At 36.7% G+C, this 131,812-nt stretch overlaps 4 protein-coding genes across 9 annotated transcripts in view; 2 read left to right on the forward strand and 2 right to left on the reverse strand.

Annotated features, from left to right (window-relative positions):
- Positions 1-34,962: 34,962 nt before the first annotated feature.
- On the reverse strand, positions 34,963-66,245 carry LOC140140089 (protein YIPF3-like). Of its 6 annotated transcripts, XM_072161908.1 has the most exons (11): positions 66,166-66,245; positions 53,632-53,817; positions 52,469-52,575; positions 49,659-49,797; positions 48,752-48,883; positions 47,479-47,601; positions 45,971-46,094; positions 43,825-43,881; positions 41,610-41,758; positions 40,363-40,528; positions 34,963-37,596 (listed from the first exon to the last, which is right to left on the reverse strand). In XM_072161908.1, exons 1-11 carry the CDS (start codon positions 66,202-66,204, stop codon positions 37,586-37,588), a joined length of 1,233 nt encoding a protein of 410 aa, XP_072018009.1. In that variant the 5' UTR covers positions 66,205-66,245; the 3' UTR covers positions 34,963-37,585. The 6 variants fall into 6 exon arrangements, with proteins under 6 accessions (XP_072018009.1, XP_072018010.1, XP_072018011.1 ...); XM_072161909.1 differs by lacking the exon at positions 43,825-43,881; XM_072161910.1 differs by lacking the exon at positions 41,610-41,758.
- Positions 66,246-66,600: 355 nt separating this feature from the next.
- Positions 66,601-94,902, forward strand: LOC140140090 (E3 ubiquitin-protein ligase rfwd3.S-like). Its single transcript, XM_072161914.1, has 13 exons — positions 66,601-66,638; positions 72,895-73,727; positions 74,371-74,490; positions 78,881-78,969; positions 82,354-82,638; positions 83,319-83,436; positions 85,598-85,699; positions 86,397-86,557; positions 87,527-87,733; positions 89,042-89,133; positions 89,977-90,068; positions 90,995-91,171; positions 92,016-94,902. The coding sequence occupies exons 2-13, from the start codon at positions 72,918-72,920 to the stop codon at positions 92,172-92,174; spliced, it is 2,412 nt and encodes an 803-aa protein (XP_072018015.1). The 5' UTR covers positions 66,601-66,638; positions 72,895-72,917; the 3' UTR covers positions 92,175-94,902.
- Positions 94,903-98,680: 3,778 nt separating this feature from the next.
- On the reverse strand, positions 98,681-106,825 carry LOC140139599 (proline rich transmembrane protein 1B-like). The gene is made up of 3 exons (XM_072161303.1): positions 106,802-106,825; positions 99,451-99,600; positions 98,681-98,824 (listed from the first exon to the last, which is right to left on the reverse strand). The coding sequence occupies exons 1-3, from the start codon at positions 106,823-106,825 to the stop codon at positions 98,681-98,683; spliced, it is 318 nt and encodes a 105-aa protein (XP_072017404.1).
- A 13,739-nt stretch (positions 106,826-120,564) lies between these two features.
- LOC140140098 (proline rich transmembrane protein 1B-like) overlaps positions 120,565-131,812 on the forward strand; it is a 25,472-nt gene continuing 14,224 nt past the window's right edge. The window contains exons 1-4 of the mRNA XM_072161926.1: positions 120,565-120,675; positions 122,858-122,928; positions 124,998-125,069; positions 127,487-127,630. Of these exons, the coding sequence (XP_072018027.1) occupies positions 120,660-120,675; positions 122,858-122,928; positions 124,998-125,069; positions 127,487-127,630 (303 nt within the window). The 5' untranslated portion in view covers positions 120,565-120,659. The remainder of the gene's footprint in view (positions 120,676-122,857; positions 122,929-124,997; positions 125,070-127,486; positions 127,631-131,812) is intronic.

The raw sequence follows: 131,812 nt of genomic DNA on the forward strand, positions 1-131,812 counted from the left end.
ACGCATCATTTCAGTATGTTATCAGTGGCGGCGCTACGGGGGTGGACACCCCCCCCCCAGTTGAGACAAATATGGGATGTCAGCTGATACCAAATCTGCATTTTGATGGGGTAAAGTGGGTGGATGAGGCTGTCAATCAGGTTACCCACCTATAATAAATAACTTGTGAATAAATAGACAAATAAGTAGATTAATATGTCATGGGAGAAAACATAGCATCATAAAGAACACAAAAATATCAGGTTCATGATCATAACCCAAGAATAATATATTTCCTTCTTTATATTTACTTATATATCATCAAACCCATGCCCGTACGCAGGGGGAGAGGTGCGGCAGCACGCCTATAAATACCCACAAAGGTCCACTGTTTGCTATTTTATCTGATAACATGATGCAGTCATGTCTACAGTAGAATTCATCTCGACCTTTGCAGGACTTAAACCCCATTAAAAGCTATTAAACCAAGATAACACTCATTGAAGCAGCTCAACTGATTAAATCAGATCTTCTCTGGTTGTGCACAAGTGTCTGTTTTACATGTGTGACATCGCAATAAAGCTGGTATTATAGCTTCAGTTGGGTAACCGATTATAAAGGAAACGAAAGGAAACAATGGTATGTGTACCTTTGTTCACGAAATGAGACAATGACCTACTTTTTGTTAACCAGCATTCTTCAAAATGAGCAACATAATGATTGTTGACTTAACACGGTTTGGAAATAATTTCTTCATATTTTTGGTGTTATCTGTCGTTTACATATCCTTCCTAAAACACAAAAGTGCGACCCTCTCCAAACATCTCAATTAGCTAAAAATTTAGGACATGTTACAAAACTATATTTTCTAAACCTATTTAGAATAGTTTAAATGTAGCTTGTACCGTTTTTTTGTGGCATCCTTCAGAACGGAGCGGTCCGTTATCAATATAGCTCAATATTTTCGGTTAAATCTCCATTCAATTAACACGGGGAGTTGGCTAGCTATGAGCTAGCTATGCTTTGCCCTCACTCATATTCTACGAAAGTGCGACCCCTTCTGAACATCTAACCTAGCTGTAATTTTAGGTCATGTTAGAGAAATATATTTGCTAGAAGTTTGGAGAATAGTTAAAATATTGGCCGGTTATTTTTCACACAGTGATGTTAACTAGGCAATGCCCATATACCTATAACATACACTGTTTGTAGAGGTCACGCGTCAATGGTGAGAGCACTGTGTATTGTGTATAGGAAAACGGACAGTAACTGGAGTATGAAAAGATCCAAAAATGGGAGAAAATTGACAAATAATCGACTTTTCTGTTATAGGCGATCGAAAAGTTACGAAGGGCAATATTTAAAGGTTTAGGATACCTTGTACAAAAAGGTCTTCGCACTTTTCATTCGAAAAGGACCACTTTTTGAAGTCCTGCCCCCCCGCTAAATTCTGCAACATACCTGTTTGCGAGCAAGTGCCAGTACTTGCATCGATAGCATTGGCAGCACCATTGCCAGACGCAGTGTTACTCTGGGTCGCAGTGGCTCCAGTCAAGTCAATAGCTGCATTTTTGGATATAAAAAGACGTGGTGACAATGTCAATGCGGGTATTCTTGAAGAAACATCAATGATTGGGCAAACAACAATCAATCTTAGCTAATCTTCAATAAAGGAAAACATTTTAAGTTTAAAAATAAAAAAGTAGTCTATATACTCTCAAAAGGGTGAATATTGCCTAAAGAAAATGTAATTTCTTTCATTTTAGAGTGTTTTTCACTCAAAAACGGGTTGTCCTTCGTTCAACTCATTGAAAGAGTGGAAATTCACTCTTTTACATTTAGACAGAGTGGCTAAAAATGACATAGACAGTTCTGGCTTTAAGCCCTCGATTTGCAGACTTGTTTCAATGAACCATTTACAGCGATACCCAATTCTAATTTTTTTTTTATCACAATACACAGGTAAGATAGGACATCAAATTTTGACATGGGTTTAGAACTTTTTTATTGAAGCAAATTAACAAAAACTTGATAAATATGACCTGAAGGCTCTGACTCGCTCTACAAAAAAAAAAAAAAAAAAAAACCTTTGCAACTTACTCTGAGCGCTGACTACTCCCAAGTACGTAGCAACTATGAGCAGGAAAAGCTTCATGATTAAGTTTGTCACTTTCTGAAAGAGACCCATAGTACAAATATTAATAACAGGCCAATAATAATAATAATAATAATAATAATAATAATAATAATAATAAAAATAATAATAATAATAATAATAATAATAATAATAGTAATAATAATAGTAATAATAATAATAATAATAATAATGATAATAATAATAATAATAATAATAATAATAATAATAATAATAATAATAATAATAATAATAATAATAATAATAATAATAATAATAATAATAATAATAATGATAATAATAATAAAACTAATACAGTCATGGACAAAAGTTTGGAATATATTTCAGCCAGAAATAGAATAAAACATCCGAGACATCCGAGTATAATCGACTAATTTGGGTCCCTTTTTATGCACTTGCTTCTTGCTTGTACTAATGTTGATTTGAGCAAAATGATCACATAGTGTCCCAACATTGAAAAATGAGGGGTGGGGAAAGAGAGAGTGTAAGCTGAATGTGCATTTTCAAATACGCACAAAAATAGCTAAACATTATTCATCAAACACATGTTTATAATTTTAAAACAACAAAACTGTGTTACACATTTTCAATATAATGCTATGAGAATTTTTGATAATTTTTAGACATTTCAAGTGCAAAGTGTGCATACGCAAAGCTTACCTCCAAAGAGTCTGTTGTTGTCTGAATCTGTCTGTTTTCAGCTGACAAGCAAAAAGTCGATCAGTGTCGTATCAGATCCTATACAATCTATGATACCGTGCACAAAAATACATTGTATATAATAAAAAAATCTTCGCTCTCCGATGTAACATGAACATAAAAAACATTATTAGCCAATGGCAAACAGGTAGTGTTTCTGGCGTGATGTGGTCTACGCCTTTTGATTGCCTTCTGCGTTCTGCCTAAACTTGATCGATATCGGTACGCTTTTGGATTTTTGATAGTATGCATGAAATGTGGCCTTTTTTAAATTTTACTGTAATACAGTTTGTATTATGTTGCAGATAATAATATTTTAAAATCGAACCAAATGCAGTGATCAGGAATGGAGAAATATTTAGAATGAAACATAATACCAAAAAAAGACAGCTATGTAATCCGATATATACCATAATATTGGGCTCAGAATTAAGTAACTTAATTTTAATTAATTATTTTCTTAACACGATGTATGTATGTATTAATTTTCTTTTGTGTGTGTCTCAAATTCAATATGCTGATTATGTTCACAGATGTCAATTTTAGCAAGTGGTTCCCAATTTCAATGCCTTTTTGTTCTGTTTAAATTGAAACAAGAAGTTGAAACTGTTGAAAAGAAGAACAAACTAAGACTTTTTCAGTTTTGAATGTATTTTGTTTTGTCCTTTCGATTTTGCTGTTTAAAACTAGAAACTTTGAATAAGACACATGGAAGACAAAAAAAAGGCGACAAAATAGACAACTATATGCATGACAAACAGCTGCTTCAAAGCCTTCCACCAAAATCCAGTTTGTAGTTCAGTCGCTTAATGCCGGTGACGAGCGATTGTGTTTTTTTTTCTCGCGAGGTGAATAGTCTTTGTTTTACCAACAACTCGTTGTCAGTATGCAAAGTTACAAAAAGGTGTTAATTTGAACATTGTTCTGGGACACAGTACTCGTTTTATTAGCGTTTATATAGTACATCAAGAAATCGCCACATATTTTAGATATAACGATGTGTTTTGTATAAAATTGTTCCAAATACCAATAGGACCTCATCTAACAATACTACTATCTACTCATCTGAAATCAAATTTGACAGGTTTGTTTGCGGTAAATATGGTGCATTATTTGTGTAGATTACAGAAAAATGAACCATAAAGACACACCTATGATACTCATAAGACACCTCTACGCCCACACCACTCCACCCACCCCAAACAGACAGCCCCCCACCCACGTGCAATCCCCTCCAAACGTGGACGCTGTTGAGGACCATGCAAACGTGGTAGTCTGAATCCGTACTCAATCGACATACCGAGGACGTTTTCCGCCATTTTGTTTGTGTATTTTTAAATGGAATTTAACATAGTAACTGCGGACGTTATTTCTTATACCGATAGAGGTCGTATTTCGTAAATACATTATACATGCATTTGCGATCGTTTGCAGGCATCCAGAAACCAAGGACGGTCCCCCATTGCAGGGTGGTCCGCGGTTTGCATGTGAAGTGCGAGTGTGTCCTCGTTTGCTGGCAAAAACAAACGCACCACACACACACACCCCACCACTCTACACCAGGGGTTAAAAGGTAACGCTACATCAGTTAAAGTCATTATAACATTTTCAAACAAAATAGATTAGCATTTCTTTGCCATAAAATGTTAGCTTTTACTGTCAGATATATCCCTTTTATTTTTGAGCCGAACAACTACGGCAAAGCAAAGAAAATTGAAATTTACTACCAGCGCACATGTCGCCAATACGTACCACTCCTTCGGTCATGTTGTGGTACGACCCTTTGTTGTGTATCACCGTCCCGCACGCCGTGTATGTACTGTGTGTTATGAACATCGTGTATGCGTTCGACTAATAATTCCATCGTAATAATAAAGCGCCGGATCCGGCGTTTTATTCAAAATCTCGGATTTTGACAAAACTACAGCACCCAGAGTCTTGATTTTTTTTTGTTTTTTTTGTTTGATAATGTACAAGTGAATTGTGTAAAAAAGGAATTTTAAAAATTCAGTGAGGGCGTCTTCCTCAGCAAATGTTATAATATGGCTTTAAGAGATATATGTCATTAAAATAGTAGCTACATTTTAATAGGCATAATTTTATTCAGAGGTGAAAAGTTAACGTTGTTGTGAAAATCTTGATATTGGAATACGGGCCTGCACTCAGAGGTGAAAAGTTAACGTTGTTGTAAAAATCTTGATATTGGAATACGGGCCTGCACTCAGAGGTGAAAAGTTAACGTTGTTGTAGAAATTTTGATATTGGAATACAGGCCTGCACTCAGAGGTGAAATGTTAATGTTGTTGTGAAAATGTTGATATTGGAATACGGGCCTGCACGCAGAGATGTAAAGTTAACGTTGTTGTAAAAATCTTGATATTGGAATACGGGCCTGCACTCAGAGGTGAATAGTTAACGTTGTTGTAGAAATCTTGATATTGGAATACGGGCCTGCACTCAGAGGTGAAAAGTTAACGTTGTTGTAAAAATCTTGATATTGGAATACGGGCCTGCACTCAGAGGTGAAAAGTTAACGTTGTTGTAGAAATTTTGATATTGGAATACAGGCCTGCACTCAGAGGTGAAATGTTAATGTTGTTGTGAAAATGTTGATATTGGAATACGGGCCTGCACGCAGAGATGTAAAGTTAACGTTGTTGTAGAATTCTTGATATTAGAATACGGGCCTGCACTCAGAGGTGAAAAGTTAACGTTGTTGTAAAAATCTTGATATTGGAATAAGGGCCTGCACTCAGAGGTGAATAGTTAACGTTGTTGTAAAAATCTTGATATTGGAATACGGGCCTGCACGCAGAGATGTAAAATTAACGTTGTTGTAGAAATCTTGATATTGGAATACGGGCCTGCACTCAGAGGTGAATAGTTAACGTTGTTGTAAAAATCTTGATATTGGAATACGGGCCTGCACGCAGAGAAGTAAAATTAACGTTGTTGTAAAAATCTTGATATTGGAATTTTTCGGTAATTTTCCTATGGGATTTTCTAAATTTTGCAATCGATTGGAATGCCCCCTACCCATGTATGATTGTATCTCAAGAATACTGTTAATATAAATTACTGAGTTATTCTTTTTTGAACAGCATATGTTAGGCGGAGTTTTTCGTAATCGTGACTCAAAATTTCAATAAAATACAATATGCGGTGTTTGCAATAAAATTATAAAAACCGTAATGCACCATATTTACCGCAAACAAACCTGTTGAATTTGATATCAGATGAGTAGATAGTAGTATTGTTAGATGATGTCCTATTGGTATTTGGAACAATTTTATACAAAGAGCATCGTTATATCTAAAATATGTGGCGATTTCTTGATGTACTATATACCCGCTAATAAAACGAGTACTGTGCCCCAGGACAATGTTCAAATTAACACCTTTTTGTAACTTTGCATACTGACAACGAGTTGTTGGTAAAACAAAGACTATTCACCTCGCGAGAAAAAAAAACAATCGCTCGTCACCGGCATTAAGCGACTGAACTACAAACTGGATTTTGATGGAAGACTTTGAAGCAGCTGTTTGTCATGCATATAGTTGTCTTTTTTGTCGCCTTTTTTGTCTTCAATGTGTCTTATTCGAAGTTTCTAGTTTTAAACAGCAAAATGGAAAGGACGAAACAAAATACATTCAAAACTGAAAAAGTCTTAGTTTATTCTTCTTTTCAACAGTTTCTACTTCTTATTTCAATTTAACCATAACAAAAAGGCATTGGAATTGGGAACCACTTGCTAAAATTGACATCTGTGAACATAATCAGCATATTGAATTTGAGACACACACAAAAGAAAATTAATACATACATACATTGTGTTAAGAAAATAACATGTTACTCATTGTTAATTCTGAGCCCAATATTATGGTGTACGGATTACATATGGCTGTCTCTTTTTGGTACTATGATATGTAAATATTCCTCCATTCCTGATCACTGTATATGGTTCGATTTTAAAATATTATTATCTACAACAAAATACAATCTGAATTACAATAAAATACAAGTAGATAAGGCTACATTTCATGCATACAATCAAAAACGCAGCCTCCCAAGGCAACCAAAAGGCGTAGAGCACATGACGCCAGAAAACACTACCTGGTTTGCCATTGGCTAATAGTGCTTTTTATGTTCTTGTGTACAACAGAGAGCGAAGATATTTTTGTTTTTGTTTTTAGCAATTGGTTATTAATAGTGTTTTTATGTTCTTGTTTACAACGGAGAGCGAAGATTTTTTTTTATTATAAACAATGAATTTTTGTGCGCGGTATTATATATCGTTATAGGAGCTGATACGACACTGATCGAATTTTTGCTTGCCAGATGAAAACAGACAGCTTCAGATTTTGGTTAATTTGTTTACACTTGTGCTAGTGTCATTGAATAGTACTTTAAGTAAACGTTTTGTGAATTTTTCCTTAAAAGCTGATTTTAATTTTTTACAGAAAAACCTTTAAACATTTTTCAATTGGCATGGGTGGGGTGGGTGCATCACTAGCTGCTGCTTTATCTCTCTGTTGGTGTGAGTGTGTGTGGGTGTGTGTGTGGGGGGGGGGGGGCTGGGGGGGGGTGTATACGCAGTTGACCAGTTTGTGTTTTTGTCAGTTTACCAGTTTGTAAACAATATTTAAAACAACAGGTGTTATATGTAGGCCTAGTTGTACATTTGTGCATTCTATTTTTGTTTTATCTGTTCCAAAATCTGTATTTTTATGACGATGCTATGATGAGCTTACAGAATGCGCTCAACGCCCCCAAATCCTGTTACGCCTAAGCTATTGAGCAAAACAAGTTAGAACAAGCCATTCCGATTACCAGAAACTTGTGGAAAGATATTGCTATAATAATTATTAGGACACCGTTCGTTATATTAATTAAAAGGTTATTATATTCACCGAAAAGAAACGAAACGAAATCAAATTCATGCTTTTAAAAGTTGTCATCAGTAATCTCGTTTCCAAAAGTGATAATCAACGAAACGAAGTTCTCAGGGCTATTATAAATGATTTATGAAATTTATTTTGATTGTAAATTATGCATATTGTCACAGCGCATCTTTCGATGAATTTCAAGGTTGTCACTCACTCCCATCAGGTGCAATGAGCCCGGATTGTTGATTAGGAAACAAAAGTTTTCACGGCTATTTCTGAATGAATTATGAATTTATTTTGATTGCAAATTATGCAGACAGTCTCGGCGGATATTTTGATACCAATTACAAAGTTGTTATTCACTCCCAGCAGGTGCAGTGAGCCTGTTTCGTTGATTATCACTTTTTGCCAAAAGTGATAATCAACGAAACGAAGTTCTCACGGCTATTTCTGAATGAATTTTGACATTTATGTTTACTGTACATTATGCAAATAGTGACAACGCCTATCTTAATATCAATATCAAAGTTGTCATTCACTCCCAGCAGATGCAGTGAGCCCGTTTTGCTAAAAGTGATAATCAACGATTATTCCACATTAAGGTAGCAGCCATTTTGCATTATGTGGTTGCTGTCTATACTGCTGTTTAGCATGCTGATCATTAACCTGACGGTACTGAGTTAAAGCTTAACAATAGCCTTCTCCTTATAGACTGGTTCTATTTTAATTTTAAAAATATGTGCTTATTTAAGCATCAAGCGGCAAGTTCGCGTAAAAGCTGGCAACCAAATTACTTTGGTTAATTCGGGCATGCTGAATTCAAATATTTTGTCTGCTAAGCTGTATTTGACCTCCACGACCCTAATACAGACCCCTCAAACCCCTACATGATCATGATCAGGGGCCAAAAATTAAACATGCTCCAAATTCACTAAACAACATGTCAAATTATTTGTCTGGGCCTAAGGATCACAAATATGTAACATATTTCGAGGGCTTGAGCCAGAACCACCTATGTCCATTTGTGTTCTCAATTACATGTTACTTATTTCAGTAACAAATGGACGGTTAATTCCGCCCTCCATAAGAAAAATAATGTAAGTGACTTTGGGGTATATGCATATGGGGGTTAACTCATGAACTGTTTAAGTGACCATGCATATACCCCAAAGTCACTTACATTTATTATGGAGGGCATAATCAACCGTCCATTTGTTGCCGAAATGAGTAACATGTAATTGAGAAAACAAATGGACATAGGTGGTTCTGGCTCTAAGCCCTCGATTTGTGCGTAGGACATAATTATATTTACCAAGTTATGAGGCTCAACAGGTCCAAGGTCGATGTGCATGTTGTACAGGGTGAAATATTAAAGTTGCTCCGATTTTCGTTAAAATGGAGGCAAACAGTTATTCAAGTTCAAGGGGTTCAGGAAAAGAATAGTTTCTACTATTTGCGATGTGAAGTTCAGAAGATAAATGATAAATAAGTACAAAATGCTATAGAATCCTATGGACTCCTACATATATTTTAAATTCTTTCTGTGTAACATACTAACCAGACATCGCAGATAGTGCACATTATTCTTTTTCTGAAACCTCTAAGCTAGGCGAACAATTTGCCTTGACTTTTACGAAAATTTGAGCAACTTTGACTTTTGACCCATATACAACATGCAAATAGGCCGAAGGTCCGTTCATATACTACCACCGCATTTGCGACGCGTTGCTTTGCGATGCCGATATATCGATTACTGTTTGCCGCAACTCGTCGCATTTCCAAGTTAAAATGTATTTAACTTTATTGCGATATCACAGTGCAGTAGTTTGCCGGTATGATGCAGTGCGGCAACACACCGCATCGCAAAGCAACGCATCGCAAATGCGGTGGGAGTATGAACGGCCCTTCAGACATTTTGTGCCCCATAATGTCTTAACATTTCTGGGGTCCGTGGAGCCAGACGAATAATTTGATAGACGAAAAGACATTTTAGTTTGACAAAACAAAGTGAATTTTTTACTCACTACAATATTTCGTCCTTCACATCGGAGGACTTCATCAGGTATGACTGATATGGTCATCTGATCCACTTCCCCGGGAGATGGGTTTCAGGTGATGTTTAGACTCATTCCCAGCTGCTCATATACGTGGCTAAGGAAATATGTGCCCTCCTCTCTGTTTAAGGTCTTGCTCCCCTTCTTCTAATCTCCATGGCTTCTCGAACTTCTCTCGACTTCTTCTTGTGCTCCCGCCCAAGGATCTTTGAATCATCCCAATTAATTCCGGGAATTAATTACGTGGTTTCCCCGGGCAACATGATCAGAAATTGCTGATTTGGTCTATTCTTTTTCTGATAACTTGCGTTCAGAGCGAGTGTACTTTTTGTTCGTGACCTTATTGAATGCAGCTTTGTGTTCTGCCATTCTATATAGTTCCAAACATGCGAGATGTTTCACCGACATAAGTCTGATCACAGTTTTAGCATCCAATTTCATAGATGCAATTGCCTGTTTCTTTCTTTCTCTCGTTTGTCCTTTGGGTGATGCGCCTGAGTGTTTGGTGAGGTTTCATGGCTGTATCTACCTTATGTTTTTTGAAAATTCTGTGAATACGCTCCGACACGCCATTAACATATGGGATAACCACCATGCCTTTGCTTTTCTCATCAGTGGTCTTACTTTTCTTAGAGATTGGATTTTCAGCGTTTTGGATTTTGATTTGCATTTGATCTTTTACTTTGTCCATGGTCCATATTGTAGTGAGTAAAAATTCACTTGGTTTTGTCAAAATAAAATGTCTTTTCGTCTATTTAATCAACAAACCTGATGAACTTATTCAACGGGATAATTTGATGTTTGAAAGACAAGTGTTATTGGAATAAAATTACCCCCCCCCCTATATATACGATCATATGGAGTCATGGGGGTGGGGGCTTTTGAGGGTCAAGGTCTCAAAATACTGCTTGGCAGACAACAGATTCGAGTTCAGCATACCCAAATTAACAAAAATAAGCTGGTTGCCAACTTTTACTCAAACTTGCCGCTATATAGAACGCGATTTTTCCAAAATCTATATCAATATGTGTAACTGTGACTAGTGAATTGTGGTTTAATTCTTAATTTTCAGTTTCTTATAGTCCTGTAAAAAGCATTTGCAAAGCTAAATTTTGGAGAAACCCCCGTTGAATTTGGATAACCAGTTCAAAAGATATGAGCAGTTAAAGAGTTTCCAAAACAATAGGAAGCAAATGAAAATACTTTCTTGGTTTGGCTATATCTCAAAATCAAAATTTCAGACTTCCGACCGACTTTGCTTGATCACTTCGCAATTGTTCACACCATGATATGTTCGCCTCACTGGCTTAGCTTGTAGCCTAAGCCGATTTATATCTTATGTGACGTGATATATCGAAAGGAGACATTTTTTGGGCAGGATCGTAAATGGAGGAAAAGATCTGCCCGGGTGATTTTTTCACAATTTGGGTTTGTTGCAAATTTGTAATGTTAATAATAATATGTTTGAAATATTGTCTAATGGTTTCAAACCGAAATACAGCTGGAATTTTGTATTTTTCAGACATTTTTCAAGATCATTCCTACTCTCAATGTTGTCAATAATATCTTTAAAGGCCGATATCTAAGTTTTCAATTTTATAATACCACAACTTACGAACTCAATATCTTCGCTTAGGAATGGCCTATTTCATTGGGGAAACGGCGTTGTGGAGCAAAATATCTCTATATTAAAGATATGCAAAACACTCAAAATTGACAACCTGCCCAAAAGTGTCTCCTTTTGATATACCACGTCACATATACCATTATTTTGTGCGGATCGAGTGACCATGTAATAGAATCAGGGTGACTCAATAAATGGAGTCAGAGGTTACTCTATATTCTAATAATAGTTCTAACTGGCATTCTATACTCTAAAATGACTCTATTGGTAGTCATCTGACTCCCTTGAAGAGTCATAATTTGTTGACTCCGCTGAAAAGTCACCTTTGATGACTCTTGTTATGGTCACTAAAATGACCAGGCCAAAATCACCTGCTTCCGAGTTCACGCAACAGCAAACACACAAACACGCTGTTTATTATTATAACAATTTATTTATTAGTGCAATATGGCTGTCAATCAAATAACAATGCAATATCATACAAGAATTTTAAAACTACTATAAAGGATTTCTCTAGCTATGTTTACTTAACCAAACCTGGAGATCTTGACTGTGACTTTCTGCAGGAGATTCCGCAGGAGATTCTCAGTTCTTGATCCAATCCAAGATCCGGCAAAATTATGTCCAAGATCCTGTCTATCCAAGGTAAACCCCTGGTTTACCACAATCTCAGTCCAAAGTCCTGATGACTATGTTTCACTTTTCCTAGCTGCTATAGGCCTATACTAGTGCTTTCCAAATGGTCAGCGTTCGAAATAAGCCCTATCGCAGTGCAGATTGCGATACCACATTTCACTGACTTTATGTGTTGATTGTCTGAAACTGCACTTCAAATTGCTATGTGCGCGTCAGATGAAATTGCACCACAACTCTTTTGCACCCCAAGTTAAAAAAAAATAATTCGAAGACTGTTGACCGTAAACTCCTCTCTCGGGAGATCTCTTGTTGAGTAAGCGTTCTGCTCCACTTGACAGTCAGATATATAACACATTATAATGTTAGTCCAGCAAGGCAGCAAAATACCTCAGTTCGATGATGGAGGTATTTCAGTCGACTGCTTCTTTGAGTCGACAGCCCAATCGAGCACTATTGGCTCTACTACCGCCTTTTGCGTATTTTATTGTCTCCAACACACAAGAACCGCGAACCGAAGTTTGACGACTTCAATTATGGCAACTTTTGTACCACTAGTAGCTTACATAAATTTCACAGAGTTCCCTCTTAGAGCTTAAATCTCCTTCGCCTAATCAAATTATTATATTATTACTCTCCAGGCCTTATATCTAATTTTTACCATTCTAGAATAATCTTAAGGGAAGGGGTATGAACGTTTGGACAGTATTTATTGTGGGACATTAGAGCACATGAGACATATCGAATTGCATTCTGAATACGAAGAATGTCCTTCTGATATCAAATAATTTTGATTTTTTGAAATTCGCAATGTAATACACATTTTATGGCAAATGATTAAAAATTGATATTTTTGATATTTAACAGTACTCGAAGTAAACTTTATAAATCTGATGATTTATAATTAAAGTGTATGTAGGTGGGATGAAAAGCCGACGATCAATTGAAAATGTTGACCTTTCGTATTGAAGATATGGATTTTTTAAAAAAAAAAAAAAAAAAAAAAAGGTCTTTTGGGAAAAAAATCCATATCTTCAATATGAAAGGTCAACATTTTCAATTGATCGTCGGCTTTTCCTCCTAGCTGCATACACTTTAAGAATATATCATTAGATCTATAAAATTTACTTCGAGGACTGTTATACATATCAAAATGTGAAAAATATCAAATTTTAATAATTTGTCATAAAATTTGTATTATATCGTGATTTTCAAAAATGAAAATTATTTGATATCAGAAAGACATTCTTCGTATTCAGAATGCAATTCGATATGTCTGATGTGCTCCCATGTCCCACAAAAAATACTGTCGAAACGCTCAAAACGCTCATTCCAGATCCCTTATCTATTCATGGCATATTACAGCATTTAATCATCCCCATATATGGCACATTACATCATTTCTAGAAAAACAGTGCATAAAATCACCACAAGCCAATCAGATTCATTACTCCGATTGATGTGGAGCTATGTAGCTAGTTGTAGATGACAGACAAAAATAAACAAACGGTCATGGCATTACTCCTGTGAGCACCTTTTTGTCTTTATACAACAAATAATTCAAGCCAGCGCGTGCAGGATTTACCAGGATTTCTTGTAATATCATCCCAATAGTTCACGGCATTTGACACAGGAGCACGTAGTCCCAACTGAATTTCACCAATATGAGATTTTATATTATGTGCAATCAAATTATGACCAAGGACAGAAACTGTAATCGTTGTAAAATTACGCATCTTTCCCCAAAACGGTTGAGGAACATCAAAGGACAGTGCTTCTCGAAAAATAACCTCATCCATGGCGCTGTGATTTTTCTCTGCTGCTGTTTTACGCTTCAAAAGGATTGGTCTTTCGTCGACTACAGTCTCAAGAACAACGGTAACTGATATATCTGGAAAAAAATAAGGATACCGTCATGAAACAAAGCATTTGTAATGACCATCTCTTTAAGAAATAAAGGGTAATGCATGATCCTTTACACGAAAATAATGTGTCCGAGGCAGTAAAAACGTAAATAATTATTTAAACGTTTTTACTGCCGAGGACACATTATTTGCGTGTAAAGGATAATGCTGCACCCTTTATTTCTATTCTATTACCACAAAATAGTGTGAGTTAAAGAGAAAATATCAAATTTTTTGCCCAAATATTTCAAGTTGTTTACCTCAAGGTGGAGCGCATACGCGTAGCCAAAGCGTATGCACATTCCAATAACACAACCTAACATTCCATTCTCCCTATAAACAGGTATGCACATACAATAACACACCCCTGACATTCCATTCTCCCCTACATAAGCAGGTGTGCTGTGCGCTCTGCTGTGCGCTGTGATGATAGAAGAACATAAAGTTCGTTGCCCTTGACACTTTATCGTTAATTAATGGTCTGTCACGTGACGCGTTTCAACAAATCACAGTGCGCGATTTTGAATAACGGGTCGTGGGGGTAATAGAATACACAATAAAATGTATTGTCATTCAATGTTTTCGCCATAAGTAATTTTTTTTATAACAAAAACGAAATATTAAATCTACCGTAAAAACTCGATAGTTAGCATAATGAGCTTACTATCGAGTGCTTTTAAAACATGCAAACATGATGAGCCCCATCCACGAAAGTGTAAAGGGTTTTGAACAAATCATCGATACACATTAGTTATATGCGAGCAAGTAAACCTGCAAGTATGTGTCTCAACCCCATTATTAGCTTAGTTAGTAAAGCACCGGACTATATGATACAATTATTTCATGTTTTCAAAAGCGCTCGATAGTAAGCACATATGCTTACTATCGAGTTTTTACGGTATGTCAGTGTATGTGTTAAGATTGATTTTGACTAAATTGTTCAACTTTATTTTTTCTAAAAACACTAACTTAATATTTTGGGCATTTGTACTGTTTTTCTGACGATCATCGCTAAATAAAGTTATCAGACATGTCAGACGTGGATAGTAACGCGCTTACATATTTTTAATTAAAGGTCCATTCAGTGATTTGCTCATCCGGACGATCGTAATTTTTTTAAATTCAGATGTCTTTGCTCAGCTTCTCTACTTTTTGGTTCCTTCTTTCCATTCCGTTAGCAAAAACCCACGGGCAGTGTTAGGGTTAAATGGAAAATCATTTATTTAAAGATATAATGTGTGATTTGCTCCACAGCGCCGCGGGACACAGCGATGCCCTCAAGTTTTCTAGAATGTTTACTTTTTGCATGATTGTAATGCCGAGGGGTGTATTAAAACACAGTGACCACTTGACAGAATAACCCTGAAGTTCATTAATAACAGTAAAATTTAAGTTTTTATATTAAATCCGGAGATACCCGGTTTTATTCATAATACATCGATCGAGTGATGGTTTATAAACACATCGCGTGCGTTTGTATCATCGAATCATTAAATCAGTGACGTATCGCTATCCGTCTTACGTCTTGTTTGTACATTCCAGCTGCGTGAAACTCCGCCAATAATCATGATAATAAAACGACCGAACAGCTGATACACGCATTATAGGCGCTGGAATGAAACTTCCAATTTCTTCGTTTTGTTACCTCATTTGTTTGGCTCGAAATTAAAAGGAAAACGTGATCAGGAAAAACTAACATAATAAATAGGAATCTAATCTTTATCATTTATATTTTTTATCTATTCATTATGGCTTTCAATCAATATTGTTTGAAACAAGCTAGATATGTATTAGATCTGCGATAATTACGGAATTGTATCATATCAAACAAGCACGTTAACTATCTTTCTTTTCATGTGTTCAGTATGAGTTTAAGATGCTTTTGTACATTTAGCCCATGGTGATACGATAAAAATTGTACGGCGCGTGCGATTATCTTGACTCTACAGACTATTTTGCAAATGATACCTTTCGTAAACAAACTAGATGACGCATGCATCGCGCGACGCTGCGTAGATTGATCGACCAATGAGCAGTGGCGGCACCAGAGATTTTTTTCCGGGGGAGGGGGCATGGGGGACAAAGTGAATTTCAGAGAGGGGGAAAGTCGGCAAATTTTGCGCAAAATTGCCGCAAAAAGTGGAAATTTGCGTAATTTGGGTTTTTTTCCTCAAAAGTGGGGGACTGGGGGGGCAAGAAAAATTATTGGGGGATGTCCCCCCGTGTCGCCACTGCCAATGAGCTGCTGATCTGATAATGTCGTGATTCAATTAGCCAATTGGAACCAGAATTCATATTCACACCATTGAACTGCGTCAAATTGGGCAGTCCGAAAGGTCTTTTCAAATAGGTAAATGTACTGCACTCGCCTCATTATCTTTTTAAAGCTTAAGTATGGCCGGGTAGTGTGGGTCCAATATTGTCCAATATAAAAATGTTAAGTGTTTGCACAAACTTACTTGCATGATTTACACCGGTAGGAATACCACGCACTTTACCAATGGTAACGATCAACTTCTTTTTATTAGGTCTGAAGCAAACTGAAGTATACACTTTAGGAACCTGTATAAAACCAGATAAAAGACGTAAAACTGTTATGCATCATGCAGGCCCTATAGTCCAGGATATTACCGGGGTTTAATGTTCATCCCCCAGGACTCTACCAAACCAACCTTTTTAGCTTCCTTTTACGGGCCTATATAACACATTCAAGATGTTAACCAAAAAAATCCCGGCACTCCGGCCATATTCAAGGTCAAAGGTCGACACAGTGGTCAAAATAATTTAAAGCACACCAAGTTCTTCCTCTCATTTCAAGGATTCAGAAAAGTATAGTTTGACCTACCTGCGAGATATCGTTCCCGAGTTACAAGCAAAAAGGTCAAATCTTGGGGTGGTCAGTTTTTTGGCCACAAAAACATTGCATGACTGACAAATACGTTGAGAATACAACAGAAATATCTACTGAACGTCAATTTCAAGAGATTAAAAGGTAAATTGTTTTACAGAATTATGAAATACAAAATAGTGGTCGGGGCTGGGGATGTAACTTTACTACATGTACTAGAGCATTTCTCTTACCTTTGGTGTTGCTTCTAACAACCGAGTAACATGATCTAGTTGCTTTCCGTAGCGAGAAAGAGGTACCACCACTTCTCCGGCTTTGTATTTGTTACCCTTATTGCAACGTGAAATGACTTTAAAGTGTAAGAATTGATCTGTAAGATTAGATTGATACTTAAAACGATGATCTTCTCCGGTGAAATTAGTTGTTTTATCGCCGATTTCTGGCATCCATGATGTAAACTCTTTTTGGCAAAAGTGTTTTTGTCCGTGGCTACCAAGCCAAACGCAAACACGCGTTTCAACTTTATGTGGGAATGACGGATTCGATGGCAGACATACAGAGTGCACGGCTATGTGGACGCTATTTTTGGTGTATCTGCAAGAGAATTCTATGTTATGACGACGTTGGCAATTCAATGGAATAAGTTTCTTATTTGTTACGCCCAGATTGCTGTACACTATTGGACCAGAACGTCTACGTGCTATTTGCTGGTCTAACAAGAGTCTTTGCTTGATATCCAACGCAGCAACTTCACTCTTATGTCTCAGTGAGGTTGACTTGTACGACAGTGATTGGGATCGTGGTGACTTTAGGATATTCCCTATTAAAGGGTGACTTTCAGATTCAAATTTGAACGTTACAGTTCTACTTCTACGTCTTGTTAACCCACAGTTAAAAGCATTGCTGCGATGTCTTGCAAATTCACGAGGGCTTTCCTCTGTCTTATGGAACCTAGATTCGTCAATGCTCCAAGTGGCAGGTTTCTGCAACACCGGGAATCCATATGGTGATGTGCTATACGGTACATGTTTGAGAGTCATTCCAGAAGACAATCCTGGATCATAAACGGTATCGCTATCTGCATTCACCTTTAAATTAAATATGGTTAACATAGTTCTATTACGGGAATGAGATTGTCCATTAAGATTACACAGGAATTGATTGGACCGAGAATCGCGCGTATGTGTAGATTGCGTTTGGTTTGACCCAATCTTCCGAACCAGTTTCTTGCTTACTAGTCTTTTTGTTAACATTGACGAATGCCTTCCCTGGTATGAAGGTGGAATCACAAACTTTGGCACATGTTCTTCCGATTTCGTATGAATGTTATCTCTGGAGAACATGATGGTCAAGTTCTTCCAAATTAATATTGATCGTAATGAGCTCTGTATTAGTTTCTTGCATGCAAGTACCACCACAACCACCGTGTTCGGTTACTAAGATCTTAATTGTGTTAAACTATCTCTCTTTATATAAGATTATAGATCTGGGTGAACTTTGAGGAAAACTGCATGTAACAGAACGGTCAACTGCAGATCCTTCGTATAACGCTTTTTCAATGGGAAATGAACTTTGCTGCTTGGATGATGTCACGATGAGGTTAGCATTTATTCCGTATTGAAAAGCGTGTACTGACGGATCTGCACTCGACCGGCCTCGTAAAGACAAAAGAAATAATAAGTCTTCCTACTTGACGTATATTCGATATATACCCCGCCTACTATATGTGTCTTCCTTATACAAGCATTATCAGTAGCCAATTATCGCGGCAAACACACACACACTTTGTTTCCGTTCAACTACGTAATAGCAGCTCTGGGATGCGGGTTTCGCAAAAAAAATCGTATGGATTCGGCAGTTTCTAAACATTGCCAAAAGGGCGCACAAATGTTGCCAGAATACATTTATAATTAGGTCGGGTTATAAAACGTTAAAAAAAACTCCGGACATACCTGCCTGTGCGGGGACTTGAACCCCAGACCTCTCGCCTGTCGGGCGAGCGCTTTAATCAGTGAGCTGCACAGACTGTCCATGAAACAGGTACTTAAGGATATGAGCAATCAGGGTAAACAGTACAAACAACACATTACGTACCTTGTACGAGATCAATTAATGATGCTTAAGCCAGTCTAATATAATCATACAAACAAGGGAAGAGGCTTACGCATCATATACTGGAACATGGGAACATTCAAACATTACAAACTAGCGCACGAGATCAAATTAATGATGCTTAATCGTTATTCTTAATAATTATACAAACATTCTGGGGGTTCATGTTCCCGCACACTGACAGGCAGGTATGTCCGGAGTTCTTACTCTGGTATGTACCGGTATGTCATGTTTCATACTGCAGTTACTGTCCGTTTTCCTATACACAATACACAGTGCTCTCACCATTGACGCGTGACCCCTACAAATGATGTATGTTGGGAGAATGGACACTTGCCTAGTTAACATCACTGTGTGAAAATAACCAGCCAATATTTTATTTATTCTCCAAAACTTCTAGCAAATATATTTCTCTAACATGACCTAAAATTACAGCTAGGTTAGATGTTCAGAAATGGTCGTACTTTTGTAAAATATGAGTGAGGGCAAGGCATAGCTAGCCAACTCCCCGTGTTATTTGAATGGAGATTTGACCGAAAATATTGGTATCGGACCGCTCACTTCTGAAGGATGCCACAAAAAAACCGGTAAAAGCTACATTTAAATTATTCTAAATAGGTTCTAGAAAATAAAGTTTTGTAACATGTCCTAAATTTTTAGCTAATTTAGGTGTTTGGAGAGGGTCGTACTTTTGTGTTTTAGGAAGGACATGTAAACGACAGATAACACCAAAAATATGAAGAAATTATTTCTAAACCGTGTTAAGTCAAAAATCATTATGTTGCTCATTTTCAAGAATGCTGGTTTACAAAAAGCACGACATTGTCTGATTTCGTGAACAAAGCCACACATAACATTGTTTCCTTTCGTTTCCTTTATAATCGGTTACCCAACTGAAGCTATGAATACCAGCTTTATTGCGATATCGCACATGAAAACAGTCACTTGTGCACAACCAGAGAAGATCCGATTTAATCAGTTGAGCTGTTTCAATGAGTGTTATCTTGGTTTAATAGCTTTTAATGGGGTTAAGTCCTGCAAAGGTCGAGATGAATTCTACTGTAGACATGACTGCATCATGTTCATTTGTAAATTCGCGATAACGGTATGTTCACACATGATCTGCAGTCACTCAATGTATATGTGGTATTTTTTATTTGGGGTCAAATCTCATTAAGGGGTCACTTCCGGTATAAAACGAAATATCTTTAAAATGCATCTTCTTTCACATATTATGTAGGACAGTGACGCCACGTGCATACATTCATTGTTATTACCCAGTGTCTATGGGGTGTACACAGATTTGGGGTCAAAGGTCATTAAGGGTTTACTTCCGGAATAAAACGAAATACCTTCAAAATTTTCTATTAGCTAAGAAAAACGTAGCACAGTAACGGTATGTTCACACATGGATTATGGTTACCCAGTTTATATGTGGTATTATTTTATTTGGAGTCAAAGGTCATTAAGGGGTCACTTCCGGTATAAAACGAAATACCTTTAAAATGCTTCTTCTTCCACAAATTACGTAGGACAGTGACGCCACTTGCACACATGCATTGTTATAACACAGTGTCTATATGATGTACACATATTTGGGGTCAAAGGCCAGTAAGGGGTCACTTCCAGTATAAAACGATATACCTTCAAAATGCCCCTTCTGCCACAAAAAGCATAGCAAAGTGATGCTACGTGGACACGTGCATTGACATTAGCCAATGTCTATGGAGTTTGTATATATTTTGGGGTCAAAGGTGATTAAGGGATCACAACACGGCTGTGTTCGTGGTCTTAAACCACAGCTAAGTCTAGTAATTACTTTAATTACCAGTTAAGAAACCCCTTTCAAATACTTGCATTTACAGCACACATGTGACACATTCCCAAAAACATGGAACAAGTCACACTTTTGACACTTGCAGTTTTTGGTCTAGATGGAGTAACAGCAATATTGCAAAGGTTAGCAACTTACTGGGGTTTCCATACGTGAGGGACAGGCCAGTACAGTATACGACCACTTCACTTTATTCAAGCAAGGGTCTAAATAAAACATGATGTGCAAGCTTTCTGGCAGGCAAAGAACCAGTGGCGGCGCTACGGGGTTGCCCCCCAATATTTTTCTTGCCACCCCCCCCTCACTGTTGAAGCAAACCCCTCAAAATCACGTAAATTTCTACGGTATGCAAAGAACTAGTCAACAACTGCTAACAACCATTTTTGGCAATGGCATGACGACATAGCCTACGTCATCTTATCTACCAAAGAAACACCAGCAAATAAACATTCAAATGTAACAAAAGAGCTTTTACGTAAAACAGGCTTCTTGTGAGCAACTAATTAACTTCTTTTATCTGTACTTGGAGCTGATGGGGGTGAGAAAGCATAAAATGTAATTGTTATCACACAAAAGAAACCACTGCATTGGTCAATTAATTAAGACATGATTTCTGTGACCTGCTTATATAATATAATAAAGAAATCTTTGATGCATTTCCGATATCCTTTCTATTATGGGCATTGTCAAAACTGCACATAAAGTTTTCTGTTGTCGTCACTGTCCAAATTGTAGGCAAGTGTCCTACTTGAAAAAAACCTTATAACTGCCGCACTAGCAAGGTTGACCATTCATCGGAGACAACCAACAACCAAGCATAGGACAACTGACAATGGCACTGGTGTCTTTTGGTAAAAATTAAACAAATTTATAATTGACTGTTGTCATGGTTGTGCTCTCTCTCTCTCTCTCTCTTGCTTTCATGCCCTGCGGGGCCCTTCTATATTGGAACTCCATTAGTAAAGAACTCAACTACGAGAGTCTCTGGCGTCGGGGCTGCCGGCCCTGCGGCCTTGATGTTAAGAGTCCAGGAAAGGACTCGCAGTCGCAACTCTCACGATTGAAACCTAGTCAGGTTTCATCATTCGGTATCAGGTCCTAGTCTGGACTTAATATCAAATTCTATTACCCCCACGACCCATTATTCAAAATCGCGCACTGTGATTTGTTGAAACGCGTCACGTGAGAGACCATTATTCTGCAATAATGGGTCAAGCGCCGTAACACATTCTAAACACAGCATTACGCTTGGTTACGCGTGCAATATTTCCGCGATACGCGCTGTCACTTACGCGCACGCGCTCCACCTTGAAGTAAACAACTTAAAATATTTGTGCCAAAAAATGATATTTTCTCTTTAAATCGCACTATTTTCTGGTAATAGAATAGAAATAAAGGGTGCCGCATTATCCTTTACGCAAATAATGTGTCCTCGGCAGTAAAACGTTTAAATAATGGGTTCGGCTGCGCCTCACCCATTATTTACGTTTTACTGCCTCGGACACATTATTTGCGTGTAAAGGATAATGAATTACCCTTTATAGTCAGGGAGTGAAGGCAGTTTAGGTAGAATTAATTCCTCAATCGACGATTTTTGTATCAATGGATGCAGAGTATATTGTAGTATTGTATAACAAAAATCGACTAAAATCTACCTTGGGCAAATTTTTTTATAACCCCTTGAAAGTTGCACTTATTCTAACTTTGGGCAAGTTTAATTCCGAAGACGTAAATCAAAATACAATTGCGAAGCGTGGTCGCACGCGGCTATCGCGACGGCATTACGCGCTGACACATGAGCGACAAATTTTGCGTATAGTGCGCATACACCGTTTACCGCGCTGACTCACATTTTATTTATTATCCTTCCGCTGACACACGGTTCGCAGCATTGATTGCATATATTTTGCCATTCATTGACGGCGGACTGTTTACGTTTGTTTTGCCAATAGATTAGCTTAGATTTGCGGATTATTAATTGGGAATTTCAGCATATAGCTTAAAAGATATTTCGAAGGTGTCGTATTTAGTATTAGTCTAAATAATATTATATTATGCACCTATACGCTGCCTGCTATAGCCCACTAGGTCTAATATTAAAAAAAAAAAAAAAAAAAAAACAACATGTCTCTCGTCCTCGGCTCTAGTCCGGGTCTTTAAAAACAAAAAAAGAAAGAGTTGCTTTTTTATTTCTTATAAATGATCGCAAAATTGGTGCAAATACAAATAAACTTAGGGCTGTTTCAGCGTATAGGCCTACAATAATTTATGTCTGAAAAAAAGACAAGGGCTTAGATATTTTGTTGTTCTGTCTGGGAGGGTAGGGCCCCTCTAATTAGGCTGATCACAAAACCTTCCATGATGTTTGGTTCTTTTAAGTGGATCGTAGGCCTATCAGGGTAGCTTGTAGTACGGTACCCCGGTAGCCCGTGTCCCGAGTGACCACTTTTCCCTCGTAAAGCATGAACTGCCAAGATGGTTAAAGTCTAGAAGAAGTAGAGTAGAAACTGGATTTGTCAATCATAAAAATCTAATCGTTTTTTACTTCAATCCTACTACAAATCTGTCCTTGTAGGCCTACAAATAAATCTATTAAAGCTATAGGTTAAACTAAGTTCCGTCAACTTTCGCTTAGAAATAATATTTGAGCATGCAAGGTTGTTTTAACCGCCATCGATTGTCAGTGACTCAATTTCATGGAGCGATAACATTTCAATCAAATCAATATGATAGGGCCTAATAGGCTACGTTCACGCAGGGGCGACGCTAGAAGGGGGGTATGGGGTGTGATACCCCCCTCCCAATACACAATTTTTGTCGGCAAAAATGGACTGTGCTGTCAAAACCATGCGATTGTCGGCAAATGTAGTCAAAGCTATGTGTTTGTCGGCAGAGTCATGCATGTGTATAATGTGTTACGAAATTGTGCTGTTGTTAACGTAGGCCTATTGTTAATGTTATCATGGTTATAGTAGTTACTAATTAAAAAAATGTCGGAAACAAATTGGACCGCTAACACCCCCCCCCCCCACACACACACACACACTAAAAAAATTGGGGCCCTGTGTTCACGTTTAATAACTCTTGCTTACATTTCATCCCGAAAACAAAATAACATTAAATTACCATAAGGACCTATTAAACTGATATCGGATAATATTGCCAACAATTATTTTAATCAACAGATCAACATTTAGGCCTATTGTATAATCATAGATTATGGTATAGGCCTAATTAGTATCAAACACACGCGATAGGCCTATCACATGTGTAGGCTATAAGCGTGTAGTGTGCCAGCAGGTAAATACGTAGGCCTATAGTCCTATACTATTTGGCCGTCAGTTATATTATACATTAGCAAAATAAAAACACGACAAATCTACTGCATTAGCAAATTGCATATAGGCTTATAGACTAACCGTAGGGCCTAGGCCTAGACCAAACTGTTAGCAGACTAAATGCTTGTTGGACCAAATGGTTTGTAGACCAAGTGGTTTGTAGACGAAATGGGTTATAATTTATTAGACCAATGGTTTTAGACTTATTAGGTATTAAACTAAACATGCTAAATGGTTATCGAACCAACTGGTTAAAAACGGAATAAAGGTGCACGGAAAGAATGCAAAAAGAGGGGATATGAGAGAAAGCCAATCCACGAGATACTTAGGTCTAGATAACTATTAATTTCCGTTGAAGGCTTCTTGTAATGTCTGATATAGGCCTACCGATCTAGTCTGGCCTCTACCATGTAGTTGTAGACCTATAATAACTTTTTCCTAACAAAGTCCTATACTTTTTGACATTCTTGTCGACCGTTCTGATAAGTTTGTATTTATTTAGGCCGTATTAGTGTTAATGGCTAAGAGCTTATTTATAGACCTATGTAAGGTCTAAATTGATTAGACGTTTACTATAATGACGTATAGGCATAGGGCTAGGCCTAATTACAATTAATTGGTGAATGACATCAATGTATTTTATACATAAAATGTATTACTTAAATATTTATTTTTTCGTATCCATTCAACAAATGGGGACATTTTGATTCAGGTATGACAAAAGGGTAAAAGTTGCAAAAACTTTAAACGTGATTATCTCAAAATGGCCATTTTTGTGATACGCCACTATGTCATCCGAGCGACAAATTATTGCACAAGGTGGCGATCAATTAGACACCGACTTCGTGTGTTGTGTGATGTGACGCTCTGGTTTACGCAGTATGCAACGCCAACACGCTCACTTGTTGCGCGAACGCAAATACAAAACAGTAAGCGTGGACGCGTTAACCATGTTTGCGTAAATGCGGCTTAATAGTCGGAAACGTTCGTGATTTGTGTATTTTTACTGTAAAATAGTGATTTTTAAATGCCTGTAGATATTTTTGCCCAGGGTGGATTTTGGCCGATTTTGGATATGTGATTGAATAATTGAAGCCACGTCTACCAGTACAAAAATTGTCGATTGAGGAATTAATTCCAGCAGACACCCTATCTAGGGCTCTCACTCCCTCACTATTATTTCTTAAATAGAGTCTAAGAAAGGACTCACAGTCTTCATTATCAATAAGGTTAAAATAGATTTTTTAACCGTACTACTAAACGGCTCTTTACAGAGCCACCAAGTTTCTATAAAAGAGGCAGTAAAACTTTTCGAACCGCAGAATGAATGGCACTTTTCAGAACCACCAGAATTTACAATAAAACCGATATGATTGGTATTATATTTTGCTTAGATATTCAGTTTTGAATATTGTAAACCAAAAAGTATGATGTTAGCTATATATAAAAACTTCTTTTTAGAAACCAAGATACCGGTACAGCTTCATTATAATAGGCTGCTAATATCAGTATATAATTATTAAGAATTTCTCAGCAGAAGAATCTCGAATTCAAGAGAGCAAGGTTTATTTACGTTTTTTGACCAGGTTATTCCTGGAACCAGGTGCCTGTGCTCTTCATTTGTTTTGTATATATTTTTTATAACACTTAAATCTTGACCTTGCCCTCATTTTGTTTGACTGGATCATGCTATAAAAATAAATATTTTGACCAGGATAATTGAAGCTTGTACTCTCTCATTGTGTCTATAGAATTGAGAGCCACTGAGACCGCACACAGTTGAATTCATACAATAACTTTTGATTTGAAAAGACCGCCATTTGACGATCATTTTATTCACAGCATATTGCAGTGCTAAAGTATTTCTGGTACATAATATTCCTAGCTATAGGCCTAATGAGCCCCATCTCTCTGCTCTGCATCATCAGCAAGGTCATGGAGGCTGTTGTACAGAACCAACTTCAGAAGTAGCTCCTCCTTATTAGAAACCAACTGATTTCAGATATATCTTGGATTTAGGCCACACCACAGCACAGCTGACATCCTCACCATTCTGACTCAAGGGTGGTCCAACTCCTTGGACAGAGGCAACCAAGTGCCCCTGATTGCCCTAGACATCAAAGGGGCATTCGACAAGGTCTGGCATAATGGCCTTTGCTCGACACTCATGGCAAAAGGAGTATCCGGCAAGCTGCTCTCCTGGATTAGGAGCTACCTGACAGATCGTTCCATCAAAGTTGTTCTATCTGGCCAGTCATCAAATACTTCCTCCATCAATGCATCTGTTCCCCAGGGGTCAATATTGGGCCCACTTTTATTCTCTGTCTTCATTGATGACCTGGGTGACGACGGGAATTCATAACAATTAGTGGGTGTTTTAGCGGGTTCGCCGTCGGACACGTTTAGAACTGTCAAGCTTTCGTCAGGAGTTGCTCTGACTTCTTCAGGACAAAGTACCTAAGAATGAGACATGTAGCCCGCCCCTTGCCTACTGATGGCTCTGAAAAGAGCCGTACACTGAAGACTGTCCCTTATCAACAGAGAACAAGCAGATCTCGCCTATCTGCTAATTTTAAAATTAGTTATGGCGTTTGCTATCTTTAGTAGATAATTAAATGACAATTTATTTCCTATCTTCAGTAGTTAGCTAAAAGACAAGACATTTGCTATTTTCAGTAGATAGCAAAATGGCAATATTTGCTATCAATTAGTAGATAGTGAAATGACAACTTATTTGCTATTTTTATTAGATAGCTAAATGACAATATTTGCTATCATTAGTAGATAGTGAAATGACAACTTATTTGCTGTCTTTAGTAGATAGCTAAATGACAATATTTGCTATCATTAGTAGATAGTGAAATGACAACTTATTTGCTATCTTTAGTAGATAGCTAAATGACAATATTTGCTATCATTAGTAGATAGTGAAATGACAACTTATTTGCTATCTTTAGTAGATAGCTAAATGACATTATTTGCTATCTTCAGTAGATAGCAAAATGACAATATTTGCTATCATTAGTAGATAGTGAAATGACAACTTATTTGCTATCTTCAGTATATAGCAAAATGACAATATTTGCTATCATTAGTAGATAGTGAAATTACAACTTATTTGCTATCTTTAGTAGATAGCTAAATGACAATATTTGCTATCATTAGTAGATAGTGAAATGACTACTTATTTGCTATCTTTAGTAGATAGCAAAATGGCAATATTTGCTATCATTAGTAGATAGTGAAATGACAAGTTATTTGCTATCTTCAGTAGATAGCAAAATGGCAATATTTGCTATCATTAGTAGATAGTGAAATGACAACTTATTTGCTATCTTTAGTAGATAGCTAAATGACAATATTTGCTATCATTAGTAGATAGTTATACCTAACTCATTTTGGTAAATCTTTTTATAATATTTTAATTTCTTCATAATTTTTTAATATTCTTCAGTTCAAAATTACACCCTTCTATTGTCTGACCCGTTAGCTCAGTCGGTAGAGGGTGCGCCTTGAATGGTGAATGGTACTTGTTCGAATCTTGATTTCTGCCCCCACTTTTTATGTGAAGAAGGGTCAAGAAATGTTTTTGGATTTTGTCCCCATTTTACGAACGAATATTGTGATTTTTTTTTAATTTAATTTTAATTTTCGTATTTTTTTAAAGATAAATAGGCACTGCGAACAAACGGCAACAAAAACCGCTGACAACATTTGCTCCACCTGCTACCTATCAATGCGTGATATATTCCACTACATTTAACAGTTAAATGACCTTTGAAAAATAGAACGGCCTCAATGTTTCAAATTGTGTAACTACATTATTTTATTCTTTTATGCATTATAAATGATCAGCTATTTTTTCTTTTCTTAAAAGGATCGAACTTAAGTTAGATCAGACCAGAGAAGATGTAAAGAAAGGAGATAGATCCAGCTATCCTCAAACAAAATATGTGTGTTGCCGCTCATTCAAAAGCAATCACGCTATATATTTAGGTTTAACAATAAAATACGACAAATCGGTTCGAACCCATGACGGGTGTGATACACAAATTGCTGCTTACTAGTTTTAGGGAAAGGTCAGTGTCTGTATACCATCAATACTATGCATACCATGCATGCAGATCCTAACATCCAGTTTATTTCAAATAAAATATGACCGAAGTTCCATGGCAAATAATAATTTTGCACTCTTGGTTACGCTTTCAACCTCTACGATTTATGATACAGACTATTTTCAATTATCAAAATATCTTTATTAGGTTTGCAGGAAATGACAGGAAAATACATTAAAACAATAAAATATAGATGATCAAAAATCATCCCGTTTCTAACAAAATCCTAAAACACTCTCCTAAATAATTATTATATGTTCCAAAATGGGCGGATTTTTTTGGAATCTTTACAAAACTACATTTCTTTCTTATAGTATCCACGTGTGGTATCCCTGCAGAGCAACATCAGGTACTTAACACACACGTGTCATACTTTCAAGGAATTATCTACAGAAACATTGGATATGGTTTCAATTCTGGAGTGAAAATTAATCAACCGTAGTCGGCAACACACATCACATCAAAGGCTACTTTCAAGTAGATGTGTAACTACTTGAGAATAAAGGACTATGAATAGGTGCGACAGGATAACCTACGGGATTATCTCAAGGATAATTCCGTTCTTCCTCCTTCTTTTTCAACTTTCCTGGATCAGACCAGAGAAGATGAGAAAAGAGGAGATCGCTCGAACATATAATCCGATTACCCACAGTTAACCTCCATTCACTTTTCTTTGTTTGGGGTACTTAAAATACCACTTGAAACTTCCTTTGTGGTAATCTGTTCATCCGACACACGCTCGACTGATTCGGTAGTTCTCTTAGTGGAGAAAATATTCCACACACGGAAGTACATCGTTCAATTCCCAATTTCGCAGTCAAATCACGCTTTTTTTCTTTAAAAAAAAATAATACTAACCAGGGTGACAACGATTTTAAAAAGAGTGAAAAAGCACATCATATATCGCAACTCCCATTAAAAAATCGAAAGTTTTGTTAAGTTATGGAAAGTCAAGCATAATTAATTTTCCAGTAAAATTAATATAAGGTCAAAGGAAAAGAAATTTAAATATTAACCATTTCAATATTTGCGGCAGTTTACGGAAACTTAAAACTAGTGTAATCAGTAATTCAAACTTGTGTCAGTTTCTCCATATACTCCCGTTTTGTGTCCAAACATGTCCAAAAATGCTATTTGGATCCAAAATGAGGGTCTTTTTCACAGGGATCTCGGGTCAAACTTAGCAGCCGGTCATGCCAAACAATACAGAAATCATATTTCGCGGTTAACTGACGTAACAAATTGATATCCGGGCATGCGCCGTTTAGAGCTAGACAGCCGTGACTCGCAAAGCCAGTTATCGTATTAGTTGATCAATCGGATTAGGTCATTGTTTCCATCAATAGGCGGATGCACACATTATTTATTTGATGTGGGCAGCGAGCGACCTCCTCTTTTATCATCTTCTCTGATCAGACCATTGATCATATAACTATCAGACCACGAAGTAGTTACGTAACTCCTTGATGGTATCGGAACCAAGCAGCAAGCACTGTTTGTATGGCGATCATTGCGATCACGCTATTTTGGTATGCCTTTTTTGTGTACTGATTGTTTCGATCGTGGTTCATTACTTAAGCGCGTGATCCCGTTGACATAGTAACATTACGTAACTTCGATACCGGGCTTCGATACTGAATAGTTGTTGAGTGCACATAATATGGAAAGCCATTGGGGTATTGTGTGTCTTCCAAAGCGCCTTATAACATGTTCTCATTGTGTTGTGGAATCCTAGCCAGTATTCAATGAAAGCTATAGAGGCCTTGCGTTTATCGATTGGCTCCAAACAAAGGATTTGAACCGGTTTCTTCCCGTAATCATGGCGCAGTGCAGTCCATTCAATCAAATGTTGTCATCAACCTATTTGATCGTAGTGCATTTTGTTATGTGTGTGAGACGAACTGTCGCGGTAGATGCCATCATGCTTTTGTTGAATGCATTTGAGTAGTCCGCCATATTTACGGGATGATACGTCATATGCACAGCCTCTATTCAGTTGGTCGTTGTATGATTTTGTTCGTTCACTCATTCAAATTTTATTTATATCATTTGAAGACTGAGCCTATTATGATACATCCTCCGTGGAACAGTTTCAAACAAATATAGCTAGGGATTATTGGGGCAGAGGTTATCTTTTGAATCCTCTTAGAGGGCTATCATTTTTTTTTTTTTTTTTTTCCCAAATTTACAAAAAGTCTGCGTCAATAAAATTGCGCACCCCTATTTTGGCAACAAAAATTGTATTGAAATCAGTCTTTTTGAATAAAATAACACACTTTCTGTGGTCATCGTGTGACTCCCTACATTTTGGTCATAAAACATTTTATGACCCTCTCCTATTATTCTTTCCAAGACTTTATGACCCCCGTATATTTGGGCCCCCCCCCCCCCTTTCGAATAAAATGATATACCTCTTATGACCACTGATGCATAGGCAAGGACACTCGCGCGAATTGAAAGATTTGTCGCACGCGACAGTTCGTCTCACACACATAACAAATGCCTATACAATCAAATAGGTTCATTACAACATTTGATTGAATGGATTGAGTTACTCTAAAATGAAACGATAAAAACAAAGAATCATGAAAAAAGACACATACAAGATAAAATAATAAAATTATATAAACAATGTTAAAGATAAAATCAAGAAAATAGAGAATAAAATTTCCACAAATCAGAAAAAAAAACATTGACAGACATCATAATCTGTCAGAAATTACTGCATGATATTCGAACCATCAATCTTCTCCACAAGTTCTCTTTATCCTCGCACTATAGTCTAATGCTCTGCTCACTGGGCCACAACGTATCAGGTGAATGATTAACGCATTATCATGAACAAGTTTGTTCGATCTTGTTCATAATTGTATGTGTCGATAGGTTTCACCCTTTTAACTACACGTACCCTTAATGATCAGTGCTAATAGTCGGCTTTTACAGGGATGGCGCTCTCTCGTTTCCATGAACTCCATAGCGCCATTAGGCGAACGTTTACGGTATTTGCTATCTTCAGTATATCGCTAAATGACAAGTTATTTGCTATCCTCAGTAAAGTTAAATGACATTATTAGGTAGATAGCTAAAATACAAGTTATTTGCTCTCTTCAGTGGATAGCTAAGACAAGATTTAGTTTTTAGTATATAGCTAAATGACATTATTTGCCATCTTTAGTTGATAGCTAAATGTCAAGTTATTGCTATCTTCAGTAGATAGCTAAATGACAAGTAATTTGCTATTTTTAGTAGATAGCTAAATTAGGGGTTCGTTCATATATTTTCATGACTAAATTAGGGGTTCATTCATAGGATTGAGGGCATGATCGCTGTTTATGCCCGAGGCGTGAGCCGAGGGCATAAATCAACGATCATGCCCGAAATCCTATGAATGAACCCCGTTCATACATACCCAACATTCTGAACATTTTTGTTAGCAATCCAAAACAAATGAAAATAATAAGGTTTACAAGTTTAAATAACATTTTCATACCGTTTTCCTTCAAAAATTGGGCGAAAATGAGTAGGCCTACTTGCAGGAAGCAGCTCGTGAGGTCAACGGCCGGGAGTCAACGCGTTCATCTCTTGCGCTCCGCGTGTGATGGGCGCGGTGACATGCGCGTGTACGCAACACTAGCAAATCGTGCATCGCGTTAATTGGGTTCCAACGCTGCGTGACGCAGCTTGTTTATGCCCTGCGTACTGGTCATAAACGGTATTTATGACCAGCAAATAAAGGGCGCAAATCCAATCAGAAACGTCGTTATATCGTGAGTATGTATGAACGGTTGTTTATGCCCGAGGGGCCGCTTGCGGCCCGAGGGCATAAACCGATTAGTCATGAAATATATGAATGAACCCCGTTCATACATACCAGAACATTTTGTGATTCTTATTTCATCAAAATAATAACAAAAAATAACAAGTAACATCATTAAAAACCATGAATTTCCCAGGGAATTTCCTAAGTTTTCCCTACCCCGCGATCGCACATCCGGGCCACCGGGCATAAACGCTGTTTATGCCCGGATCTCGACCAATCACGCGCGCCGTTATATAGCGTGTATGTATGAATGTCATTTAACCATCTACTGAAGATACCTAGTAGCTTGTTGTTGTTAACATAGTTCGTTTTATGCAAATCCAAGAAAAATGAAGATGTTAAACTCACATTTTTAGTGACGTTTCACCACTACACTAGTGGTTTCTTCAGACTGGCAACCCATCACATCTGACTGCTTCCTTTTATAGGCAACAGGAACCTCTATAGAGGGCGTGATGAGTTGGTCAAAGATGTTGTTGAGTGAGTAGGCCCCCTCGTCCTTGTTTAGAGTGTCTTTTCCTTTTCGGCGTATCCAGATGGCTTCTTTCAGCCACCTAGTGGTCTTGTCAGCTTCTCTGTCGATGACTTTTGAGTCCTCCCAATTGATGGAATGATTGGTAGAGACAACGTGATCAGTGATAGCTGACTTGTGAATGTCTGTGATAGATGACGTGCGGCTGGCTCTTGTGTAGGGCTTCGTTTCAAATTTCTCCACCTCTTTTTGGTGTTCTTTGAGGCGAACGCCGAATGGGCGACCGGTTTCTCCGATGTAGGTACCAGCACAATCTCCGCAGGGAATTTCATATATCGCCTCTGCTTTTTGTTGAGGGAGTAATTTGTCCTTAGGGTGAACAAGCATACTGCGGATGGTGCGGTGAGGTTTCATAGCGGTAGAAAAGCCATGCTTTTTGAAAACTCTTGATATTCGCTCGGTGAGCCCCTCTACATAGGGAACTACAACCATACCTTTAGACTTTTCACTGTCATCTTTATTCTTTGAGGTAGTCTTTGTTTTTGGAGTGGCTCTATTTTGTTTGACTTTTTTGATCGACCAATCTGGGTAACCACAGCCAAATAACGCTTCGCGTATATTGGTCTCCTCTTTCTGTCTGTCCGCTTCCTCGGTGACTAGCGATTCACTCCGGTCTAGTAAAGTTCTGACAACTCCTAACTTTTGATGGAGAGGGTGGTGGGAGGAGAACTGAAGGTACTGATCGGTGTGGGTTTTCTTCCTGTATATGCTAAGTTTCACTGACCCGTCTGATTTTCTTGTGATCAGGGTATCAAGGAATGGAATAGAACCGTCCTGCTCTTGTTCATAGGTAAATTTAATGCTGCCGGTGGGATCGATTGAATTTAAGTGATCAGTTAGATTGTCAACTTGTCCTCTGCGTATAATTTCTAACACGTCATCAACGTATCTCTTCCAGACGAGGGGGCCTACTCACTCAACAACATCTTTGACCAACTCATCACGCCCTCTATAGAGGTTCCTGTTGCCTATAAAAGGAAGCAGTCAGATGTGATGGGTTGCCAGTCTGAAGAAACCACTAGTGTAGTGGTGAAACGTCACTAAAAATGTGAGTTTAACATCTTCATTTTTCTTGGATTTGCATAAAACGAACTATGTTAACAGTGAAATCTAACAATCCAAATGAACTTGTTCAAAGACTAGTAGCTTGTTATTTAGCTATCTACTGATGGTAACAAATAACTAGTCATTCATACATACTCACGATATAACGAAGTTTCTGATTGGATTTTGGCCCTTTTTTGCTGGTCATAAATTCCGTTTATGACCAGTACGCAGGGCATCAACAAGCTGCGTCACGCAGCGTTGGAACCCAATTAACGTGATCAACGATTTGCTAGTGTTGCGCACACGCGCATGTCACCGCGCCCATCTCACGCGGAGCGCAAAAGATGAACGCGTTGACTCCCGGCCGTTGACCTTATGAGCCGAGCTGCTTCCTACAAGTAGGCCTACTCATTTTCTCCCAATTTTTGAAGGAAAACGGTATGGAAATGTTATTTAAACGTGTAAACCCTTATTATTTTCACTTGCATTGAATTGCAAACAATGTTCAGAATGCTGGGTATGTATGAACGGGGTTCATTCATAGGATTTTGGGCATGATCGTTGATTTATGCCCTCAATCCTATGAATGAACCCCTAATTATTTGCTATCTTCAGTAGATAGCTAAATGAAAGTTATTTGCTATCGTCAGTAGATGGTTAAATGACATTATTTGCTATCTTCATTAGATAGCTAAATGACAAGGTATTTGCTATCTTCAGTAGATAGCTAAATGTCAAGTTATGTGCTATCTTCAGTAGATAGTTAAATGACATTACTCGCTATTTTCAGTAGATAGCTAAATAACAAGTTATTTGCTATCATTAGTAGATTGCTAAATGACAAGTTATGTGCTATCATCAGTAGATAGCTAAATGGCAATATTTGCTATCTTCAGTATATCGCTAAATGACAAGTTATTTGCTATCTTCAGCAGATAGCTAAATGACAATATTTGCTATCTTCAGTAGATAGCTAAATGACAAATGATTTTTGTATTCTGTTTGTCATGACCACTTGATAATTGTTTTGCAATATTTTTACAAGTTTCTGACAGAAAAAAAATACTGATACAAACATTTATAAATGGTCTGATGAAGTGGATTAATATCCACTATTTATTTCCATTTTGTTCTCTATTTATTGACATTTCAATTAAAAGAATACCTTGTATATTACAGCCAAAAGAAAGTATTGATGGTGTATATGGCTATCTTCAAGAAAATAAAATATGGGAAAAGTAATTAAACTGTCGTTTAACCAAAGTATTATTGAAATAATTTACCTCAATATTTCGATGTGTACAACACACATCCTCATCAGGCGGGCTACAATGATGAACTGATGAGATTTGATCTGCTTGTTATTGATCTTCCTGACGGGGGTATGGTCCATATAATCATCCCTCTCATGTTGACGCCCGTATGCGAGTTTCTGACCAAATTCACCTCATACTTGACCATTTTACCCCCCAAGTGCAATTTTGTTCGCACTTTTATTCCATTTTTGCACAATACTTCAACAGTTTAGCTTGAATTTCGGGCATTTATACCATAAACTTATTTCTTTCGCCAAAAGGTGTTGAATTCACTATACTTCAAGAACCCCCCCGAATGTCAAAAGAAATCTTCCCTACTGGTTCAACACATCGGGATATCGAGGTAAATATCTTGATATACTTGATGTTGAATGACAGTTGGAATCCACTTTGCTTGTTATTTTTTGACCAACACGTTTAATCATACGCAGGAAAATAAATATGGTTATTAAAATATCTGGACATATTTACAAAAGAATCCAGATTGATAAACGTGATGATCCAATAGTAAAATATAGTCACTTAGTCATGAAATGATCCACTGTCCGTCAAATATTGCTCGGAGCGTTGGTGATTCTTGGCATTGTTCATCAGCATCTATAGAGTTTCTCACAAATAATTTTAAGAATCACCCCTCCCCTCCACACAAAAATAAATATAATGCTCCAGCTTAAAATTCAAATTTGGGTGATTGTCCGAAGGGTCATTAGTCCGAATATGGGTTTAAGTTAGGGATAAAAGGCCTTATTAGGGTTAAGGTTAAGGTTTGGCTTAGTAAAAGGTAGTTTTATTCATACGTGCGCGACGTCAAGCGTGTGCATTGGACTTTGTGCAAATAATACGCGCTGGACGGCTAGCAGTATGCTTAATTTGTAAAAGGAAATCTGAATAAAACTTTAGGGTTAGGGTTAAAGTTGGGATTAAAGTCAAGGTTGTTTAGGAGTAGAATTAGGCCTAGGGCCTAAGGTCATGTTTACGTTTAGGGTTAGGATTAGGCTAGGGCGAATGTTAGGTTAAGGTAAGGATTAGGGCTTATAACGACTCTTATTGGGTTTTCAGACTTACGACCCTTTGGACTACAGACCTGTAACCAATAATATAAGGCAGTTATTCAGGCATACAACATACAACTTAATCCATCTTTAGGGAACTACCCAAATATCCAAGAAACCCTAAAAACGAAACTAGCCAACCCACCAGAAACGTAATTGTGTGATATTGACTATTACCTTCTTCAGACTGATGTGTTTTTGGTTTTTTTACAAACAGTTATCAAGATTTTTTACCCATCCCAACAAAACTAGTTTAGTTTAAATTGAATGCTATTGACCTTTTGGGTTGTTCCCTTCCTCTTCCTACACAAATGATCTTTTTTTATAGATTCCTGATTCCATTTCTTCCAGGAAAAAAAGTTTTCCAAATCCATACCGACTTCACAAGCCTGTCCGCCCGTAATACAGGTGCGTGTTTTTCTTGTCGTCTATATAGAAATCATGTCTGAATGTATATTCCTTACACACAACCGTGGAATCACCATCTCCTTTTTATTTAAAGAAACTATGCCAAATATGAGTTATTCCAGTTTAAATCCATACACGCTCTATGGAAGGCAATACTTTTAATCTTCCACACAGGAGTATGAATTTCAAATGAAGTTACCTGAATGGGTGACTTCTTTCAAAATTTACACCCCCTGTGTGTAAGATTAACATCAGGTCTTTCATTGGGTATTTATGGATTTCAACTAAAGAAGCCCAATACTGGGAGCCAATGGGCTATTCCAGTTGAAATCCATACACCCTCTATGGAAGACATGACTTTAACCTTCCACACAGGGAGTGTGAATTTCAAATGAAGTTACCTTAATTGGTGACCCCATTTCAAGGTTACATCCCCGCTGTGAGAGATTAAGGATGTGTCTTCCATTTGGATATACGGATTTTTAACTAGAATAGCCATCGGGAATAGCCCAGAAACAAATCAATGTTTTGTACACTTTTGAACACAAACACTACAGGTTCTATTTATAAATACTTTGATTCAAATTTCATGTCCATACAACAAGAAATACTCTGCACTCATATCTAACATTTCCAGTGAAGCATGTTATTTGACTTCTTTTGGAAAGTGTGCTGAGGCTTGTGGATCAACGTCTAGGCGCTGTACCTGTGTAACACATACTTCCTCTGTATTATGACTTTACCTATATCTTTCACAACAGGAATGAGTATTTCAAATGGAAGTTACTCAACTGTCTAAATTCTATTTGAATCTCATACTCCCTCTGTGGAAGACTCTAGCTAAATCTTCCACAGGAGTAGTGTGGATTTCAACTGGAATACCCTGATACCTCTGCAGATCCAGCACAGTACCAGTATTTTCAGCACACACATTATCCTTTTATATACAGCTCATCTGAATATCTCCTGGACAATCTACTCATCTTGATTGGTTCCATTTCTTGCCCTTATTTTGTCACTTTTTTTTACTGTTGCAGTCCAGTAATAATAATTACAGACATATTTGTTTTCCAGATTTTAACCTGGGAAAGCATTATTGCAGTGTCTCCAAAAAGAGATTGTTGTAAACCACATTCTTCGCTGAACAAAAGCTTAGCACCAGCTCTAGGCCAGCATATTATATTTGTCACACAGTTTGTAGTAGAAGACGTCTTCCATTTCAGCTGATATCAGTTGAGAACTGTTAACAAAATGAAAACACATAAAAATGTTATTAAGGTTACGAAGGCAACTCAAAATTATATCTTGATTTCATGTTATAAAATCATTTTTGGCAAATGATTTGTTAATAATTAATTTATCAGATAGACAATTCTGGGCAATTCTATAATTTGTATTTAGATATTTAAAATATTTTCACTGCCACAGTAGGGTCATAAGACCTGACATAAGCATGTGGGTAGGATGTAGCCAGGACTTTTTCAGAGTAGCAAGGCAACTTTCAAAGGGGGCAAAATTTGACAAAAGTTTTCAAAAAAAAACCCAAGAAAGGCCTTAAAATATCAGGGCGGCCAACATCCCATAGGGAAGCTGCCCCTTGCCCCCTGGCTATGCAACTGATAGATGAAAGTTCATAGCCCTGCTTTTAGGAAATGCATATGAAGCCAAAAATGTATACATTAATTCCAAAAGGGTCTTTCAAATAACAACTTGTTTGAAATGCTCTGGGCCTCTCAAACCATTGGTCACTACTGCCTTTCTTACAGTGTCTCTGATTGGTCAATTACAAGATATTATCATCTGAGTAACCAATCAAAATAAAGCTTTTAGATCTCTTAGCAATTTTAAGCTTACTCCCCTTCAGCCCTACAGACTATTCTTACCACATCTCTGATTGGCTTAAATATATGATTAAGGGGGTACTACACCCCTGGCCAATTTTGTGCCTATTTTTGCATTTTTCTCAAAAATTATAGCGCATTGGTAACAAATAAGATATGTATATTATAGGGGCAGGGACTACAACTACTGCACTTAAAATTCAGCAACTCAAGACAAGTAGTTATTGATTTATTGATCAAATATTGGTTTTCCCTCATTTTTGACTGTAACTCCACAACTGTTGTCTGTGCTGAAATAAAATTTCCAGTGCAGTAGTTGTAATCCTTGCCCCTATAACATACACATCTTACTTGTCACCAATGCGCTATAATTTGTGAGAAAAATGCAAAAAAAGGCACAAATTTGGGCAGGGGTGTAGTACCCCCTTAAGCCCTCTTTATCACCAATCACAACAGTTCTTAGAGGCTACTATTAAATTCAACAGGTACTGCCAATGTGGTTAAAGACAGGCCTCCTGTCACAAGCATCTAAACCTACTTTAAAGCAATCTATGTCTACATTGCCAAACAGAACTTAAAAGTGCACATTTTTTTAGGGTTAGCAAATTAACAGCCCATCACCATTTCACAAATACTACATGAACATGCACACTACTAGTGATACTGCCACAACACACAAAGGGATTATAATCTGATTCCTGATCCTAAACCAAAAATACAATATTAGAGTGAAAGTCAGAAATAAAAACACTAGTTCACATCAGACCATCCTGTTAGAATCAATATCCGACACAGCCTGTGATTGGTTAGAATTACGTAACTTAGAAAAGCACAGCCTTAAGGGATGGGGTATGAACGTTTGGACAGTATTTATTGTGGGACATATCGAATTGCATTCTGAATACGAAGAATGTCCTTTGAAATTCGCAATGTAATACACATTTTATGGCAAATGATTATTGGTCACTGATATAGTTTCATGTACACATAAAACAGTTGAAGCGCACATTTAATCAAACAACATTTTTTTATTATTATTATTATATAAAGAATGGAAATACTGGTATGAAATTGTAAGTGGTGAGTGACAGTCAAGGTCATTATTAATAAAGAGTGGGAAAAATGTGACAAAAATCTAGGTGTAATGAATATGAAGAGTTTAAATGCAAAATCCAATAAAAGCAGCCATAGTCACATTGAAACCTTTTGAGTTAAGGCCACCAACATCTGCCCTATAATATTAGTTGAAATTGACACCCTACAATGTACTTTAAAAATTACAGGGTACCGTACATGTTTTGATGATCAAAAGCAGGATTATTTTCACCCTTCTGACCAGTTATTTGCCTATATATATCTCAAATTGAGAAAAATGGATTACTAAAGTTTTATTCAGATTTCCTTTGACAGCTTAACCATCGCGTATACGTGCGCGACGTCAAGCGTGTGCATTGGACCTTGTGCAAATAATACGCGCTGGGCTGGACGGCTAGCATGCACGCTTAATTTGTAAAAGGAAATCTGAATAAACCTTTAGTATTGGTTTCAGGGGGCGCAGCCAGGCATGCGCCCTCTATTTTTTTTTTTACTAGCAAAGGCGCGGTAACTTAAAAATACAAAAATTGTAAGAAATTTAAAAAAGGAACAAATTCGCCATGAACAGCAAACAATGGGCCAAAACCGTTGAGTTTTCGAGGGGTAACCCCTTACACACATTTTTTATCGGTAAATCGACCAAAAGGCGCCCCTTTATCAAAAATTCCTGGATCCGACCCTGGGTTTTTGCATTACAACTGTTCATATGTTTCAAGTGTGTCGGTCTCTTAGCAGGAAGAGAAAGAAAGGAGAGTGCCTCTGATAATGAGCTCCAGTTATTTGAACCAATCACCAATGAAAATGATGCTGTGTATTAATGTTTTTGTGTGATTTCTGTTAGGTAAAACAAGTTAATCATCCGACAGATGTGTGCATGCATCATATTGCACTATCCCATAATTGTTAATCATTTGATGTAACTCGGAATATAGGCAACATCAGAATTTGTTTTGAATGTGCATTTTATACTGAAATGAATAATAGCCACACCTTAAATATATTATCATCCCAGCTAACCAATGATGACAACACTAGAGTAGTTGTAAAAATAATGAATTTATATCACATACATTTTATTGCAAATAAGGCACATCGGTCATCACCACCCTTATTCCAAATCCACCTCTTTGGCAATTTCAAGACCAGCATTTTGCGCAAGATTACCAACTGCATCCCCGACTGCATCCCCAAGTTCCTCCACAGAAGGTTCCTTTTGTTGAATACCATCAGCGATTTCTTTGAAGTAAACAAAAACAGTTTATCTCAGCTTCGTCTTTGTGCACCGAAAGTCTTTTAACAATGTAGTTTTTTTATATTTCTATATTTAATTGTTTTTTACAATACTTTATAGCAATTCAATATTGTCCTCTATAGGAGAGCCTATTTGTGTTGAATTTGAGTAGAAGTTATGCCTTTTTTTTTGCATCCCAAAAGAAATAACATGTTTTTTTAAAGGAAGAGTGCACTCCCCAACAGCTCTTAACAGACAGCCAGCAAATGAACCAAAATGCAATGTGCATCTTCCTTTTGGACTAATAACAGCCAAATTTACCATACCCCGGCAGTGTAAAATTACATATTTTGTATGTGCTTTACATGCAATTGTCCAGCTTAAGAATTTTTTGAGCAAGCAGCAGAAAGAGTTTTATACACATTCCCTCATAATGTTGCATGTCCAAATAATGGACAAAGGATTTTGTTTTTAACTTTTGACTCGCCCACCCCCAAGGGTAGCGCTAGAACAAAGCGCTCCAGAGTCCGCAGGGACTCCCGAACTTGTGGAAAATCTGAAAGTCGGGGGCCCGTAATAGAGTTTGGTTAGTCAGAGTTGCACAATTAAATGCAGCATAAATAGTATGTCTGCAGTAGCACTAGATTGAAAAGCTGGGGGTCTGCAGGGACCCCTGAACTCGCAGAAAATGTTAAAATCCGAACTATATTTTGGTGAGTCCAGGACCCCCAAAAAGCAGCCTAGCGCTACCCTTGCCCACCCCCCTCATTCAAATGATGGCTGTAGGTTACAGCCAAACTATCAAAGTAATGGTAATTATATATAATAAAACAATTTTGGCTAAATAATATTCAGCATTTAGTAACTCAAAGTGGCTGCTGCAAAAACTATCAAAGTAATGTATATAGTTCTTGTCCTGAACGTTTTTTAAAAATGATACTGAATTTAAATAATTGATATACATAACATTATGAAGTTATCATTGAATTTAATATTCTTTTGATAATAGTCAAAAGTTTGGCAAGCCATGAAAAAAAGAAACTTTACAAAAAAATTGTGATCCATTTTAATTTATTCACTACATACTCTGTGCAGCTTGGTCACCAATTTCACCACGTCGGCTGCAGCTTTGTTAATGATCTCGGGTACATTTTGCCCCGCCGCGTTAGCCGTGTCTCTTTCTACAATGTCAAGGGGGCGCCCTTCTTGTAGTTCATTAACGACCTCGTCCACCTCTAGAGTGATGTCCAGATAAAATGAAAACAATATTAGCCTAAAGAGTGCAAAATAATATTTTAACAGGACGGTTGTAAAAACCTTCACACCTTTTCCACTGCTAAAATATTGTCACCAATTCTGCCAATATAGCAAAATCAACATAAGACATACACCTTCATGAAAATGGACATGGGCAGGGTTGTACTAGGACATTTTTAGTGCTGGGTGGCATTTGATGGAAATCTTGCATATTTGGTCATTTGTTGTCAAAAAATGATCAAATTCTTGACTAATTCAACAAAATCGTGCAATTTTGGACTCTGATTGGTAGGCCCCAATGCCAAAATTGCAGTTGTGTGGAGGGCTCCACAACTGAGTGGTGGGCTCTGCCGCCCACCACCGCCCACTGTAGCTACAACCCTGGACATGAGTGCTGTAACTCCATCATGCAGTAAACATGTTCCACAAATACTTTGCAATGAGTCAAGAACATAAGAAAGAATTTGACCCAGACGTAACTTTATAATGAAACTGTAATCTATTCACCTAGAAGTAGGAATTGTTTTGTATGTGTGTCACTTTAATAAAGACCCTCATGGGGAAAAAAGATTTTAAAAAAAAGTAGAAGTATGAATGAGTGGAACAAGTGATATTAGTACTGATGTAGTGAAATTAATGATGACATCAACAAACATTATCACGATTTTCGTGCAATTGAAATGGCTGCCCGATGAGATGTGCAGAAGTGGTTATTGGATTTCAATGAAGCATGAACTCCTACGGTCGAGGCATTCATGGTTTGCGAGAAGAATGCAACAAAGATTGAAGACAAAACTTCCTAAAATGATGCACCTGAAAAGCTATCAACCAAATTATACAATGCATGATAGTCATTCTGTCCTAATCACGATAACTGCATTCCCAGCACCACACCCAAATGAGACAATATATTTTATTCATCATGACCTCTGTATGCTTCATCTATCCCATGTTACAACATTAAACACAAAAGTTGATACCAATGCAGGCAGTGAAAGCAACCATACAAACTTCTCACTTATAAATTACAGACTGACTGAAGACTGGCCATAATGTAGACCTTAATTATCCCATTTTCCAACCTTTGTATAATACGCCCATGAAAGTGAAACTGTTCCAGTACTTTGTGAACTTCACAGACAGTGATGGCATATGTTTCACAATTCACTCATTTGTGTGCAAGGTACAGCAGTTGGTCTACAAGAAAAAGCTGATTTTCATATTACCTATGACTGAGTACAAGTTGGAACTAAGTTTTTGTTACAGAAATCCATACACCCCCTATTGAAGACAAATGGATCCATCCATTCAGGTAACCCCATTTGAAATTCACACTCCCTGTGTTGGGAGATTAAGGTCATGTCTTCCATATGGGGTGTATGGATTTTAACTGACATAGCCCATTCTCTCCTCCTGTTTCTGCTAAAAAAATGGCTTTATTAGTTCCTGGGACTTTGTTCTTCTATCCACTGCCTATATTCTAGTTCATCTCAATGTCAATGCTTTTTCGTGGTCATGCCTGTGACAGGTGTGCCGACAAATCACCCTTGCATGGGCAATTGTGCATGCTCTGTGCCATTAACTTTACGAATGTGATACTGTGATACATATGTTTATGGTGAACCAAAGTTTTAGGTGTCCAGTATATAGGAGAATAAAGACTCTTTTCAGCCGAAATTACAGCAGAGAACATGAAATGGTGTGTTTATCACAGCAGCAAAACACTGAATAAAAACCGCATGCCTTGCATTCTAACTCCATGCCTATGGAAAGTGACAATCTTCAAGGCTGCCCTTCTGAAGTGGCTGTCAAGCAAAACCCAGCACCAAAACCAAGCTACCTCTTCCTTTCACCATTTGCCTGTAACCAACATGCCCAAAGACCTAGCTATTCCAGTTGAAATCCAAACACCCCCTTATGGAAGACATTACCTTAATATCCCACACAGGGGGAAATTCACACTCCCTGTATGTTGGATTAAGATCATGTCTTCCACAGGGGGTGTATGCATTACAACTGGAATAGTCCCAACAACTAAATTTACCTGCTCCCACCTGTTCCTCTATACTGATTTCATTAACTTGAAGAATCGGCTCAATTTCTGTCAAGAGGGGATGGGTTACATTATATACACATGATTATGATACGTTCACAACACACAACAAGTACGTGTAAAGGGAACATGTTACAAGAATGTAATTCAGTGGCAGCACCAAGGGGGGTATGGGGAGGGGGAAAATGAACTCCCAGTCAGAACTCTTGCCCCATCCCCAGTTAAAACCAAAAAGTAAGACATTTTCCATTTTAGGGGCAATTTTGAGCAAAATTCTTTGATTCCCCCCCCCCCTGAATTTCACATTGAACCCCAATTCCCACCCACCCCCTGGTGCAGCCACTGATGTTATTATGATGGTCTAAGTAAAAATCAAAATGATCTTTTGAAGTACTGTATGGTAAGTTATCATGAGTAGTATTACCATTTTGAGACTTGGAAAATGACTTTGCGAACCAACTAGGATTTTGTTGCTGAAATAACAAGTTTCAGAGTATCAACACAATAATATTTACACAACTCACTATCATACAACCATTTCTAAAACTGGAGTGCTACTAACTGGCTATTCCAGTTGAAATCCATACACCCCCTGTGGAAGACATGACTTTAATCTCCCACACAGGGGGGTGTAAATTTCAAACGGAGTCACCCATTCAGGTAGTTATAGCCCCATTTGAAATTCACACTTCCTGTGTGGAAGATTTAGGTAATGTCTTCCCTAGCAGGTATATGTATAGCCCAATGGTTATGTTCACTACAAACTGATCGTACAACTGGACATGTTGCAGGATTCATGAATTAATGGATGCAGGGCTGGGGATATTATGAAATGAAGCAATGTTTTGCCAAAATAAAATATATCATGCATACAAATAACAAAACATGACACTCTCTCATTCCCAAATCACTCTTCCATTTTTGCTCTCTCAGCCCATCTCTTCTCTCTCTTGATCAATTGAGTAAAGCATGTTCTCTCTCTCTCTTGTTCTTGAAGTCACTCCCTTTCAGTTACATCCATACTCACTCACTCACTCTCATTTTGTAAATCTGTTTCTTAACACCTGTCTCACATACTAGTCCGACGAGTAGGACTTTTTTTTCTTATTTACCAGACTATGTTCATCTCAGACTATGCTCTCTATCTCATATGGGGCAAGAAAGACGAATCACAAAAGTACAGTGACCGCGCCGCCTGAAAAAAAGTCGGGCGGGTGGTTAATGCACTTTCGCGGTTATTTTTTCTTGATGATCAGAGTCTGCATGAGTATAGTTGGTAACTAAGAAAAAAATAAGTCCTATTCGTCTGACTATCCCATATCCCAAACGGGAGTGACAGTAACAATGTAACAGGTGTTCGCATGCAAGAGTTTTAATTTCTCTTGTTCTTGTGCGCCATACCTTTCCTTATATAACTCACTCATTTTCATTTTGATCATCTGTTTCTGAATACAATTTTGTCTGGCCTTAAAGCCCACTTCCTTGAAAATTCTCATTTCCCATGCATGGAAATGGTTTATGGTTTAACACTGCCACAGTTCCATACACATATAATATCCGACACCACAATTTGCGCACCTGGCTCCAAATTGTGGCTTTAAATACTTCAGCATGTCTTAATCTTTGGTTTGTTCTGTTTGACATGATGTCTCTCTGTCTGTCTATCTTCAATTCCTCCCTCTCTCTCTCCTCTCCCCCTCTTTCTTTCTCACTTACTGGATTAGTTCAAAAGATGCATGCAAGGTGACTTAAACATGGATGATTGCAGATAATTCAACTTAATAATACAAACTATTTAGTGCTGGTTACAAATGCAAGAACCTTATACAAGGTTTGTCATCAATCCTGCTGCATTCTCCAGGATTCTATCGCTGTAACAGGATGATGAATATTAAACCTTTGGCAATATATTCTTGGTATTTAATGGCAGTAGAAGTCAGTATCAACAAGTCTTTTATCTCCTTTTTGGAAATGGATGAATATTTAGATTCATTTTTTGGGCCAAAGGTAGGCTAACCCTCATTTCCGAAGTATCCCCCCAAATCACATGAATTTAAAATACTAGCCATGTCCCTATTAGCACCACTCCCATCCCATTAATTCATATTCAATATTAAAATGATGCAAATTCACATACCTTCAACAATTTTATGGTAGGCAAAATGTAGATAGAGCAGGAACACAAGATGTACAAAGCCTACCACACCACAGATAGCCAATCTCTGGGTCTTACCAGCTGTTCTTGATAAGTATACACCAATCTATAACAGAAAGCGTGAAATACCAATGACATTATATTACATGTATGTTTTTGTAGATTACATGACCATATGTGACCGTCCACGACGAAGTTGCACATCTTGAGTATCTTAGATTTTGAATTGGCTAAAATCCCCATAAAACAAGCTTTAAAATGGTATATCACATGTCACAATTACTTGTAAACTTGGTACTCAAAATTCAATATTTTGCCTTAAAATCCTTTGTTTTCTATAGAATTTTATTTGGTTTATTAGTCCATATCTCTGAATGTGTACTGGCGACTTTACACTGGGTTCGTTGTGGATGGTCACATATATACATGTAGCTAGTACAGTATACCCACCATTTCCTACCTAAAAGGGCTCCGCTGGAATTACCAGACACTTATCTTTGGAGAGCAGAAAAGCATCAAACCAGGGCCTTGACACTCGTATTCAATCCCTGTACGAAAAGTGAAGTCACGTTACTGCAGTTTGTTTGACGGTTGCTATGTAATTGAGTACACATAGTCATGCTTAGCCTAAAATTCATGTATATGTGCACGTCAACACTGTGCGTACTGCTTCAAAACTGTGCGTACTTATCCCCATTTGATTGGCAGTTGCTGAGCAATTCAGTACATCAAATTTTGCCAAGATTGCAAACACTGTGCCTTTAATTTGGCAAAAATATGGCCTATTTAGGCAATGTCAACATAGGGTCATGGGGTCAAATAAAATATTTTCCCAGCATATATGGACCTAACACCTCAGCTACTTTTTTTTTTTTTTTTTTCCTGACTTTTTTCATGAAATTAAGAGAAAAAAATCTGATTTTCACCGAATTTTTCTGGAAAACTGGAAAATAAAAAAAAATTAAAAAGAAAAATTTTGAAAAAAAAAAAAAATTCTGCATTTCTTTTTTTCCAAATCTCACGATTTTACAAAATGCGCGCGCGAGCTTTGAGACAAACCTTTTTTTTTTTTCCTAATGGAAAGAAAAAACAAAATGTTCATCATTTTTCGTCATTTAGATTTTTTGGACTGACAACACAATATGCATCACCTCTTCCACAAGTCAATCTCTTACACAAGACATACCACCACATGCTCAATTGTGTATTGAGTATGTGACTGTCTTTGTTATAGTATATTATTACTCCAGAATCCCTGATCAAACTTGCTATTACTGGAATCCCTAGAATAGCTAGGCTTACTGTGTTGCTCAGTTATAATTTGTATTGCCACATGTACTTCCCATTTTTCCCTTTATCTCAGTTTCAGATTTCTCACCTTTAGCCTGATGAGTGGATGAGGTATCAAACTGCACCCCATGCAAAATTTGTGATATTGGCTCCAACAGATCAGATTGTGTACGGTTAACTTTCTTTTACGATCAACTTACCATTTTTAAAACTGCAATACCACCAACCACACCCCATAGAAAATAGAATAATGAATGTGAATAGTCACTGTGTAAAACAGTTCCTATGAAAAGCACCGTGCAGAAGGAAAACATACCATAACCCTGAAAAACAAAAGACACAAGATATCAGCTAAAAATATAAGAATGAAAATCACAGTTACATGTAGAAGGCTATCAATTAAAAGCCTCAAAAACATGTTGTAAAAAAAGTATTGTAACTTCTTGCGGAATTGTAATTTATTGTTTGGATATCAAAAAACTGGTAAAAGTAAATTGGCAGAAAATTATGAGTCAGAAATGCGTGAATGCGAAATATTGTGACTACGTGCACGATTCGCATCGCGTGACGCGGCGCATCTCTGCGCGTATATCCAACGCAGTCAAGGCGCATTCGGTATATTGTTAACGCCAGCAAATGTGGTGTAAACAAAACAAAAATTTGCAGTCAAAAATGCCTCTTAGTTTTTTAATTATTTCGAATTTTGGTGCACTGAAAGCAGACATTATAGATTCATTGGTGCAAAAAGATACATATTTAGACCATGCACCAGATACAGCTTTTACAAGCATGAAAGTCTTACCGTTTTAAAATATAAGGACGTTTTGTGCATAATTTTGACATTTTTTTACTAAAACATTGATTTCTCAGAGTTCACTTTCGACAATATTGCACGATTTTTGTGACAAGATAACTCGAAAAATATGCATGCAAAAGGTTAACTTTTTGCACTATTGTTTAGAGTACATCAAAATCTAGGGAAGGATTTCTCATTTTTTCAAAATATTTGTTTTATACACCATTATGTACAATTTTTAGCTTAATAGAGTCACAACATTGTTTTTTTCACAGTTTTTTTTAAAAAATACAAAAAAAGAGACAAATTTAAAAAAAATAAAAAAACCTTCTCTAAGTTCATGTCTCTTTCTTCATGAAAAGCTAACTGAATTTGTTTTACTCCGAACGGATTTTTTTCTAAGTTGTCACAAAAAAATTGGGGTAAAAAAATGTATAGTTTTATATACTTTGGATATACAATTCAGAAATAATGATGCTCGAAAAGGTCCATGTTCTCTCCCATTACTCTGGCCTTAAGGTTAGGGTTACGGTTATGGTTTAGGGTTATGATTAGGGTTAGGATTAGGGATATACTCGTGCGCAGGGTATACCAGAATTATTCCTTTTCTTGCCTTATTTTGTTAGGATACATGTACGGTATTTAAAAAGAAGTTAATCTCATTTAGAAACACTTACCGTCATAGATAAAACTTGCAGAAACGTGATGTGAGTATTGCAGACAAAAGCTACGCCATAAAACAAACCAGATGCAATAAACCAATAACCAAAACATACACCCATGGCTGTACCCATTAGCGTGCCTTCTCTCTGTACAAAATAGGGAGAAAAGAAAGAAACATTATTTATGTATTGTGTTACGATTAGGCCTAAAAAAATTGTTTGATTGGCGTAACCCGACCGACCCTAAAAATAGGCCCAACCCTAGACTTTTTTTCTTATTTTTTTGCAAAAAATGGATAAAAAAAATTTAAAAAAGATTAAAATTTAAAAAGAAGAAAAATGTGTGATTTTCAGCTTTAAATGTGTGTAAAAAAAGTAAAATAAAAAAATAAATTGCCGACCGACCTACCCTAATTTTTTTGTCATGTTACGCCAGCAATGAACATTCCAATTGCATAATTCACTGAATTGAGGATGATCCTGATCAAAGGAAAAATACCATATCTTCATACGGACATTCTTATTTATCGAACTTGGCTCGTTATTGTGCACACCCTGAAACAGAGCCTGAAAACAAACTGTGCGCAATCATGAAGGGACCATAGAATTCTCCTAAATACTAGCTATAAAGCTTATCACTGTATGCCCAGTATCTTTCATACCCATCAATAGAATAGCTACGTATGTAAATTAAGTATTTCTTGGCCAAGCTGGAACATGCGCATTGGGTCCATGTAGCGTACTAAGTGTGTACGCAATGTAAGGCGCATGTATGCTTTCTTCTGTACCTCACTATCTGCGTGTGTGTTTATTGCGGTGCCACTAGCGTTCATATCGTTTGAGTTTTGCCAAGAATTACTTAATTTACCTGTAGAGTTAACACAATCATAGAATTCTTCTACATACTAGCTATAAAGCTTACCACTGTATGCCCAGCATCTTTCATACCCATCAATAGAATAGCTACTAGAGTTAACACAATCATGACAGGACCGTAGAGTTCTCCTACTGCTTTCTGTGGTGTGCCCCTTGGAACTCTGGGAACTAATGACAGAATTAACCTGATGGCAAAAAAACAAGATAGAAACTGCATGAACAAAACATTTTTTAATTTTTCTTTTGAAAAGTAATGATTGTTGTACATGCCAGTAATACATACTTCTCCAAAAAGTAATCATCTTTATTTATACACAATTCATACACTCCTATATCAAAGCAGCCAATCAGAAAAGCTGTTAGAAAAGTACGAAACATGCATTGATTGTGTATATTGTGCACTCCGCGTACTACACGCAGTGTTTCTCGCACATTCACGTCGCGTAGGATTGATTCATTTTTCGGGCGGGTTGATGCATTTATATTTGGTTCTGTTTTCCAACATTTTTAGTGATAATTTGTTGTATAAAAAAGTAAAAATTATGTGTTTTTTTCTTCTTGTGTATGAAATAGATTTATTAATAAACTTGTATTACTTATTGCTCGAGAAATTAGAAAAAAAATAATGCACTTGCACTGATGTTGATGCATCTAATGCACTCCCCCCTTCGGGGCTTGACACATCAACATCAACGTTCATTAACCTATAAACAACAGGAACAAAAAAGTAAAATGGTACCAACTAAAAAAACAAATCATGAAAAATAAGGTCAATCGTTCATGTTGGTAATTTGTGACGTGTCATGTCAAAAGGAGACACTTTTGGGCAGGATTGTAAATGGAGAAATAGCCAAAAATCTGCCCGGGGGTGATTTTTTCACATTTGGGTTTGTTGCGAATTTGTGATGTTATTAATGTTTAAAATATTGTCTGAGAGTTTCAGACCGGAATATATCTGGCATCTTGTATTTTTTGAGACATCTTTCAAGGTAATTCCTACTCTCAACATTGTCAATAATATTTTTAAAGACCGATATCCCAATTTCCCATTTTATAATACCATAACTTACAAGCTCAATATCTTCGCTTAGGAATGTCCGATTTCATCGGGGAAACGGTGATGTGGAGCAAAATATCTCTATGTTTAAGGGGGTACTACCCCCCTGTCCAATTTTGTGCCGATTTTTGCATTTTTCTCAAAAATTATAGTGCATTGGGGACAAGTAAGATATATATATTATAGGGGCAAGGACTACAACTACTGCACTAGAAATTTTATTTCAGCACAGACAACAGTTGTGGAGTTACAGTCAAAAATGAGGGAAAACCAATATTTGACCAATAAATCAATAACTAATTGCTTTGAGTTGCTGAATTTTTAGTACAGTAGTTGTAGTCCTTGCCCCTATAATATACATATCTTACCTGTCACCAATGTGTTATAATTTTTGAGAAAAATGCAAAAATAGGCACAAAATTAGCCAAGGGTGTAGTACCCCCTTAAGATATGTAAAAACCTCAAAATTGATAACCTACCCAAAAGTGTCTCCTTTTGACATGGCACATCACATTTGACACAAGGTGGGAACGAGAGCAATCACTCTCTGCAGCTCTATCTCCTTAAACCTGATATAGGAGAGTGACTTCTAGCTCTCCTTAGTTGACCATTCTCTCCTTACATTCTATTGTAATTTGCTTTAAACAGGTCTCCTTGAAGGCCCCAGAAGAGCTATTTCATGCTCTCCTGCAAATATCAAACGACGGGAAAAGTCCCGGCATAAGGATTAAACTTTAAGTGATACTTAGAAGTTAGATACCCAGGAATCCCAGGTTGAAACCTGCTTAATGCTTAAGGATGAGAACTTTGCGATGGCAAGAATGAATTAAGAAAAAAAAGTTGTTTAGCTCAGCCCATTCTGCATCTACAGCTCTCACATTATAAACTCCTTAGAACATGCGGTTGTGTTTGGTACATGTATGTCGAAAGGTTTGCTATGTCAAAATTAAAGCTCGCTATGTCAATTACGAAACAAGGTTCGCTATGTCAAATATGAAACAAGATTAGCCTAAGATATGGGTTAGGTTCAGCCTCCCAATCAAGGATCTGAAGGGGCACAGCAACTATTTTTAGGACATACTGATAATTGCCTTGGATTTTCATTGAAAAGGCAAGGTGGCACAGCAATTTATTATATTTTAAAAATGGCATCATGGCAACTGTTGAAAATTTGAGAAGGTCACCAAGGCAATTTCTCAAAAGTGAAGAAAACACAAACAATATGATGGCAAGCAACTGCCGTACATGTAGGCAAAGGACATATCTTGAGGGCAGTCCGGCAGTTCGCAGTGGCGTAACTATAGGGTTGGTAGCGCCCAGGGCAAGAAACAAAATTGTATATCTCCCCACCCGAGAATATCTTAGATGCCTCCCCCCCTGTTATTTTAAACAGTGCGCAAAATTTTGGACAAATAAGGCCTACCACTAATTAATTTTGGTTACTAGAAGTTGAATACTGTCTTATAATGTTCTTTCAATTGACTTTGTGCTGAAATGCGCGCGAAGCGTGCACAAATTTTGACTTTCATCGCTTGGTGGGGCGCAGAATCGATGCTAAATTGGTCACTTTGGCGCCCCCATAAAGGTGGCGCCCGGGGCATGTTGCCCCCCTCTGCTCCCCCGTAGTTACGCCACTGCCAGTCCGGAGTGGCACTAATGGCATATGCTGTCGGTGCCGTTGTTTTTAAATTGAAAGGCTGGTTAGGTTTAGATTCAACATAGAGCTAGCCTATTTTACATTGGACATTATTATTAGTACCCCAGTTTATTTGAAACCAAAACAAACATTCAATACTAACCTTGAAACAAGTATCTTTGGTTCCACATCAAAGTAAGGCCGGAGTACATCAATATTGCCATACAGATCAAAGGCTTTCCTTGCTTGTTGTTTTCCTGCTTGCCATACCTGTATCAACAGAATGGCTCAAAAATAAAATGAGATCCAAGCTGATATGTTTATTTGGGAAATTCCAAGCAACAACATTCCACAACGCGAAGTTTGCACATGAATTCTTTTTAATGCAGCAGCCAGTTAGGTAGGTGAATAGTATAATGGAAACTATTTTGGGTATGTGAAAGATTAAGGTGGGAGAAACTTTTCCAAATGACCCTAATTTGCATATGCAAACTTCGCGTTGCGGAATCATGCTTTGAATTGCCCATTTACAATCAGGGTGAAACAAATCTTGACATCGGACACCTAAATGTACCTCTGTAGGCAAGCAGCTGCTTCCCAGGCTCTCACTACCCACTTACCTTTCATAGTGTACAATGACAACTACCATTTGAAAAGCACAATTGGCAAAATATTGATTGCGGAATTTTGACTGCAAATATAGCAGCGGTTTTACTGGTTTACCCTAGCATGATAAACTTCTCGGACATGAAGTGAGTGGGTCAAGTCCCAGTATCAGAATCTGATAAATGATCATATTGATAGTAGTCTAACAGTATTTACCAAGTTTACCTGGGACAACAGATTATTATAGGAGACGATTCTCTATTCTAGCTAATATGAAACAAGTGGTCTTTTAATTTTTCTTTCTTCTAATTATTCTGGAACATTTTCATCCTTGAAAGTGAATGTTTTTGTCCGGGGGAGGGATGGGGGTTGTTGCAGCTACCACACCATCCTAGTTCCCAGTCCATTTGTGAGAATCAATTTGTGGCCTCTCACAAAAATGATATTCTTCTTCAGTGGAAGCGGTCTAGTTCGTAAACACATACAACGGTGTAGCGTCATAGGGGCACTGAGAGGGACGTGCCCTCAATCGATTTAACATTTAGAAAATCCCATAGGAAAATTGACAAAAAAATGGCTTGTCCCCCTCCCCCAAAATGATGACTCGCGCTACGCCACTGGACACATACAAATATTACATCTGCCAATGAGGTAGAGGATCTAGCAATTTAAACAAAAATTCCTATTGTTTATTTTCTAAACCCTGGTTTGCAATCTTACAGAATCTGCCATTTGGCTCTTCATAGCATCCATCAGTGTGGCTTCTGTTCCAGGTTCCTCCTCATCTCTACCGTCCTCATGGTGTAGCTCAGCTTGTTGCCTGGTACCTGCTGAAATCTCCATATCTCCTACAGACCCGTCGTCGTCCGCTCCATCGGACAGCTCGATGACTGCACTGCTATTCATCTATAATGTACAAACATTAAAACTAAAAGCCATATTTAATATGAGATTTGCTCCACAGCGACGGTCTCAAATTTTCTTGAATTTCTATTACATACATGTAGGCACAATTATAATACCCAATGGTGTACTAAAATTTCCATGTGAAAGGCCAAGCCTGGAGTGCATTAATAAGACTGAGAGCCAGTCTTCCTTATTATGCACAGTGGTGACACCAGGAATTTTTTTCCGGGGTAATGGAGGGGGAAAGTGAATTTCAGGGGGCAAAATCCACAAATTGTGCGCTAAATTAACACAAAAAGGTGAAATTTTCGTAACTTTGGGTTTTTACTGGGGGGGGGGATAACAGGGGGGCAAGTGTTCTATGACTGGGGAGGGCCATTTTAATCCCCTCATGCTGGGTAAATCACTCTAGTACAAGGATGTCAAAATTTGTCAAATACTATGTGACATGATCTGTTCCACGGGGGCCAAAGGAGGCATTTTTGAAAATTGAGTTACTATAATTATTACCTAAATCATATATACTGAAAACACCAAAAGGTAGATAGCATACTTGGTTCTAAAGTTATGAGGTTTTGTGATGTGTATTTTCTTATGGATTTTCTTGTTTTTTACACCATATTTTTCCTAAATCTCAGTTTCAAATTTGTCGCCTTTGGCCCCATGGACCAGATCGTGTCACATATGTAATGTCAGCGTTATTTATGCTGGTTCAGGGGCGTAGCATGCAAGAGCTTCGGGGGCCCATGGACAGGGAGCAGTGTGGGGCCCTTTTAACATCTCCTTTACCAGCCCTATCCCTAACCCACTTAATTTTTGCTTTTGACCATGGCCCCTGAATCTTCGGGGGCCCATGGACTTCGTCCACCCTGTCCCCCCGCTTGCTACGCCCCTGTGCTGGTTTCATACTGTCACGACTGTCAATCATTCTGGAGCCTGAGCGGCATGACGCACGCTAGGGTGCATCAAGTGCCCCTCATTTCAATCATATTTTTTGCTCCTAGTGTCAAACTGTGCCATTTAACTAGAAAATCATCCCCTCCAAATTTAAATTCAATCGGAGGTCGGGAAGGGGGTCCACCGTGAGCTTAAAGTTCGGACAGAGGCAACCAGTAAAAGTCCGGCCGGCAGCTATTGTATTATGTATACAGTTATACGTACAGATTAATAGCTGCCTTTAGTGAAAGTTTTTATAGTACTTCATATCTCAGACAATACTCAATAAAATGCAAATCGATTTGAACTAAGCAAAAAGGCAGCTATTTTCAAACATATTTGAAGTCATAATAATAGCTGCCATGTGCATGTTTCTCTATTTACAGCTATTTCTGCATGGAAAATGGGTCCATCGTGCACTGCGAGCTTATAAAGTTTGTGCATGATAGGTGCCTTTAACTTAATGACAAATCAATCAGGCAGCTATTTAGTTTTTATTACTTTATACTGCACATCACTGTGGCTGCCTTATGAATAACAATGTAATAAATGTACTTATCTTACCATTGCTTAATATTTATCAGTCCATATGAAACAAGTTTGCTAAATTAGGTAGTGTCATTCAGTTTACACTTTCTCAGATTAGGTGTCCATTTTCTATCTTGCTCCACCACTTGCAAGACAGTTTGATAAATGTTCCTCAAGGGCTCTATCTGGGCAGCAGCCAGGAAATCTGCACTGAGTTTCTCACCATGTTATGCTGCATCATTTACTACATTGATGGCTCTTTGGCTCTTTTGGAACTTTGGCTCTTCGGGAATTTGGTTTCCAAAGCCTGCGCTAGGATTGTCCAAACTGCTTTATAGTATCAAAATCTCTCTGCAGAATCACATTGAACAGCTTCCACAAGGTACTGTGACAACAAAGCACCACCAGCTACCCAAGATAATTATGTGAATTTGTTGTATTTGTAAATTTGCAACAATAATCTACATGTACAGTTCCTGGTGGATGACATGCAGTGTTCCTTCTGACGTGCCATGGAACGATCTCCAGTTATACAAGCGTCACCGATATCAATTCCCGTGTTGCAACAAGTGCACGCAAAGCCCTGAACAGACATCTGTAGTACCTCACCAAAGAGATGGCACCGCTTGCTAGTGCCCAGATAGCAGCCAGGAAATCTGCACTTGAAGGGCACTTGAGGAACATTTATATCAAAATGTCTTGTAAAGTGGTGGAGCAAGATAGAAAATGGACACCTAATCTGAGAAAGCGTAAACTGAATGACACTACCTAATTTACCAAATAATTTACCAAACTTGTACCAAGTACATTTATTACATTGTTATTCATAAGGAAGCCACAGTGATGTGCAGTATAACGTAATGAAAACTAAATAGCTGCCTGATTTATTTGTCATTAAGTTAAAAGCACCTACCATGCACACACTTTAAGCTTGTAGTGCGTGATGGACCCATTTTTCATGCAGAAATGGCTGTAAATAGAGAACATGTACATTCAGCTACTTGCAGTTCCGCCATTATGCACTATATGCGGGAGAGCCTCGAACTGGCAGCATACATGAATGGGAATTGAACTAGTCATAACGTTCTGTGTAAGGTTACATAATTCTTCCTTTCATGAACGCTGCCAGTTCGAGGCTCTCCCCGCACACAGTGCATAATGGCGGAACCGTGCAAGTAGCGAATGGCAGCTATTATTATGACTTCAAATATGTCTGAAAATAGCTGCCTTTTTGATTAGTTCAAATGGATTTGCATTTTATTGAGTATTGTCTGAGATTTGAAGTACTATAAAACTTTCACTAAAGGCAGCTATTAATGTGTGTGTATAACTGTATACATAATACAATAGCTGCCGGCCGGACTTTTACTGGTTGCCTCTGTCCGAACTTTAAGCTCACGGTGGACCCCCTTCCCGACCTCCGATTGAATTTAAATTTGGAGGGGATGATTTTCTAGTTAAATGGCACAGTTTGACACTAGGAGCAAAAAATATGGTTGAAATGAGGGGCACTTGATGCACCCTAACGCACGCGCATTGCAGACACCCTGTCAGAATCAAGGCTTGTCATTGGCTGATATGTCATTGAGCTTACCACAGCGGCAAGCAGCAGGAAAGTCTGACAGGGGCATAAGAATGGCATATACATGTATCATGATAGACCATTTCATATAGGTATGCCAGGCAAACACATTTGCTAGTCAGCCAAATTCGCCGAAAATGTCAATGCATTTTTACATAGAAATTTAAAACAACTGGCCGAAGAAGGAAACCTACATAAATATGTTTTCTATACTTCACTTGACCCAAATATAAGATTTTTTATGGTGATAAGACACCCGCTCATGGAATTTTAGAGGGATTTTGATAGCATTTCCATTAAAAAAACCTGCTATCATAATGAGACAAAAGATCTAGAAACACCCCCGAAATGCCGTTTTGGGGAATTTTGCTAGCTGAATCTTTTTGACATTGTTTGATGAAAGTCAATCTTTGATAAGATGTAACTTTGCTACGGAAAGTGCTATGAAAAAAGGGTTTTCAGTTTTGGCTTTGTTTACTCAAGGGCTTTAATTTGATATATAAAATGATGCAGTTTGATGGCAAATTTGAATTCACCTAGCATACCTACATAATATCAAGATGACAAGATCAGAAAAGTTCAGTAAGCTAGGGGGTCAAGTTGTACCTAAACTGGCCGACAAGAAATGTCATGAATTACGGTATTGACCTTTTCGGTAAATCCCATAACCCTTTGCAAGTACACCTGAGAACTCGTCATTTGACGTCATGCCGACTTGCAATGCGCAGTAACGATGAGACTCGCTTGCCAGTCCTATAACTCTCCTATATACGCCGTACCTATGTATATTGAGGACTGGCTTACGCCATTTTGGATGTCAATGGGAAATACACACTTAACGATTTGCGCCGGTTAGAAACTTGAAAAAAAATCTTTAAAATTTCATCAATGTATGGGTAAAGTCAAAAATAATGGCACCGTTTGGTTTTTGATGCCTGCTGTGCAAATGAAAAAGACCAGCAAAGAAATTCATCTTTCAAAAAGTGTGTTATGATTGGCCCTTTAACCACAGCAATTTGTAGTGTCATAGCTGTCATGTAAAAAATAATATGCCAAATTTTCTTCCCCATATGGTCAGGAGTGTTACATGTTAGCGTGACAAGAAAAGAGGTACTTGTATTTTAATCATGCACTGTAAAAAATCTGCAAGTTAAAAAGTTTTGCATTGGTTTTCATGGCATTTTGTGAAGTGTCTGCTATTATTTAGTACCAAATTCTTTCATATTAGTCGCTTAATAGTCTACTTAGGAACATGTGAAGACTACATGGTGTGAAAAATCAAATATGTTCCAAAAATCACTTGTCACCAGATTGTGTAGCATTGTAAGGTAATGATGACAGTATTATCCGATGATCGCTTGAGTATAGTCCCACCCCGCTTTTGGGTGAACATTTTTCAAAATTGGGGGTGGGACTATACTCAATTTCAAAAAAAAAATTTTTTTTTTTTTTTTTTTTTCGGTTTTGAGTGTCCCTGGACCTAGACCTAAATGCTAGGATCATTCATGGTTGACCTAAAAAAAAAAAAAAAAAAAAAATTCAAGATGTTTTGTTATTTTTAATATGAAAATTGATAATTTGTATTCATGTCATGCATTTTGAAATCATTAATAGAGTATGACATGAATACAAATGATCAATTTTCATATTAAAAATACAAAACATCTTGAATTTTTTTTTTTTTTAATTTTACCATGAATGATCCTATTATTTAGGTCTAGGTCCTGGGACACTCCAAAGCCGAAAAAATAATAACTTTAAAAAAAATTTAAAAACAAATTTTTTTTTTTTTTTTTTTTAATTTCTGAAATTTTCCGAAAGTTTGGGGTGGGACTTTACTCGAAGGTGGGACTATACTCGCGTCAGTACGGTAATCTATTTCAGTCTGTTTGTAGTAAAAACAACATTTGGGCCTAACTTGGAAAAAATAAAACTTGCATGATATCAAAACTGTTTTCTTTTTAGAGCGGGTTGAAATGAGAAATTCTGTCTTGTCAGGAGTGTTACATCAGAATTCAACTTGATTTTTTTCATACACCAAGGTGGCAATATTCATACATTGCTTTTTATTTAATTAGTGCATTGCAATAGGAACTCAAAAACAAGAAAAATATTTGCCATTGCTTGAACATATTTGCTACAGCTATCTAAATAGTCAATGTCAGGAGTGTTACCCAGAATTAATTAATTGGCAATAATTCAAATTTCTGAAGAAATTACCAGTCTGTTGGTGTTCTTTTAGCCCTGAAAATATATTCCTGAAGCCAAACTGCTGCAATCATGATGTAAAGACCTTCATATTCAAGAAATATGTACATAAAAACATGGTTTTCATAGCTCGACCAAAATGTTGCACTCCTGACAATCAATTGTAAGTAATATAGGCTCAACAATAAAATTGAACTAATGTAATTCATTTTTTTGCCCCTTTTTGAGATAGCCATAGATAGTGTCACCAAAAATTAAAAATACAAAATATCTTGAATTTTTTTTTTTTTTTTTTTTTTTTAGGTCAACCATGAATGATCCTAGCATCTAGGTCTAGGTCCAGGGACACTCCAAAACCGAATTTTTTGTGTGTTAAATGCGAGTATCATCTGCCCTCCCAACTGTGAAAAATTTTCACCTAAAAACGGGTGGGACTATACTCGGACCAATACGGTAATTTTTTTTTTTTCTTGAATTTAGATATGTTTTGCTTACAATAAGACAACAATTACATCTCTGAACACTGTTTGCAATTTTGACCCTTTTGTCACACTTTGGTGCCATTACATGTATTTCTGATTATACCCATATAAAAGTGGTACCAACCCACGAACGAACTACCCCCATTCACGCTGTACGAAGTTAGAATTAAAGGAGCCAGTTAGCACGCCAGGCACCACTAAGCATGCGAAGTGCATAGCATCGGACTTTTGGTGATCCCCGTTATCTTTATTTACCGTGTCAGGCTGCTCATTAAATATTCATGAACCCAACACGTCACAAACATGTGGTCTTATTCGGCCGATCAGTAATCGTTGCAATTGACCCGACATGGTTTTATGAATGAATTTTTGACCTTACTGGGCTCAGACATGCATTATTCAGTGATTTTGTAATATTCAAGATGGCTGCTCGGCTATGTGAAAACAGAATGAAAATCAATGGTTCCGTTCTGAAAATATTGCCGTTTGAATATTGATTTTTTTCTTGCGTCAAACTAGCAAAAATTTCGATGACTGAAGATACTCAAATTTCATTTATCTGTAATTTTGGTTATAATTTTTTGTTGGACATGGAATATTTTGTCTGACTTGGCTGGAAGCTTATTTCAAGTGGTCATGATGGATTTCACTGCGGAGGTTGCAGTTTTTCAACGGAGACGGACAATATGCACGAGCTGTTTTTTGCCAAATTTTACAAAAATTTCACCGATCCTACACACATGATTCGTCAGTTCTGTGCACGTGATGTCATGCAGTGGGTGCGTGGGGCAGTGCTAGGAAATTTGCATAATTTTAACTTGGTAAGAAGTTTGATTGTGCAACCGTATTGTGCTTGCTAATTTAAGACTCGGTTGAAACAAAATTAAGGATCGAAAGCATTTTAGTGTCCAAAAGGCAAAATTATCGTCAAAGTTCTATCGAAATCGGCACCCTTGCGAAGGGTTCAGAATTGAATCGAACGAAAATATCCGATCTTTGCGATCAAAAACACAAAATTACAACTTTAAACATACTATTGGCAAAAGACATTATTACCAAACAAATAGTAGAATCATATATAATACAGAATAGAAAATTTGACATCATTTTCTCAAAATATTGAAAAAATTTGCTCACTAGACATCGAAAAAGTACGCAATCCAATTCCCGTTCAAACGCGTGGGAAACTGAAAAAGTGCGATAATCGTGACTAGCCTAGTTCGATAAACGATGTGCGCATCGCCGCATTGGCGGGGAGCGGCGTGACGCAGAATGAATGTCAGACGACTCGACCTCCGGACTACTCGACTTCTGACAACTCGACCTCCGTGACAGCTCGACCACGGACAAGTCGACCTTCCTGACAACTCGAGCATTATATTCGCCGTGCACTTGATGCATTCATCGCCGATGGATGACTTGCTGTTGTGCATTTCATTTTACATCATGTTGTCATGATGTTGAAAGCTTTGCTTGCTCCATGTTTTCCATAATATTTATGATGAGATGATTAGATCTCCTATACTATGGTTTTATTTCCTATGGTTTTATTGTGAATTATTTTAGTGATAGCCTACTAGTAATATACTCAGACTTTTATTACAATATCCTGGTACAAAATTCCAACGTAGTCGTATAGGGGCCTACAAAACCTGTGAAAACACTCAATTTTTTTAAGTTGTTTCTTTCTTATCTCTCTCCCGGGTTATTATAAACTGGTATGTTATCTGATATTATTTATTTATTTATTTCTATGTGCAAGAAGTCTTGTTTGTTTGTTTTTTGGCTAATGGGGGCTGATGTTCTGTTTGTGCATATATCAAGTGAATATTATTATTATGATCATGTACTTCAATACATATGTCACTATTATTGTGGTTTTATTGTTAATTATTTTACTTCAGTGATATTAGCCGGGACTATAATTAGAATGGTTAAGAAGTCACAATGAAGAACTTTATTAGTTTCTTTGCTTATTTTTTTCTTTCTTGCTGTTTCCCCTTTATGTATTTTTTTATGCATTATGTATTTATTATGTCATGTTTTACTATTATTATGTTTGTTTATTTATTATTGCAATTTTATTTATTTCATTTATTTAATTAGCAATTAATTAAGTTTTATTATTATTTACTTAGTTATTTATCTAACATTATTAGTATATTTCAACATTGCGTGAGGAATAATTTATGGTATATTAACCATAGGTTATGTAATAATAAAATTATTATAAAAGATAATAGCTTGACATAGCTTTGCGTAGGAAAGGGATGGGATATCTTGGAAATATTTTGGTATTGTCAACTTGATAAGGTGATTAGCGCAATGTCATATTGTACAATAGGAACAATAGCCGAATGGCTAGGATATTGAATTCTTTGGTATTTTAATACCAAAGAATTCAATAATTCAATGATTAAAATCATTAACTAGTGTGCTATTATTTATCAATGGAATCTATAAGTATAATCAGATTCTAATCATCGATACCAAGTTGAAGAAAAGTTATAACAGTAAAGCAGTATTCAGACTTTTTATTGTACGTACAATATTGTATGCAACATATCTACGTTGTTTATTCTATTGCCATTCTATTTCCAGTAATGTTTAAGTTCTAACGAATGTTTGATGACGTAAAATCGATAATATATTTCTACTAGATATTACATGTAACATATTATCGATTTTTCTTCATCAATCATTCGTTAGAACTTAAACATTACTGGAAATAGAATGGCAATAGATTAAATAACGTAGATATGTTGCATACAATATTGTACGTACAATACTCGGAGTCTGTGGAGCGCTTAAGAAGAATAGTTTGGATTTCAGATTATTTCCAGCTTCAGAGCACAATAAGCAAATTAATATTAATTAAAAAAAACTCACATGCATGATAGCGCATGATAGGCATATCATAAAAAAAAATCAAAAGCAGAGGGAAACAGGACAATAATTAATTTAGGCCTTGATATTTATGATTTTCATAGTTGTTAATGTAGAAATCTACGTTTCAGATACAGTATGCATTTATTATTATGTTAAATTCCTTCTGTACTTAAAGTTATGTTAAAAATAATTAACTTATTTCTCCAAGACAAATGCGCACAGCGAAACAAACGCGAGCAGCAGCTTGGAGATATTATACTATTTTTGCTCCGCGTTTTCTGGGGTACATTCGGCACACATGTTTTGCACCGCAGGCATTTCAGTGCTGCCGAAAGCGCCGGGTGTGACAGGGGTTGAATCAACGGCACCACAACCGAGCACGCAAAGGTGATAGAACGGACCCGGACGTACGATCGATTACTTGAGTCCCCGGGCCCCTCGGCTGCGTGTCTGCATAAACTGGTATGTTCTTATCACTATAATCTCCTGGGGAATTACGAGTCTATTGCGGACCGTTTGCCCGTGTCTTGTGCCGTGTCTTTGTGCTTGCGACGTATCCAGATATGTTTGTTTAATTTAGGGCCTATTATTGCAATTTATTTATTTATTTCATTTATTTAGTTAGCAATTAATTATTTTTTATTATTATTTACTTACTTGTTTATCTAACATTTGGTATATATTTCAACATTGCGTGAGGAATTATAATGACGATAGGTTAAAATAATAAATTTATTATAAAAGATAATAGCTTGAAATAGCTCTGCGTAGGAAAGGGATGGGATATCTTGGAAATATTTTGGTATTGTCAACTTGATAAGGTGATTAGCGCAATGTCACATTTACAATAGGAACAATAGCCGAATGGCTAGGATATTGAATTCTTTGGTATTTTAATACCAAAGAATTCAATAATTCAATGATTAAAATCATTTACTAGTGTGCTATTATTTATCAATGGAATCTATAAGTATAATCAGATTCTAATCATCGATACCAAGTTGAAGAAAAGTTATAACAGTAAGAAGAATAGTTTGGATTTCAGATTATTTCCAGCTTCAGAGCACAATAAGCAAATTAATATTAATATTTTGAAAACTCACAGACACGATAGCGCATGATAGGCATGTCCAAAATGCAAAACAGAGGGAAACAGGACAATAATTAATTTATATTTCTGAAATTTAGGCCTTGATATTTATGATTATAATAGTTAAATGTAGATGTAGAAATCTACGTTTCAGTTACATTGATTACAGTATGTATTTATTATTATGTTAAATTCCTTCTTTACTTAAAGTTATGATAAAAATAATTAACTAATTTCTCCAAGACAAATGCGCACAGAGAAACAATCGCGAGCTGCAGCTTGGAGATATTATACTATTTTTGCTCCGGGATTTTTGGGGTACATTCGGCACCCACGTTTTGCACCGCGGGTATTTCAGTGCTGCCGAAAGCGCCGGGTGAGACAGGGGTTGAATCAGCGCCACGCAACCCGAACGCGCAAAGGTGACAGAACGGACCCGGACGTAAGATCGATTGCTTGAGTCCCCGGACCCCTCGGCTGCGTGTCTGCATAACCTGGTATGTTCTCATCACTATAACCGCCTGGGGAATTAGTCGAATTACAAGTCTATTACGGGCCGTTTGCCCGTGTCTTGTGCTTGCGACGTATCCGGACCATGTAGCCTACGTAAGGAAGACAGTTGAACTTGACATTTTGTTTCCAATCAACTTTGAACAGCTGCTTTTTGTTACTTTTTCTTGTATAATTTTAACTTTGCAACTTCTAATAACATTATTTTCACCAATGAAATGGATAGGTGTATATGAATTTATCAGTGTTATTTTTAATATATTTTCTTAAGTTTAATCCGCCTATTGAATTCTCCAATTGATTTAGCATGTTGCATTTTACTATGCCGGCTTTCCTTCTCAAATCATTGTTATAAATATTTCATATCTGTTGTTCGAACTTGTCAACTGCTGTACAGGAATTAATTAACCACATTTCACACTAGCCATTCGATATAATCAGTTTTGGAAACAAACTCTTCAATATTATAGTTAGGCTATACAAAATTCTCGTATTTCTATGATGAGAGTAATGAAAGGTGATTGAAAATGTCCCGTCACCTGCCCTTATCACTGGCCAAAACTTTTTTTTATTATTTTCATGAAAAAGTCAATAGATTATCATGGAAAAAAATCATTATCAATATGTTAAGCACGGGTTCCGTTGCCCACCAATGTGCTTACCCGATGTTAAACATGTTGGGGCGAATTGAAATTAACACAAGTCTCATACATGATGACAATAAACACGTACATAATACTAAATGTATTAATGAACTTCTGTATTTTATAGACCAGCTTGGCGCCATAAATGCTATGCTCAATTTCAGAGCATAAATTATAATAAATAAATAAATAAATAAATAAATAAATAAATAAATAAATAAACAAACAAACAAACAAACAAACAAACAAACAAACAAACAAACAATATAAGCAAGTCAATATTAATAGCGAAGCTTAAATCAAACCCAATGGAAAATACAGGTACATTGCTAAAATATTATTTCTTGGTACTGAAATCATTTTTATTTCATGTCAAAATTTTTATCCATCCATTCCAATATAAAGAAGTTTTAATTAATTGTGTTTTAATAAATGCCCCGCATGGTGGTAAGAGCTGTATTTAATTTGTACACGGAACCCAGAAGTAGCTACTAGAGCTTACTAGCAAGCCAAGAACATTCACATATATATTTCATGACTTTTCTGTAGAAATACGCGGTCTGATCATGATTCTGTATCTGATTTTTCTAGTGATATTTACTCTCCACGAAAACTACTAGTTTCCTTTTTATCTGACTCTTTATTAAATTATAGATTCCATTGATCATGTTCATTGATAACAAATAACTGACAATCATTGATTTTATATAATACCAAAGAATTTAACCTACTGTGCCATTCTGCTATTGTAGGTAAGTGACAATGCGCTAATCACCTTATCAAGTGGTCAATACCACAAGCTACAGTATTGCCATACCGTATCTCTCTATGCAGAGTTCTTATGATCTTGATAATCATGTCTTGTTATATGGAATATTAATTCATATTACGATATTATTTCACACAAAACATTTAAATGTAGGCCTACTAATTATGTTACTTGTTAGCTACTCAACAAAGTAATAATGATAAATAACAACAACAACTTTGTGCATGCATTTATCACTATTCATGAATGCACCAAGTGCACGGCGATTCTGGAGGTCGACTTGTCAGGGAGGTCGACTTGTCAGGGAGGTCGAGTTGTCCGTGGTCGAGTAGTCCGTGGTCGAGTAGTCCGGAGGTCGAGTCGTCCTGATACCCGCAGAATGATGAGTTCTACTTAGGTGTACTCACAAGGCTTATGGGTTTTACCGAAAAGGTCAATTGAAAGCTGCGTTCATTCAATTGGAATTCCCACTATAGTATCATCATCGTCAATCGTAGATGTTATGTCTAGACTTTATATGGATGATCCCGGGATCGATCATATGATATATCGGGCTAGTTTTCATGAAGCAAATTGACAAAAAAAAACGGGTTTCTAAGTTTTATTGGATTGACAGTAGGTCTGTATGTAAACTCTATTGAAATAACAATTGTTTTCGTTCATTTGTGAACTTGGCACGTGCTTATGTAGCTCATAAACATAAAGCTTACCTGGTTTTCGCTCTTCGCGTACCAATCTGTGGTGGCCATGTTGTTGACGTTTCAGAAATGACAATTTATTATTATATTACGTTAATATTTTTCATCATTAAAACAATTTTATTTACATTCATCAAATATAAATTATTATATTTGACTCTAATTTTATTTTTAAATTGGTAATAACTAATAGTACTGTTCAAAATTGTATTTCGAACTGAGTAATATAATATTTTTAGTGGTTGAGGATGTAGCATTCCCAATTTATAAAGCAGCAGCTATTGTTGTTCTGTCTTTTCTTCAACTATTTACCTACCGTTACCGATATAAAAACAATAGCTCCGTTTTGAGATCTTTTACTGTTGTACTTTGGTATGTATATTCTCAACTCCAAAAGCAAAGTCCATAAACATTGTAAATTTGCATGTGCATGAAAACTGTCGCCAACTGGCATTGAGGTATTTGTTTTTATGCAACGAAGGCGGGTGAGTTGAATTTATTCAGAAAGGAAGAGGAAAAATCCTAATTTATATCACGATATATCGTGCGATTACTTACATTGTAGTAAAGATAGAAAGTTAAATTGTATCTGAACTGTTTCAGTATTTCAAACCGTGAAAAGGTCCTTTACAACAGTGCAATTTAACAATTTTTTGCTGCAACTGTCGTGAGGTGGGTGCCAAATTCAACAGCCATGGCCACCTTTTACATACACATGTACATAGCACAACAGTAACACACAATTTCTTTTGATTTACCTGTATTTCTTCTTCTTGGTTATCTTGCTATAATTTAAAAATATTGGTTTTGACTATGTCTCGTCCAATATTTTAAAACGCATAGCTCGACCAATAAATTTGTGTAAATATTATTAGGCTAAGTAAAAAATAAAACATGTTTCACGTCCGGGTTTTCAAAAAAAAAAGGAGGAAGAGGGGCTTTTTATTTTCTATTTTTATTGCAAAATTGGTGTAAATACCCATACTTAGAGCTATTTTAGCGTACAATCCGTACATACCTAAAATGCCTGGAAAAAGGAGGAGGCCCTTTTTTATTTGTTGTTCTGAGAGTTACACCCCTTCTAATGATCACAAAACCTTCCTAAAATGTTTATTGTATCTTAACAAGGCTATAGAAAGCATCCCAACTTCCTAGACATATTTTTTGAAAAGTTAAAACTGAATTTCAAAAATAAAAATTTATTTGAGAAAAACTCAAAAAAGGAAGCGGGAGGGGACGTGAAACATGCTTATTTTTTTATTTGGCCTTATGGGTTCAAACTTGTTCGAAATATTTACTAACGGTCATGCGGTCAAAGCTTGCTTTGACCGTTAGAATCCGTTCCTACTGAATATCGGTCGGAACCCGGTGTATAAAAATGCATCGGGATATAAACAAAGTGACATGACTGATAAAAATGCTATGTATTGGCTTACTTCACCAGCACATATTAATAAGCGTGTCATTATATAAGTTGTATTGTACTATTACCTGCCTGTTTGCACTTTCGATGCATACGATCCTAACATTATAAAGGAAATATCAGCTAAATATTCGGCAAGTTTTTCAGAGCTGGATCCGGCCTGCACATGCTATTATTATTGTAGCCGTTTGCGCCGTGCTGATGGTGAAACAGTCTTAACTCACGAGGGCATTTCACACACGTAAATTGTGCTTATTAATGACTGAATAACGTTTTGTGGGGTTGAGAATATTATCGGCGTAACAGGCTCACGTGATAAGCAATTAGTTTTTAACCAATGAGGTGGAGCGTTTTAGCTGCGTTGGACTTGTCTCTGTTATGTTAGTGTTTTTAGTACAAACCTAATTTAACAATACAAAATATTGATATAGTGTTATAAAATAGTCCAAAAACAATCAGCAGTTAATGAAGAAGTAATTTCCGATATACTGTCAGTAGCAATTAGAAAAATTTATTATTTTTAAGAGTTTTGTTTATTAATACACATGTCTAGGGAAATTGAAATTACAAACTAGAAACAACAGTAAATTTTATTTCGTGAACTGACAGTTGAATCATCGCCGATCAATGGAAAAATGGGAGCAATTTTAGTGATGAAATATCCACGCAATTGCACTTGAAATCTAAGTATTACTGAGAATTATGTTGGGAACGTGTATAGTAACAAATTGGTAGGTCATGTTATGTGGAAAGTGGTATTTGAGGGTATGTTTATTGAAGCAGTCAGTGGCCTATTGTATTAAGTATACGGTGTTATTTACATGTTTATTCCCGCACTGCATTCAGATACTCGAGGACGCTAGCTACGAATGCGAGGGCATCCGTGAGCAAATTCGTAGCTAGTGTTTCTCGAGCAAGTTCAAACGTAACCATCCAATTTTATATATATTCATTATTCTTATTCAATGGACGCGTCTTGTAAAGAATTCACGTAATTTGATTGGTTTTCTGGTGTATAATATCTCACAATAGTTGATAGTGATATTAGTCAGGGCTCGCGCCGCCACGCAACGGCGGCACGCTTGTTGCTCCTCAATGATCGTAGCGATAATGCGTTCGCGTAATACACGCGAGAACTAAGAACGCGATTCGGGCGGCTTAGATGTTCGTGATGGTTTCGTTCATTTAAAACAACGGGATGTCCTCACAAAAGTAACTTTATTTTTTCTGAAAAAGGCAGTTTTTCTCGCAAAAATTACATTAAAACTGAATAAGAATGAGAATAAAAGATAGGATTTTGTCTTTTGCCTATCCAATATCGTGTCATAATGGATGGGCCCCATATCCTATCATTTATTCTCTAAAAATTTGACCCTCAAATTTAGGTATGATCATCAAATTTTCAAGTATGATATTTCACATTGAAATTGATTTATTTAGAAAGGTGATTATTTAACTTTAAAAATGAGGGGTCAACCATGTCTGTACTACTGTAGGTAGTGCTGTAATCGATTGTCGTAAGTATCGATAGTCGGAAAATACATAGACTTCCGACATGTCGAAACACTCAATGTCAGTATCGATACACAAACGAAATGGCACTCATGCTTAGATTATCTCAAATTGCGGATTTGCAATACCACTTTCGTTTGTTTGATGCATGATCCATGTAGTTTTAGCTGTTAGGCTTCAATACACTTGTTGTTAACTTGTTTCTGGAACTTACTGATAATAAAATTGGTAAACTCAAATCCGTGTTTCAAACTGCGTGAGTATCGATAATAGTATCGACATGTCGGATGTTTGCCTCCCGACATATCGATACCCAGAAAGCTTATCGATTACAGCACTAACTGTAGGACAAAAGTTAGCGAAGTTATGGGCAAATGTAATTTTCCAAGTTCTGTGACCATCATTGACGGTACCTTACAATGAATTACTGTACAAACAAGCAAGTACATGCATTTTTCAGTATGGCGATCCATTTTACAGAAAAGCGATTTTATTAAAAAAAAAATTACTATCACTGTATGATAACTTATACCAGTTGACACTTTTTATCTTTCTACGTAAGGTTTCTGGCATCTAGAAATTTCACATTTTTGTATTTCCTGACAGTTTATAGCCATTTCTGTGGTCACAAGTAGGAGTTGAATGAGGCCCTCTGTAATAAGCAATGTGGGCATACCCATCAAATTATAAAACAACTTGTCTATACCCATGGAAGGGTCACTGGAGTAACCTCATTTTTTTAAAATCCCTGATGGGATCCACAACATCAACTAGCTGAGTACCGGGGGCACTCAACTGAAATTTGGTAGGGGTGTGCGGCGAACTTTGATTTTGTGAACTAAGATCTGATTTTGGGCAAAATAGGGGCTTGATGAACTGAAATTTCAACATTTTTGATGGTTAAGCTAAAGAGCTACAATTGTCAGAGTGTGATGAGGCTCAAAGAACTGGAGCATGCCATGATCCAAGTGTTGGTCTTATAGAACTGCTGGAGAGCCTGAAAAGGGGACCCTCGACTGCCGCACATACATTGTACCCATACCACCTACATGCGAGTACCCCCTCCGGGGCTGAGTATGCCCAAATGTGTAACCATATAGTTTCTTTAAATTTTTGTGGTTTGTGTGTCAAATTTGGTGTCAAAATAAGTTGTTTTACTATGCACAGATCTATACCTTCATTTTGGCTGACATCAGAGTCGTTCCATATCAACTCACCTAATTTTCAGAAAAGGTTGGCTGGTCACCCTCTCAGATTTTCTTTAAAATCACTTATATCATACACAGATGGGTCAAATGAACACTTTTCAAACGGTAGGTCTCAACTCCTTGTCGTTTCTGAGTTATGGCTTGTTGAATATTTGATGTTTTTTGACGTAATTTGTCCACTTCCCATTGAAATACACACAAAATTGTCCTAAATACCAACCCAAGTTTTATTATGTGGGAAATAAATCAAACTCACACATATTCAAAATACTTCTATGATGTTCCTCTGTACCAGAAATCAAAGTGGTGTCAAGCCATCTTCATGGTTAAATGACTGTTTGGAGATCGCATTGAAATACACAGTAATGTGCTGATTCCCAGAATGCAAAGTTCATCAATTTACTGTGTATTTCAATGAGAGATTCACACACTGATTTAACCATGAAGATGGCTTGACACCACTAAGATTTTTGGTACAGAGGAACATCATGCAAGTATTTTGAATTTGTGTGAGTTTGGTTATGGTGGATTATTTCCCACAAGGTCAAATGGGGTCACGAACGGGAGGTCTTTTGGCTGAGGAGTCATCTTTGAGCCCCTGTGAAATTTTTATTAAGCCAATGAGTGGTCTACCCTGCTATAGGGGGTCACACCTGAAGCTATATTGCCTACTAAAGGCAAAATAGATGATGTCTGACATCTAGGATGAAGAGGAGGGGGGGGGGGTCAAAAACAGGAATTCGTCATGTGCGTCAGCACGAACATGCATTTTTGTATGTCAGCAAATGGGGGTGAGATACATTGTTTATGAGTCCAGAATCTGGTTATTTGGGTCAAAGACACCCTAGATTCCAATTTGTAGCCCTGTAGCTTACCCCTAGGGGAAGATATGGATGTCTAAACTCAGAAGAAAACTAATGTCGCGACACACATGACAAAAAAGGGGGGGTCTGACCCAATTTTCAATAGGCCGGTTCTCGGAAACGACAAGGAGTAGAGACCTACCGTTTGAAATGTGTTCATTTGGCACATAGGGCTATGATATGTGATTTTAAACAAAATCTGAGAGGGTGACCAGCCAACCCATTAAGGTGATTTGAGATGGACTGACCCATCAGTATACTAGACTTAAAACGTTCAAGATGGTGCTGAGACTTTCAGGACACCCTGCACATACATGTGGCTCAAAATATGCTAAGGTGTCATATTATAGCCATATATTTTGACATCTTTTTTTAAAAATAATAATTATAGAAATGGAATATTTGCTAGTTTAGTGGCAAGTTTAGGTAGTAAAGACATAGCATACACAATTTAAGTAAAATCCTTTCACTCTAAATAATAAAAAAAATAAAAAATAGCTGTAAAAATGCCTATTTTTACACTTTTATTTGTAACATGCCAAGAGACGCCTTTTTTCAACAGCTTTTAATTTTTTTTATGGATCCTTATAGAAATTCATGTGACCTGTTTCCCAAAATGGTGCAGTAAACCAATAAAAAAAAAAACAGAAAGAGGCATTATGAATTATAAGTTAACAGATCAAAAAAAGGATTTAAAAGTTTGCCTTGCATGTATGTTACTATTGTCTGTCAAACTTTTGATTGATTTTGAAGTCCCTCAGTTTTTTATAAACAAAGACTTGAAGCATAAACTAAAGGGTAAATCTATTGTAAATAACTTCATTTCTCCATATTATAATCAATTTGTAAGTGGCTGCCATCTTTTTTGAACATATAACAATTTTAAAATTTTTCTTGAAATGTCTGTCAAATAGTAACATACGCAAGACGGTGCTGTAATTCCTGCTAAACTAGGGTGATACAGCTAATTATGCTAAATGACATAGCATTTAGCTCCACCTAACTTTGTGGCACTATCACTTTGTGAGGAGAAGCTTTTTTGATGACACAATCCATTGTTAAGTGTTGTCTGTCAAACATTTATGCATAAGTAACATACATAAGATTTGTATGTGTCTGTCAAAAGTAACATACATAATACGTTTAAAAAATTAAAAATCACTTGATGTTCACATTATGATGATAGTTTAGAGTTTATAAATGTGTTTTAAAACATGTGATTTATAAACTGCATGTGATCTTTATTCAATTTCCCATCTTGAACTACTGTTTTTGCCCAATTATTATTCTGTATGTTACATTTGACAGACATCTTGCGTATGTTATGGCTTGACAGACACACATATTCTATTTATAACAATTTATCCTCCTTATTGTAATATTTGGACACATTTTTTTCCACAATCAGTTGCTGTAGGTCCTACACCTAAATAACCACAAAATACCTTATGTAATACTTTATAAATTTTTATTTGATTGCAGAAAATCATCAAAATTGTGTCTGTCAAATATAACGTCACGTAAGGGCTAGAAAATTAAATTTGTGAAGTAAATGGTCTATAACTTATCTTTCTTTTAGTGTATTATGAGCGATATATGTGCATACTATAATTTAAACCTGGTTGGAGACCAAAAGAAAAGAGCTGGAAAAATAATTGTGTGTTACACTTTTATGACACCTTAGCTTATTTTGAGCCATGTACATTACTTTTATTTCATATTGTTTAATTTGCAGTTTATCACACACAGCCAGCCAAGATGTCCTCGGACTCTGAGACTCTGTTTGACTCTGGCAGCGAGACTGAGCTAGAAATTGATGATGACTCTGATGAGGAACCAGAACTAGTGGTTCTTCCCGCTGCTGCAGCAAATGAACCTGATAGTGATGGGTCATCAGAATTTGATGACTCGGGGTCAACAGTTTTGCTGTTAAGTTCAAATGACACCGATATTGAACTTGAAGATATCACTGATGATGAAACAAATACAAATAGACAAAATAATGTACAAAGAGAGTCAACCAATGAGAGTACTGGTATTGGTGATGAAGGGGCAGGACCCAGTCATAGGAGCCAATCAGAAACAAGAGAAGTCTCTCAAGTACCAAGAACTACCCAATCAGAGAGAACATTTCATGTGAATGAAGGGGCAGGACCAAGTCATGTGTTCACTGATAACCAATCACATTCAATGTCTGAAATGTCAAGAACTAGCCAATCAGAAAGAATCTTAGATGAAGGTGCAGGACCTAGTCATATTTCAGCCTCATCTTCGCAAAGAAACCAGCCACATCATTCAGATTTATATCACAGAATAGAATCATCCAACCAATCACAGAGTCTAAATGTAGGAACCAGCCAATCAGGTGCAGTAGCAATTCAAAGAATCTTATCAGGGAATCAAGCAGGATTATCTTCAGAATTAATCAGCCAATCTGAATCAAGACCTTCGTCTTCCACAAACCAACCCACCAATCAATCAAGACCTTCGTCTTCCACAAACCAACCCACCAATCAGGATACAGATGAAAGAGTTGAAACAGAGGAAGAGGATCCAATGGAGGCAGAGGTATTATAGTTGTAATTAATTTTCAAATTCAGTGAAATCACTAGTGTTTGAAATCTTCTCTTGATTCCAGAAAAGTATGTACATGTAGCACCAATTGTTTGGAATTAAAAAATATCTTGTTTTGCCAAATGAAACTTAGCCAAATCCTAATCCTTTTTAAAGAAATTAATCTAACTGGCATTAAAAGTCAGATTTTAATATTTTTACAATTTGAGCGGAAAGGGGCCAAAAGCATGCAATTTTACAAGGTTTTTTTTACAATTGTAGTCACAAAATTCTGTAAGTGCAAAACAAAGTGCAAGTCTTAAGCATTCAAAATCTTGGCTTAAGGTAGATTTAAGCAGCTGGTGCAGATTCTGGTATAAGGTGAAAGCTTGTATTCTCATAATCATAGTGACATTTTAGGCCTGGATTAAATTTTGTTTTAATTGGCGGTACATGTACATGTATGAACAAAAAGCATGGTAGTTTGGCACTGTTCTACTGGCCACTGTGATACTTATTTTACTTCTAGAATCCAAATCGCTTTTAAAGTTGAACTCAATCAGTCAATGGCAGGTAGAAAATCCCATGTGTTATTTGTAACATCTACCTTTATATTTACATTATTACTTCCATGCACTCATTACATTATTCCCCACAGGTGCTGACATTAGAGGCACCGTCTAGGAATGACTCCTTACAAGATTTCAAATCACCTGCCAAGAAGTCAACCAATAAGGGCGATGGAGACAAAGATGAAGGAGGCTCTGATGATGATGCGGTAAGTTGTTAGGCTCCATCAGATAATAGCAACTTTGTTAGTGGTATATCGGATGTTCTCTTGGTTTGGGAGGGGAGGAGATGTGCAAAGAAGTCAGTCAGTAAGGAATAAGGAGACAAAGATGATGGGAGGCTCTGATGATGATGCGGTAAGTTGTTAGGCTCTGTCAGATATAGCGACTTTGTTAGTGGTATATCGGATGTTCTCTTGGTTTGGGAGGGAGGAGACGTGCAAAGAAGTCAGTCAGTAAGGAATAAGGAGACAAAGATGATGGGAGGCTCTGATGATGATGGGGTAAGTTGTTAGGCTCTGTCAGATATAGCGACTTTGTTAGTGGTATATCGGATGTTCTCTTGGTTTGGGAGGGGAGGAGACGTGCAAAGAAGTCAGTCAGTAAGGAATACGGAGACAAAGATGATAGGAGGCTCTGATGATGATGCGGTAAGTTGTTAGGCTCCGTCAGATATAGCGACTTTGTTAGTGGTATATCGGACATGTTCTCTTGGTTTGGGAGGGAGGGGCGTGCAAAGAAGTCAGTCAGTAAGGAATACGGAGACAAAGATGATGGGAGGCTCTGATGATGATGGGGTAAGTTGTTAGGCTCTGTCTGATATAGCGACTTTGTTAGTGGTATATCGGATGTTCTCTTGGTTTGGGAGGAGAAGAGACGTGCAAAGAAGTCAGTCAGTAAGGAATACGGAGACAAAGATGATGGGAGGCTCAGGCTCTGATGATGATGATGCTGATTGGATCCATCATATGATAATTAGAGAATAAACGATTGGAATTTTTATTTTGACCATCCTCTACCGTGTGATAGATGACAGGCAGGTCCAATATTTCGAGTAGTGGATGCCAGCGCAGCCGGTATCCACTACGATAACTATTTTTTAAAGCAAAAATTAAGTTACCATCATAAAAACTCCCCTTTTTCTAAAATGAACGAAACTTGTTTACAACTTCACATCTTTTGTTGCGCGTGTCAGTATTCCGCACTGCGTTTACTCATACAACGCGATACATACGTGCACCTCTATGAGCGAGTCGTCTACAGCCTGATACATGTAGACGACACCCAAAATCATGCAATTGTCCAATCAGATTATGTGTTTACGTAATAGACCACTCCCACTGACTAAGAATGACTTTGTAGTGGTATATCGAATGTCACATCTTCCCCTCGGTGGGGAGGGGGCGGACAAATGGAGTCAGTCAGTAAGGGAGATTGAGGCTGATGATGATGATGATGCAGTTACTGAGTTTTACGATGCGCAAGTGCGTTCACATACCATCGCTCACTTTAAATCGTCTGTCTGAGTGCATTTTAAAAATGCACACCACAATTCCTAAACTTCTTACCGAGCACAATTTGATAGCACACCTGACAGCCCACCTTAAGGGGGTACACCCCTGGCCAATTTTGTGCCTATTTTGGCATTTTCTCAAAAATTATAGCAACTGTTGTCTGTGCTGAAATAAAATTTCCAGTGCAGTAGTTGTAGTCCTTGCCCCTATAATATACATATCTTACCTGTGCGCTATAATTTTTGAGAACAATGCAAAAATGGGCACAAAATTGGGCAGGGGTGTAGTACCCCCTTAACATTTCCAGAAGTGCAATTTGAAGCATGCCTGTTATTTTCAACACTCAACACACCCTGATGCTGTAAGTTGTTTGGCTCCGTCATATGATAGAGACTTCCCCACCCTGCCTGGTGAAGACGTGACATCCGATATACCACAGTGGTATATATCGGATGTCACATATTCCTCTGGGTGGTTTGGGGAGCAAAGTCAATCACTAAGGGAGATGGGAGATAACGAAGGGTGGGTCTGATGATGATGCTGCAAGTTCATTGACAATATAAATCCTAGATTCCGGGATCATGCATAGGTAAAGTGTGCACATAAAGCCTGTGTGTTGATACTCAAGCAGTTGAGGTAAGCACATACATGTACAGCCTGTCTCAAAAAAAATTGTGCAAGTGAAAAGCGCCCTCTGTGACAATTAGAAAATACCGTTGTGACATAATGCTTACATCAACGTCAAGGGCATAGTCTTAGCTCTCAAATGCCGTTTAGTCTGTTCAATTTGCTTGTTTTAATCTTGAGATATGCTTACTTAACAACGAAAGGGTAAAATCACAATTGTGCCACTTTTACTAGGGAAGAGGGCTGTACATGTAAATCAATGATAGCATCAAGTTTATCAAGAGTTCCTTCGTGAAATCAAAAGAATGCATCAATTACACAACAATACATAATTGTTTTTAATGTTTTATCATGGTAAAGGTATAATGGTTCTCTTTTTCCACTTATGACAAATTAAACGATAAATAAATATTTCACATTTTGCTGTAAAATTAAATACATCTGCATATCAATGATTTTACCATGGTATACTTTTCTCATTTGTCATTCAAGACATGTTAAAAGACAAACAAATATTGCACACTTATAGGTTGATGAACTTTGACAAGTTCATGAAATTAGACAAATTAATGAAATTAGACAAAATAATGCATGCAGCGGTTGGTGTTGATGCGTCTAATGCGAAGGGAGTGCATTAGACGCATCAACATCAGCTATCATTGATTTACATGTACCAGCCCTATTCCCTAGTAAAAGTGGCACAATTGTGATTTTACTCTTTCGTTGTTAACTAAACATATCTCGAGATTAAAAAGAGCAAATTGAACAGAACAAACGGTATTTGAGAGCTAAGACTGTGCCCTTGACGTTGATGTAAGCATTATGTCACAAAAGTATTTTCTAATTGCCACAGAGGGCGCTTTTCACTTGCACAATTTTTTTTGAGACAGGCTGTATATAGGAAATGACATGATCCGATCCACTCAAACCAAAGTCAGAAATTTTGACAATTGAAAATCCCCAGTCCCTGGCAATATGCATGGCTGGAAAAATTGGGGAATTTGGGAAGCTCATTCCCAGGAAATGTTGGTGTTTGGAGGGAAATTCTGGTATTTGGAGGGAAATTGTGTCTTTGTTGTTTATAAAAACATGCTATAAATTGTGGGAAATTTAGCTTGCTTCCCGGGAAATTAAAATTTTTTCGAGCCCTGGATGCAATTAAAGCCATATTATAACATTTGCTGAAAAGAACGCCCTCAAAAAAATTTTAAATTCTGGTTTTTACACGATTGTAATGTACTTTAGTAAACAAAGATTCTCTGCAAAAATCAAGACTTTAGGTGCTGTAGTTTTGTCAAAATCTGAGATTTTCAATAAACCGCCGGATTCAGCGTTTTATTATTACGATAGAAATGTTACTCGAACGCAGTATGCGATGTCAACACACCCATTACGTATTGCACGGCGTGCGGGACACACACAGACACGCCACAGGATCGTACCATATTACAACCGCCGGAGTAACATGCATTGGCGCTAGTTGTAAATTCCAATTTTCTTTGCTTTACATCACTTGTTTGGCTCAAAATTAAAAGGGGACATATCTGACAGTAAATGCTAACATTTTATTGAAAATGAATACTAATCTATTTTTAAAGAAATGTTATAATATGGCTTTAAGCCTGCAAGACTAAGTCGCCAATAGTCAAGGTCGCGACTATTTGGCGATAGTCCCAACTACGACTAATGATTGCCAATTGGCGACTATTCCTGAAAGTTCAACAAGCAATATTGAAGTAATGGGTTCTAAAAGAACTTGTGCTACCACCTTGAAAATTTTTGTGAAAGTTAGTTATAACGTCACCTATTACTCCTGTATATATTTTTAAATGTCATATTGTGCTTTTGCTTATACTACAGCTTTAGTGATGTTCGCCATTTGCATTCATTTGTTTTGTATGGTTATGAAGAACCATCATTTTGACAGTAGCACCAATCATAGACTCTGAAAGTATTCAGAGTCTATGCACCAATGCAGTGAATGCACTGCAGCCGGGGCCTGATACCCAGACTGACGTCAGCCTTCTTGGCTTTTGATAGTCGCCAATAGTCGTAGTCGTGACTATTTGGGTGGCAATTATAGTCGACTACTAAATAAGCCTATCGTGCAGCCCTAGATGTAATTATGAACTTTTATGGCCATGCATTTTGAGCTTGCCATACAAAAGAGGTGGTGATGTTGCATATTTCCAAGTCGTATTCCATATACATTTCCTTATGTTTTTTTGCTTCTTATTTTTGGGTATTTCATCATTGCTGACTTTGATCTGATTTGTATCACAAGTCATATAATTAGCAACTTTCTCAGGGCTGTATCAGGGTTAACTTGTGGGGGTCAGTTGTCATGTTGCGAGTATCGAGGGTAGGGGGAATCCCATTATTGAAGCCCGTTATGTTCAGTAGCATATTCAGTATGTGACAATTTAACCTTTGTTAATACCAAACCTATCACCCGCAGGAAACATGCATCATCTGTTATGAGCCATGGACCAACTCAGGAATCCACAGACTTGCCTCCCTCAGATGTGGTCATCTATTTGGACAAAGGTAGGGACACATTGGGCTGTTCCATTTAAAATCCACTACCCCTGTGGAATATTTAGTACAAGAGGGAGTATACAATTTGAATAAAATAGACAATTGGGTAACTTCCATTTGAAATACTCACTCCCAGTGTCCGAAATATGGAGGTTATCTTGAGGATAACTAAAGCATAAATTCTGCTTGTCCTCAATACATTTTGGTTGTCCCCAAAATGTGTCATACTTTTGGAGGTAAAATATAGTGGTTGTCAAGGGGATAAGTACTGTAACAGGAAAACCGGGAGGGGATTATGAGAATATTAAGAGGGCGGTATACCATGATTACGGACGGGCCGGACCTGTGCTGGGGTCACAATGACATGTAAATGAACGGCCTAAATAGTAAAGCAGACGAAACACAAGTTGTAGAATGTTCACAGTTCTCATATTATTATTTCTTTCCATCAATGGATTTCATCAACAGCAATAGCTGTCTACACAAAGTCGTAGTCAAAGCCGTAAGTTAATACAATGTTGTTGTGTGGATATACGTGCTGTAATGAGGGATAGAAGTGACAAGGCATTTATACATAAGCTTACAAAGGAGTGGACAAATGCCTACCTGTTATTTAGGCCTAAAGTTTAACGCAACCTAGCAAGATACAGAAAGTGAGTCTTTAAAAATAGAGGGTGTTATTTTTAACACCAAATTACGAGCACCAGGCCAGCCGACCTCAAGCATTAAATACCTATTCGAAAACATGCATTAAATATCACGCGGCTTATGCCTAGGCTTCTTCATGCCTTAGACACGCGTGCATACAGTATTGAAATAATGATAATTTGGCAAGACTCCATTTGCGTTCATGCGGGTTGTTTATTATTTTAGATGTTCAAATGTTGACACAGGAAGATTTTGATTTATAATAATGAGGGGATGTTATTTAGCTTAAAAAGTACATGGCTCGGTTCTATGACAGAGATATGGTTCACTACAATGGCTGAGGTTAAAGCTTAACCGATGCACGCACACTGCATAGGCCAAACAGTCTATGCTAAGCTTAAACCAAATATTAAAAACCCTGGTTAACCTTTGCTTCATCCGGCAGTATCAGTCATCTTAAATGTGCATTGACACCTTGGAGCAAAGAAGCTCTCATAAATGGGTCGCACGGCTGAAGATACCAGATATTATACAGCAAAGACTCAACCTTTTGCACAGCCATTGTAGTAACCACATCTCCATCAGGAACCTGCAGGAGGCCTATCAGCCTCCATTAGGGTGCATCAGATGCCCCTCATGTCAATGGATTCATCTGTCCCTAGTCTTAAAATGTTCCTATTGTCACAAAACTAACATGTGCCTTTTCGGAGGGCGTCCTGGGGGGCCACCGAGAGCCTAAAGTTACAATGTGTGTTCCTATGTAGTAAAGTTCGTTGACCCCTGTACAATTCCAATTAGAAGCCGATCGAACAATTTAAAGTAGCTGCCATATCAAAACCGTTAGGACTTAGAAGCTCAAATCTTTTGCGCTTATAGTACTGATAATCATCTTGAATCGGTGATAAAATTAATCACCAACAAAATGAGCATGTGTGGAATTGGCACAAGCGCCCTCAATACAAAATTTCAGCGAAATAGGCATTTTGTGGTAATTTTTACCTCAAATTTTACAAATGTTGATGTCCTGGTTGTCATTACACTTTTACAAAGCAGATTTTCTGAACTTTAGATCAATATATAATACATATTAACAACTTTCAGTGTGAAATAAAGTATTATAGCACTTGGTTAAGACTGAAATTATAGATTTTCCCAAGAATATGGACTGTGGGGGCGCTTTTGACAATAAAACACACACGGTCATTTCTTTTGAGATGGATTTTCATCACAAATTCAAAGATGATTATCAGTACGCCTAGGTTCCAAGATTTGAGCTTCTAAATCCAAACGGTTTTGATATGGCAGCTACTTTAAATTGTTCGATCGGCTTCTAATTGGAATTGTACAGGGGTCAACGAACTTTACTACATAGGAACACACATTGTAACTTTAGGCTCTCGGTGGCCCCTCAGGACGACCTCCGAATTAATTCAAACTTGGCACATGTTAGTTTTGTGACAATAGGAACATTTTAAGACTAGGGACAGATGAATCCATTGACATGAGGGGCATCTGATGCACCCTAGCCTCCATATCATCAGCGAGCCGGCTTACAATACATAAAAAGTTACATGTCCAGATTTGATTTAGTCATTAATTAGGCCTAAAATTTAGTACCAAATACCGAATTTGGCATGGGCCACTGCCGGCATGGCAGTGGCTTTTCTAACCCTTTTTACATCTCACCTGCAGATCTTCTGTCTGTTGAAATAGAAATCAACTGTAAATCTAAATAATTGAGCTAAATAAAACTATGTCTCTCACGAATCAAGTCTGCTGTCGGAATGACGCTACTTGTTTTAAAAAGCGGACGTAAAAGTCTGTCTCATTGCTCATGCGCAACTCCTCAGAATTAGCTGATTGGTTTAGCGGCAACTTCTAGCCAGGTTGACTCCGCCCACAATAATATAGAGGGATGATCGTGCCAGGGCAGCGGACATCATTGTAGTTGATTATGCTGAAATTTAAGGCCTACTTGTATTAATTCTCTGATCATGCTGAATTTTAAGGTCTACATTTATATTAAAGAATTATTTAGTTAACCAGCACATTTATACCACACATTATATAGTAATATAATACGCCTACGATAATTTAAATACATTTAACATAATGGCCAAAAGTAGCTTCATTACAGTACATAGCTCAATATGGTTGTCCCCAATGATTTTTGGACAAGAGGATAAGTGCTTATTTCGAACACTGCTCACTCCAGTTGTGAAAGATATAGGTAAAGCTGTAATACAGGGGGAGTATGAGTTTCAAAATGATTAACCCTGACCAATTACATTTGGAAAACATACTCCTCCTGTGGAAGATATTTCTAAAGTCTTGCACAGGGTGCGTGTGATGCAAAGCATCGACCCCTGATGCCACAGATTTACTTTGCACCTCTGAGTAGCTAATGCCCGTCCCTAACACCCATACATACCACAAAATACTATGATAATAACCACCACGCATGAGTGAATCTCACATGATGCGTTGAAGCAATTGCCCTAAGTGCTATATGCTTAGGGAATTGGTGGCCGGGCCAACGCTACCCCTGTGGCTACCAGCCGGTGATCATGTGGTTGGCACCCGATAAGTCCAAGGTTTGAATCCCGGGGTACCAAGGGACTTCTTTGTTCATCTTTTTTGTTTCTTCTTTTAACTTCCTGTACCAAAAGCAGTGTTCAGTGTTAGGGTCAACCAACATTCCAATGTATTATGGAATATATAATATATTAATTGTTCATTTTACAGCTGTATAGAGAAATGGCTCAAAGGACAGGGAGGAAAATGCCCACAGTGTAACTCAAAAGCTAAGAAAGCTGACATTCGAGTCATCTATGCAAAAACCTTGCGTACAATTGATACGACAGACAGAGACAGAGCCCTCAAGGATTTGGAGAAGGAGAAAACGATGAGAAGGAAGATGGAATTGGAAGCAGCTCAGATGAGTTTAAAATACAGAATGGCTATGGAGGAAGTGGATAGAATGAAGGCACAGTTGAGAGTACAACAAGAGAGGGCCAAGACTCAGTCTAGGTAAGATAAGTCTAATAATTATGTATATATTTTCACTAAGGGCTCTTTTTGAAATTCCCTTACACAGGAAGGTGTGCGCCATCCTGCAGCTTTCCTGTGCTAGCCTTCTTTTGTTAAAATCCTGTGTGATTATAACACTGCAATTAGCCACTTAAACGCGCTTTCCTGGGTTGTGCGATGAGCCGTAGTCAGAGTAAATCTTCCCATTTGTCATGGACCACTTCAAAAGGCAGGGTGTATCACTGATGCATATAATCCATCCATTTTATGACCGAGCTTTCCTGAGGCGCGCGCTTAGCGAGGGGAATCCTGCCTTCTTTCTGTGTGAAAACATGGTAGGGTATTTCGATATGAGCCCTAAATGTGTTACCAATTGATGCTGCACGAAGTCACACCCAAAGATAAGTCTTTAGTTGACAGTCCACCGTATTGCTTTTCAGGAAAATGATGAATAATCAAAAAATGGGCTGGGAAATCATATTCATTGAGGGGTGCATGTTTTGTTCATATCGTCAAACAAAACAAAACATATTTCAGTTGCACCTGGGTTATGAGAAAAATATACACTTTACCGGATACCAAAATCTACATTTTGACGGAATTAAATGGGTGTAATGAATGTGATTCGGATCAAGCACCTTTAAAATTTGTAATTTTGTTTTCATCTTTGTGTATTCTAGTTTCACATTTGGCTCCAGCAGTCAACCTAGTACATCATCAAGCAGTGCAAGCGCAAAGGAGAATAAGGGAACCAGCCAAGGGCAATATGTGCTGGATAAACCAATCATGATATCTCAGGTGAGTGCTTCAGTAAATCTGATTCGTCGTCGTATTGTGACGTCAAAATTGATTGTTGACAGGTCAGCTGGTGTTCGCTATCTGTGTTCGGAGCCATGATCAAAAGGATCACAATACAAAGTCAATATGGGTTGCTAACATGTGTGCAAATCAAGCATGAACTAGTAACTAAGGTATGACGTTTTCACTACGACGGTGAATGCCATGCTGCAAAATAAGGATGCTGAAGGGCACCCATTGCCATAGACACTAAATATCGCGCGCTGCAAATCACCATTTTACCCAAATTTGCATTCAAGTTTCAGCACTTCAACTGATTCATTCGGTACGGGTCGTATATTGTAATGAATTAGTCTTAATTCCTAAAAACGAAAGAGAGGTTATTCAATACCCTGTAAGTATTTCATATTGGTATGAATGATCTTTCAGACTTAGATTGTGATTCGACCACTATTACTATAATACTAGAGAGTAATTCGACCACTCGCCTAGCATCATGCTAGTGATCGATTGACCACTCACCTTTAAAATCTAGACGGCAAAGCCTGGATTAAGCATCTTGGACCCCAAAGCTCAAGTTAGTGTCAACCCAGAATCACTGAAGTTCCAAACTGTATAAACAATGCAATGGTTTTATATAGACTGGCCCCCAGTCTCGGTTCAGTTTCATCTCTGGATAATGTAACAATAAATAATTACATAATGCCCTATGTAAAAAATGCCAAAGTCCTGTAACCCCCCCCCCTTATTTTCTTCAATTCCAAAAACCCATTCCTCTTCATCCACAAATCGACGCCACTGATTACACACACAGTCAACCATGCAGCAATATTGACTTGTATTATAATTGAACGCGAAAGTCCATTGAGCGCTGATTCCTCAACTGGTCCAATCTGTTAGAGATCTCCCTTCCAAATAATCGTTCAACGAAGCACGGTGATTCCGATGTCAATTACGAAAGCCCCGCCCCAGTTTCAATTCAAATATGGTAGCACAAAGCTATGTCGCGTGATGCGACGTAAGATCGGATGGGACACTTGTCAACAACTGAGAGGTAGTGAGCCCAAGCTGGCACGCGTCTGATAGACCCATGGTACGCGCAATAATAAAAGGCAACCACCCGACTCGGACTTAGGCCTATTGTCCATATTGCGTATATTATCGCGTGCGGTTTGCAAATGTTTGCACATTATTTAGCTGGGGAAGACTCTTCAAATATCCCAGCGCTGCCAAGCTGCGTTGATTGGTCGGATACAATATCGTTGTTTTAGTCGCTTACACAAACGTTAATGTAGTGAAGACATGGACGTGGTATAGACGAATCCAAATACACACATTCCTACACCTGACTAGCAGCCTTTAGTTGGGTAGCCGTCGGCTTCAATGCACTTAAAATGTGAAATGATTCGGCCTTGGCGGAAATTTTAAACTGCATTTCATCACCCATTTTACACCTTCCGAGAAAACACAGGTAGACAAAAGAATAATACAGTACAGTTCCCTTCGACAAAACACACAGCATGGTCTATTCGTTGTTGAAGTGACATAATAATCGGATTAACTATACGCGGTATCTATGCATTGATGTACTTGCGAACAAAAGGACTATGTATATGAATAGATGCGACGGGATTATCTCCATTATATATATTATTAGCTATTATTCTATTAACCCTCCTCGTCCTTGCATCTTCTCTAGGTGTTAGGCGGCTTTTATTTGCACAATTGGACGCTCAAAACACCAGGTTGGTGCTAGCGGCTACCCAAAGATGTCCGACCAAATCCTAACCATGACTTGGCTACTTGGATTCATCTATATAGAAAGATTGCGTGACCCCAAATCTGTAAAAGGGAACTCCCACAAAATGCTGGGAACTGGAAGGCAAATATTGCTTACAGACTGGGAGGGTCCATGTATTGGGTTGATTTTTAATGCTATGTAATCTACATTACCAGTCGTTCTCCATGGACCCGAGGGAGGGTCTATGGTTTATACAGTTTGGAACTTCAGTAACTCAAAACCCTATTTATTAACGAGTTACTATAACCTGAGGCTAATTTAAGGCACTGTGTTTGTGTAGGGCGGTAGAAGTGCTTGTATGATACTACTTCTGATGAGCTCTGACTTGATTCTTATTTTAAACTCTTGTTTTTGATACAGAATGGTGGTTGCCGTGTGATGTCCTTTGATGGAGCCAATTATAGTCTGATTGTATCTATGCCATCACCAAACCAACTCTTTCCTGGGTTTGGAGTTAAAAAGGTAGGACATGCTATAATCTGTCGGTCGGCATGACATCACTTGCGATAAATCGCTTCTTCCCAACCCATTGGTTGCTTTTGCCTAGCTTTGGCTGTTCCATTTCGCCCCCTCGGAAATGAAGGGGACACTTACCGTTGCACTCAATGGGGGGAATCACAAATCATGCCATAAAATAAATACCTCTTTATGAAACAATTCCATAAGTTCTTATCAGGGAAATCAACTTTAAATAATTACCAAAGACTAGGCAAATTGGTATTTTCTGTGCTGAGAAAATTGACTTGAACTAAAAGGCTCTTTACAAACCAATAGGGATTTCGCGAAGGTGTCCCCTTTGACAGACGTGAGAAGTGGATAAGTGCAATACATAGAACAAACCCGACCGAGAGAATGTGACTATATATTGTTCATGTAAAACTATACCACACTCATCCTGTGGAAGATTCTGGGAGTATGAATTTCAAATGGAATGAACACATTAGGCATTTCCATTTGAAATTCACCCTCACTCTGTGGAAAATTCAGGTTGAATCTTTCTCAGAGGGTGCATGACATTCAAATAGACCTGCCTAATATGTTCATTCTATTCAAAATTGCTACTCCCCTTGTGGAAGATATTTCCAAAATCTTCCACAGGGGTAATATGAATTTTAAATGGAATAGCATATTTTGATCATGCTGGCCGTTCATTTTACAGGTCAGTGCAATGGATCTTCGCAGTGCTCAGTACGTTCCCATCCACAGCAAGATGATTCGTGACGTCACTTTTAATGGTCGACACGACGGACTGATGCTTACGGCTTCAGTAGACAAGACTATCAAAATCACAAGTTTAACAAGTAACACAGTTGTACAGACGTAAGTAAATATGATTTAAAGTGTGCATATTATAAAGCTTGAATCTTGTGTATATATAATATATATGTGACATGATAAGGGGAATGAGTAGGATGTCGGTAATACTGTTTCTGAGATATTGGCATTGTTTTATAAATGTAGCATTTGTAAACTGCCAGAAAATGATGTAAAAAAACTTCAAATTGAAAATTGCCGACATGTGGCTCATTCCCCTTGATCATGCCACATATACAGTCAGCGTTATAAATAAGTCCTAACAGTTTGTAAACCATGGCTCTATATAGCCAAAGGGAGGGTCTATTTCAAAAATCAAGGTGACAATATAATGAGATAGCAGTGACAGCAATAATGTAGAAATAACCAAGTCAACCTATTGGCACGCTAGTCATAAAATCATATGACAGCCTCGTTGTGAGCGCCATGCTGGTTCTATGCAGCTTTCACTGCCATGGATAGGTATGATCATTAAAAAAAATGATATTTCACATTGAACTTGTTTTGTTTAGAAAGGTGATTATTTAACTTAAAAAATGAGGGTCAACCATATCTGAAGGACAAAAATTAGCGAAGTTATGAGCAAATGTATTTTTTCCAAATTCTGTGACCATCATTGACGGTACCTTAGGGCCTACAGTGAATTACTGTACAAAACAGCAAGTACATGCAACATTTTTCAGCACCGCGATCCATTTTACAGAAAAGCTATTTTGAAAAAAAATTATTATCACTGTTTGATAACTTCTGTATCAGGGTATACCAATTGACACTTTTTGACTTTCTACGTAAAGTTTCTGGTGTCCAATTTTCAAATTGTTGTATTTTCCTATGGGGATTACACTCTGTGATCACAAGTAGGAGTTGAATGAGGCCCTTTATAATAAGCAATGTGGGCATACCTACCATGTATATCGCTTGACAGAATCATTGTAAATTAATAATGTAAAACAAATATGTCATTTTTGATTTCAGCTACCAAACAGAAGTCCCTGCATGGTGCTGCACCTGGAATACAGATGATGTCAACTACATCTATGCAGGCCTACAGAATGGGACCATACGTATTATCTATGATACGAGGCAGACAGCAATGGAATTAGAAACCCTTAACAAGGATGGATCAAGATGTCCCATTGTGTCACTTAATTATGTACCTGCTGCTCCAGGAACATCATTCTGGTAAGATGCGTATTTATGTTTTATTGTGTACATTATGTGGACAGTGCCTTAAAAAAATCAAAGCAGAAAGACCCATGAAAAAAGCAAAACCACTGGGCATAATACCGTAAATCCCGTCTACAAGCATATAGAGTGCTTCTGATGAAAGCTACATTAATCCAGGCGCCATTATGGAGTTTGAGCAAATAAATTATGGATTCAAACATATACAAACAAGTATTATTTTAAGACCCATCTATTGTATTGGTATATTTACGCTTACTTCAAATTAATTTAGCTTTCATAAAAAACACCATATATGCTTGTAGACGGGGTTTTACGGTATATGTGATCAGCTCCAACAAAACAAAAGCTATGATAATCCCTATTCAATCCTGTGTAAAGCAGGAAACTAATTGGCCCATTACTCAGAATAGCATTTTGGCAAAAATATCAAGGTATCATTTGCAAAATTATCCATATCTTGAAAAGTATTGATGTTATTTCTAAAATTTTGGTATCATTTTAAAGCTTATTGTGCAGTGCTTTAATTTTTATTCAAATCATGAAATGTCAAAAATGCAACTTGTTCCTGATTTTGTCAGAGCGGGTCACATATATATTTGTCATCCTATTCTTTCACCTGTATCACCTGTTTTAACCAGCGATAGCACAATAGCACCAAGCCCTATTGTACAATTCGAGGGTTGACAAACAGAAGGCCTTAACTCACTTTTGGCCATTTTGATATTTTGGTACCAAAATAATCTGTAATACCCACAGATTCTTAAAATCATAACCCTTAACTCAATTCAACTTCCCATTGCATATATAGCACAATAATACTGGGTCACATCCCAATGCAAAATATTATTTTTACTCATTTTTCTCAAAAAGGCACTTTTTGAGTTCTGTTTGTCAACCCTGTTTGTCAACCCTCGAATTGACTGTTTAAAACCGATGAAAGATTAGGATGACGAATATGACCAGTGATTTTTTTCCACTGGTATTTCTGCTTTGTCCACGTCATAATGTGCCATTTTTCTTTTCTTTAATTGGACTAGAAGTGTTGTTATCAGGGATGTAAGTTTCCAGCATTAATCTGGAATTCCGGATTTTTTTTTCATATTTTCTGCACTTTTATTTATTTTCAGCCTGTTTGGGTCTTTATAGCCCAAATTCACACGCTTTTTTCTAATTTTTCAGGTTTTGTTCTTCAGACCTACTTACATCCCTGTGTTATATACATACAAAGATTGTATTTTAAGCCTTTTGCAACTAAATCTGTCAGTTCAATTAAACCTCACTTGCATCTTTGGTTATTTACAGCTCATCAGGTTTGTTGTCAGGCACTCTTGAAGGCACTACATTCTGGGAAAAGATGGCTGCTGCAGAGTACAGACCACAGAAACAACTTGATGGTAATGACTGGGGTTTCTTAATAAGTTATCACATATCAGGGTTCCCAAAGACTTGAAAGTTACAGAATTTTGAAAAATATGAAACGTCATGAAGTTTGATACTACTCACGGAAATTCTCTAACAGGTTAAAAGTTGTGGTACTATAAAGCTATTGAATTCATTTTAAAGAGAAATTCAGGAGTGATTGCCAAATAGGGTGCAACTCTACTGGTCTTATTACAAGACTGCCCTACCCCAACCCTAACCTTAAACTCCATAAACGAGGACTGGACCGGACCTTATTCGGTAATTGTACCAAAATTCAGAATGCAAAAGTTGTAAAAAATAAGTGCAAAGGAAAGGAAAGAAAATGAAAAAATCCATTGTTTTTTAAAATTTTAAAATCAATGGGGAAGTAATCAGAAGCTGACTTCAAGTATGTTGTCATTGGGCTATTTCAGTTAATCCATGGAATAAATGGTATTAATCTCCCACATGGGGTGTAGATTTCAAATGGAGTCGCCCATTCAGGCCAGAAAACCCATTTGAAATTTGCACTCCCTGTGTGGGAGATTAAGGTCACATCTTCCAGGGGGTGTATGAATTTCAATTGGAATGAAAATTAATGAAAATTTAAAAAAAAAGTCTGTAGGAACAGTTACATATAGATTTAGTTTTAAGAAGTTCCTATCAAGTTTCAATTTTGGATTTGGAGAATAGACTCATAATAATCTTTAAAATCACATAATGATTCAACAATAAAAACTTGTTATGATAGGCTCATTTAAATGCAAAATATCTTTCTATTGTCAAGATTTGAACAATGAAGAATCCCATCCTCAATCATGTAATTTCTCTTACAGGCAATTGCACCTGTCTCAATTTTGACGTATCTACCAGGCATTGTCTAGCATCCTTCAGACCCAATAAAGCACATCCTGCTACAAGACATGTGGTAAGTCAAACAAACACACAACACAAAAAGAAACTCTGCACGTATGTAATCCATCGTAAATCAAAACCTGCATATGTTATGACAATTTGATTGACACAGTCGTGTGCAGCATCTTGTTAGCTCTGATTTGATACCACATTTGCTATCAAAACCTTTTAAATTAACAACGATCGATTGATACCAGTGTTTGAAATTGTGTGCATTTTCAAAAGTTGCAAATCAAAATGACCACACAGTTGGAATTCTATTCATGGCCAAGCTTGCTTGCCTGCAAACAGTGCAAGCAAGGTCTATTAATATATGACTTGTTTTGTGCATACAGTAGACCATAGTATAATTGCTGAAATTGCAACTTTACTTCAATTTTACCAGTGATTATTGTGTTATATGCAGCTTCCTTTGTGCATAATAAAATGCACGATCAGACAATACGCATAAGTCAAAACATAATAATGAGCCACTCTGCACAAGAATTTTTCTAAGTTAGAATTTCTGCATTATTTACACAGATGTGTGAGCTCTTTGTCTGAAGTTAGTAATTATCTCAATAGATTAGGGTTAGATTTATGGTTAGGATTAGGGATTGGATTATGATTATGGTTAGGATGGTGGCAGCTTAAACAGATTGGAAGGTTCCGTGCCTGAGCCTTCTGAGCATGCTCAGAATTCAGCTGACACTGGCAGACTGTTCAGACTTGGCGACATTGGTCATCCGAGCATACAACTTCCTTTTGCATACATGTATGCTCACGCTATTTGCACTATTTTGGGGTTCGCTAATGCACCCATCACTTGTCGGTGATCCTCGTGGGCAACATGCCTTCCTTTCGCGGTATGGGTAGCAATGGTAATAAAGTTGCCCCCACTTTCATGTTGGATGCACACATTTTGTTATGCCTTCACCGAATTCTGCATTATTTACACAGATGTGTGAGCTCAAATCCAACCAGCTAGGAGGTGAAGGTGCACTAGTCACATGCAATGCTGTACAGACTCTGTATGGTGGTACTACAATGAAGTTATTAACCAAATCGGCTCTCTATAATGGCCCAGGAGGAAATGGACAACTCCTAGTGGCCGCTGGAGATGAGGCTAGCTGTTCGGTAAGTTGCAATAATGGTAGACTGCTTTGCATTCCCTTTTGGATAAACAATTCATACCATTCCATGCATAAAACACAACACATCCCCAGACCCCAGTGACCATTCTGCCCAGAGGAAAAGCTGGAACCACCTTTTTGTGATGTCAAAATTCCCGCAATTTTATTTATTTTCAGCTCATTTTCAGGCGTTTTATCCAATTGTACGGGCTTTTTCAATGAATGTGTAGTTTATGCTCTATTTGGCATATATGACCATGTGATCCACCTTATCTTATCACATAGGCTCAACCTCTTTCAGTTCCAATCTGAGATGAATGTTAATGAAGTAAAAATCAAAGTGGGTGGTAATTCTTAACCAATAACAGATAGGCAAGCATACATGTTTATCTTTAAATGCATTATGCACATGCATAAAACCCAACCCATGTGGTCCAGCTGGGTCAACATAAACCACAGGGTCTGTGCATATACAACCAAGGCTGCATTTTTAATGAGATAGCATCATAACCAGTATTAATAGAGTGCATCGTCCATTGTATATTCCAAATAAAGTAGACCATTTTTTCATGGGTAGCTAGCTGTTGGTTTGGTGGCCTTTCCATGGTCAGATGGATGATTAAAATGGTCTACTAAAATGGACTACAATAATGGTAGCTAAGGCAAAAACAAACAAACAAAAGAACAAAATCAAATGTTTTAATGCTGCTGCGCACTTTGCAGGGGTTTTTTTTGTTTATAAAAATGCTGGTAATTTTCCTCCTATTTTTTGGTCTGTATGTGGCCTCTCACACCCCGGGTTTATAAACTTGTACTGACAAAATTGTGTTCTTTGTTTTCTTTCGCAGGCTTTTGTATGGGATGCAAACACTGGAATCAAAACACAGAAGTTGTCAGTGAATGCAGCGGTCCTTGATGTGTGCCCATTTACATTTAATAGACATCACTACTTGGCTTGTCTTACTGAAAAACAGGTGAAATTATACAGATGGCAAGGCCAAGCTTAACTCTCTCCATGCAGGTGTCGACTGCAGATGACAAGTGTCAAATTTTGTTTTAAAAATTCCAAAATTTCAGATATGTAAATTTTCATGACCATATTTGGAATCAGCATGAAAAATGCATTAAAATGAGTACAAACAAGCCTAGTATTGGTTCAGTGGTTTTTATGGAGAAAATATCTCAAAACCTAGGCTTTTTATGTTGAAGCCTATTGTCATCATGTAGAGTATTAATAAAGGAGGCAGTATGTGGTGTGATCAAGCACCGCAAAATCAGTTGGTCATGTATTCAATATCAGTTTGGATTGGATTGTAACGAGCATTTGTAAAACTACATTTTGCAGAAAACCCCATTGAAATTGGACAACTTGTTCAAAAGATATGAACAGTTAAAGAGTTTCCAAAACAACAGGAAACAAAAGGAAGTATTTCCTTTGTTTTGGCATATCTTAAAATCAAGATTTCCGATTTTAACTGATTTGGCTTGATCACATCACATTATGTTGTATGCTATTGAGTCCTGGCCTGTACGCAGGGTTTATGGTGGTGTGGGACTTCCTAAAAATATATTCCATTTAAAATCCACACTACCCCTGTGGATGATTTTGGAAATATCTTCCACAGGGGGAGTATGAATTTCAAATAGAATGAACACATTAGTAATTTCCATTTAAAAGTCGCCCTCCCTCTGTGGAAGATTCAGGTTGAATCTTTCTCAGAGGGTGTATGAAATTCAAATAGAGCTGCCTGATATGTTCATTCTATTTAAAATTCATACTCCCCCTGTGGAAGATATTTCAACATCGTCCACAGGGGTAGTGTGGATTTTAAATGGACTAGCCCATTGCATCTTAAAGGCTTGGTAATATACACTCTAAATTTCAAGGTTTTAAAATAAATCTTAAGGGACTGTGATTTTTCCAATCATGTATCTTGAAATTGGTTGGTCCCTAATTACAATCCTAAGGATTTATTTTAAAATCCTTGTAATTTAGAGTGTTTAAAGCTTCTCACAAGAACGTAAGACTATTTAATAGTGATTATTTCTAAAACATGAATATGAGAGTTGAAGGTACCACAAGACTTTTCCAGTAAATTTAAAATGATGACTACAGACACAGATGTGCCTAGGAAATGTCATATCCAAAATGTTTTTCTACTTTAAGTTTTGAATAAGAAGAGATCCTTATTTGGATATAAGTGGAACAATTGAAATGTTTAGAAAAGAAAGTTTTGACTTGAACACTGCCTTTTTTTCAGAAGATGTTGCTTGTGCGCTATGATAATTCTCTGTCTATAGATGGCATAGTCCTGTACGTATGATCTTGTAGGAAATCTTGAATGATGTTGTAAGACAGGCCTGGAAAAAACAGGCAAATTGGCAATCTCCTTGTCGGGAAATTTGGTCATTTGGAGGAAATTTGTTACGATGTTGCTCTGTCTCCTTAGGCACAAGTCATAATTAAATGGACTATGATATCTTTAGACAGAATTATCCTGGTGAATTAGTAAAGCGCCACAATCTGCTGAAGACGCTAGTTGATCAAGCGAAAAACATTTCAGGTGAGGGAAAAAAGTGCAGTATTAAGGGTTTGGTCACCCACCTTTGCACAGTATTTTTATGGGACCTGAGAGCACATCAGACACAATTGCATTCTGAATATGAGGAATGTCCTGATGATATTAAATAATTTTTATTTTTATTTATTTTTTTTGGAATTTGTGATATAATACAAATTTTATGGCAAATTATTAAAAATTGAAATTTTTGACATCTATAAACAGTCATCAAAGTAAACTTAAATTTGTAAACATTAATTTGATGACTGTTAAATGTCAAAAATTGTCCATTTTTAATCATTTCCCGTCAAATTTGTATTATATCGTGATTAAAAAAAAAATCAAAATTATTTGATATCATCAGGACATTACTCGTATTCAGAATGCAATTTGGTGTCTGATGTACTCTCAGGTCCCACATAAACACTGTTCAAAGATGGGTAACCGAGCCAGTATGTCAAAACTTATTTTATTTAGACCAAGTAAAATAAATAACATGTATATTGTCTCCGCCCACACCGATTTTTGTAGATTTTCAAATATTTTTGTTATTTTTCTTCTTTGCTCCCTTACTTTGTTTCTAAAATTGATGTAATGAAAAGACATGTTCAGAAGTTCTTGGTTATCATTTATATAAACACATTGTAAACACTCTCTTCAAGATAGGGGTATATTTATAGGGCTTTGGGGAAATAACAAAAATATTAGGGGTCTCCCCGTTTTTATGCTGTGTTGACAAACATGTTGTAAATGCAATTTTACACAGAAATGAATGGTAAAAAAATAACAAATAATAAGGGCCTCCCTCACTGATTTTTGCGAAGTCCGGATGATATGCATGTTATTTGTTTTACTTGGCCTAATCACATATGTGACCATCCACCACGAAGTGGTAGTAAAGTCGGCTCTAGATCATTTTCTGTTTATTGCAGATTTTGAAAGAATTCACTGTCAGCTTCAAAATGACACCTCAACCAGCTTCATCGGACGTCTGGAAGTGAAGTTATAGTTCATCAAAGATCAAATTCCTAGTATATTCAACATAGAAATCCAATTACTGTTTTTGATTGTATCTCAAAATGGAAAATTCCGACTTTACGACCAGTTTGTGGTGGATGGGCACATATATGAACATCCATTCCTATACACCTATCCGACTTCGCCATTACTGCGGTGTCCCGATGTAAAACTCACGGTGTCCCGAGGTCGGGGTTCCATCCATTATTTATTGTGTGCTATACAGAATTGTACCCGGAATTGTACACAACAGTGATATTCAATACACAATCATGAGTATTGAATTACTAATTAAATCTCCGCTCTGGTACATCTGTGTTGCCGTCAATAGAGGGCCAAATACAGTAAACGCTTCTTCGGATTGGTGTATATGCACCTTTGTTTCACGGAATTTCCATTTATTTACAAGATGTACTAATAATGAAGTACTTTGACCCATTGGGCTATTCCAGTTGAAGTCCAAACACCCCCTATTCAAGACATGAAATTAATCTTCCACACAGGGGGTATGAATTTCAAATGGAGTTACCTAAATGGGTGACTCTATTTGAAAACTACATATACACCCCTGTGTGGGAGATTAAGGTCATATTTTCCAGGGGGGGTTGGATTTCAACTGGACTAGCTTATAATGATGGAGATTTATATTATACAAATGTTTATGCAAACAAGTATTATGTAGGTAAATTATGTAAATAGGTCTTGTAATTACTTACATTGTTGTAATTGTACATTGTGATAATAAAAGAGAATATTTTGATAGACAATTTAACATGAGTTTGATAACTACATCCTTTCCTTTTCGTTTTTTGCCGTATCTTCACTGGGCGGGAAAAAACCTTATAATATGTACTTTTTGCCCTTGAACATGGATGAAGCAAACCATTCAATATAAGGTGTACAAGGCTTTATGCATTTTCAAGGGCCAAAAGTAAATATGAGGTGTTTCTTGCATGTACTTTTGGCCCTTGAACATGGATGAAGCAACCTCTTCAATATAAAGTCTACACATTAGGGTGGGCCAAAAAACACTTTTTTTCTCGGATCGACTTGGAACTCTCGGAGAATTTTACTGGGGTACATACTAGTATTGTGCTGAAATATCAGTAATATCAGAGCATGTTTCGCCCAGGCAGTAGATTTTCACAAAATCCCTACTTTTTTGCTATTTCTTACTGTATAACTCTATATAGAAATCAGTAGAAACAATTTGGGGAAAGTAGGCATTCAGATGCCATCCTAACCAATATTAAACACTTTAGGTAGTTTGTTTGGACCCTCTAGAACATCACCAAATAGCAAGCCGTCTCCAATTGGTTACCATTATTTTTGCTAAAGACATGCATGTAAGTCAAATATTAATGATTTTTGAGTTGCTATATTAAGGGGTAGGGGTAGCATTATGGAGAATTTCCCCAGTTCTACTCAGTCAAATTTACCAAATGTGGTATTATTGCATAGATATGAACTGCAGCATTGCCAAAAATAAATGCTATATGATTTTCGGTTATCCATGTTTTGACCAGAGGTCAAAAGGTCACACAACCTTGAAAATTACTACAAATCAGGCGTCACATGACCCTTTAACCCCTGGTCATGTCAGAGCTGCTCTAAATTCATATCTCATGTATTGTTTGTACTTTTGCAGTTCATATCTACCCAACAAGACCAAGATTGTGAAATTTGACTCAGTAGAACTGGGGAAATGCTCCATAATGCTACCCCTACCCCTTAATTTAGCAACTCAAATATCATCAATATTTAACTAAATACAGGTCTCTAGCAAAAAATAATGGTAACCAATTGGAGACTGCTTGCTATTTGGTGATGTTCTGGAAGGTCTAAACAAACTACCAAAATTGTTTAATACTGGCTATGATGTCATCTCAATGCCTACTTTTCCCAGGTTGTTTCTACTGATTTCTCTATAAAGTTATACAGTAAGAAATGGTGAATAAGTAGGGATTTTGTGAAAATCTACTGCCTGGGCGAAACATGCTCCGATCTTACTGATATTTTAGCACAATAGTAGTATGTACCCTAGTAAAATTCTCCAAGAGTTCCAAGTCGATCCGAGAAAAAAGGTGTTTTTCGGCCCACCCTACTACACATGCAAGGCTTTATCCATGTTCAAGGGCCAGAAGTACGTACATATGAGGTTTTTCCTGCGCAGTGACGATGTTAGAAATAAACTGTTTTGTGGCAGTCAAATAATAAATCAGTGTTACCTCCACACAGTGTCATCGCCCCGATATCTTCATGGCAGAAATCGCCATGGTAGATTGAATCCACTGCCACGCATGGCCATTATACAACCTGTTTAATAGTTTTGAGTCGCATAATAGGCTGAAGGACATCTGACTAAGGCTACTGACAATAGCCCCGATTACCTCGGTGACTGACCTCGCTGTGTGTCAGTCAAGCATGGTATGCCATAGGTCATATTCTTTTAGACAACCTTCACGATTGGCCTATACACTGCGCTCTATAATTCAGCACATATAAATCAGAATTATTGTCAGTTTTTGACTCAAGACGCAAGCTACTGTCTCAAAGCGCAAGCTAACGACTATCATATCTGTTCAAAATATATATTCATGTGCAAGGAACCACATCTGGTTTCTTTATACGAAATCATTTACGGGAGATATTCATCATTTTCTACACCGGTATCCAAAGATTTTCTTCTCATATCAAACTCGTGCATAGCAAATTCACGTGTATCGACCCCGGGTATTTATTTTAGTATCTCTGCTGTACCAAGTAATTATTAGCCAGGCGATGTCGGTGTGCTCCATATATATTAGTCAAATAGGCCTATAAGATATATGGTGGGGAAATCAGGGTCTTAGCTAGGAATTGAGATTTGCCCGTCATTTGAATAAAATTGCCTCTCCTAATTTGACCTTTAAAACATTTACATGTACCAGACTTATGCAGCCCATTGGGGGTTCAAAGAGTTCAATTATGTATTGCTATAGCCTTGATTTGCAAATCTAGTCTCCCATCCTATTTCCAGTAATGTTTTGTTGTAACGAATGTTTGATGACGTAAAATCGATAATATATATCTACCAGATATTCTACATAACGTCATCCAAACTACGCTAATTGCCTAAGTCATTTTTTGTAATTTTGAGAAGAAAGTACAAAATGTGGGTTAAGCATGCATCAGTTACACCCTAATTATTTCGGATTATTCCCTTTCATTTGTATCATTATCATTTGTCCTTGTGCAAAAATTGGTGAATAGATATGCATATTTGAACCAAATTTTGTACTTGGTTCTCAAAATTACAAATAATGACTTGGGCAATTTGCGTGTAGGCTGACAATAACATACCGATTTTACGTGCTCAATTCATTCGAACTTATTAACATAAGGCCTACTACTGGAATGAGAATAGGCCTAGATTAAATACGGTAACGTAGATACACTGTGAATCCAAGTGTTTAGGGTTTCTGTAACACTTTTTAAACACTGCAAGGTGTTTAATTTTTCATTTACAGAGTAAAGGTATAAGACACCTAAACACCAAAGTAAGCACTTTAAAAAGACTAAACACACGAGACTATTTATAGATTCTAAACATTCAACATGTTTACTTTCATATTGTTTGGAAAGTAAATGCACATGTGTTTACTTTGTAAACATATGAAGTGTTTACTTTCTAAAATTTTTTGAAAGTAAACATGTTGAATGTTTAGAATCTAAAATACTCATGTGTTTACTCTTTGTGTTTGTGTTTACTTTGGTGTTTAGGTGTCTTATACCTTTACTGTGTAAATGAAAAATTAAACACGTTGCAGTGTTTAAAAAGTGTTACAGAAACCCTAAACACTTGGATTACTGTAGGCCTAATATTCTACGTTGAATACTCGGGGTCTTAGATCACAGCCCCTCTTTTTTCAGGGTCTATGTCCCCGGGTCTATGTTTAGACCGTATAAAGGATGATAACGATCACATAGATGGTCCACTTTATGATCCCGAATGTTAGTCCAGCTGTAGTCCAGTTATTTGCGCTTTTTGATGCCAGTTCTGCTTCTTCGTAGTTCCCTATTACGTGCATCGTCCTAGCCTATGGGGAGGAAAGAAATAAAAAAAATGAATATACCTAAAAATGTGCACAATAAGTCATTTTTGGACATGTAGGCGGAAAGCAGTGGCGGGCTGGCGGCACCAGAAATTTTTTCGGGGGCGGGGCAAAGTGAATTTCAGCAAAATCAACCAATTTTGCACAAAAGTGGAAATTTGTGTGATTTGGGGGTTTTTGCCTCAAAAGTGTGGGGGGGGGGCAATAAAAATACCCCCCCCACGTAGCGCTGCCCCTGCCGGGAAGGTGTTATCATGTCCCACTTTTATTGATTTTAAGGACACTTTACTATTTGCCGTTCCCATTTTATCCCTGAAAATTTTCTGGGGGAAGTCCCCCATAGCTACGTCCCTGAGTAGGAAGTTTATGATCGCCGTCAGTACAAAAATGGCCTGCTAAAATTCTCACTATTTGGGGATTATAATATTTTTTATTATTATTTTTATTATTATTATTATTATTTCTATTATTATTATTATTATTATTATTATTATTATTATTATTATTATTATTATTATTATTATTATTATTATTATTAACTGCTCAGCTCAATTTTCCACAAGATTCATTCATTGATTTACTAATAGGCCCTACATAAAAAAAAAACATACCGAATTAGATTTTATAATTCCAACAATACCGAATGGAAGACAACAGAAGATGGTAACCAATACTGCCATGATCAAATAGTCCTTCGGAGGGGCTTGGGGAGTACGCATCATGTTGACTTGTGACGGATGTGCAAAATGTGACTGCTGGCTCTGTCGATAGAAAATTATGCAAAATAGCAACAACTTAATTCACATTATGTATTCAAGTGTTGATTGTGTTAACGTTTTAATAATTCTGTGGAATATTAAAGACCCGTTCAAAGCTCACTTGAGAACATTCCAGAGACAACGTTTAGCAACTAGGCCTATGTCATATTTCCTCATTAAAAGGCGCCTCTATGCACTGATGTGCATTATGCACATCAGTGCATACGCCTATATCTTCAGTAGATAGCATTCAGACATCATTCAATCACCAATGTACAGCTAAAGCAGATGTTTATCCAAGTTTATTTCTCATGATAAATAATTCATGATGACAAAAACACGAAAGTTGTACAGTGTTTCAATGATTACCTTAATGTTTAGCGGATGACTACGGTACTAAACTAATGAAAGACTGTTAATTTTTGAAAAACTGCAAAATATGCTGCCTATAGTGGAAGTACTTCTTTCGAAAATTACCCTCGTCCTATCTGTTTCTAATGCTGAGTATAGTGAAACTCCAGTCAAGAGACTTTTCGGGTCAAGTTTAAACCTGAATCAGATTTTGTTGTCCAATTTCGGAATTTCTTTTAATTTCAGCCCGTTTTGGGCATTTTTAGCTCAATTTTGCACGCCTTTAGGGGCTCGTTTTTATAACACCTTCGGGTTTCTTTTTTGTATGGACATTCATTAATAGGCCCCCTATACTTCGTTGTGAAACGTACTTCAAAAACTTGTTTTTTCTGAATGTGATTTTTTTATCATCTTTGAGTTTTGATCCCTGTGGCAAGGATACTGCAGAACAATAGTCTCTCGGTTCAGTGGCTTGAATAATGAAATATGTGACCGTACACCACGAATGAGCCGTAAAGTCCGCCCGGTCAATTTAGTTTTATTTCGTGTTTAGCTTTAAAATGGTATATCATTTGACTTCAAACGATATCCAGAAGTGGGGTTATGGTTTGTTGAACGTTGCTTCTTCAACAAAGTGGTATACCTTTTTCGGTTCTACATGTGTCTCTTTTCCCACATTGCAGGTAATAAATATCAAGCAGTCATATTTGGCGGTCATTTCAAATCATCCCCAAGTAGGGCCTAAACGAGGTTCAGGAATGTTCTCTCATTGTTAATTAGACAAAATACAATGCTTTGTAACCCACCACTTGAACAGGATTTAGCCAAAGCAAACAAAGACTAGAGATATTTAAGAATTCTATAGACATAGGTACTAGGTATAGAAGCTTATTATCCTCTTCAACAATAGGATTATTGATTGGTTTAAAAGGTGTTTGACTAGTGCTGTCAAAATGAGATACATGTAGCACTAACTTGAGGTACCTGTATGAATACGACCTTCGTGCACATTTTACACTGTAACTCAAAATACAATTTAGAACATTTACGGCTCTTTCGTGATGTACGGTCACATAATTTGGTTTCCTAAATGTGATGGGCGTTTGTAAATGCCGTCAAACGAGGACCTACATATGGATACACACCGTAAAACGAGGACACACCTCCAAACGAGGACGTCCGCGGTTTGAAACTATGCCCAGGATGACGTAAATGATGCAAATATGCATATAAGATAGGTCCTCCATAGCGGGTATAGGACGGGTCTCAGTTGGATAGTAAGTTGTCTGGTGTGTTTGCGTGAGGTCCACGGTGTGTCGATTAAAAACGGGTGTGTAAGTCCTCGGTTAGATCCTCCGAAAGTCGAGGTCCTCGTTTGAACGTGTTTACAAACAGGGGGTGATTGTACAGACAGTGTGATACATAACGCACACATTTAAATATCTTTAACTCTCTTCACGCGGGTGTCGACTGCAGACGACATGTTTCAAAAATTTCTTAAAAATTCAAAAATTTCAGAAATATAAATTTTCCTGACCATATTTGGAATCAACATGAAAATTGCATTAAAATGAGTACAAACAAGCCTAGTATTGGTTCAGTAGTTCTTAAGATAGCTCTTGATATTTTGAGAAAATATTTCAAAACTTGATCTTTTTCCGTTGCAGCACGTGGATAACACGCAGAGCATTAAGAAAAACTAAATATTTAAGTTCAGGGTTTGCTCCGTCATTATCTGTAAAATTCTGATATATGTTAATCAGGAAGTAATGAACTTGTCACAGATATCATTCAAAAGGCCTTTTGAATGATATCTGTGACAAGTTCATTACTATGGTTCGAGTTCAACGTCACATAATTCATTATAGACTATTAAACCAGTTTGTAATGAATATTTGGACAGGTGCGATAGAAATTGTGTGCAAATAAAGCACTATTGAAAATTTCTATAATTGTTGCAGAATAAAACACAATTTGATTAATTAATGCATTTTGATTTGGGGGGGTATGATCATATGATAATGACATAAATATCATTTTGTAGTCAGCCTATCATGTGTAGTAGGCCTATAGATCTGATAACAGGGCTGTCAACTTTTTGGAATTGCTTGGCGTGAGACAGAGGCGTACCGGGATTTGCCGACTCCAATGTTCATTTTGTACCATGATTATTTGAGCCACGGCGCTCGAGAATGTGAAAACCGGAGCAACAAATTATTCATGACGATGCGTGAGATTTTACTCATTTTCCAGCGTTCTTGCGTGAGATTTACTACCTAGGCGTGATATTATACTATCTTGGCGTGAGACCGTGAGAAAGTGACCCAAGGCGTGAGACTCACGGCCAATGCGTGAGAGTTGACAGCCCTGCTGATAATAATGTCCACCATTCGTCTAAAGGTGATAATTTTACAAGTAAAACAAAATTCCTCAAAACCGCCACATTTTATATTTACCACATTATACTGTTGGTGTGGATTCGGAGGAGAATCCTCATATGCTGGTTATAGGTCTTGAAGACGGGGCAGGGTTCAGAGGGCACTGGAACCTCTTCGTTATTTACCAAATCTGCAGAAAGTATACGACAAAAGGAAAATAGTAAACATAATATATTATTGCTTCTTCTTAAGTCCTTTAGGTTTTTGTCTATTTCTTCTGTATTTTCTTTCTTAGTCTCTTTCTCACAGCCTAAATCATTTCTTCCATGCAGGCATAGGCCTACACCATACCAGTAGGCCTAGCTTTAGGCGGAAGGTAACTTCGCAATGTTGTCAGCGCGGCGTTCACCGGTAACCTTAGATTAACAGGGATCGACTGCCTTTTGAAAATTAGAAAAGAGCTATAGAATACTCTTCTGGCATCTTCAAGAAGAGCTGTTTGGACATGTGCGCATTAAAGCATAAAAAATTACGAGTCATCTAGAGGAGCTATAAATCGCTCTTGCAAATGCAACTTAAAAAGAGCTGTAGAGGAGTGATTGCTCTCACTCCTCTCAAAAGGCAGTCCCTTAGATTAATAAACACACCGGTAACTAAATTGATACACACAGCAAACATATGAGGGTGACGACATGGTGAATGCCTTCATAGAAGAAAAAAAGGAGGAATTATAATAAGATTTCATTAAGCAATGACTGTTTTGTTTCGTTTGGTGTTAGTACAATCATGACAATTTGGAATACAGTGGTTATTTGTAATACTTTGTTGACAATTTACTTGCATTAAAAAACACGACTAGGCCTATCATACTGCAGTTACTGTCCATTTTCCTATACATAATACACAGTAGGCCTACTCTCACCATTGACGAGTGACCTCTACAAACAGTGTATGTTATAGGTATATGGGCATTGCCTTGTTAACGTCACTGTGTGAAAAATAACCGGCCAATATTTAAAGTACTCTCTGAAATTCTAGAAAATATAGTTTTTGTAACATGTCCTAAATTTTTAGCTAATTTAGGTGTTTGGAAATATTCGCACTTTGGAGTTTTAGTGTATGTTATAGGTATATTGGCATTGCCTAGTTAACGTCACTGTGTGAAAAATAACCGGCCAATATTTAAAGTACTCTCTGAAATTCTAGAAAATATAGTTTTTGTAACATGTCCTAAATTTTTAGCTAATTTAGGTGTTTGGAAATATTCGCACTTTGGAGTTTTAGTGTATGTTATAGGTATATTGGCATTGCCTAGTTAACGTCACTGTGTGAAAAATAACCGGCCAATATTTAAAGTTCTCTCTACAATTCTAGAAAATATAGTTTTGTAACATGTCCTAAATGTTTAGCTAATTTAGGTGTTTGGAAATATTTGGAAATATTCGCACTTTGGTGTTTTAGGAAGGATATGTAAACGACAGATAACACCAAAAAATATGAAGAAATTATTTCCAAACCGTGTTAAGTCTACAACCATTATGTTTCTCATTTTCAAGAATGTTGTTAATTGTCTCATTTCGTAAACAAAGGCTCACGCAGTATTGTTACCTTGCGTTTGTTTTATAATCGTTCACCCAACTGAAACTATAATACCAGCTCATTGCAAATCGCACAGGTAAAACAGAAACCAATGTAGTGTGGATTTAACCAGAGAAGATCTGATTTAACATAGTTGAGCTGTTTTCAATGAGTGTTATCTTGGTTTAATAGCTTTTAATGGGGTTTAAGTCCTGCAAAGGTCGTGGTGAATTCTACTGTAGACATGACTGCATCATGTCATACGAACTTTACACTTTCGAAAAAGCCTCATTATCTCATTTCAAAAACAGGAAATAATCAATCAAACTGATAGCACGTATCACTATACTATTGTTTGCCTTCTGATAGGCTATGCAGATATCATTATGACAAAATACGATATATTATTTTGTGCATATAGGGTGCAGAAAAGTATACAGAGTAGGCCTATATACGTGTCAACCCCCCCCTTCCTCCCCGAGGGTATACGGATATCTGCCACGGTTCCGACAGTAAGCGCCGAATTACGTCAGATATTCAATGAGTGGTTTTCGTTAAGTTGCAAAACTGCAGCAAAAAGGATATGCATAAGTTAAGGGGGAGCAACTAAGGTAGTACTCTCCGTAGAGTTTTTCGATAAATTCATTAATTTCTCAAAAAGTAAAAAATAGCAGTTTAACAAATAATAGTTCAAATGAAAGCCATTATTGGGGGCATAATTATCGTATCATTAAAATAGGTCTGCCACCAATCATTTATGTAAGTTATGCAGCGGAAGTTGTGATAGTATTAAGATACTACAATATTATGGTATAAAAAAACAATATGTTCATTATTTCTATGTCCATATATGTTAAGAACCCATTGCATCGGCAACGGTCGCACAACATCAAAATTTTACTAAACGAAGAAAACACTCTGAGGTATATAGGGCCTATCCCAATCATTTCTGCAACAGAATTGCATCAAATTATCATATTTTTGGTATAAAAGGTGAAATTAGATTTTTGGTTATTACAGGAATAGTAAAAGGCGTAGAAACGTGCGGTGTGTTGCATATTCCAGACAATCGACAACACTTTTAACACTATTTTGTGTTAAAAAAAACATACGCATCTTCATATTTTTATGTGTTTTAGTGTTATTTTAGTGTTTATAAATTAACACCCCTATAATTATACATTCACTGTACAAACAAGTGTTTATTTTAAATAAACACTTGTTTGTACAGCAGGCCAACACTTAATAAACACTTGTACGGTGTTCAGGTCTGCTGTTTTTAACGAAGGTTACAACTTACACTCTCATTTCATTCTACTCATTTTTTGAATAGAATATCCCGACTCATTTATTTTTGATCCCGTAACTATCGTGTATTCGTTTTGATGAGATATACTGGTGATTAGGTACATTATCAGTTTGAACTGGGCAGACATTTTTTAAAATTAAAATGAACAGTTTCCGTTTTATTTGAACAAGTGACTATTCAAATTGACAAGATCTCCAAATCATTATTTGACAAAGATTACCCATTTCATTTGACAAGATTACCCATTTCATTTTACCCATTTCATTTTGACCAGATTCTATTAAATCCCCTTCAGACAAGACAAACTATTCAATTTGATTTTTGACCAGAATCATTTATCTTAATTACAAGGCTGATCAAAGTTGATGAGTTTCTTGTTTTGTTTGAAGAGATATCCGATTCCGATTCTTTTCTGTCCCAGTTCTTACATCTGCATGTGTAAAAATAAAATGCTTGATGTGCGCTTTGCGCGCATTTTCAACATTTTGCTTTATGTTTTCGATGTTGGCCTACCTCGATGCGATCAACCTTGTTCCGACCTGTGATCACACCAAATCAAGTGCCTATTCTTTCATGTGTTAAAATCAACCAATTTTGGGCAAAATTGCAGCAAATAGACCCATGCTCCCACCCCGGCGCCGCCATTGGGAGTCATGAGTGATTTCTACAACAACTGATCCGTGCATATTCATGGACCCGATAGATAAGCGATTCTGTCGAGTTGGTATATAATCTGGAATAATAATAAGGTTATATTCTAACAATTGGGTAATAACACGATTAATAAATAATTAAATCTTACCTTTTCTGTCCTCCATGTCAGCAATAGGCTATTAAAATATTCAATTTCAAAAGCGAAATGTCGTAAATGTTATTTTCGTAAACTTGTGTCCTCTGATGAAAGATGAAATCGATGTCAACTCTGCTGACGTAGTTCGTTGATGGAAAGGGTCTCTTCGACCTTTGTACAAAATTATTTATCTGCAATATTTTGTGATACTAGACGATTACCCGCTTAGCCGATTACACGTCTTTCGTGGTTTGCGTCAGACAACCGGCATTTTGCTACTCAAATGAATTTAAAAGTGTGTGTGTGTGTGGGGGGGTTAAAGTATTTGCCTTCATCAAACATTTTTCTCCAGATTTTATAATAATAATAATAATAATTTAATCTTATATAGCGTTTATATAGCACATTACATCAAAGACCACAAGGCTACAATTAGTAAAACATGGGTAGGCCTACGTAAAAACAAAATACCAGTTGAATTATGCATAAGAAATAACAAAAATGATATAGGCAAAAGGGATTGCACGGAAAAATGCATGCAAAATGAGCAAAGAAGAAACAAGTACGTGAAATGTTCAAATTGGCGGCTTAAGCAACAAAGCAAAATAAGTTTATAAAGCTTTTTGATATAATGACCCCTTGAAAATCAAAGGTCAACATAAAATGCTCGTTTTTGGCTAAAAATGGCAGTTTGTTTTTATCGTTTTGTTGCTATACAAAAGCTTTAACTACAATTAATGTTCATTAAAGAGTACCACAATTTCATGATATTTGCAGAAATCACAGGTTGTCAGTTACCATAGCAACCTCGTTTCCCGCCATTTTACAGCCGATTTTAAAGGCAAAACTGCCAAAACGATTATTTAATGTTAACCTTTGATTTTCAAGAGGTTAAAGGTCAAAAGCGTTGATTTCAGGAAGTTGTCATGATTGATGTTTTTTATCTACACATTAATATCAATGTATTGGTATACTTTTTATTTAAAATATTATAATATATTCCATCGTTTACCATGTACACTCTTGTTCCGGCAGTTAACAGTCGCCAAGTACGGTAGGCCTATATATAAGAAGAAAAGTTTAAGATTAATGTTCAAAGGCGTGATTTTGCGCTTAATCTGCCAAGTTTAACGTATGTTAAAAGACTGTTAAACTCGAGCGTATAAAGGTGGTTTATATTTTTTGTTACGTTAAAAGGCGTTAAACTGTGTAATGTTTAGTGGAATTGTACTTTACCTGTTTAACGATACATCTCGCGCCACGGAATTTTAACCAATTATTGTTTAAAATGACAAAAGCAAATGGCGGCCACGAGTGAATGCTGGTCGTGCTGCTTATGGTCTTCTGAAACTTCGTTCAAATAGGTAGGTTTGAGTCAATCAGGTTGCACCAAACTCGAGATTCGTTTGATAAGTTATGCATAGACATCGTTGAGACATATAAAGGATGGATATTGATGCGTTCATTTGCTAGATTTAAGGGTAGAGACAATAGAAATGTTTACCAAAGGAACATATTCTTGTTTATACCATGATATTGTTGTATCTCAATACTATCACAAGTTCAGCTGTGTAACTTACCTAAAAAGTGGTTCTTTTAATTAAAATGCAATAAATAAAATCACTCTGCGCTTTTAGTACTGACCAGACTATAGTAATATTTTTAAATCACTCTGCGCTTTTAGTACTGACCAGACTATATTTTTTTCCGATAGAAAACGCTTTACAATATTATGCAATACTAGCAGCTATTAATCATGCTTCAGTGGGCAAGTACCTCGAGCTTTAAATGGTATTGAAATTTGTCTTGTCCGGGGGACTTCCATAATAGCTCAGTGGCGTTATTTTCTAGGATGGCGAAGGTGACTGATGCGTAGTAGGCCTATGTAGGGCTGTAAAAAGCCTGTTCAGTAATTTCATCCGGAGAATGTAGAAATCCATGAATCAGCAAAATTTAGATTTTAGCACCTTGCCCAGCACCTTTGTTAGTTTCCATGTGCAAACATTAAGCCCTGTATTAAAGACAAAATAAGTTATTTTACATGAATCTGTAATTTCTCTACATAGTATGTAGAGAAATCAGATATTATTATTATATTCGGTATTTTATTTTTCACATATCGTGGCCAAACGGCCAAATTACATGTAAAATTACTTATTTGAACATACATATAATTATAAATATTAAAAATATTAAACACTTTAAGAAATTTTAAAATACATCAAAATGGCATCTATAGGGAAAAAAAGTATTAGATCAGAAAAGCATCATATTGCACGCAAATATTAATTTGACCAAAATACTATTTCACTATGAAAAACATCAAAATATACTAAAATCCAAAATATGTCAAACATATTATAACAGTACTGTTGTACCAGACTATAAAAAGCAATTATGGCATTGGCAATGAAGAACAATCCCAAGAGGAGATAACTGATTTAAAAGATTAACAAAATATAGGACAGGGCTCAGCATTTGAACGGGGCTTAAACTTTATCAATACTGCTGCTTTCCTTGGTTCTTGCCAAAACGTTTTAAAATATCTAATGACAATTTTAATGATTTATCCTTCACTTTTAGGCATTTTATATACAATTTAAATTTGTTTTACCATTTTATACTTTCGCTGGGATCACTGAATTAAGACCCCCCTTTCGCTATCACCCAGATCACATGGTTTGTCATCCACCCCCCCCCACACACACACACTTGTTTCCCATTGGATCTATCGTCATCCTGATTCAGACGCTTTTATTGTTTCATTTACAACTTTTATTATATTTATCACTGATTATGTTGCCGAATAGTCTTTTGAAATTAGTAGGCGTCATTAGTAGATCTCATATAATTGAAGTGCTCCCCGAATAGCAAGATAATGACAGGCTTATGCTTAGTTTTGACATGTAAGAATACAAAATGATTTCCTGAGTTCTTAATGGGGAGTTATAAGCTCCATTGCAAAGTGAAAGCAGGTGTGTGGATGTGAGGGCATGTGTTGTGTTTATGGCCCGGGGTTTATGGGGAGGGGTGGGTTAGGCAATTAACAGCTGCCTGGTATCATTCAACATTTCTGATACTGTTACGGCTTGAAATTTGAAGGCAGCGGGACTTAAGAGGCATTATCTGTTATTTTGGAGAATTTTTTTAAATGTTTGCCACGGTCAAAAAATGGATTTCCTTTAAACTTTCATATTTGATGCACCTTGACCTGAAACAAACACACATGAAATAAATTTGGGAAAAATATCCCCGTTGCCATGGTAACAGCCAAATTTTCATTTTAGGCCTATTTTCACAATTTTTGCATTTTTCAGCAGTCAATTTGTCAAGTTTTGAAGCCAGTGTTACTAATATACACAATATTTATATACTGTTTTCTTTATAAGGTATGAATAGGTCAAACCTTAGATGCCGCATTGAAAGTATAAAAATAATCACCAGATGTCAGGGTGGGTTATACCATTTATTTGAAATAGGGGTATTTTTCAATTTTTTCAAAGTATGAAAATATACCAACTTTGTATAGCTCATAAACCATATGGTGGTGCTCCGATTTCAACATCGACCACAGTATGTTGAGATGATACATTGGTCTTATGAAAAAGTTACATTTGAGCTTGGGGAAAACACATCTGTATATACAGTGTTGCCAGACATTTTCCTATTTTTCGAAATTCAACACAAATCTCACCTTAAGTTAAATGATGTGAAAATGAAACATCATCCTTTCAAGGAACATTTATTAGAAAGAGAGTTTTTATTCATATCAAATATGATCAGTTATAATGGTCAGTGTTGTTCTAAACCACATGTGTGTTGCCATAATTGGGTTTTTATTGTGATTTGTGGATATTTTCAACTTTTTAAAAGTTATACAAATACCAAAATGCATTTCTATAATAAAGAAAGAAACATCGACCTCGTCATGTTGAGATGATACATTGGCCTTATGAAAAAGTTATTTTGATCGGGGTGTAAAACATCAGTTTATACAGTGTTGCCAGATATTTTCCTATTTTTCAAAATTCAACACAAGTCTCGCCGTAAGTTAAAAGATATGAAAATGAAACTTCACCTTCATATGGAACATATCTTTTAGAAAGAAAGTTAATTTCATAATCAATTTGAATATCTGGGATGGTCAGTATTATTCTAATTTTAATATGACAATATTTAGATATTTCCAGCTTTTTACAAGTCTTAAAAATAGTACACACCACAATTATTGTGAAATGAACGCAATATTAAGGTTAAAAATTAACCTAAGAACACTTAGTATGTGAATTTAAATTTTAAATTTGAGTTCGGAAAATATTTCCTTCTATACAGTATTGCCAGATATGATCACATAATTCAAAATTCAACGTATGTTGAGTTTTTTTCCGTTTTTTTTTTCAGCTTTTCAGCTATTTTTCAGTCTTAAAAATGTCAAAATACAATGGCATGCATTCCTAAAATAAAGATGTGAAAATGAAACATCGACCTCATCATGTTGAGGATACATCGGTCTTATGAAAAATTTACATTTGAGCTAAAGAAAAACATCAGTTTATACAGTGTTGCCAGATATTTTCCTATTTTTTTAAAATTCAGCACTAGTTTCACCTTAGGTTGAAAATGAAAGTTTATTAAAAAAGAAAGTTACTTTCATATTAAATTTGATCAGTTGTATAAATGGTCAGTGTTGTTCCAAACCACATGGGTGTTGCCATAATTAGGGTTAAATAGCGAGATGTGGTTATTTTGAACTTTTTACAAGTTTTAAAAATACCATCAACTTCACCATGTTGAAATGATACATATTTAGTCTTATGAAAAATCTACACTTAAGCTTGGGGAAAACATATGTTTATACAGTGTTGCCAGATATTTTCCTATTTTTTCGAAATTTAACACAAGTCTCACCTTAAGTTAAATGATGCGAAAATGAAACTTCACCTTCACAAGGAAAGTTTATTAAAATGAAATTTACTTTCATATTAAATTTGATCAGTTGTATAAATGGTCAGTGTTGTTCCAAACCACATGGGTGTTGCCATAATTAGGGTTTAATAGTGAGATGTCGATATTTTTATAAGTCATAAGGGTTCAAATAGCGACGTTTTCACATATTTTTGTGGACCTGAGAGCACATCAGACATATTGAAATTTGCGATATAATACAAATTTTATGGCAAATGATTAAAAATTGATATTTTTGAAATTTAACAGATCTCAAAAGTAAATTGTATAAATCTAGTGATATGTACTTAAAGTGTATGTAGCTGGAATGAAAAGTCCATATGAAAATTTGACCTTTCGTATTGAAGATATAGATTTTTTCAGCAAAACACCTAAGGTCTTTTGGGGAAAAATCTATATTTTAACTATGAAAGGTCAAATTTTTCAATTAACATTAATTAATTGATTAGTGGTCGGCTTTTCATCCCAGCTACATACACTTTAAATTTATCAAATTAACTATGAGGACTGTAATATGTCAAAAAAAATAAAAAATTCAATATGCATAATTTACTCCTAAAATGTTTATTGTATCGCGAATTAAAAAAAAAAAAAATCAAAATTATTTGATATCAGAAGGACATTCCTCGTATTCAAAATGCAATTTGGTATGTCTGATGTGCTCTCAAAACCAACAAAAATACTGTGCAAAGGTGGGTGACCAACCCCTTAAAATAAAATACAGAAAACATCAAACATGTATACTTTAAAATATACATAAAAGCCATAATGTTTTTACCAATATACACATACCAGCTAGGCTAAAATAAATTAAAATAACATAAGATTGTTACATTGCAAAAAGATTCATATAAGAGTAAGATAATGTTTAAATTACGCCTACCCCATATTATTAAAGCACACATCCCAACTATACTTGCAAAAAAGATATGGGGAAGATATGGGCAAAAAACTATATAGGTCCAGCAAATGTCTCGAAAGATATGAGAATAGTCAAAGACAATAACGCACAGAACCTGTTCACAGCCAGACAAATTAATGTCCAGTTACCTTTCCCTAGAGGAGCTCGCAGGAGAGTCGAAAGTATGAAGAAGAAATGACCATTGAAATGTTGCATGATATTGTTGCTAATTATCTGTCATTCAAGCATCCCCTGCTCATTGATGACATGAATTTGTACGAGCTTGTAAAAAAGAAGCAACTAAAATTAAGCTTTCAAGACTGAAGGAGATTTATATTAACACTTTTGCAGATACTTGCAAGGTTAAAGCAAAATAAAAAATCACCAAATGTTGATAAAAGTTGTCTGAGGAAATATCCGTTTCAAATAGAAAAAGAGGACTACTGGGCACAGTATATCTCTGACATGACCCCGGAGGGGGTTCTCCCTGGTTAAAGGTATACGGGGATGTGCCACGGTTTTGGGGGTACCTTAGCAATTTTGGTATGTCGATTGGTGGGTTTGCAGTGGAGACAATACACCAAATTGGGTGCATTAAACAAAAGTGCCCATAAAAGCGCCAAATTAGGACAAATTTGTGTGCTTTTTGGGTGTTTTTTGAAAAATTGGAATACTATAGCTGTAACTTTAATAAGGTGTCATTTTAAAATTGAAAATGTATCCACATTCACTATTAACTCCATTTATAGTGGCATCATCCATGTGGTTTATTCATGGCAGCGATTTAAACAATATAAATCTTAAAGTGAGACATACGTTGAATTTTGAATATATGTGATAATAACTGGCAATACTGTATAGAAAAAATTTAAAATGTAAATTCACATACTAAGTGTTCTTAGGGTAATTTTTAACCTTAATATTGCATTCATTCCACAATAATTTTAAGGATGTGTACTATTTTTAAGACTTGTAAAAAGCTGGAAATATCTAAATTGTCATATTAAACGCCAGCTATGGCAACACCCATATGGCTTAGAAATAACACTGACCATCCCAGATGATCAAATTGAATATGAAATTAACTTTCTTTCTAAAAAGATATGTTCCGTATGAAGGTGAAGTTTCATTTTCATATCTTTTAACTTAGGGCGAGACTTGTGTTGAATTTTGAAAAAAATTGGAAAATATCTGGCAACACTGTATAAACTGATGTTTTATCCCCCGATCAAAATAACTTTTCATAAGGCCAATGTATCATCTCAACATGACAAGGTCGATGTTTCTTTCTTTATTATAGAAATTCATTTTGGTATTTTTATGTCTTGTAAAAAGTTGAAAATATCCACAAATCACAATTAAACCCCAATAATGGCAACACCCACGTGGTTTATCTGGCAACACTGTATAAACTGGTGTCTTACCCCGCCCCCAGATCAAAATAACTTTTTCATAAGGCCAATATATCATCTCAACATGACGAGGTCGATGTTTCTTTCTTTATTATAGAAATGCATTTTGGTATTTTTATGACTTGTAAAAAGTTGAAAATCACAATTAAACCCCAATTATGGCAACACCCATGTGGTTTAGAACAACACTGACCATTATAACTGATCAAATTTGATATGAATAAAAACTCTCTTGCTAATAAATGTTCCTTGAAAGGATAATGTTTCATTTTCACATCATATAACTTAAGGTGAGATTTGTGTTGAATTTCGAAAAAATTAATAGGAAAATGTCTGGCAACACTGTATATACAGATGTGTTTTCCCCCGCCCACACGTAACTTTTTCATAAGACCAATGTACCATCTCAACATGCTGTGGTAGATGTTGAAATCGGAACACTACCATATGGTTTATGAGCTATACAAAGTTGGTATATTTTCATACTTTGAAAAAATTGAAAAACACCCTATTTCAAATAAATGGTATAACCCACCCTGACATCTGGTGATTATTTTTATACTTTCATTGCGGAATCTAAGGTTTGACCTATTCATACCTTATAAAGAAAAAATCATATTTATATTGTGTATATTAGTAACACTGGCTTCAAAACTTGACAATTTGACTGCTGAAAAATGCAAAAATTGTGAAAATAGGCCTAAAATTGAAATTTGCCTGTTACCATGGCAACAGGGATATTTTTCCGAAATTTATCCCATGTGTGTTAGTTTGAGGTCAAGGTCCATCAAATATGAAAGTATAAAGAAAATCTATTTTTGACCGTGGCAATTATATTCTCAAAAAATAACAGATAGTTCCTCTTAAGATGCTCTCAGGAACAACTTTTACCACCTGATGAACAATCTCAAATGCTCTACTTTGCACCAACATGACAGTATAGATTAGGCCCATGAAAGTCAATTCCGAGTTTATCGTCCTTTTTCCAGGTTGGTGAGGTGACTTTTCATTTTTCACTATTTCATCAGATTTCATTATTGACCTATAAAATGCGTGTTGATTTAAAGCCAAACTCATACATGTGATTTATAAACATGTTTTTATATGGGTAAGGACTAGGAAAGTTAGAAAAGAGCCTGGTTTTGCTTCCAAGTTATGAATATATGAATATATGATTGTCATGCTAGACCTGGTGAAAACACTGATACTTTGGAAATAATGAATTATTTTGGCATTTTGAAAATTTGACGCGGGTATTTTGGTTTCCAAAAAGTGACGCGGGCGGGGGACGATAAACTCGGAATCGACTTTCACGCGCCTTATAGGAAATATATTCCATAAGTTAATGGTTTCATAGTTTATTATTTCGGTTTACCAAAAGTCAAGAAATAATATCAGTAATAACTGTAAAAATGGTTTATGTCCATTTGAAGCCAAAATAATGGGATGAATTAACAAAAATAAAACGCACTATATATTATATCTTGGAGGTGTGCATAGTGATAAACTAAACCAAAAAACATATATAGAACTCGCGATGTAATGTAAATAACAAAGAGACGCTTATTATACGACAGACTGAGCACAGCTGTTGCACAATTGATCAAGATCCATAAACTTCTGAACACATTACAGTAGAATCAAGGACGTTGGTTCGAATCAATTGTTTCAAATCAATAGGACAGAATCTGAATTTCAATACGCTTATACGGCATTCTGTCAAAATCGGAAAGGACAGCATGACACATTTAAAGTATGGCTGGTGGAGTAGTCAGTTTGCAATATTTTCGCTTTTTACAAAATACAAATATGCTCATAAGTTTGCCAATAGCAAAGATCAAGGATCTGGAATAAGTCATAGTCGAACCGGAATATATTTGCCAACTATGTTCTACGTTTGAGGTAAGTTCATAATGTTCTTCATAGCAAGAACAGAATAATCACTGACAAAAATGCAACTTTTTACTAAAACGCCATATTCCGCGATAGTCCATATTTACATGACTTTGGCGAACACTTTTGGTTCTCGTTTAAATTCTACCGATAGCACAGTCGATCTAATGTTATCTGCGGTTAGAGGACAGTTTAGAGAACTCTTTTTGCTGGTTGTTTGGTTAAAAAAAACCATAATTTTTAAAATATCGGGATTCAAGCAGGCGACCCGCATGGTGTGCTAAAGACGTTGCAAATTGTCAATGAAAGAGCTTATAAATTAAAATCACGGACATTAAGCTCCACAATAGGCATCTACATTCCAAGCGGAAACGCTTTTCAGAAATATACCCGTCTTTTTTCAGCAATCGCTGAAACCTAAATATGCAATTCCAGGCGATTTGTAAAAAATAGCGTCAGCATATTTTACTATGAATTCGTTACACCGAAACAAGTGCTTCCATTGCTGCCAGCCTTATTATAATGATACGATAATTAGGCCCCCAATAATGGCTTTCATTTTAACCGTTATTTATTAAACTTAGATTTTTACTTTTTGAGAAATTAATGAATTTATCGAAAAACTTTTCGGAGAACGCTACTTTAATGATCCCATGCCTTAACAACGTCATTGGGATTGACATTCTAGCGATACTGTACTGTACTGTTCTACGTGCACGGTACATGTATATCACCAATGTGTGTACCGCGATGTTCAGTTTTGAGCATGACGCACAATAGCTTACAATGTAGACGACTAAGACGAGATGCATTGAAGTATCGGTATGCTGGATACCGTATCGAGTGTGTGAATTTATTAGCGTTGATGTATTGTATTTTAGCATTGTATCGTAATGCATGCGAGAGAGAAAGGCTTACTAGATTTTAATTTTTTACTCGGATACATTGCCCGGATACATAGCGGGTTGAACTGATAAAAAAAACACTTTATGCATGAAATTGTATTTTTGAACGAATCTCACAGTTGACCAAGATCTGATGACTTCAAATCTATCATGAATTATGTTTCAGTATAATTTGTTTTAAAAAAAAGAAAGAAAGAAGTCCCAATCATAATTAAATCCAATACAACCATTGATTAAGCAGTTGTATTTCTTAAACAATCCTTAGATAAAATAGAACATATAAATCATTATCTGTTTAGAGTTATTAAGCAAATATTGATTAAAAGACCTTAAACAACCTAGTTGGTTAAGCACTTAAACTTGAAGCTGGTTAAAGTGCTATATGCATTTATTGGTTAAAGTTTTAACCAACTATTGATTTGAGCCTTAACAAGAAAATTAAGGGCCCTTAACCAATATTTCGACGAGAGGACCACGTAACTAACACGAGTTTAAGATTGATTAAGATTGTTTAAGACTTTTTTTAATTGGCGAAATAAGAGTGTAAAATTAACTTTTTTTGGTCCAAATTGAGCAAAATCATCAAAATAATGCATTTCCCCCAAAACATTGCATCAAGATGAAGTTCATACATTATTTACTTTTAAAGTTTAGCTATTTCAATATTGACATTTTGGTAAAAAGGTAAAAAGTCACAAAAACTGCATTTTTCAACCCAAATATCTCAGCTTACGTCACTTTTTAGAAATGCCAAGCCGGGCTACTAAACAGAAAGATGAGACTCTTTAATTCTAACCCGGTTAGCACCTGTTGTAATATTGATTGTGGATGAAGGAGTGATTTCAACTTCGCCAATCTGAATCTTTGTGTCACCAAGTCTGTACATATTGTGGGGAGATGATGCAATAAAAACTCTGTTTTGAGTCATTCAGTTTGAGCATAATTATTTTCATTTAAAGCCATATTATAACATTTGCTGAGGAAGACGCCCTCACTGAATTTTTAAAATTCCTTTTTTACACGATTAAATTGTACTTTATTAAACCAATATACCCTGCAAAAATCAAGACTCTAGGTGCTGTAGTTTTGTCAAAATCCGAGATTTTGAATAAAACGCCGGAACAGGCGCTTTATTATTACGATGGAATTATTAGTCGAACGCATACACGGTGTTCATAACACATAGTACGTACACGGCGTGCGGGACGGTGATATACACAACAAAGGGTCGTACCACAACATGACCGAAGGAGTGGTACGTATTGGCGACATGTGCGCTGGTAGTAAATTCCAATTTTCTTTGCTTTGCTGTAGTTGTTCGGCTCAAAAGGGATATATCTGACAGTAAAAGCTAACATTTTATGGCAAAGAAATGCTAATCTATTTTGATTGAAAATGTTATAATATGGCTTTAACCAATCACTGGAGCTCCTCAACACATAGTCTGCTTGAAGGTCACAAACTGCATCACCTGGAATCTTTGGCTTAAAAAATGCATAAATCTGGACATCATCAGCGTAACAATGAAAATGTAAGCCATGACGGCGAATAAATGACGCAACATTTTGCGAGTACAAGATAACAACTCTGTGGACAATGATTGACCCTTGTGGAACACCACACTTAAAAAATCGCAATAATCAGAGAACACATTACTAACAGATACCGGGAACTGACGATCAGTCATGTAAAAATGAGCGGTGCCTTTGACAAAGGCAGCACTGATAAGCATTTTTAAAAGGCTGCCTTATTTTCATCCAGGGCCATCGCAATGTCATTTGTGTCCTTGAGCAATGCTTTTTCGGTGCTATTTCCTATTCGTTCAGATTCCGTCAACGACTAGACTGTCTAGCTGTATTTTCTAACATGTGGAAAGGTTTGTATACAAAACGATTCTCTTATAAACCATCTATGCACAATTTCCACCTCGATAGTGAGCACACATTTTCTTGTGAATTGTCTCTACACAGTCTTTGATTACACAACGCGGTTGAGTGTACAGCAATGTAATAGCTCTGTGAGCTTCTAGCTTGAAAATAGGCCTCTGTAATTGGTTTTTGTCAAAACCTCAAGTGTTCCCTTCATCCAATCAGATTTTTTTTTTCGAACGAAAGCTAACACTTCCCCCTAAAAACACCTTTTCTCATTACGTCAACAGATAACGCAATTTAATGTTTATAGCAAAGGTGAATGTGGTAAATCTGTTGAAAACGACCTACCCCAGCACAATTTTGGACCAAAATGTAGGTTTTAAAAGCGAAAACCTTAAGTGTTCCTTACAATATTTTCAAATTTTTATGTCAATAAATGAAAGAGCACACTTATATTATGACATACTAGCCTCACTAGAATGAACAATAGCCAATTCTCTTTTAATTGCAAATCTTGTGCAAAAAGTTACTATTTTCGCCTATTTTGTCATATGGCTGTAAATTCAATGAAGCGCGCGAAAGAAATTGCTACTTTGAAGCTAAACTGATGCAATATGGTGTAAAAGTGTAATAAATGCCGCCGAAGCGCGCGAAAATTTGCACTTTTGGGGCTAAAATGGGCAAATATATGAGATCAATTTGGTCAGAAACCCATTATCAGGCGTCAACATTGGGGGATGATTAGAGAGATTGCGAAATTTACGTGAAACGTGATACGGGAACGCTAACGGCAAACTACATTAGTCAAAAATAGGTTAGTGTGCCCTCTAGATGGTGAAATCTATTGTGAATTGGTCAATCGTGGAATTACCGTAAGGCGATTACGTTGCGGTTGTTAGCAAAAAATGACGTTCCAAAATGACAAAAAGACGCATTATAAAATGCAGAAAAATGTTATGTTTGTCTTGTTATGAAGCGAATCAAAGTATCCTAATAGAGCAAGTAGAGTCCGACATGTAATAAAAACCATTTTGGGGGTTATAATTTGACCTAGTATAGACCAGAAGAAGTGAATAAATTTCGATTTTTTTCGACGCGAATTCGAACGGGAAAATTACCTATTCATTTGTGTGTGGAAAATGCCGTCCAAAAATCATCTTGCGAAGAGGCGTTTTAGGCAAGATCGAGTCGTGCCGTTGAATTTTTTGGACGGGGGGACAGAAGTTCATGCAACGCCATTTTTCGCCTTGCTTTTTCATTGTTTTAAACATGTTAAACAGCTGTCAAAGTGTTTTGCTTATGGGATTGAGATTTGGCTATAGCCGGGGCCTATAGAGTAAGCATCCCCTGGCAAAATATGGGGGGGGGGGGAGTTATCTACGCCTATGCAAAATGTTACCGTAAACTACACGTAGTCAAGTCGGTAATTACCACTGCAAAATGAAGTCTAATAATCAACCATATTACTGTTATCAATATAAGTTCCTTCTGAGAAAATAATGTAGATCTTGAGCTTATCTCTGATATTTTTAATGAATAGTTCTTGTCGACAATTAATCCACGATTGTCGACAATCCGGTAAATTGCTTTGTTGACAACAGCTTTGTCGACAACCGTGTCCTAATTTAAGTACTTATCATTAGATCCATATAATTTACTATATCAATTTTAATAATTTGCCATAAAGTGTCTGTTGATTAATCAGTTACTTGTCCAGACCAAAGGAAAAACTACTGACTGTTTCGCAAAAAATACTTCTGGGTATTTTCAAAGCGTTGTTGACGTATGTTATTGATCTACGTGTATCTGCTTTGGAGGGGAAACTTGGAGGGGAAAGCGTTTATTCGAGCATTTTCGCTCACCATTTTGACAGTATGCTGCGACTATATTATAAATATGCTTTTGTAAATACGCACGTGACCACCTCCGCGCTGCCATAACAGCTTGTAGAGAGTAAGTCTTGAAGTCCCCTTCTACATACAGTTGAATGCAAAGGCGGAACAACATGAGACTACTGTGCAGCAAAATTGTCTATTTTGTTCAACTTTTGTTCAACTTTGTGATTATATATTGAATATTTTTCCGTCGTCAAATACTTTCAAAATGTTGTTTTTGATAACATATTACAAATTCGGAATCCCCCATGTGTAATAATTTTGCTATTATATTAATACTTAAATTTGATGATATTTGTATACAGAGATCCTATCCTTTTCTGTATAGTGGTCAATGCATGATTATTTGGCACGCTTGCTGGTGTTAGTATGTCGTGCCCATGGGTCACGTGCGTATTCATAAAAACGTATTTATAAATATAGTCGAAGCCTGGAGTCGAAGCAAACTGTTTGATGGTCAGGCGAAACTTTAGAGTGAAAACTATCACCAAGATCAAATCCATTACCATGCTTCTGTGACCTGTATTCATGACCACGGGAACATATTCGCTCATATATATTATCTATATTTGCATCACACCGCCCAAGTCCCGCTCTCTCGTGCGTCAACGTCCGCGTCCCTTATGGTTTCTATTTTTCTCTTCTATTAACCATTAACTAACATTGAATAGTGGCCGATTCCGATTCAACGACGATAGAATGATATTGGAGTTGAACATTCAGTATTGAATATAAATAGATAAATTAAACACCTAATTTTTGTGACAGTGTACTGCTAGTGCTACCCACCCACTGGACTTAATTTCGATTTGGCATGGCAGATAAAAACAGTAAGGAAGTAAATTAATTATTGAATTTAATTATCAAAATAATTGCGATGATTAACAATTCAAAATAGTTGATCACAGCGTTTAAAATGATTATAATTAGTAGGTTTAGATACGAGCAGCTTTGAAACAAACAAGGCGTGTTAATAGTAAGGAGTGTTCAGAAATACTTTGGTGGGGGGGGGGGGCGGGTACAACGGGAGGGGGGGGCCAAAAAAGGTTTGGACCAAAAACGAGGGGGGACCAAAAAGTTTGAGGAGGAAGAAAAGGGGGGCCAAAAAAGTTTTCCACTTTAAAAACCCAAAATTGTCACGCGCTTCGCGCGCATTGAGACCCTCTAAAAGTTTTGGTTTTCAGTGCTTTTGTTTGAAAAAATGATGGCGCTTAGTCAGTGTACACATATCTATTAATTAATATAACATTAAAAATGTTCACCAACATCTGGGATGGTCTAAGAAATACTGGCACTTTTTTTTATCATAGTAGGCTACAAACATGATTATGTACCAATCTGATCAAAATACAACTTAATCAAGAAAATATTGCAAATAAATAGTTTACTATTTCTCATCGCAAAATAATTTTGTACGCATAGGCCCATGAGTAGATTTACCATAGGACAGATTGGGCACAGGCCCAGGTGCCACTGTCTTTGGGGGCCAAATCTGTTCCCCGTTTACATTTGCGTGACCAAATTAATCTCATATTTGACCATTTTAACTTTTGCACAAATTAGTTCAATTTTAACAATATTTGACCATTCAAGCTTCAATATGGCCAAAGTTTTTGTGCGGTTCGCGCGCATTTGTACTATCATAATAGCCACAGATACAAATTATATGCTGATATGCCTATGAACGTCCAAATAAATCCTCTATTTCATTTATCCATGTAAAATCAGATAAACACCCTGGTTTGGGAGTTGGGACAAATCTAAATTAAGTATAAAATGAAAATTTCATTGTGCTTGTATTTCATGCGCAATTGTCCCACCGGGAATGTTTTAAACATTTGCCTCCCCATGACATGTGACCCAGATACCATGCCACTGGAAACAACATTATTAAGTATAATGTTTGTTATGCGATAATGAGGGGGGGGGGGGGGTCAAAAAAGTTTTGTCTGTCAAAGAGGGGGGGCAAAAAGGTTTAGCGGTCCATCGTATCATATAGGCCGAGTTTTGAGCAACATAACGAAGGAGCACAAACAAAGAAAAACAATTTTAAAGGTCTCAAAAAGTGCCAATTTTTCATTGTGTTTTTAGCAAAATTTGCGAAAAATCTGGCTACGCCACAGTTACCAATAGTCCGGCTGCCAAACTCAATTTTGCCACAAAAAATCGTTTTGGTGTCCATAGTTTTGTTTTTGATGGATATTGCTTTCAAGACCACCAACTTCAAAAATAAGTTTACTGGAACTCTGTCAGCATTGAGCATTTTGAGATATGGCGGGTCAAAGTTCACACAGAGGTCAAAGTTCAAATTGCTCAAATGCTATTGAATTAAAGTTCACCAAATTATTCCTCTTGTCCAGAAAAAGTATACTTTTACCTATCTGTGACACACCCTTCTGGAGTTATAAGCAAAAAAGGTCCTCCTTGTTTGAATAATACAGTGGTTGAAACATTTAGGCTATTCTAGTTTAGTCTTTGTCAAAGACTGACTCGAGATAGTGTCGGACTCGCGATCAATGGGGGGTGAGCGACGAGTCCGCGATGAGCCGCGAAGCGGCTCGCGTGTGCCCTATGGTTTCCGAGTGTGTGGTTCCCAGTAGTTTCTCTCCCTATGGATAATATAGGTACACGGTCTGTAATACAGACTAATTCTAGTTGAAGTCCATACACTCCCAATGGAAGACTTGACCTTAATCTTCCACACAGGGAGTGATTTTCAAATAGGGTTTACCTGAATGGATGATTCCATTTCATTCGAAATCGACTCCCTTTGGTGGGATTAGCACTGTGCTGTACTCTGATACCTGTATGATGATTTTCCACTCGCTACGCCGCTCGCTATTCAAGAGGCGTCGCGGTTTTGTGGAACAGGGCTAGTTCTAGGTGGGATGATAGGTCATGTTTCAACTGGAACCCATTTTACTAAAAAAAAATTAGAAATTAAATCTGTTATTGTGGATAGTTTTGTTTTAGATTTTTGCTAAATTGTAATGTTTTGCTATCCTCATCAAGATTCTACAGATGACACAATGCAAAGCTACACTTATTATGACAATCCTGAAGCTCAGAGCCATCACCATGAGGTAATTATAATACGTAACAGTTTAGCCATATAAATACCGTAAATGGGGTAGTTTTCTACATAATATAGGTGGAACTTTGGCAGCATTTTTACAGGTCACTTTTTAAAGTTTTACTCAAATAAATGAAATAAATGTATCAGTTAATTGTCTTTCTTTGAAGAGAAAGAATTTTGCTTCACAGAAACTCAATTTCTGGTTTATATTGATTTTAACTTGTAAAGCGACCTTCAAAACCCACAACGCAAAAGATGTTCTCCTGCATGCCCAAGTTAGCCCCTAATTTACGGTATGTTTGCGGTTTCTGGTTTGTTTCCCTGTTTGCATGGTTTTGTTTATTTATGGTTTTGTTTGCCAATGCTTTTTTTTAATGTTTTTGTTTATTTGTAGTTGGTTTGTCAATGGTTGTTTTGGTTTATCGGTTGTCGGTTTGTCAATGCTTGTTTATCTGTTTTTGTTTATTTGTTGTTGGTTAGTCAATGCTTGTTTACATGTATTTGTTTATTTGTTGTTGGTTTGTCAATGCTTGTTTACATGTATTTGTTTATTTGTTGGTTTGTCAATGCTTGTTTACTGTTTTGTTTATTTGTTGTTTCTTTGGCTATGCTTGTTTATTGTTTTTGTTTATATTTGTGATTGGTTTGTCAATGGTTGTTTACATGCTTTTGTTTTTGTTGTTGGTTTGTCAATGCTTGTTTACATGTTTTTGTTTATTTGTTGTTGGTTTGTCAATGCTTGTTTACATGTTTTTGTTTATTTGTTGTTGGTTTGTCAATGCTTCTTTACATGTTTTTGTTTATCTGTTGTGGTTTGTCAATGCTTGTTTGCATGTTATTGTTTATTTGCGGTTGGTTTGTCAATGGTTGTTTACATGTTTTTGTTTATTTGTTGTTGGTTTGTCAATGCTTGTTTACATGTATTTGTTTATTTGTTGGTTTGTTAATGCTTGTTTACTGTTTTTGTTTATTTGTTGTTGCTTTGCCAATGGATGTTTACTGTTTTTGTTTATATTTGTGGTTGGTTTGTCAATGGTTGTTTACATGCTTTTGTTTACTTGTTGTTGGTTTGTCAATGCTTGTTTACATGTTTTTGTTTATTTGTTGTTGGTTTGTCAATGCTTGTTTACATGTTTTTGTTTATCTGTTGTTGTTTTGTCAATGCTTGTTTGCATGTTTTTGTTTATTTGCGGTTGGTTTGTCAATGCTTGTTTTGTTTGTTTATTTGTTTTGGTTTGTCAATGCTTGTTTACATTTTTGTTTATCTGTTGTTGTTTTGTCAATGCTTGTTTGCATGTTTTTGTTTATCTGTGGTTGTTTTGTTAATGCGTGTTTGCCATTACAACAAGTTGCCATAGACTCAAAGTTCAAATTGCTCAAATTCTATTGAATTAAAGTTCACCAAATTATTCCTCTTGTCCAGAAAAGTATACTTTTACTTATCTGTGACACACCCTTCTGGAGTTATAAGCAAAAAGGTCCTCCTTGTTTGAATAATACAGTGGTTGAAACATTTAGGGCTATTCTAGTTTAGTCTTTGTCAAAGACTGACTCGAGATAGTGTCGGACTCGCGATCAATGGGGGGTGAGCGACGAGATCCGCGATGAGCCGCGAAGAAGCGGCTCGCGTAATACCACTATGGTTTCCGAGAGTGTGTGGTTCCCAGTAGTTTCTCTCCCTATGGATAATATAGGTACACGGTCTGTAATACAGACTAATTCTAGTTGAAGTCCATACACTCCCAATGGAAGACTTGACCTTAATCTTCCGCACAGGGAGTGATTTTCAAATAGGGTTTACCTGAATGGATGATTCCATTTCATTCGAAATCGACTCCCTTTGGTGGGATTAGCACTGTGCTGTACTCTGATACCTGTATGATGATTTTCCACTCGCTACGCCGCTCGCTATTCAAGAGGCGCCGCGGTTTGTGGATCGGGGCTAGTTCTAGGTGGGATGATAGGTCATGTTTCAACTGGAACCCATTTTACTAAAAATTAGAAATTAAATCTGTTATTGTGGATAGTTTTGTTTTAGATTTTTGCTAAATTGTAATGTTTTGCTATCATCATCAGATTCTACAGATGACACAATGCAAAAGCTACACTTATTATGACAATCCTGAAGCTCAGAGCCATCACCATGAGGTAATTATAATACGTAACAGTTTAGCCATATAAATACCGTAAATGGGGTAGTTTTCGCATAATATAGGTGGAACTTTGGCAGCATTTTTACAGGTCACTTTTTAAAGTTTTACTCCAAATAAATGAAATAAATGTATCAGTTAATTGTCTTTCTTTGAAGAGAAAGAATTTTTGCTTCACAGAAACTCAATTTCTAGTTTATATTGATTTTAACTTGTAAAGCGACCTTCAAAACCCGCAACGCAAAAAGATGTTCTCCTGCATGCCCAAGTTAGCCCCTAATTTACGGTATGTTTGCGGTTTCTGGTTTGTTTCCCTGTTTGCATGGTTTTGTTTATTTATGGTTTGTTTGCCAATGCTTTTTTTAATGTTTTGTTTATTTGTAGTTGGTTTGTCAATGGTTGTTTTGGTTTATCAGTTTGTCAGTTTGTCAATGCTTGTTTATCTGTTTTTGTTTATTTGTTGTTGGTTAGTCAATGCTTGTTTTACATGTATTTGTTTATTTGTTGTTGGTTTGTCAATGCTTGTTTACATGTATTTGTTTATTTGTTGGTTTGTCAATGCTTGTTTACTGTTTTTGTTTTATCTGTTGTTGTTTTGTCAATGCTTGTTTATATGTTATTGTTTATATTTGTGATTGGTTTGTCAATGGTTGTTTACATGCTTTTTGTTTACTTGTTGTTGGTTTGTCAATGCTTGTTTACATATTTTTTGTTTATTTATTTGTTGGTTTGTCAATGCTTGTTTACATGTTTTGTTTATTTGTTGTTGGTTTTTTGTCAATGCTGGTTTACATGTTTTTGTTTATCTGTTGTTGTTTTGTCAATGCTTGTTTGCATGTTATTGTTTATTTGCGGTTGGTTTGTCAATGGTTGTTTACATGTTTTGTTTATTTGTTGTTGGTTTGTCAATGCTTGTTTACATGTATTTGTTTATTTGTTGTTGGTTTGTTAATGCTTGTTTATTGTTTTTGTTTATTTGTTGTTGCTTTGCCAATGGATGTTTACTGTTTTGTTTATATTTGTGGTTGGTTTGTCAATGGTTGTTTACATGCTTTTGTTTACTTGTTGTTGGTTTGTTAATGCTTGTTTACATGTTTTTGTTTATTTGTTGTTGGTTTGTCAATGCTTGTTTACATGTTTTTGTTTATCTGTTGTTGTTTTGTCAATGCTTGTTTGCATGTTTTTGTTTATTTGCGGTTGGTTTGTCAATGCTTGTTTACATATGTTTTTGTTTATTTGTTGTTGGTTTGTCAATGCTTGTTTACATGTTTTTGTTTATCTGTTGTTGTTTTGTCAATGCTTGTTTGCATGTTTTTGTTTATCTGTGGTTGTTTTGTTAATGCTTGTTTGCCATTACAACAAGTTGCCATAGACCGGGTGACAAACTCTAATGAGCTGTGACATCATCGCCCAATTTACATCTCGCCGTCCACAACCAATACAGTAGAGGTTATCCGGGTTCTATATTGCTGCATATCTTATCAGCGAATGCTATACCTTGTTTAGGATTTTCAAAAGAAGTAACTGCATGTACAGCCATGACTGTTTCAAAATAGCCCGCCAAAGCCATGCCAAGTAACTCCGAGGTCGTGTATTGAAGTGGTTTGAATAAGGAATACTACGGGAACTTTTGTTAGAAGTCATGCACACATGAGTAACGTGGATAACCGCTATACAATTGGAGCACCATTGGTCTGTTTGCCAAATATGGGCATAATATTCAATATTTATGAATATTGCATGGTACATGATGAAGGGAAAATACCCGGATGGTGTTCAAATTTGGCTCGAATATACTTTATAGTCGATACTGTCGAGTGAGTTTGATATTTTTATGAATGAACTGTAGTATGAGTGGTATAACACGCCGCCATCCACAGCCTTCTGTACATGTCAGCGCTGCTTGCAAAGGTACATGTATTGTCAATGGCATTTTCGGGCCTTGATTCACTACGAAACCGTGAAATGCTAGGTTGAAATTATATACATCGGTATCTGTGTTGTTGTTTTTTTAAATTTTTTTAAAATTTCGAATGCATGTTCTTGTTTACCTGTGTGGTTGGTTTGTCAATGCTTGATTGCATATTTTTGTTATATTTTGGTGTTATGTCAATGCTTGTTTGTATGTTTTTTTGGTTTAGCAATGCTTGTTTGAACGTTTTTTTTTTTTTTTTGTTTGTGTTGTCAACGCTGGTTTGCATGTAGTTTATTTTTATTTTTCATTGGTGCAGTAGAATCTAGTTCGAGCTTGTTCAGGATCGAGCTTGTTCAGGATCGAGCTTGTTCAGGCTCGAACTTGCTCAGGATCGAGCTTGTTCATGAACGAGCTTGCTCAGGATCGAGGGACTATCCTAAGCAGTATCAGTATACCAAATGAATCCCTACTGACCTATTTTGTCATTTTGTAATTAACAGGGCAGCAAGCAAGGCGTCCCTTCACAAGTCAACATGGCACGTAATTCACAAGCCCCTCCGAAGGACTATCTGGTCATAGCGATATTGGTTACCATCTTCTGTTGTCTTCCACTCGGTATTGTTGGAATTGTGAAAACTAGTTCGGTATGTTTTCTACTTAATTTTGATCAATGATGAATGAATGAATCAATCAATCACTTCAATAATCCTTTATCCAATCCATCCATCCATCCATCCATCCATCCATCCATCCATCCATCCATCCATCCATCCATCCATCCATCCATCAATCCATCCATCCATCAACCCATTCATTCATTCATTCATTCATTCATTCATTCATTCATTCATCATCATCATTCATTCATCCAACCCTATTCATCCATCCACCCATTCACCCTTTTTTTATTTTTTTATTAACGACATGTTTATAGTGGGTAGCCCAGATCAGTGAACAAAGCACTGCTTTCCACTGGGGCCTTCTTTACATTATTACAATACACAGAAATAGAAAGTTATAAAAATATACAAATATTGCAAAAATGAAATTGCCTTAATCTTCAATTACATAGCACTTACATGTTTGTATAATTTCAAGAAAATACTTATAAATTGCACTTGAGAAATTGCATGCATATCATTCAAATACATTGGCTCACAATTCAAAATCAAATGAGCATAAAATATAGGTACAACAAAATCGATAAAATTGCATCCCCAATCCACCCATCACCACTTGTGTGATGGTGTTCCTCAAGGTACAAAACTAGTTCCTATATCATACCATCAAGTGTGTCACAGATCAATAGTTCATCATCTGATCAGTCAGCCGGATGATGCGTCTTGGATGAGACGCGATACTGTCGCTATCAAAAATAGTAAGTCCAGATGAACAGAATCAATATTCATTTTATTATGTTTATCTACCTGGATGACTGAGAATATTCACAAATTTAGTCGAAAATAAGTTAGTATGCTACGGGGTAACATCCATTGTGAATTGGTCAGTCGTAGGATTCTTGTAAAGGCGGTCGTTGCGGTTAGTAGCAAATAATGACGTTCCAAAATGAAAATAAAAAATACCTTTAAATGAGGAATGGGCGCCCAATGGGAGCTTTGATGTGATGTGCTGAAATGGGGGGGGCACTCCCGATCTAACTTGGATGTGACGCGTATGTAGGGCTGTAAAGACACCCCTTTTCACCATCGCGATGCATCGCTGTCACCCAAACAGTGACCCCATATTTTGTACATATTGCTCTCACCGAATGCCAAAAATCATGCTCTCACCCTTGCAATGACCCCATATTTTTGTATACCGTATTCACTCGATAGTTAGCACATGTGCTTACTATCGAGGGCTTTTGAAAACGTGCAAAAACAAAAAAAAATGAACAGCTCCATCCACAAAAGTGACAAAAGTGTAAAGGGTTTTGAGCAAATCATCGATACACATAGCTATATACGAACAATTAAACCTTCAAATTTGTGTGTTAACTACATTAGCTCAGTTGGTAAAGCGACAGAATTTGAATCATCTTAATTAGAGCGAACTGAGCAGGAGTTCGAGGCTCGTTATAAACTTTTCCGTTGATTAATTTTTATTTTGGGGTGTGAGCTTTTCTTGATAAATTTAATCTTTTTGGCTTTGTTTTTCATTTTGTTTCTTTATTGTTTCTTATTTGCTTTATTTTGTTTGTTTTTCTTTTCTTTTTTTTTCTTCTTTCTTTTTGTTCTATTCATACTGGGGTCATGGTAGACTTGAGTCTCATGGACGCCGTTCTATTCATCAGACTCGTATTTCCCATTTTGGATGTCAATGGGAAATACACATACTTCGTTTACGCCAGTTAGAAACTTGAAAAGAAAATCTTTAAAATTTTATCAATGTATATAAAAGTGGGTACCAACCTTATTGTGCTTGCTATTTTAAGACTCAGTTGAAACAAAATTAAGGTCGAATGCATTTGGTGTCAAAAGGCAAATGTCGTCAAAAGTTCTGCCAATGCTTTCCCTTGCGAAGGGTTCAAATGAGGCGGTCATGGTCAAAACACAAAATTCTTTAAACATTGGCAAAGACATTTACCAAACAATACAGAATAAATTTGACATCATTTTCTCAAAATATTGAAAAAATTTACTCACTAGACATCGAAAAAAGAAACGCAATCAATTCCCGTTCAACCCGCATTGGGATACTGAAAGATAATCGTGACTAGGTCATGGGCTGTTTATTCAACAATGTATTTAGGTAGTATGCCCTCAATGTTAAAATAGGGCAGTCATGGTCCTCTTTGCCATTACACGCTAGAAATGCCAGCATAAATCTTCAAAGAACATCATCTTAAGAATTATTTTAGTATCGAAATCAGTAGGAATACCAAGCGTACAGTGTACACATTCCACAAAAAAAATATAATTTTGTTTGTTCTAGCATTCTGTATCTCCACAAAATTATCACATTTTGTCTTCAAAATCCTATGTAAATGATTTTCCATGCTACACAGAAATTGTGTTCGACAAAGGATAGACATTTTACACAATTTTACATAACCTTAAAAAATATTGGAATATTTTGATGTTTTTTTATATTTAGTAGGGCAACATGAGTAAATAATAAAATTCAAACATAGCGCACTCGTCGCAACTAGCATACAATCGAAGGTCGAAAGATAATCTGATAACAATAGCTTGACAATAATCTGTTTCCAGTCCCTGATTAAATGGCCATGAAAATACGCCAACAATGACATAACAGCAAGCCAAAGACAATTCTGATCACCAAGTGGGTTGGAGAAGTATGGAAGGACATTACAATGAATGGAACTACTGTACATATTTCGATGAGCATAACAAACACCAATTGGTGTCGTATGACCTAACTGACATGCATGCATTCTTTTGTCGAGAGTGACGCATGGTCTTTCAATTCATGCCGAGTGTCCTTGTCAGACTTGACTATGCCATCAGTGGTCATGAAAGTTCAATTAACCTCTGCCCCAGTAATCCCAACAATTGTCTGAAATTGCTCCTCAGGAGATGTATCATGATAGTCATATAACGACCAAAGATAAATGACTGGCTATCATTGAGCGTGTTCAGGGGCGTAGCCAGCTTTCTTGGTCAGGGCGGGGGGCAAAATAAATTTTGGGGCACAGACGAAAAAAAAAAAATTGCAGTTGCATCACACAATACATCTATATACTGTATGTCTTCGAGCTTCCTGAAAAGGGCCTTATTGGGATGATGTGCGCGTGTAGCGCGAAAAAATGGTATTTTACACTATTTTCGCCCATTATCCGGCTAAAAAAGGCTTCATTGTTACAATGTGCGCGCATAGCGTGGACAAATTGTATTTTACACTATTTTGGCCCTGAATTTTTTGCTAGAAAAGGGCTCAGTGCCCTTTTCTTTTCCTTTGCCCTCCTGATTTCTCTTTCTTTTTGTTGTCAGAGGGCACTTTTTCTTTCATTTTTTTTGTCAGGGGCACTTTTACCCTTTTCCCTTCATGCTCGAACATGTCTAACTCAGTACTTTTATCTCGAGAGCAACCAGCAGGAAATAGTCGATATTTCCTTTGCATTGTTTATCCAGGTCAATTTTCCATTGAAAGTAAAGTGCCCGACCAGCGATTTAGTAGCCCAAATCCACAATTGAGTGTTCTGGCTAAACATGATCCAGTAGGGCCTTTATAGGCCTGGGAATTTCTTTGCTGTATTGAAGTTCTAGCAACACTGTAGCCATGCCGGTATTCCTATTAAACCCAGGGATATCGATCCACAATGCTAGTATTAGCCTTAGATTTCAAAAAAAATTTTGAAAAATGGTCAGCCGGCAGTAAAATGGTGAAATGAAAACGCAAATTCTGACAAAACTATGATATATCGCTCACGGTGATGTGCGTTAGAAAGTTGGGAAAAAATCCTTCATTGAACTATCTTATACTTTGAAAAGCTAAAAATGTTGATCAAAAAAAAAAGGCTCGCGGGCAGGTTTAAGCCTATCAAAATCAATCTTACACTAAATGACTAAATTTCACGCCTAAGTTTAAAGGGACCATTGAAAGAAAATATGATTTGGTATCAAAATAAAAGCTATCTTATCATCATAAGTCCATTTCTAAATATGCAGGTACACCGCTGTTTTACCCCCTAATCCAGCAAAAATAAAGACAACGCGCCCAATATTGCGTCCTTCGCCAAATTCATGTTCAGTGCGTGGCAACCCCTGTGACGTCAAAGTGGTTATCCTTTCCGCTGCATGGCAACACTGCATAGGCCCGAACTTGGTCCTAAACCAACGCATGAACGTGTTTACGGCAATGAA

This window comes from Amphiura filiformis, chromosome 18 (genome assembly GCF_039555335.1).
Source record: "Amphiura filiformis chromosome 18, Afil_fr2py, whole genome shotgun sequence".
Classification (NCBI taxonomy): Eukaryota; Metazoa; Echinodermata; class Ophiuroidea; order Amphilepidida; family Amphiuridae; genus Amphiura; species Amphiura filiformis.

Coding starts and splice junctions, on each gene's coding strand:
- LOC140140089 (XM_072161908.1), bottom strand. CDS start 66,204: ATGGCCACCACAGATTGGTACGCGAAGAGCGAAAACCAG. Junction 49,798..52,468: donor CCAAAGATACTTGTTTCAAG/GTTAGTATTGAA, acceptor TTTTGCCATCAG/GTTAATTCTGTCATTAGTTC. Junction 41,759..43,824: donor AGAGGAACAGGTGGGAGCAG/GTAAATTTAGTT, acceptor ACATCACTCTAG/AGGTGGACGAGGTCGTTAAT.
- LOC140140090 (XM_072161914.1), top strand. CDS start 72,918: ATGTCCTCGGACTCTGAGACTCTGTTTGACTCTGGCAGCGAGACTGAG. Junction 78,970..82,353: donor GGTCATCTATTTGGACAAAG/GTAGGGACACAT, acceptor TTCATTTTACAG/CTGTATAGAGAAATGGCTCA. Junction 90,069..90,994: donor ATCCTGCTACAAGACATGTG/GTAAGTCAAACA, acceptor TTATTTACACAG/ATGTGTGAGCTCAAATCCAA.
- LOC140139599 (XM_072161303.1), bottom strand. CDS start 106,825: ATGGCGGGAAACGAGGTTGCTATG. Junction 99,601..106,801: donor CGGGAAACGAGGTTGCTATG/GTAACTGACAAC, acceptor TTCTATCGACAG/AGCCAGCAGTCACATTTTGC. Junction 98,825..99,450: donor GAATTATAAAATCTAATTCG/GTATGTTTTTTT, acceptor TCCTCCCCATAG/GCTAGGACGATGCACGTAAT.